At 40.3% G+C, this 129,357-nt stretch overlaps 3 protein-coding genes and 3 long non-coding RNA genes across 18 annotated transcripts; 2 read left to right on the top strand and 4 right to left on the bottom strand.

Annotated features, from left to right (window-relative positions):
* Nucleotides 1–9,385: 9,385 nt before the first annotated feature.
* LOC111245761 (tubulin beta chain) lies at nt 9,386–31,986 on the bottom strand. 7 transcript variants are annotated; one of them, XM_022794492.2, is made up of 8 exons: nt 31,847–31,986; nt 30,299–30,361; nt 26,987–27,095; nt 16,029–16,139; nt 15,581–15,825; nt 14,233–14,663; nt 12,301–12,506; nt 9,386–9,970 (listed from the first exon to the last, which is right to left on the bottom strand). In XM_022794492.2, exons 2-8 carry the CDS (start codon nt 30,353–30,355, stop codon nt 9,762–9,764), a joined length of 1,368 nt encoding a protein of 455 aa, XP_022650227.1. In that variant the 5' UTR covers nt 30,356–30,361; nt 31,847–31,986; the 3' UTR covers nt 9,386–9,761. The 7 variants fall into 7 exon arrangements, with proteins under 7 accessions (XP_022650227.1, XP_086838064.1, XP_022650228.1 ...); XM_086981938.1 differs by lacking the exon at nt 31,847–31,986 and adding an exon at nt 31,710–31,728; XM_022794493.2 differs by lacking the exon at nt 31,847–31,986 and adding an exon at nt 31,606–31,669.
* On the top strand, nt 17,213–19,931 carry LOC111245762 (uncharacterized). Its single transcript, XR_002671459.2, has 3 exons — nt 17,213–17,355; nt 18,189–18,323; nt 18,966–19,931. It is a non-coding gene; the product is annotated as an uncharacterized LOC111245762 (long non-coding RNA).
* Nucleotides 31,987–32,191: 205 nt separating the features above from the next.
* On the top strand, nt 32,192–37,119 carry LOC111245763 (uncharacterized). The gene is made up of 3 exons (XR_002671460.2): nt 32,192–32,365; nt 35,603–35,653; nt 36,039–37,119. It is a non-coding gene; the product is annotated as an uncharacterized LOC111245763 (long non-coding RNA).
* A 12,416-nt stretch (nt 37,120–49,535) lies between these two features.
* On the bottom strand, nt 49,536–54,219 carry LOC111245082 (uncharacterized). Of its 2 annotated transcripts, XR_002671212.2 has the most exons (5): nt 54,122–54,184; nt 53,279–53,319; nt 51,900–52,590; nt 50,327–50,557; nt 49,536–49,824 (listed from the first exon to the last, which is right to left on the bottom strand). It is a non-coding gene; the product is annotated as an uncharacterized LOC111245082 (long non-coding RNA). The 2 variants fall into 2 exon arrangements; XR_015321488.1 differs by lacking the exon at nt 51,900–52,590 and having other exon boundaries at nt 54,122–54,219.
* Nucleotides 54,220–66,492: 12,273 nt separating this feature from the next.
* On the bottom strand, nt 66,493–72,266 carry LOC111245454 (neurensin-1-like). The gene is made up of 4 exons (XM_022793833.2): nt 71,688–72,266; nt 71,038–71,314; nt 70,601–70,795; nt 66,493–69,511 (listed from the first exon to the last, which is right to left on the bottom strand). The coding sequence occupies exons 2-4, from the start codon at nt 71,312–71,314 to the stop codon at nt 69,303–69,305; spliced, it is 681 nt and encodes a 226-aa protein (XP_022649568.1). The 5' UTR covers nt 71,688–72,266; the 3' UTR covers nt 66,493–69,302.
* A 6,454-nt stretch (nt 72,267–78,720) lies between these two features.
* On the bottom strand, nt 78,721–123,529 carry LOC111245106 (uncharacterized). Of its 6 annotated transcripts, XM_086979608.1 has the most exons (7): nt 95,913–96,331; nt 90,024–90,144; nt 88,273–88,382; nt 84,231–85,073; nt 82,924–83,831; nt 81,344–82,766; nt 78,721–80,970 (listed from the first exon to the last, which is right to left on the bottom strand). In XM_086979608.1, exons 2-7 carry the CDS (start codon nt 90,067–90,069, stop codon nt 79,591–79,593), a joined length of 4,710 nt encoding a protein of 1,569 aa, XP_086835734.1. In that variant the 5' UTR covers nt 90,070–90,144; nt 95,913–96,331; the 3' UTR covers nt 78,721–79,590. The 6 variants fall into 6 exon arrangements, with proteins under 6 accessions (XP_086835734.1, XP_022648705.1, XP_086835730.1 ...); XM_022792970.2 differs by lacking the exon at nt 95,913–96,331 and adding an exon at nt 122,838–123,529 and having other exon boundaries at nt 82,924–85,073; XM_086979604.1 differs by lacking the exon at nt 95,913–96,331 and adding an exon at nt 119,779–119,905 and having other exon boundaries at nt 82,924–85,073.
* Nucleotides 123,530–129,357: the final 5,828 nt, after the last annotated feature.

Genomic DNA, 129,357 nt, shown 5'->3' with positions numbered 1-129,357 from the left:
AAAACAGCTTCGTATATATATACAAACAAGCTGGCCGAAAATGCCCTACTGCCGTACAATTCCTATCTGTTCGCACGCTTCCTTTTCTATTGCTCCAATGTGGTGTCAACATTCAGTACGCAGCTGGCCGCCAAACGCTTACGAACTGCCAGCCACCAGTGACCCTGAAGAAGGTTCGCACAAACGAGCATTAAGGGCGTGCCGTAATTCTACAAAATGGCTTTGACAAAGCGTTAGTGTAGGACCTCAAATGGCCTCGAGGCATTGTAGCATCGTTATGTGACTGCCCTGCCCACCATCTACCTAAAATGAACGATCGATTTATTACGGAAGATGATAGCTCACTAGGCTTCGGTGACTTCGGTGTTCACGAAAGTGAAACGCGTGTGAAAGGGCGTGCTTTACGTAGGCCATTGCTTCCTGAATACTAAGGAAAATCATATTCAGATATAAAGTAGCGATTAAATGGATCTCGTATGTATTCCCTATAAACATTTGCAACGCACATAGCATAGAACTTTTTCCATCGACGTTATTTGTGGTTATTAATTGTAACGGAACAAACGCTACGGTATACTTATCGCCAGGTGAATGGTCCAATCATAACTTCACTATAATCCTTTCACTAGCTATGGCCTAGCTAGCTAGCTATAAATGTTATTTTTCGTTGAACCGCCAAATGAGGATACCCGACATGAATTCCGCACTGGCTTTGCTCACGGTGGCTTACTTTAAAAAGACACAGATACTTATAGGATGAGCCTAGGTTATTATCGCCAAGGTATTTTCAACTAGTTATTGCTAAACCTAGCCAGAAATAAAGTTGAGTAGTTTGTAGAATTTTGTCCCTTTATCAATACTTTAGGTTAGGATGTGACCTGTAATGGACCTCCATTATCATACCGCACTTGAGGCTCTGAGCTACATACTTCAGCATGCTGTTAGCGGGGTTAAAAGCGAGACAAGGTTACATCGAAGATAAGCCCTTGGAATTTCCAGGTTATACTAAGCGTATTGGCGTCGCCAGTTCTATTTAGATGACAGCTCTATACATCGACTTAGTGCCGGCAAGACAATAAAAACTTCAACAGTTTTCTACCAGAGTCCTCTCCGCGTTGAATGTCTTTGCCCAGTAAAGTGTTCATTCAATTTGGGTACATCTTTAGTAATAGCAAAAGGAGTAATAGGTATAATAGTAATAAAAACTCGCCAGGCTGGGACCCCATATTGGAGGTATATCATTAAACTAAATCGCTGGTTACCAGGATCTAGGCTAAATTACAATGGCCAATACAATACACTGGGTCCTGAAAATATGAACTTTTGTTCGCAAGACGTATCTGAATTCAGTCAGTATCTGGGTAGCTTAGAAATTAATAACATACCGAAATTTTCAGTGAGTAGTCCTTAAGCAACTACTAGAATTAGGTTAAATTATATCGCTTTTCTTCTTCGAAAATATCTTCTGAAGCATGGGCAGCGTAAATTGGACCAGGCAATGGGGTCACATGGCAAAGAACAGATAGCTTGCAGAATTCAACTATCGCTGCCAAATACGAACCCCTAGCTTGGTAATAAAACAGAAGAACAGAAAAATAATTTTAAAGAAATTGTTACGGAAGTCGAAATATATGTATTGCTCATTAGTATTACATGTTAGCTAAACACGCAGTCGGTTGACAGTTTGTATAGCCAGTCTGAAACATTTCTTCGTACGTCTAACGGCCCAACATCCACCACCCAACAATACCGCGGTTTTCGATCTCGTGCTGTTTGAGCGTCATGGCTGTACTTGACTTTGAAGAATTTTCTCCAAAATATCGCCGGAGCCCGGGTATGTGTAATGCAACCAAAGTCCACAAATAGTCAGGGGTACGTCGTCGAGCAGTTTTTCGGAGCGCGATTGTACTTGGACGTGAGCTCCTAAGTGATTGATTAGCGTTACAATAGCGTGCCTGCTAACGACGTAATCAAAACAATTGTTTAAGTTACATCTCTGCCAAACCCAACCACCCTAGGAAACCGTCCTTAGCAAGGATTTTTATGTCATTGCCAGACACTCTGCGAAAGCTTTCTTTAAGCACCCGAAGCGTTTCATAGAAATTTTCACAATACTCATATTCGAAATGTATCAATAAATTGCAATCTCCGTCTCTGAATAAAACCGAACAGGGGGATCTGAGTCAGAAACTACGATTTCTTTCAACACACAGAATTAGTTAGAGACACAATGTAAGATGGCGTCCAGTCTGCAGACGTAAACACTACTATACATACACATAGGATATTGAGAGAATGAAGCATCTATATGGTAAATGATGCAGACTTTCTAAGGGTAACATTTCCGGAATATGCTTTTTAATTGTCCTGCTTGTATTCGTATTATAATCGCTATCTATCTATCTAGGCCCTTAGTTTGCTTAGTCCGTCTGATGGTATTGTAGTCAACGGAACAATATGAAGAAACATGTTCAGCTCAGCTTATTCGTACCTTTTTTTTTTTTTTTTTTTTTTAATCTCTGTTCTTGCACTTTTGACCCATTGACGTTTTCCATAGCCGGTTTCTTAACTGCTGACACCGATTTCATTTTAGCTCCACTAAATTCTATTTAGACAAACATTTCTATATGTAAATATACGTATTCTAGATGAATATTGCAGGGCCCTGCCGAAAAATAATTATAGAAAATAGTAACATGACAATGCGTTGCTCTCGGACTAAAAGGAAGCTGTGAAGCGTGATTTCTTTATTCCGCCGTCCGTAAACAGACGATGTTCGGAGAGAAACGTATCTCGAAATCATCGGTGTCGCTGGTCGCCGCTGTGGATGAAAGCGCAAGGCATCCCGAAGTGGCAAACCAGTACTGGCGGCCTTCATCTAGGCCGCATATATCTATACATATATATATCTATACACATATATAAGATGTATAACATGGCCCTCTGAGAGCCTTATGAGAACCGATTTGTACTTCTCACAACCGCTAGAGTTAAGTCAAATTGACCTTGGCTAATAGCAACTGTCCGCATAAGGTCGTGGTGAGACTATTTTATCTAAAAGCGAAAAAAGTATATCCCATGTGCTCGAATAAACAATATGTGACATCCTCATAGCCTGGCTATATGTGGAGGGTATAAAGTGATGATAGCGTCTTAAGCATCTTGCTTCTCTTCAAATATATGTGCATTGATACATCGCAATATGTATTTAGAACAAAAAGAAAAAGTAAAGAAACTCGTTTGAGAGTGTGTTGGTTAAGGCCATTAAAAATATCGTTCATAAACATTTTATAGGATTTGTGAGATCCTGCAAAGGGATCCTATTGATTCAGGTGATGACTGTATTTATAATATTGTATAGATTTTGGCGGTTGACGTGCATAAAGATCGAAAAATCAGAGTAAGACCTGCAAATTGATGCTAGACCAGTTTAAATAGACAAGTTTAATCCTACTTTTTTGCTAGGTCTAATATTATACATCCACAAATATTGTAAGTATTGTCTAAGTTTCTGTGTATTTATCTCCCGTTCGTTATTTGGTTTAATTATGGCTTTATAGTCTCATCGGGTCTATAGCTCTGGGTGTGGGTCGAGCAAACTTCCAGAGGGTGTTGTTGGAAGTCGAGTAGAAATAGCATCCCAAAAGAATTGTATATTTGACAAAAGGCTATCACTATAGGTGATGGATGGCCAACTGTTGGCAAGCATGTTGAATAAACCGTTTTGGATTAGGTTAATTCTTAGTTGCAGCAACGTTGATCGCGACACTAACCCACGTTTTATACTAATGGGAGCTGCCTGACCTATTAGGTTTTGCCAGCTGTGTTACCTCGTCCTTACTGGAGAAAAAGCGTACGATTTAGAGCTAACATCTATTCGTTCTTCTTACTCGATACTCATACGATCAAGAATGATGTCATTGTAAGGAGTTTATGTTTTGCCTATTATTTCAAATTAATCAATCTGCAAATCGTTCGACCTCTTTCGGCATGTACCTCCCTAACGTAGTCCTATCCAGCTCCTAAACCTGTCTTCTTATAAGAAAAGCTGAGTACTGTTTGTGCGCGCAGATTTCCGCTGCATTTTAATCGATACCTGTCTTATCTTGTTTCGAAGATTGTATCTTTGATCTTATCTAGTCGGTTCCAGAAATGATTCTGTTCCTCCCTTTGATGCTTTTTTTCTGTCGTGCTACAGAAAAGATTATGTTTCACATCTATCTTTCACGCTGCGAGGAACTGTTTTATTGTAAGTAAAAAAAACACACACACACATTTTAGCTTTTTTTCAGAAAGCTAACTTTAGCTTTTTCGAGAATGGAACTTTCTGGTATTTACAGTGTCTTTTCAATATTTATTAGAAGACCACTGTTTACTCACTATTATAATTATCGGTGATTCACACTTAGCGCTGATTTAATTATTCGCCAGAGGTCATCTACAAATGTGTCAGTCAAATTTGATCTTCAACCGAATCCACTGTTTTCAAAAAATATTGATCTTCCTGCTGATCGACGAGAGGTTTGAATATAAAAAATTTGGTTTTATTTGACGATTGGTTTTTTCTTAACTGTTTACTAATTTGGCTATATATATATATATATATATATAAAGTATATCGCAACATTCGTATGCCTAAGAATTTTTAGTTATTAGTGAAATAAAGCATATTATTTTATCAATCATATTCGATGCGTGCGTATATTGCTTTAGGATATATCGGTAGTCGGTGCCCCTGAACTAATTAAGGGAAGCATTGAGCCTTTAACTCGGTAGTAATAGAGTATTGGATCGCATAAATCAACAAATAAAATAATAAATATAGCATCATATCGAAATTGTGCTTTATCGCACGAACCTAAATAACAGCATTTGTACCTTATATACATTAGCTAGATTTAAACATCATCAAGGAAATCTCAGAGATTCGATGATGTCGAGTATCGTAGACACTTGATTTGTCTCTCTCCATGTTAAGTCTCTCCTTTTTTGAAGTTATGCCGTTAGTCACTGCAGGAGCGACGTTCATTAAACAGCAGTACATATAATTTACTCTCTAAGTGTCACTTAACTTATATACCTTTTAAATCGTTCACGTTTTTTTTTTTATTTGAAATACTTCATCATAAAGTTAATATGAATATACAGGTGCTCTCTCAGTACTTAGTTGCTTGTAATTATATTTTTATTGCTTTATGTATATAAATACGCTTGTTTTACAAATTTAAAGTAGCTGTTGGCCTGATGATCTTAAACTACTGATTGCACGGGTGAGCTCTCAATTGATCAGACAAATGACAAATTTTTGATACTGAGTACCTGTGAAACAAGTAGTAAAATGAAGATCACACAAGACCAAATATCGGACACTCTTAAATACCTAATTTTTACTTGTTTGCTTTGCTCGAATAGGCAAATTATTCCTTTAATAAGTATCTCTTTTTGGGCAGGAATAGGGTCGAACGCTTGACGTTTTATAACTTGGCACTACTCACCATACCATCAAAGGAAAAGATAAGTTTTTTTTTGCCGACTTAAATATCTTCATGCTTAATTTGATTCGAGGAATAGCAAGCGATCAAAAACTTAGCCTGAGTATTAAAAAAAATTACGAAAAATAAATGTCATTTATGCTGTAATAGCAACAGTAATGGCCGTTCGAGCTTAGTAACTTTATCTGGTTCTGTGAAGCAGGCACTGTCAGAAAACAAAAATCTACGACAGCGATAAATATGATTGAGATGAGCGGTAAGTTAAACATGACTGGTATTGAATCAAGCATGGCAATCAGTCAGGTTTATTTCGTACAACCCATGCATAGAAGTTACGTATATATATATGAAACTAACACTTGCCTACATTGGAACCTCTGATTTACTTTAAAACCCAACGTATCTGAACTAGCGGGCTCAGTGATGGTGATTCAATGATCCGATTTAGTTACATTGCCCGGGAAGATATCTGCAGTACTAAATTTTACAAATCCAGCTTTCATCTAGTCCATGGTATAACTGGGTAAAGGCAAAATTCGTGTGTTTACAGATAAGATCCGTAGATTGCAAGTGATGTAAAAAAGAAAGGTCTACAGTCGTTTTGTTTGTTGTCTGTCTATCTAACTATGAAGATGTAATACGTTACTGCTTTGCACAGGGCGAAAATTCTGCGCATATCTTTAACGAACGATGACGAATCAGCTAGTAGATATACCAGACTGACGTGTAAAGATCGAATGCCTATTTTGGGACTCTGATTTCGCCTGCCATTGTTAAAGCTCGATTACTGAACTTCTTTCAGATAAGTTGGATATCGTAAGCCGCAGTTCTTGCAGTTAGATTTAGGCTCATCAGTCTCACCGTGGCGTCTACGGATAGATTTCGCGGACTTGCCACTAGTGATTGCTCGCACCATTGCCTTCCTGACGCTTTTCTCGTCGTGTTCTGTAAAAAAAAACTTTTAGATTTTATTAAAATTAAGTGTAGGTACGTAAAGTAGTTGTTTTTTCGAGATTTTTCCGTCTGGGTGACATTCATGTGTGATAGCACATCTGCTTCACTTTTTGAGCTTCAAGGACGGGCCGGAGCTGAAATGAACTTGGATTGTCTCCTTGGAAAAATAATTCTATCGTTCGTTTGACGCTGATTTTTTCCTAATATCCATTCATCAGTGATAATTAAATTTCTTTGAATTATGTCTTTTAGCAACCCGTGTATATTAAATTGCACTACTTGTTGTGCCAGCTTTGTCTCCCATCCCTTTGGAGATAGCGACCGTTAATCATTTCTTCGCAAATCAAAGCAAACGCTAAAGAAGCACGTACAACGATGTGCAGACGCCATCGTCTTTTTATGTGTTCATTATGAATTCCGTCGGCTCTCCAGCTCGACTAGCCAGAGCAAAATCTGGGGGTTCAAAAGGCTTCGTCTTGAAGTCTGACTTCTCGTTTCTGTTAAAACTTACACATTTCACACTCGAGGCGATTTCTATAAAACTTTTGACCCTTTGCGACGCACGGTCAAGCTTAACAGTAATACGTAACAAGCATATCGGAAAATGGGGTTCTTCGAAAAATTTAGCACTAATAATTTATGTTTTCCGCGAACGATTTGGTTTACAGGCAGGGCGTTAAAGCACATTTTGTCTAATGTACATTAACAACTGATACGGTAAGATTTACGCTAAAAGTCGAGACCTTGCTATAATTTATTTTCTCAGGGTAAAAGGATCTAGTACTATCGAACACTTACAAGGTTTCTAAAATTTCGAAAAAAAAAATTACACAGAATTTGTTTCGGAGAGTTTCCTAGAGACTTCGTGAAGCTCATTGGAATATAGACATCTGGTATGTAATCACTGAAAAGTATTCTTTTGAAATAGTAAAACAAAAAAAGCTTTTTGATATTTATTGCTTTTGCTTCATATAGATAGAGGTGATAGGAACCACCAGACACAGCCGCATTTTAAAGTCGTAAGTTCGAAGGAAAGCCTACCTGGAGATAATTACGGTCGAAAATTCCCCAAAAGTACCTGTAAACTCAAACTAGTTGAAAAATGTCAATTTAAAAAAATATAGTTAGAGCTTTATTGTTCCAAATTTTGGAGATTTAATGCCCGAGATGGCGTTCAAAGGAAACATAAAGGCGTTTATAAAAGATCTATAAAGCAGTAGCACTCCGAGGAAACGTACAGTTGCATTGTTTTGGGTTTCGTTTGGGTACGTTTTTGGGTTTCCGATAAACTACGTTACCAAATTTTGGCTGGTAAATCTCACCGTTCGCAAGATGGGTGCTCACAGTTGTGTAGGTAACAACTACATAGGTTGTACACATCACAAATGTTGTATAAATAAAGAAAAAAAAACCTGCGATTATTAAAATTAAATACTTCAGTACGTTTTGAAGATTTTTTATGTCAATATATATTATGTTTTGAAAATAAATTTTACTACGCGCAGTATGTGTTTCCGTATAGGTAATACGCTTATGTAGGCGTTATTGAGACCTGACATGTGTTTTTATCTATTAATAAAAATTACCGTGGGCTATGCTATTAGGATAAAGCGCCTTCATAATATGCTGGATAAGCTATCCCTATTTTCCACATTCTACTTAGTCATAATTGATTGTCGTCTGTAGATGCATAGAGAATGTTCCGGTTGATTGATAGGTAATCCAGTGATCAGCTAATTGCCATTGGTGGCTTCGATGAGGCTAATTTTCCAGTTCTGTCTTTCATAGAATATCTTAATTAGTGATTGAAGTGTACGTATCTTTGTCAAAAAAAAAATCAAACTTGCATAGGCTTTGGACGAATATAACGTACGAAATACAGTTACAGTTAACTAACGACATTCGTAGACGGCGATACGTTAAATACGGACGTTTAAAAGTTAAGGTAACTCGTAGAACTAATGCATTTATTTATATGTTCACGTCAACCTAACGTCACATTAAACTGAATGAAAAATCTGTCTTGAATAGAGTTTCCGAACAATTTCAATTTTGAAATAAACATACTAAATAACGCTGTATAATACGTCTAACATAAATGCTACTGGCATTGTCCTATTAAAGTGGAGAAAAATGACCTGGCACAGTAAGCATCTTTGTCCTACCTTATAAGTTGATAATGTAACTTCAAATTAATGGGAAAAAATGCTCTGACCTAACATTTTCTTACGGTGTGTTATATATGTCCCAAAATATTTGCCTACGTATGGTGCTGTGACATATGGCTCGATAGTCTGTTTCGTCTAATTGAGATCAGCAAAGTTCGGCCTTGAACACTTGCTAACAATAGTTTAAACATCTGAACCTGACATCTGGCGTTTCCTGGCAAACAATCAATGTTTTTTTTTAGACCGAAAAACGTCGCCACTGATTATACTATGAGTAACGTCGTCGAAATTAGATCTTTGTCATCGGACATACACTCGATGTTACAAAGTGTACGAGCGTTAATTGCGTGTCGAGAAAACACGTTCATATTTAGCGAGATTTAATGAGAATGGTCAGCGTAATGAAGGTCACGTCGAAAGCAGCCCATTTTCGACGCTAGCTCCGATCGCGCAAGGCCCAATTATATATTATAACGCATGTGCAACAGATATATTTTTACCTATTGTAGTGTCCTAACCACAGGCACCGCAACACCATTTAGCAAGTACGAGAGGTCCGATTGGCGACGGAAGGAACTCAAAAATCAAAGGCTCGGGAAAAGCATCGTTGCCGTTACTTGAATACGAGTTAAATAGGTCATTTTGCGTAATTGAGCCGATGAAGTACCGTATACATAATGAAGCCCTGACCATCTGCTCCGTACTGCCTAGACAAACCAGCAACACATAATAAAACTCATCGAAGTGTTTGACGAACAACAGCAAGGAACATCCTGCAGCCGCCTTTACGAAAGGCTATTTGGTTTATTTGTGAAACAAACACAGAAAATAGAAATTGCCTTAAAGATTTCGGGTTCGTAATGCTATATCTCCCACCCTCTAAGCCTAATTATTGGATCTTAATAATATTTTGCCAAATTTCAACAACTCCGTAGCACCTGACTGAACTGGAAGCTTTGCTTCCTTCCCTCTAAATTAGTCGACGCATAGGCAAGTAATTACAAGAACTACGTGGTTTTTTTTTAATAAATAGCCGTTTAATATATAAAAATAGATAATTTGTCCGTTTCGTACTTGAACTTCAGTGCGTGGCTGAATAAAGTTCGGTTTTTCGAACTTTTAGATCCTTCACAACCCAATTACTCGATTATTCAGCTACTTCCTCCTGTGGCACTTCACGCTCATATTCCCCTTCTTCAAATTCTGCCTCGACGTCCCCGTCGTCTGCCGTTGCCTCTTGATACTGTTGGTACTCAGACACGAGGTCATTCATGTTCGACTCGGCTTCAGTAAATTCCATCTCGTCCATACCTTCACCTGTATACCAGTGAAGGAAAGCCTTTCGGCGGAACATCGCTAGAAGACCGAGAACGCAGACATGAAATTGCAAAAGGTTATTACGGTTAATATTCTATGGCGCTATAAAATTATTTACGATATGTTTTCTGATTTAGGCAAAACAGCTTAAGAAATAAACAATTTATGAGCAGATAACTGAAAAGCCTAGGAGGACGCTGTTGATACGATTTGAAAGCATAGCTGAAACTTATCTGCGATTTTTTGTGAACCTGTACGTAACGGAATCACCGTTTGCCACGATTAAACAACGTCTAGACTACAGGAAAGCTATGGCATCGTGAGACCGAAAAATTCTCTCAAACAAAGGAGCGATTCCGATCATTTCGTTATTACACTCCCCTAAAAAGTATAACAGTTCGTTTTGCATATTTATTGATATTTACTGGCTATGTACTTGCCGCTGTGCAGCATAAACACACGTACAATAGATAAAATAGATTGTTGTGCAATGCTCATTATAGTCCACTCCAGCAAAACCACAAATGGATACTACATAACGACTGGTTTTTGCCAAGCCTTTATCATCAAAGGAAGGTAGTCGCTAACTACAGTAGCAGAATAGGTAGGTGTAGGTAACAGTGGCTGTGCCTACAGTGACACTTATAATCCGCTTTGAGCGAATATATATATCGATTCTCGTGATGTGACGAAAATCAGGCCACACCCAACGGTCACCTGGCTAACGAGGTAGACCACTGGATACAGTGTGACATAAACAGTTTAGCAATGTACTAAATCCACGTACTACTTTTTATTTGATGAAGGAGTAGTTTTATTCGAGCGCCCGAGGACAGCGCCAATTCCCAAACTCCGCGGATAGCGGAGATGTCTGAGCAAATTATTAACGACACTTGAAACATGGCATCGAAGAACGCTCGAACTATCAGGCAGTACCAAAAACTTGCCAGACAATTATGCCCGACAACCTGATTCGATTGATTTCTTATAGCAAAACCATACAACTCAGCCATGAAGCCAATGGAAAGTCATCTGATCGTGGACAGGCAAACGCGACTTTAGTTTTCGATGCGAAACGCAAAGTCATTTTCGCGGCAGTCTATAATTTTGTTAGAAGGAATCCCACACAGCTGTTAGGCCTTTTCCAAAGTTTAGCAGAACTAATAGTTTCCTATATATATATATATATATATATATATATATTGCAAAAAAAAGGCTATATTTTTCCCGGAAGGCTGTAGTTAACTGATATTCACTAAAAATGCTTTACAAAGCAAAAGCTACATCAAAAACCGAAAGACCAAACGCTCGACTTTTGTTGGTTAAAGGCCAACCTATGGCCGGCCTAGCTGCACTCGCCTGCTTGTTTGCCTTTCACAAGCCAAATTTTGGAGAATTCGGATATATACTTTGTTTTTTTCCAGAACTACGCAGTAAGTGACTTTAAATTGCACAGTTTTCCTGGAAAAAGATCGGAGCACAAAAATGCGTGCATATGCCAGCTTTGTAGAACGCTTCTGAAAACTAGACCGTAAGTCAGCGCCGGGGGGACCGAATAGTACCTATACCTCTAAGGCGTACAAAAAAGCCTTGAAAATGGTCCTCGTTTTAAAAGACCCATCACAACGACTACGGACGCAAGTTTGGAAAGGATAGATCAAATTGTAACAGAAAATGGCTGCATCATTTCCTGGGACTTCGTAGGAAAGTTATGTAGGTAGCGCAGACAAATAATGTAGAACCGTTTTGCAAAAAAAATTTCGAAAGCGAAAAACTCACAGTAAAAATTGTGCCAAAAAATCTAGATTCTCAAACTCTCAGAACAAAACTCTCAGAAGAGCCTTAACCTACATAAAAAGGAACCTCAACTTCATCAGGCCCGAGTCTCCTGCAACTTTTATCTTTCAAATCCTTGACATTAAAAAAAAACAACTGCGATAAAAAATCCTACAGAAAATGAGAACAGAACTGAAGTCTGTTCCTACTGAAGTTCCTGAAGTTCGAAAAATCTTTTCAAAATGCCAAAATTCTGACAGATGTGTATTCAATCCGATGGTAATTGCTTCAAAGAAGCGGCCTGATATGCAATAATTGAGACATGTCTAATTGGTACAGATACGAAGGCCAATCTCTTTTTTGACATGGAAATTTGTACTGATCAATGGTAATGTCTTATTCAAACTACTACAAAAGCTGCAGCGTTTTATTAACGTTACCCTAATTAAAAGACTCAAACGATAAGCCATTTGGAGTTCGACAAGTTCATTGCAAGTAATATACCTACCAGCCCGCCTTACCTGCAATTCAACCAAAGGTACCTTCATTTTCTGGCAGTACCCGGTACTGCATCAATTCTATTTAATACATACCCGTAAATTGCTCTGAGATACGTTTGAAGATTTCTTGAATAGCTGTTGAGTTTCCAATGAAGGTTCCGGACATTTTAAGGCCTCGTGGAGGAATATCGCAGACCGCAATCTTGACATTGTTGGGAATCCATTCAACGAAGTACGACGAGTTCTTATTCTGAACACCAAGCATCTGTTCGTCAACTTCGCGCATACTCATCCGGCCCCTGCATAGAATTAAACAACTAAAATTAGAAATAAAAGAAAAGTGTGCGAGATAAAGAGATCTAAATAAAAGGCAATAAGTAGTGGTATAACATAACAGCGCGATATTCGAACGCGCTTTAGCAGTGTGAAGCTTCTGTGAAGTCTTAAAAGCGCATCATTTTTATTTCTAACAGGATTTTATTGCCAATTACTTGGCAGAATATTGAAGGCTTTACAAGCGAATCGACACGCCTAAGAGAAAAATCATATGGTTTCCATTTACTGTGCAATTTTGCAGGTTCATAAATAGTTCAGGTTTCCTTATGGAGGACACAAAAGTTTAGCATACAAAAAAAGACCAATAATGATTAGCAAAAATTAAAGGAAGCTATAGACTAATCGCTATCAGGGGTGCAGATGACAAAATTTCAAATCGCTGATTCGGTTTGGAGAATTTTCCATAACTTCTAAAAGAATCGACCATATTTGCTATACAATTTTAATTATATCCTAACACAGTTAAGACCGCTGTTTTTTTCATTGTTCGAGATACCTAACTAGATAAATGTGTATCTAAGAATTATACTGCCAATAAAAAATCTTTTTCATTCGCTGTCTTTTGTGCATTGAATTTTTTCCTCATAAACTAGTAGTTAGATCTGATAAAAATGCATGCAGTTCCCTAGTGTTTTAATATGTTGCTTTTTAAGTATAACGCAATATATAATCCATGGCACGGAAGCTGTCGTCCTAATTTGCTACAATGCGGAGCCCTTGTGAGGTTGCGTGGCAAGAAAAAAAAGTCATAACTTGATCTTGATAATTACTAAATGAAGCTAACGGATTTTCCCGGCGAGTGACGGTGCCGTTCCTACTATGAAGACTTTTTGTACACGCGTTCAGCATATATCAGTCGATTTTAGTGAAGGCCCAGAAAGCCGTTGGTGCTACAGGCTATACCCTAACGTCACCGGATATTCACATCTTGGTAAACGTTTTGATCTGATTTTACTAATAGCAGTTTTATTTTGTATGACTCCTGATAGCAATTCAAATAAATACATTTATTACTATTGTTGCAGACTGGCAGACATGACACGATAAATTTTCGACTGCGGGCTTTTTGTGTATCATACATTTACTGAAACAATTCGAAAGTTCAGGATTAGCGAGCACTGTTTTGCAATGCTTCTATCAATTAAGCTTCTTACTTTACTTACTAAGAACTTACTTTACCTCGAACTAGCTTGTTTTTTTATGTTATTGATTCATTTTCATTGAACGCACGCTAGATAAATAATCTAACCCACTAAACGGAAAGCATTAACATACCTAAATTAGAGAAAAAAAAAAAATTGTTAGATACATAACCAATTTGCGCCAGATATGAAAATCACAAAATGGCAGCACATCTAGTTAATCGATAAGTTATGGGACAAAATCAGTCCGAATGATTTGATGACAGATAAGAAATTGCTCATGTAGATATACTACACGAATATATATGAATGTTAACCGATCAACAGATGTGCAATAAAATATATGACAATAGTAACGATAATTTGGACGTTAACTCTACGACTTTTAATTTTCCTATCATCTCTTCGGGTAATTTAAGTCACTGTACTTGATCTCTGTCGATTGAACATAGAACAAGCGGTGAATGAAGTTAGTTGATTTCTAAGGCTGAAAAATTACGTAGTAGAGAGAGAGGCTTCATCACAAAATAAATATTTTTTACTTCACCTGAAAATAGCAGCCACGGTCAGATACCGGCCGTGTCGGGGGTCGCAGGCCGTCATCATGTTTTTAGAGTCGAACATTTGTTGGGTCAACTCCGGCACCGAGAGCATACGGTATTGCTGTGAGCCACGGGCGGTAAGCGGGGCAAAGCCCGGCATGAAGAAATGCAATCGTGGAAACGGTACCATGTTAACTGCGAGCTTTCGAAGATCGGCATTGAGTTGGCCAGGAAAGCGAAGGCACGTGGTAACGCCAGACATTGTGGCCGATACCAAATGGTTCAGGTCACCGTAGGTTGGCGAGGTCAGCTTCAACGTACGGAAACAGATATCGTAGAGAGCCTCATTGTCGATGCAAAAGGTCTCGTCGGTGTTTTCGACAAGCTGGTGAACCGAAAGTGTGGCATTATAGGGCTCGACGACTGTGTCAGAGACCTGCAGGGTTAAAACGGTGTAGAACGATCACGACATTTATAATGTTCAAGAAAAAACCTTTCCTGCGAAAAGGAGGTTGTGGAAGCAAACGCACAATGTACAGGAGGAAGGTGCCTGATCAGGGAATGGAGGTAGGGCACCTACCAGCACAATGTGCCGCTTGTCTTACAATACGAGACCCTAGTCGATGTTGACGCCCGAATGCGCAAATCAAGGGTCACAGGGGGAATTGGGCTATAAAAGCAGAATCGCCTTGGGAGGAGTTCAACCGACCTAGCATCCCGCTTCCTATTTGATCAATCTGACTTTTGTGTTTCGATACAGCAGTCGCTTTGAGTGGAGGAGAGGCGGAATTGTTGGGGGTACCACAGTCCTACCAAAGATCAGACGAAGCGGGACGAAGGGAGGAAGGGAAAAAGAGAGATGAGCCAGGCACGATATAGCGTAGCAAGTCATCGTGAATCCATATACATATGTATATATATATATATATATATATATATATATATATCTATATAAACGAGTAGGCTGTACTGAAAAGGCTAAAGACAAAGTGAATAACCTGACATTTTATTTCGCTGCGTTGTGACGTGTAAAAGTTATTTGTATGCTCTTTTAAAAGACTTGGCCCTCAGAAGACAAACAGATTAAATTTGCTAAATAAATTTGAACGTGCTAACCCAAACAATGATTATAGAGCTGTCTCTCGTATTGGCACCTAATGGTACTTGACGACGTGAGAGTTAACAATGCGTCCGAAATAACGGTAAAGTTACCAGCTGTCAATATTATTTGATTTGCAATTGAAATCTGCGCCTTCACACGGAGTAGCTGAGCAGACTTTTTTTTTTTTAATTGAGGAATTAGTATCGTATAATCGAAGAATCATAATATGCCTGGGCGTCAATGCGACGAACCTTTGGCGATGGGACAACGGAAAAAGAACTCATGATCCGGTCTGGGTATTCTTCACGTATTTTTGAGATGAGTAACGTCCCCATACCAGATCCAGTGCCTCCACCGAGTGAGTGTGTTAGCTGGAAGCCCTGTAGACAGTCACAGTTCTCTGACTCCTTTCTAATCACATCCATTACAGCATCAACTAATTCGGCGCCTTCTGTGTAGTGACCCTTTGCCCAGTTGTTTCCGGCACCACTCTGACCTAGAATAAATTAATTGCGGAACATTAAGTATTAATGATTTTTAGCTCTTTACATTTGTTCAAGAAGCAATGCCGGTTTCGGTAAGCTACGATATTAATTAAACTTAAATTTAGGTCATATTCAATTATGAGTATACAAGTGAAAAATCTTTACTTCAAGCCGAGCCTATCGCTCGTATAACAGAAACTATTACAATAATCACCAAAGATGAAGTTGTCGGGACGGAAGAGTTCTCCAAAAGGACCTGCCCGAACCGAGTCCATTGTACCGGGCTCCAAGTCGACAAGAATCGCTCGAGGTACATACTTCTTACCTAGTTAAATGAACATTATTACACGTATTAGCCAAAGGCCTACTTTTAGAACGATTATTATAGCATACATGAATGTTGTACGTGTGCACGCAGTACAATATGGGCTTTTTCATGCGATACCACACACACGTACCCATGAGCCAGGAGGCTGGAACATTAGGCCTAATAATCTTTCAGAGCAGGAGAACGCTACGCTATTTTCATGAACTTGGAAAGTTCTAACCAAACATTTCCCTACGTACATACTGGTTAATGCATGGTGATTTGGTTAAACGCAGACCAAAAATCATATCTCCTCTTCTTAATACTATGACGTAAAAATCAATCCGTTCCATGATATTAGCCAAATCGAACATTTGGATAAACGCATTTAGAGGAAGTACTGATAACGTATAGCTATAGTGAAGATATTTTTCGTTATTTTTTTTTTGTCAAAAAATGTCACATGGTGGCACCATTACTCATTCGATACAGGATCAGGCGTGGGGACTGTAACTAGCAGTGCATAGCTGCTAATTCGAAATAATTATCCGTTTCGATCAGCAGCTTTTCTAAGTTGTGCCGTCTTAAATGAGAGAGCTTACGTATAGTTCGAATGGCTTATATCTAGGTAATAAAATCGCTTAAAATAGGCTCGACAAATGCCGATATAGTTATTCACTGTGTAGCATAAATTATATATGAGTTGCCTTATTTAATTTGCAAAAAGGTTAGCGGTGTCTCGTTATCGCACTATTGAAAAATTCACTTGAAATCTGTTTTTAAATTTGTTTTAAATGTCGTTTGCTTTCATTCAAGGTTCATATATGATTTAGGAAATTCATTATGGCCACCACATCGTAACTAGTCAAACATACGTGTGCAGATTCTACCCTACTAAGCCCGTATTTGTATTTCGACACATGGGCGCTGTCGGCGAACAGCTGCCTCTTTAATAATGACGTCTGTTTCTGATAGTAGTATTGGTATAGTTTGAATCAGGCAACGCCGGACTCTACCTACATTCGCGCAATGTACGTCAGCCGATGGTCGAACGGTCAGACCTTCGCACGATAAACCACTTAAAGGTCGATTCAATCCACGTGCTTGTAAATGATTTTCAGATCGACTATACTTTGACGTCAGATTCGAAAAGTACTCAAAATCAGACAGGCCGACAAGGGTTGATGCCTTGTTAGCTAAGTGCCAACCCATGCTATTGCCGTCACACACACAGGTAATTTATGTCAAAATGTTAGCCATGTTGGTTGGGTGTAGTGTATAATATAGTTAGATTCTAGCATGCAGAGAAAAATAACTGATTGTGCGTTGTAAACTTAAAATGTACATTAGATCGCACAAAAACCTGCGTTATCGACATACTGACGAATTGATCTGTCACATGTTAAAATAGGCATTTTGAACATGAGCTGAAGCTTTAAGAATCTAAGAAGCAAGACCTGTGACAACTTCAGCTGCTGTGGATAAATTGCATCCACACAATTAGTCCCAACTAGGTTGTATGTAATACCTAGATAGGTACAAAATACGGTACAAACATTTACGGGCAGGTTTTCAATTGATTTGCTAACTAGGGTCTATTGCTGTCATTTCGAAGCGTCTGCCACTCACTGTTTCGGGGAACATATAATTTGTCCCAAAACAACAAAAGCCATAGAAACGGTTGTGAGCTACGACGTTGACCTCGCTTTAGGAACGGTTATGGATACGAATACTGCCTCAACGGCCATGCTTATTACGAGCACTTGTACTATATATCATTAAAAGTAACTAAAATATATCTCAATGCATATTTTACACTTAGAACATGGAAAAAGCATGTGTCTTTTTTAGTTTAGCCTGATCGAGTTCCCATTTCTGCTGAAAATGATAAAACTACAAGAATATCTTCGGTACATTTCGAGTAACATTCAGCTGTGACCGCTAACTGCGTCACCGGGCGTTCGATTTACCTGATACCGCGATTCGGCAAAACATACAGTGTGTGGTCGCAGGCAAACGCACTAAAAGATGTTTATTTTGGACTGTTTTTTGTTGTTTTTCTGACAGCGAAAGAATAAGCGGTAACGATCTGTTCTTCCACTTCATCGTACCTGTACCATGGGGATTCTACTCTGTGACAGTTAGGTATGCCATTGCCGATCTAGGTGCCGAGAAACCCTTTGACGGCGTTGACTAAAAATGGTACGATTAATCTCAACAAGTAAATTACTTCTACTAAACATTAATCGGCATTCGCGATCGTGCCTTTGATATGCAATGTCAAATTGTAGATATTAGGCATTTTTCAAAAAGACTACCTCGAGTAGGTGTATTCGAAGAGGCATTTAGCAACCGATACCGCGCGTTTGGGTAACGGCTTTTTTGGACAAGTAGCTGCTTGTTTAATAACGCAATAATTTTTCTTGTTTCGGACTTCACTTGCCTGGACGCAGGTCAGGCTTCCATCCCGACCTAAGTCCAGGCAAAACACATAGCACTTACGCTCAAACTCCTAAAGAATTAAGCACTCTAGAACCTCAATCATGTAAGCCAAAGGAAAACAAAATAAGAATCAAAAAAACAAATCCAATAACCATGGTGTACGATTTACCTTAGAATCTTATATACACTATACAGTACCGAATTGTAAATCTGTGAATCCCACAGGAGTACTAAAGTATAGGACTAAATAAACACGCGATCCTAGGAGCTTACCAACAGTTCATGAAGTGTTTGCGAACATAGACCTCTGCATGTGGATAGTTACCGTTAAACTTTCTAGTTTCAGAAATAATTTTCTATGTCCTTTGTAGTAGATATCTACCATACATCGAACCTTTGTAGGAAGCAATGAAGGACAAGCGGAGGATCAGAAAAACTAGTGTGTCATTCAACGAAAACAACTGAAGGACAACCTCTTTTCGACGCTATGGAAAATTCGAAAGGACTCTACATTTTGGAGCAGGATCCATTACCGCCGTTTACAGTGGAGAGCTATGTGTAAAATTATGACACCCAATGGCCAATACAGGGAGGCATCGAGTACTTCATCGAAAGCGGATTTTGGAGCAGGATCCATTACCGCCGTTTACAGTGGAGAGCTATGTGTAAAATTATGACACCCAATGGCCAATACAGGGAGGCATCGAGTACTTCATCGAAAGCGGGTATACTCAGTAAGCATTTCACGCGGGCTTACCTACATTTAAGTCCGTTTGATTTGCAGAGTATAAATATTATTCAATGCTTTTTTATTGCATCGGCGTGGTAATACTTGGAAGTATTTCCATTTGCTTAAGTGAAAACTCGAGTTCGAAGCAGCAAGATATAAACCATTTAGCCAATTCCACTAAACGAGAAAGCGGAAGAACAAAGAAGAATAGAGTATTCTTTAGGCATACTTTAGGAGTATTTTAGGGTGATTAACAAACGTTCTATCTAACAAGCAACACGTAATATTGCGTACAGTGTCGCCCTGTTTATCCATTCTTAAGCAATAACGCTTCCTTTAAAGCAAAAAAACAAAGGAAATACTTATCTTAGAGAACGCCAAAGCTTGTTTACTATCTTTAGACGGCATTAAAAAAATACACGAAAGATCTCATCTTATCCTACTATACCTCACAGTCCCGACAAGAACTCTAGAGAAAGAAGCAAATATAACCAGTAGATCCCAAAAAGCCAACACACGCAGTAGCCAATGGATGTTGAATGGAGAAAACTACATAAAAGGGAAGTGACCTTTCAACGTTGAAAACCATGATAGCGTCCTGGAACAGCGCTTTTTTTACCAGTTCAAAGAGGCGAGGCAGGAAACATCTATAAGAAGCCACGTCACAACAAAATGAACAACAAACTTGAATGAACAGCTCAGAGCAGCCCACTAATTCATGTGACCGAAATTCAGCTAGATAAATAGTGCAAAAAAAAACACGTAAAAATCTTTTCCTAAGACAACAAGGTGCACACTACTAAAAAAAATTTTCCTACTTCTAGGGGGAAATTGCAGGGCTAAATAAGCTAAATCATACCAAGCGAACAGCTGTGACCCTCACATTGAACAACGAAAAAACAACGGCAACCACGTGGAACGTATAAAATCACACATGGTTGATGTTGCAAATAAGTTATCAAGTCCCAGCGGAAAAAGGACAATTAATTAATATGACTTGTGTTGAAGGATATTGGAATACCAACTACCGTATAAAAAGTACGGAACATCCTTAGGACAATGTCAAATAGGTCCGCCGCAACACCGAATCCAGTATTGACAATCGTTTCAATCCAGGCAAGCACATATCGCAAACCAATTCAATAACATTCTAGCTGGAACTAATGAACCCTTGTGCGAGTGAGGTCAGAGGAGGTTATCCTTAATGCAGAAAAGTTGGTCTAGAATAAAGACCTTTACGATCCACCACAAGCTTCGTAGATCAATGATGTGGATAATCTACAGCAGGATAATGGAACGAAAAATCGTATCTGAAATACAAAGCATACTCAAGAGGAATAAGTGAGATGATGAAAATACTTTTCTACTGATGTAATGATTGAGATAGCTAAAGAAACCAGAATAAATGGCTAATTTGCACCTCCTTCTACCTTCTTCTCCCAAAATATATAACAAAACCAACAAGAGTAAGCCATGATAGAAAAACAAATGGTAAGCGACGAAGAGTGTGAATCTCACAAGCAAACGAAAATGAAAGATTGAATAGTTACCAATAAGGTGCACAATTGACATGACAATAGGAGTTACTTGGAGAACGGAATATCACCTGCGGCGCGGTTCTTCAACGTGCCGCTGGAAGTAAAGCTTTTGATTTACTCTGATTATTTGACAGTCACAGTCTTTTCTTCGCAAAGGACGCAAAAGTCAATCAGTTATGGAGCTAGCAGCGACTAAGTCGGGGGCAGTACCCTTAGCTAGCAAGAAAACATGCGCACAGCTGACCCTTACAATAGAAGGGGATAAAATCAAAACATCGATGACAGCGCTGTACTTGGTAACCATCCTCAACAAGGCCATGACGAGATCGGTACACGTTCGTTGTGCAAACGCTACGAAAGACAGGCCTAACAATTATAATGCCGAAATAAAATGCAAAAGGACAGCCCATAAGCCAAAATTTGCAAAGTGCGAGGAATACTAATACTCAGCATGGTCAGCGCATGGGCAGCACTTAGCATGTTCAACACCTCGAAACCTAAGGTAAGGAAGAGGAAACAACATGGGCAGGCTTGTTAGTTGGTCAAAAAGAAACGATACTAGACGAAAGATAAAATAAATGATCTACTTGTAACGCTAAATATTAAGCCAGGAATTAAAAGTTTGGGATAGCACTAGTTTTCTACTTTCCGCAGTTTATTACGGGGCACAGGCTTTTTTGATGTATGTACACATGGTAGAGAGGATTCTTCTGCGTACTATGCCGAAAGACCTCTATATATTGGCTCACTGCTCTGCTTCGGGATATACCAGAAACAGTTACCTGAACTCTGGCCTTGTGGCTGCTCTCACAAACGAGACTCGGGGTTTCATAAGCCACATTCATTTGTCCAAAGAGACCTAGAATAGAGGAAGCAGACTCACCATGAATCTGACAGTGGAGAGGATAAGGCTTTTCTAAACTGGGTCTTTTAATCTAACAGAGACAGATACACTTAAAGTTTTGCTTTGCAAGATGAGCCGGAAGATAATTTTTCCGGAAAACCCAACCGAGTTGATCCCGATCTAGTGACCCGGTGGCCCCAGCCACCCGCTAAAAACAGTCCGTAGTGCCATTACTTGAAAAAGCAGATTATCGAAGTGGTGTATAAGAGAGAAATTAAAAAGTATTGAGTAGGAGTCTAGGAGGAATAAAGCCCACCCCCGTCGGGGTGGCGCCCCGCATAAATTGGAGCTCCACGCTATATTTCTTCGCTGGAGTCCGACCGCGCGTTGCTCAAATCCTCTAAGAAAGCACGAAACGACGAAGGGAGTTGGATAGGATTGGCCAATGTGGCCACATACTAGACCGGCGATACCCGCCGTATGAAGTTGAAATAGAAATCTGGTTGATGAAGTCACAAAAATGATTTGACGTTCAGTACTTAAAGCTCCCTAAAGAGAAAGTTTATACATGATTAGTACTTACAGACAACATAGTTCCTGGTCGAGGACACCTGCCGGATCATCAAAGCTCTCTTAAGTATTGCAACACAAACAATCATCAGCTGACAGCTAAGCCGTCCAGAAGGCTTTCTAAGCGAGGGGCTAGGGCCCTCTACCAAGCGAAAATGCTAAAAGAGAGATCACCTTACATATATATATATATATATATATATATATATATATATATATAGGCATCACTCTAGAGCAAAGCAACCTTTCGGAACCGGAAAGCATGAAACGAGAGTAAGCCAGGGCACTCGGGCAATTACATGCCCACGCTGTGGGCGTGTAACTAGTTTGAGATATCCGAAGTGTAATAGAAGACTGCAAGCCGTACTCAGCCTTACATGAGATTTTATGCAGTGATCACATGCTAAGAACTACTAAAAAAGTGTTCAAAAGAGACCAAACAAGCGGGATGAGACGGTCTCGGGGAAGATCAGGGTGTCCCGTCGAATCTTATTTTTTAGGCAATGAATTGCAATAGAGTACTTTCAAGTAGCAGAAAACACAAAGGGAAGCCGCAAAGTAGGCACAGTATTAGATGCACGATAGCCCGGAACGATCCAAACAATAGGAATATCACGACGTAATACAGGAGGCTTACAGGACCGAGAAAACTACATAAATGTGAATAAATACGGGTTTACCCGTCAATGAAATAAAAGGAACGTCTAGACCTGTACACCAGAGCCATCAAACGATTACCATCGAAAATTGCTGCGAACTAGACGATATATGAGGAGCCGTTTACTATACAATGTAAGAGGAAGAAAATAAGTCGTACGTAAACTTAATGACGCGAACGTTGTGCGCCTACAACCATGACGGAGGAATTACACCACTCATACTGTTGGTGCTAACACGCGAGAGGGCGCTACATACCTGAACAGAACATTTTGTATATACCTCTATATATATAAATTTAAATGCACGAAACCAGGGCGAATGATATTAAAATACAGCGCGAGCCGTCTAAGTCAATGAACACTCTTGCAGTGGATTGGACTATCAGCGACTGACGGCATAAGAATGATGCCACGGATCTGTTACCAGAAACATACGTTGAGCTAATCGCTGTAGTGACTCACGTGGCGTACGTGTACTACTTATATTGAAAATAGATACTTCTGTGTTTCAATCAACATCTAACGACAATACCGAACCTAAAACTCGAAATATCTAAATAAATATCGCCGTTCGGTTTCCCTGTATCGAACAATGCGTTGTTGACCTTCGAGCGCCATGGACTAGATAGATACAATCCACAGTCATCCACTGGGATTTGACCCTTAGCGATCGAGTTAGCGTATCTAAACAATCTGTGTGTTTCGAAACGTTTGAAAATAGAAGAAAAAGGATGTCTGTAGACATAGAATAATTTCACCACCGGGCATGTTCGATGCACAAAATGGCCGCAGCGCAACATCCAGATATTTTCTTTGGCATGCGTAATATATTAGGGTTAGCTGGGTTCGCTAACGCAAATGAAGCATTGTTGCAAAGTGTTTGGTGCGGCCGCTTTCATTTCAAAAATGTTACCACGTTATTTTGAGTAGCTATTGAAAGGTCACTGAATATTGCTCACAATTTGTAAAATTAAGGCCATTGGCTTGATGCACGTCTGTCTTTCTCGTCACTTATCAGAAGCATTTGTTGTGGTACCTCGTAATAATATTACTATTCTGACAGGTAATCATTTGAGTTGCACGATAGGCACATAGTTCTCCTATACGTACATGAATTGTCTCCGATCCAGGGGACGGTAATAGCCGTTGATCGTATTCATCTGCACAGCAACAGGTCAGTGGTAAAGTTTCGACGTATCAACAAAGAGCCTTATCATGATATGACTATGCTGGCAAAAACTCCCAGTTTGACCCGTCTATGACGTTCTACTCTAGTCTAGATGTAGAAAGCAATCGCAGTCAGGAACTAAGGGCAAAGGAACGAAATATTTCTACTAATCTCCTGAACGATACCGGATCTGATTCTTTGAATAGACACTCGACGAAATTACAGTAAAACGAGCTTCTGTTGTGCATACAATCCGCGGATTCGCTAAGAATTTTACTGCTCGAAAGCGACTGTTTATGTATGTATGCCTTTTTTAATTTAGCAATAATAATCATTCTGTAGCACACTGCATTTTGAGACCTCACTGTTCATACCCAGTTTACGCTTGTGAGCAAGAGTAGTTTCAAGAAGATGAGTATTCACAGGGGGAAGTTTCGTACTGTGGACCGTTGGTGCATTTATTAAATTATAAACGTATGCAACGATATACTTTAATTATATTTCATAATATATATTTTAATTATATTTTAGAATTTCAGTAAATGCAGAGTCATCTTTTATTAATTAGATGAACTTTTTTTAGATTGACAGTTTTCAGTTAGTTTGATAAGTTCTTTCTCAGTGGCTTCAATTCTTACGTTTAGATCGGGGTAAGTTTTCGAAATGTGACGTACGTCTTTGAGTACATTGCGTATTTCAATACGGCGAAGACCTCTTTGACCGTGTCTACCATTACCAGTGTCAGCAACCTTGGTCCGTGGGCTGCATGCTTTAGTCGTCTCGATTTCGCCAAAAGTATAGACCTCTTTGGAGACGTCCTTTGTAATAGCTCTTCTCAATCATCTATCTGCTGTATCAACTGGCCTTTTCTTATAATAATACAGCCGTACTTTTTCATGAACCTCTTACCAGGTTTTAAAGAGCACATACATATATGCATAATGCTCTTTTGTCCTGCTATTTTCTTGGCAGGCTATTTTGTCTTCTTTAGTGCCAAATATACTAACGCATAATGGGACAATTGCAGCAGCGCTGGTCCTTGAGTATGGACCAGACAAGCGACGATTGCTTTAACCAACCCGAGACTTCGGTCCCGATTTACGTTTCAATCGCAAGTAGAGCAGCGATGGAATCGCAAATAATTTTATTTATCGCTCTGATGAATTTCGCAGAGAAATGTTTCATATACTTCTAGCTACATGTCCTGCTAAAATGCAGGTCTCACGATGTCCAACTTCTATAACTAGTTATGCTATAGGAAAGCCCGTCGTTGAAATGACTCGTCCATATTAAAGTATTGCATCACAGTCATGGGTTCTAAACTGCATGTAGGGGGAGGCCCTTTCGCTTGAACACGCTGAGGTTGGCTTCATCCACGTGACAATCTGGATATTGCGTACCAGCTTATAGTGTGAAGACATTTTCTTATATGGTAGCAGCCAAACAACGCCTATTTAAGCCAATGACCACATATGACACGTCTACTAAAGCATGAAGTCATATTCTCAAGGCACTGTTCAAGTAGAAGACATGCTAGGGAGTGCAGAATAAATTTTGTCATGATCGTCAGGACGCGCTAGTGTGCTAACCATTACCTTTGGTGATACGCCCCATGGTGCCTCAAAGATATCTCTTTATAAATTCGCTTGTTTGTTTAGCAGACATGCTCATTAGACCCGTTCAGCTCGGCCAATTGCCCTTTTAAACTCTCTTGTCCATTTACAATTGTCTTGTATACCTCCAGAAACCGGACTTCTCTGGCCCCTCCCCATTTCATAATGCCACCTTCTCCGGCCTCTGTCACTTTTTGCAGTAAACGATTACGATTAATTTAATTCTTTGTAGTTTCACGAGGCAGTCAGAATATTCTCATTTTGAAGATTTGCTGACGAATTGACCGGCTTATCTAATCTACAAAGCTTCATCGTCAAAATATTATAATGTACTAAGCATCTCGGTAATAATTTTGTTATAGAGATTGTTGTCGTCATATGTTAGATGAGTGAGAATGATGCCGTCGTGATTTCGAAAAGGCTGTGCTGGCATACGGATTCGTTAGTAAAACACTGAAATATTTAAGCTTATATTTGACTTCTTGGCCAAACTAAAGAAAATGCGACCTAGATTATGATCATTAAACTAAACACCAATTTGAACCTATGATAATTAAGTTCGATAACTTACAAATATTCCTTTTTCAGGTAGCGCATCTCCCCATCATAGCAGACTCGCTAAGAGTGTATTTAGGATATTATATAGACGCAAAGTAAGTTTCTCAGAATATCAAAGTCCTATGATGTTCGGTCCTGCTAGGATGAGGCAAGACTAATGTCTCGATGTAGGATTTAGGATAGCTATGCTTAGAGAAAGCTTCAGTTATTTAATTATTTCAAATCAAATTGAAACTATGCGTACGAGAGAGAATCCTACTTGGAATTTAAAATGTCTATAGAAGTAACTATACAATATGTCACACTCTTTCCTTTGTAATTAAGAAATTAATTAATTGGAATTAAGGATTAATTAAATGTAATTAAGGAACTGGAATTAAGCAAGTTATATTTCTACCTTTGAAATAGTATTACTTAAAAAGATTCAATTTTGGACGAATTTGCACAATTACGTATGACTAAACACAATAATAACGTCGAGTAACCGTTTCGATCCGGGTGTTTGGAAAAATCACCTTAATAGAAGTTAAAAAAACGCAAAAATAACAACTGGTTTATGGAAAAATATTTATACCATTAGCATTATTTCAAGATCTCTCTCGAGCCACATTAAACTGTAAGCTAACATTTTGTTATTCGAAATAGAAAATAATAAAAATTGCAATATGTAACGAATGAATTTTCGCCGTTTGCCTTCACTTAAACCGCCAGCATTCAAACAGGAACAAACGACTGAAAGTTACCCATTGCTTCGTTGTAGTAGACATTGATCCTTTCAAGTTGTAGGTCGGAATCTCCATGATATGCTCCTGAGGGATCAATTCCGTGCTCATCCGATATCACCTCCCAAAACTAGAATCGAATCAGATTTTCTGCGTCAGGTACGAAGCTTAAAATTCGAACGGACACCCTATCTCGAACTTAGCTATGACGTTTTTCGCATACATTTTCCGTCTGATCAATTGACAAAGCACAAATGAGACGTCATATTATCGCTGTTACGACACGTCCTTCGATTTTGAAAATTGGCTCCGTTACTTTGCGTGTTCTGGCCGCCGCTAAACGTGCTTAATTAATACAAGTCAACACTAACAAAGGGCACTATGTATAGAGTACTAGTGGACAATAGCCGAGCATCAGCAAATCTCCGCCCCCTATTCTGCTTCATTTCCTACTTACTATCCGCAAGTATATAATACACGAACCTCTGTTTAAAGTCAAAACATACTTCTCAACGATACATATACAATTGTTTTTAAGATTATTACAGTGTTAACGGAGATCAAATTGCGGTGCATCAAAATGTTTTAAATGTATGGATAGCAGCTATGCCTCGACGAGGGAGATGATAGTTATAGCTGAAAAAGCAATTATGAGCTGGAAGCAGTCTCAGATAAAAAAAAAAAAAAAAAAAAGAAAAAAATAGAGGAAAGCAAAGTGTAGGACAAATCTGAAGGACAGTCAAAATGGAAGTGGCACCAACAATTCGACAATACGTGTATGGGCATCTAAAACGGTCATCTTGTGGTAAAACTCTTTTTAAGCTTACCCTCGATGGTGTTGTAATTTTTCTTACGCGCAACAGGTGTCTAATCGACCTAAAGAATCTATTTGGGTCGTTTCTGGAGCAGCTTGCAAAAAATAGCACCCTTTGACACCCCATTGACACCTTTCCCAGTGGAGCCCAAAAAAAAGTGCTACTTTACCTATTGTTCCGTGTCCCCATATTGAACAGATCTGAAACAGCCTGCTGATATCTCGTATCTATCTACATAAAGCGTACTAACACGCGCTATCTATAGGCTTTATATCGAACCAACCGATCTACGCATGCTCGTGCCGTAGTTATAATAACAATACATGCACTACTACTATATTTAAATCTGTCAGCATTTCTCGAAGTAGCAAACTTCTATCGTTTAGAAATCTGTCTGCTTCAATGTACTCGTTTCAATGGAGCGCGGCGGTATAGTTGACCACGGCAAAATACGTATGGACTTTCGGCCGAATGGGTCCGATTAGAAATATTTTTGCTAAAGAATGGCGACAATGTGCGCCATATCAATCAATGACATGCTCCTCTCTCAGTAAACAACTGGCTAAGTTGATCTAGTCGAAAACCCAATTACTCTTGTACAGCATAGGGCAATAGTTGTGTCATCATGCCCAGCATGGGGCAAACGAAATGTCTAAATCACCTAGGTGGCCTGAAATTTGTCGATAACACTAACAAGTACTCGAATATACTCGTTGTTACTTATGCCTTAATGGTGCACAAATCGAACCACCCGCGTAGCTCGATTACACACAAGCTATTCTGTAATACGTGTAAATTTCACTGGAATAATGGACCACTTATTCGTTTCTGTACTTTAAAATGAGCCGTCTCTTTACATATGTTTCTGTTGACATACGTCTTGCGTATCGGATAGACTGCCAGAGTCTTCTGGGTTGGCCAATGCTTTCAAAACTTATGCAAATGTCGTACATTTTGAAATGCAGAAAATATCACAGATAGTCGACGCACGCCTTAAGACAGCCAGTGACGCGACTGTATGAACCTTCCTCATGATAAGATCGCATAATGTGTTTATTTTTTCGTCCTGAACGTAACTTTGACGCTTCATTGGCCCTTTGAACGTTTTCATTTCCCTGTGTAAATGGTTCAAGCCAGGAGCATACTAGGCTTCACTTAGACAACAGCCAGGGTGGACCTACATGACAAGCGATGGGAGAGGCAGCCCTGCTTAAGGTTAGAATGCAATATAACATTTACATCATTACTATTATTATATTTTGTTGATCCTAATTTTAAGAATGTATATAGATGTTTGTTCCGCTAAGCGTGTTGATACAGTCATTCTATATCTGTCTTTATTCACGGCGAACGTTACGATCGACTGCCGATTCGAAGGAAGCCTTTCGTCTTTATGAAGATGGGACACAGCCGTGGGCGTCCAGCAGCGAAAAATAAAGGTATCATCAACAATGCGGTTTTTGTAAATGGGTTCTGGGTATATGCTATGCCAATATATGGGCATATATGAAACAAATAGCATGTTTAATAATATCGAACGTCGGTCGCGTCCCCAGCCCGCTTGATTAACGCCGCAGTTTTCTGAATTCGTATATGCCTACGTACAAGTATCTCTGAGCGCGCCCCTGAATGAAACCTTACTTGCGAACTTCCAGTAAAGACAATTTGAGAAAAGATGGAAGTGGCAGACTTGTTTAGTGTTTTTTCTATTATGAATGATTAACACGCAGCACCCAAGCGGACTAAATATTGACTGGACTTTTCATCATCAGCTGAGCAATCGAACGCCAGCAAACGTTTGTCTACTATACGTATACTGCAGTCGTCGTGGGCGCATCGTTCTACATTAGTGAAGCTGCGACATAATCGAACTTTTCGATAAATTTCTAATACATCTAAAGAGTTTGTTTTCACGTCAGCAGACCGATGCAGACGGTAAACAGCAATAGAATTTCAGCTGATGGCAGAGAGGGTTAGTTATTATAATTACGACAATGCGCACGGTAATTGTCATGTAACTGTAGAAAACAGTCGCGGATTCCGATCAGTCATTAGTAAAGATCTAGCGTACAAAAGGCTCATTTCTCAGACTATGCTTATACTGCTGCTTCCGGCCCAGCTTGGAAGAGCCGACTATCTCAGCTTTGACGTGACTTTTTAAGGTTCCTGCTAGGCCGTCAGCGGTAATTCAAAGCTTTCTGCTACACCCACTCCCCCTTACCCACATAAACAAACACTCAAGCAGACCTCAAGTACTTAATTGCTATACAGGAGTTGTATGATATGTACATAGATCCGGCGTAAAGAAGTTCTCAATATCTAAGATTGCTCATGATGACGTCCGTAGAATTTGAATACGCAACACACTTAGCTTATATTTAACATTTAATCTCTGTACATATATATATATATATATATATATATATATATATATATATATATATATGTAATAGTTTAACATTGAATATAATTTAATTAATAAGATATATATGTTTATAAGTGAGTTTCGATGGAGTACCTTTGCACCGATTTGATTGCCGCACTGGCCGGCCTGGATATGCACAATTTCTCGCATTTTAATCTGAAATAGGGTGAACAATCGACTTGATTACTTCCCATAATGAAAACAGTATAAGTAATTATTTAAACGTAAAATTGTTAATATTATTATTCAATAAATTCTATTGCTAAAAGCTCAGTCGACCTAATTCAATCAACGATCGCTGCTAACCAATCCTACCAGCAGAAATGAGGTAATTTCACGCCACAGTTCAAGATGTTTTAGGATTGTCGTCGACCGATCTCGACAGAGATGCAAAGCGGCCACAGTCAGAAAAGGGCTCGTTATTACTTTTATTCCATTTGTGAGTATGCAGCCAATGACCCTCCTCCACTATTCTAGTAATTGTCGGCAAGGGCCGTAGCAGCTTCTTAGAATGGCAGTAGCAAATGCTACAATATAGACGCTCGAGTTTCTATCGCGGAACGGTATTCTAGCCTGCTATGGACGACAAGCCCTGCTAAAAGTTGCCATTTGTTTGCTCTTTTGGAAGGTTTTTGAAATCACTGCGCCCAAGTGGTCTCGTGTAAGCTGTCCTTGCTTAGCGACACGTAACGCTTGAGACACGATCGTATTATTATACAAGCCATTGCCTTGACGTGCATCAGTGGCACTGAAGTCGGTTTACGTACGATTATATCACACATAATTACGGGTTTGACGCAGCACATGGTACGGTTAGGGTACCAGCTATACATATATATATATATATATATATATATATATACGTCCTGCTACGTAAAGAAATTTACTACAAACTAATATGGATACAAGGCAAGATCGATACCTTGATGGTAAAGGTACTCAAGTATGAACAACTTTAGCGTAAGAGGCAGTGTCGAGCGTAAGCCGCTATCAGCGCTAACCGGTAAGATATTCATCACCACGTACAACGATTTTCCTTGGTCTTTGATTGTTTCAAACGTCGTTCTAAATTGCGTAACTAGGTATTCCATCAGATGGATGGCTCCCAGCACAAAACGAAGTGTGTCAATGGCCGGATTCGCACCCGGCCTCGACCGCAGCGTAGCAGGCAAATATGTTGCACACTAAGGGGACTCCACTATGTAATCTATCTACAGGATGAACTGCTAGCAGTCGACAGGTCGTTATGTACTATACCTTGCAATATATATACTTAATTTTAGGTATACAAATATTTGAACTAGGTTCAAATCTCGCAACTCGACACAATGATCCGATGCAAAGCAGACGCCAGCCTGCACAGATATTCGATCATTCAACTTTCCAATAAAATGTGCTACCTGCTTCTTCTTTACAAGCAGTTAGCGCGTGTTTTATAACAGGCCTTGAGGTGGGACTCTTCGTTTTCAAAGCACTTGATTATAATGAGGTTTACTGCACGCACAATGAAGAACTACAGTCAGCTGGGACGCCCTCCTATCCGTCACGTCGGGAGACAACTGTGACGAACGATAAACTTCAAGTAAAAGAATACCTAGCAAATAACACGTAGGACATTGTCTCCGTTGTAAAAACACTCACATTGAAATAACTACAATGATTATCACGGCTACGATTATTACTCTGGTATGTAATATACCGAGAAAACCGCCGATGTTGCGTGTCCTATCCAGACTAAAGGACTTAGTCGGGTTTCTCGATGTCGGGGTTGTCGAATCAGGTAAGAGTGTACGGGCGGCCTTTAGTGGAAAGGAGCATTCTAGGACCGTCACTGCGGCCGCTCTGAACAGCATTCGGCTGGCGTAGCAGCTATTTGATATAGGGGCCGGGACAGACGATCTACAGACCGGCCACGCTCATAGTATCGCTAGGTGAAGGGTCATAAAAGCCTGCTAGTGGCGGCGATGGAGGTGACGCGGCGCATGGCACAATGTAGACAATGGCGTACTGATTTGCAGAGAAGGCAGCCTAGCTTGAATACGCATAGAACCGCTAGAAGAAAATCGTGAGCATCCTCAAATTAGAACTCTGTGCATTTTTGCCTTGGGTATTAGCTATCGCTAGTAACTGCATGTGTGACAATGAATACTCTCTATGAAAGTAAGTTACATTATGGAGTTGATCTGATTTTGTTTTTAAATTATAAAAATGTAGTTTCTGCGACAGGAGGAAAGAACGCCTACTTTTATATCTAACGGAACCGAAGTTAAAGTTTAGGAAAAGTTGAAATAATTGTATTCAGTTTGCAGACGCATTTCAGAGAGCAGCGATTTAGCCAGCCAAACCTGTACAAAACGGTGGCAAACGACAGTTCAGAGGGCAACATCAATCGCGAATCACTGCCACGACCGAAATTCTATCAGTTTCGTAATTTTACATGTCTACAGTGTTCAAAGAAAGTTACCTAACACATATTTTTTAACTCGCTCCTACCTGAACCTGAACTCTATTAGGTTCAACTATACTATTAGGTCATAGCGTTACTACGGATTGTTACTTAGCGATGATTTTCCGATTCTTATATGTTGATGATCTTTGTTCCATTATGCTATGACACTAATACTGACTGCTACAGCCCGTTCTGGTTATGGTACGTTGCCTGTATCTTCATTAGTTGTCATATGGTGTATCTCGTCAGGGCTTGAACCAGCGAGTCTTGGTTCCTAATTCAATTATTCCGTAATTCTTTTTTTCAATTAGCCCTAATTAATAGACTATTAAAGCTAATCATTCGGTAAATTTAAGTACTTCCTGTAGAATTAAACTTTCAAGTTTAAATGCTTCATAGAGTCTTAACCCTTGTAACAGAACTTTTTGCGTCAGCTTGGTTACAGCAAGATCTTTTTTTTACCTTTTAGATCTATTTTTAGCTCATAAATATATATATATTTTTTTGAAATATTTCATCAGTATAATTTTTCGTCAACCCAAGTTAAATTATAAGAAAAATCCCAAAAAAACTCTATTTAAGCTGGTCGGTATACATATATATATACACATGTTCGTGTATGATTACATATCATATATGTAATTGTTTAAAATGGTCTCGGATAATTATATATATATATATTTATTGCGACATACTATGCAATTTAAGGTAAGTGGCTTGACTATTGGCGGCATACCGTCCATGTTTCTGCCTTTGCAGAAACAAGATGGATCAACTTAACAAACGCTTATCTAGAAGTGCAAATCGTAGATCGGTCGAAAACAAAGAAGTACAATATGGTAGATATAGTTTCCTTTCAATTGACCAGTCTATTTATTTTTTGATACTCCCATCCTACACCCGCAAACGCATATTCCCATCATACAATGCTTATATTATTTGTCATATTTGAGCCTCTGCCTCTAATGTTCTTACACGCCGCTAAAATGTTTGTTAGCACGTGTTGTCAGCAGGTTTTCTACCATGAAACATGTGTTTCGCAGCGTGTACGTACATGTAGAGGCGTTATGCACGCTTGCATGCTGGCTCTGCTAGTATACTTTAGCAAATTGTTCTACAAAGCACCGATCTCGGAACAGGTTAGGGGAAAATAACAAATCGTTTCATTGAGGAAGAGAAACGAATTGAAGATCACAGCCTCATTCTCACCTCATTTTACCGCCATTTTAGTAAATACACAACTGAGCAGCAAGCATTCTCTGAGGAGAACGTGAAATGATCATTGGAAACAAAAGAATGAACTCAACACCGCCAATAATAATAACGATGATAATACCGTCCATTCATTATAAATTTCATGAGATCGTGACATCACGCATGTGTTCACGGTACGTTACCTAAATCGGAAAACGTTTTGGCAAGGCGTACGCCGTAATGGCTTGGTTCACTACTGCCGAACGAAAGCCAATTTATAAAATAACAAACTTGTGCCCTAGCGAACAACAGGTTATCGTTTTTGGAAGTTAAGTAAAGATCGATTACTATCGAGTACGCGGTGAAAGAGCCTCCTCCGTAATTCTTAAATCATTCCAAGTTGACGTAGTGCGTCACGAATCTGTATACGCTTGGAGGCAGGCTCCAGGACAGCACAACGCAGAAAAATGGCTACGGGCGGTGTTGGCTCCGAACTGAATCGTTGTCGTCCAAGGGCGGATCTATAATGGTCCTTCTACCTTGATTAGGGCTTCAGCAGGAAAAAAAAGTATATCATTGACCATACAATGCCACGAATTTCTCTTAAAATTTCTTAACGTATCTTATTTACTATATAATTAGATTCACAAATAATTGATCATGATATTACGTTACATAATAGATGTGAAATAAATCAATTCTCCTAAATCAAGACCTAGATCATTTATGTAGGCCCGCCGTTTGATTCACTCACTCATAATACTAACCAAATCACCTACATACAATAAATTGCGACACACATCTGTTGAAATAAAAAACAGTATATAAAGTGTATATAATAGTGTTAGCCGATTTCAGTTGATGAATAGTCCGACCGTCTGGTCGATCGCAAACAGTTCTAGTATAGCATGGTACTATAATGCGTTAGATTTCTATACGTTGACGTAACAACTTCTGCTCTGGTACTTAACGAAGTAACGAGAACATCTGATCTTCTACGGAAAATCAGTGGTAAAAAATTAATTGTAAAAAACAAAAAGAAATAACTAGTTAGGACGGCGATAGCCAATTCGAGCAGATGGGAAATAATAAAGATAATCACAGTTTTGTGTTGCAACGCAAAATGATGGCTTGTCTATGTGTCGGTTTGCCTGCCTAGGACAATAGTTATTATTTGGAAATTCTTTTTACTTAGCACCTGATGGGGCCTTCGTTGACAAGATTTGATGCACTGTAAACTTAGCGTCCTTGACAATTCCATGATCCGATGGTTATCCTATGTTTCATACGACTATTGCAAACCGAGAGATGCCTGTAGTAAACCTTGTGGGGCTACATGGAACCGATGACAGGTTTCAACATATAGGCATGTTAGCTTAGTTTCATATTGCTATGTAGTTCAGACGGAATCTTGACGGAATATTGTGTGTTTCGAAAGAATTAAAAAACTGGTTCGGCCCACCCTTTCAACGTCCACTTTTGCTAAAGATACCAATACCTATTTTTGAAGAGTGTACAGCTCTAGATCATGAGAGGTGTGGGCAAAAATAGAAACATTAGGATCATAAAAGTTCTCTATTATTTGTATTAGCCCTGTAGGACCTATTGTGCACGCGGTTCCGATAAAAGTCAGCATCATTATAGTACTGCAACAATATTTTGAATCGAAGAAATGAAAAGAGGTAATAAATCTATGTAAATGTTGCCTGTTATTATCTCTAACAAATGAACTCCTGCACTGTTCTCGGTACCAGTTCCAGTTTCGAGCAGTGATCGAGTGCTTGCATCCACATGTGAGATAAGAAGTAAGTTAACTTTGTGCACGAAAATAAATTATAATTTCGCTTGTATATATTTAACTGCTTTTTGGGAATCGGGCTTAGCGTAAGCGTTTGTTAATTATTACATATCGAAATACTTCCTAGAATTAGCTTTCAATCTGTTTCTACTACTTACATTTTGCCCCTGTCCGAGCAGCGGGGCACATGCATGATGCATGAGTCACAGGATATGACTCAAAAAATGAACATTGTACAAACTCTGATTTTTCAGTTTTAGTATATTTCTAACACCTTAATGTGCAGCATTATAGCTACACTTACTACCCGTAGTGTTCCACATGCATATACCTGTCCACCGGCAATATTCTTCTTTGGATCTTCATTTTGAACTGTTGCAATCTAACTACAGGCGGGCCTGCAACAGGCTTATATGCAAAACGTCCGAGTGCAGTACAGGCTAAACAAGCGGGATTGCGGTCTCACTAGATCGGAGTCGACACTCAGCCGAATAGCTAATCCTGTTTCCAACGCGTGGGTAGAGCAAATCGGTCATCGGCCTTTGTCTTTAGATTTACGTGTTTTTTCTGTCCCTGATACGTAAGAAGATCAGATCGACGTTTAATGACGCCTCACCCACGTTCATAGCTAGAGTCAGCCAGGCCAACTAGTCAACGACGTGGGTAGATTAAGTTAACTTTCCGTCGACAATAAGTATATGTATCGAAAGCAGATTCCATTGTTGGACAGACTTCACCACCGGAAACTAATATATTACGCCACATAGAAAATAGATAGGTATAGCAGAAGCTGGTTAAATGAAAAGGCCATAGGAAGTTCGCAAAGGATACTTGCCAACATAGCTAAGTAATCTAGAATAGATTAGAAGAACCTGAACTGCTAGGCTGCAAAAAACCTCCCCTGAAGAATGAGCGTATCGATTTCTGCAATGTATTGCAAAGATTTCCGTTTCTGTTCAAACTCTTCTGTTATACTATAGTTCATATTGAAGGCTACAAAACAACACCTCTAATTTGATCGTTTTCAAATGAGACGAATATAAATAAATGGGATGTGAAAATATTAACTTATAAACAAAGAAAAAAAAACATTACTGTTTTTGATACTGCTATTATTGAAAAGTCTGTGGAAATGCTTGTTGAACTGTAAATGAAGTGTTTACTTAACTATTTTATACCATTTTTCATTTTAATACATATATTCATAAGATAATTGCAATGTTTTTTATAATAACCATTTAGATGGGCGAAAAGTTTTTGAAAGACGTTGTCGAGAAATATAATAATTATTATTATTATCGGATTTCATTAAACTTCATTCGATCGCACAATACATCAGGCACGACTCTATAGTAGCGAAGGTCTTTGTAAATTTACAAACAAATAAAGATGAGATATCATCTGCACGGTTTGCGTGCTGAACACATAAAAGTTGCGCATACATAAAATGGATATACAAAAGATTTCTTTTGCTTTCAGATATGACAGTATATACGAAAACGTCTTCCGCAGTTTAAGATTAACATGATGAGGTCCTTGCAAGATGAGCGCAAAAAAAGCAATTGGACTGGTCACCATTAAACAACGCTAAAATATGAGCAAACGGTGTATAACGTATTGACGAGTCCACTAATACTGACTACTGAAACGCAACGTACGTACCGACGTCTTGCCGATGGTCCGCATATTGTTATACTAAGCAACGTAACTCCCTTGTCGACTGCTTTAATATTTTTAAAGCGCATCTTCGTTGCTTCATTGTGTGCGTCGAACACGTTTCTGCGCATAAGTTTTTTTCTGAAATATCAGCCTGCACCTGGGAGGCGGCCTTACTGTTGGCCTTCTGCCTTACATGCGGAGTTCCCTAGGTTCATCTCAGTTAGACTTAGAGGACCATTTAAGGATCAACAATGAAGCGCTAAAAAGCACCTAATAAAACGCCCGTTTCAACGATGCTACTCATTGCGGTAGTCGGAAATAATAAGAGCCCTGCAGGCGGACTTCGCCAGAAGGAGCAATACGTATTCGGAAGACGCTGGAAAAATAGTTTGTTTAGGATTTCAGTAGGCGCATGTTGTATCCTGTTCTTATGTCAGCCAACGAGCGCGGCACGAATCAGCCGGTAAGGCCACCGCATTTGAGCCTAATTACAGATGGATTTATCGAAATTTCCAAAATACAACCTGACTTAAGTAAGTGAAGTAAATGCAAGGTCCACGCTTGTTTTTAGCTCGGTATGAGAACAATTTAGGTTTTTTTTTTTTTATTAACAAACAATTTATTACTGGCGATTTTTGCCAAGTCTCTCAACTTGCAGCACAATTTATTGACGGTTTTATTCGACGACTCACTTTCATATGGTGGGTTACTTTGATGAAGTAAGATTGGCCGTACTAAATAACTTCATTAATAAACTGCACTTCAGCTTGGTTTCGTCAATTGGCTACAAAAAGTCTTCCTTATACAAAGACTTAAGCTATAGATAAAACGAATACTTTAATGAACGCCATTCAGAAGAAAGTATCCTTCGCCGAGCAGTTTTCGGTATAGCTCTAGGGGAAGAATCTCGTGCCGAAGAAGAGCCGTCGATTAGCAGAGGTTGAATGTGATCTTTAAATGACCATATACGTAAATCATAAAGCTCATATAATTATTCCATTATTCTGATGTGTGTTTAGACTTTTTTTGACTAAAAATTATCGACTAATCGCCGAAATCCGGGAAGTACTTCACTGAAGAAGGTATACTTGTTATAGGAATAAAGCGTATATAACTAACTGTGAAATATACGTTTTAGTGCTAAAACTTGAAAGTAAATTGGATAAACGTCAGAATAGATAATTTTACTGTTCAATTGCTCCTCCTAGGCTTTAGTTGTCAGTAGTGAATGGCAAGTAGTATCGTGAAAAGGATCGGATCTTCATTGCACCGGCCACTTGCTCTCATCAAAAAGTACCTTTTTTGAATAGAAGAACACGGAAACGCCAATGAAACTGACGAATAATGAAACAGTTTTAAACTAAGGAATCTTCAAATGCTTCGCATTTGTGGAAGATCGTTGGAAAAAGCTCTTGATACGGCCATAGGAAGATAGGTTGGGTCATTTGTTTCCACTACCTATATTTATTCTGACTAACCTATGGCATATATATATATATATATATACATAGTTAAATCGACACTTCAAAATCCTAGGGCCAAGCCTCATTTACATTTAAATCGAAGTTGCTGAAAGTGCTAGAGCATATTATAAATCTCATGATATACATAAAATACACAAAGGATTAGAAAACGTAAAACAGTTACTCATATCGAGCCATATGGGACAGCCGAGTACATAGACAACGGCAACTGCGCACCTACCTATAAAAACTGAGTTTTTTTTTGTCAATTTTTGCTTGTTGGTATGTCTCGCTATATTGGAAAGCTGTCGTCAACCCGTATCGTAAAATATCGCTCTAGCCCCGAGCCTTTTCTGAACGCCAATTTCAAGACCTTAATGGCTTGACTCTCCAACAACCTAATACCATATTAATTAGCAATTTCTAGTCTGCAGGTCGATACAAAGCAAAGTAAATTAACTTCGTAATAGCAGCAACAGCAAACAACAACTAGCCACTTACTAACGATTTTCATCTTGGGTTAAGTACACGGGCTGGACATATTTTTTATTTTCTTTTTCCATAAATTTACTGTAGATGACTGGGCCCTTATCGAAAATGTGTATGTGACTGGTTAAAATTGCGATTCGCACGCGCTAAGGGGACAAAGGTTTGTAGATTTGTTCGTAGGTATGACGTCAAAAACTTATTAATCTCAGGATATATGTTATCTCGTGTGCAGAAAAATCGAATTTAGCGGAATACGGTAAGATCATGCGTGACGGTGATCTTGCTAGTCTCACAAACAAAGTTTTTCATCTTGGAGGTAAGTAAATTCTGGACCTACATCATCAATGTGTCATGCCTTTCTTTCAAGTAGAACACTGGCTTCAGGGGCTTGTTAAAGACATGGTCCAGTATTACTCTCTTTTCATAAGACTGCCAGTCAAGTCAATAATTTCAAGGTAGTTTTTAAAATGCACTATTTCACGTATTCAGCGTGCACTCCACGTATCGTATGAAGGTGACAGGTAACCGGGCACTTCAGTTGAAAAAGCTCAATCTGCCTGCCCACCATATCGGCGACTCTCTGCTCAACTAACCTCGATACTCAGGGGTGCCAGGATGGAGGCTTACGTTGGGGATAACCCACATTCATAATCGTCCACATCGATATATCTGTCGCACAACCGGCCCCATAAAAGTGCGGACGAATATAACTAACCGCGTACACACACACACAAACGATATCGCTCATGGACGCTAGCTAGTTAATTAGGAGACGGAAAAACTCCATGGATAAAATGCCATAGTCAAGCCGAAGCCATGACGATTCGAGCAACCTAAAGCAATTTAGACGAGCAATGGTAAGGATGAACGGATCGTTGGACGCGCAAGCAAGCTTTGTATCAACCTGGCCAGGTTCGACCCACACCGGTCAACCAACAACGAACTCATTTAATCCGGTAAATTGCCTATCCGACATGTAGGCGCCATTCTAACCCAATCCAGCTGAGTGTCCAGCAAAAAGGCTGCGAAAGACACCGCAAGTCAGAATAGTCTTGGCTGATCGGTAACACTGACAAGTAGGCGATCTGACGGGCAGTCAGTTAGCCTTTCCACTCCCCCCCCCCCCCCTTCACCCTCTACCCACTGAGTACATGTTCGTACCTAAGACGAGATTTTCCAATGGCGGAGGGAAGCAGATGAATTAGCAATAGAAAATAATGCTACGTTTGGTATGTCAACGCTCACCCACAGGTTAGATTTTTCGAAGGTATTCTGTCATTATTCAATTAGATAAAAATAGAACTGTTGGGACACATAATAGATTATTTAAGCTTCAGTGTTTACAATGGTCCTAATGTACGGTACATATTGGTTTACGCCACTTACAGTATCGTAACTACAAGATTTTTCAAAATCAAATTTACATACAGTTCTTAATGGAAACTCTTGCAGTTGCAAATTTGTATGTATAAAAAGCACACAAAAATAATTTTCGTTATTTTAAATTTTTTGCTATGTTTAATCTAATCCTTGGATTCAACTGGCCCACAGTGCAAACATATACGACTCAACAACAGGCTGACGTTGTAAACGTTAGTAAGTCTTAAAGTTTAAATTGGTAAGTTTGCTGTCAATCGGCAAAGAGAAGTATTTTTGCTACTAATTTAAACATGTGAAATATATGTGTTTATTGCAAGTGGTTTTAGGCAAGAGAATCCGTGATGTGGGCTATAGGAAGCAAGCTAACCCTATTTTAGCCGAAATGCCAACGCTACTCGATTCTGATCGAAGTTAAATTAAGAACTCCACCGAAATCCTTTTTTAAATATGGTAGTTTGAGTTATATTATGAGCGCCGTCAAATGATTACACTAGGAAATTTCGACACTATCCGGCTCGAGCGGGTGTAAAAACGCCTTTACGAGCCTTCACTGCAAGCTGCATGATCTCGCACGACTCCCTTCGGGATGTTTCGGCATTGCGTTAATTTTTCGTATACAGCACATCGCTAGAAGCTGATAAAGTTCGGGCACATTACTCATCAGAACAAAGTAGGTTCTCTGGTCACAGGTCATGCCTCATATAGTTGTGTGCGGAGCTTTAGCGGCCTCAGGTGTTTAAGGCCTATACCCTGAAACGAAGCGCCGATTTGCATAGCCGATATAGTGAACTTATCAATATGACCGATCAGCGTCCCTCAGCAGGTAATTATAAACCACTCTCAAGCTACAACGCTTAAATCCCATGATTTTGAAAAGGAAAGCAAGTATCCTTAACTACTAAAACAGGTGTAGCTTATTATCATATATGGCCTATGGAAGAACTCATTATACAGGTAATCAGAATCTAAAAAGGTAATGTGTATATATATTCTGACAGTGTCCTCTCATTAATTGCTAACCATGGAAAAAGCAGGGCTTCATATCGTTGATATAATCAATAATTACGTTTTGCTGTTTGTTAGTAACTACGCAAGAGCATTGAAGTAAGTTCGGCCCAACTGACGCCAGGTCACCACAGCGGTTTCATTTATGTCACAGAGATTTTCGTTATTATGGAATTACAGCTTCGAAGTAAGCTGGCCTTCGCAGGTTCTATACGACGTAATCACAACAATCCGCGGACTAAGGTTGATGTTTCGTGACACTATGACACGGTTTATGTAACGCAGCTGGCGTATTAGAGAATACATTGTCTAGCATCTCAATTGACGCGATTGAAATTCGGTTGTAGAAGCGACAAGACGTTGATACTGCTTTTACGTATGAGACCTATTCGTCTATAGCCATTACTAATGATATCTGCCAATGAACCCCCGAAGGTCTTGGCGTGCCTAAAGAGCTCTATTTTCCGTCAATTTGCCAACAATGGGTTAAATACTACATTTCGTTTTGATAGATCAAAATGCCCTAAGACGTTTTTTGAAAAATTGCAAAAAAGACATAAGTTTAATCATGTCCAACCCTTTCAATAGCCAATTTCGTGACGTCGACGCTTATGCTTTTGATGCAAGATACGAACTTTATTGCTCTACGACTACATATTGACGGCACGATTTTCTCGCGTCTTCACGGCCGGTTCAGTATAACAGCTTAGTGCTGCCTTGTGAAAAGGAAAATACCTATCATATTCTGCATATAGTGCTTAGGACCTATTCCCTTGTTCAGGTACGTTTTATGTGCACATGAGCTTTTGGTTATTATTTTTTTTTACAATGTGCTCAGTATATAATTTAGTGTTCACGCTGATATGGTAGGGCAGACCAGAATACGGACTTGTACAGCTTCTATAGAATTTACTCAATTCGATGTTATAAAAAATGCGGGGCAATGATATTTTTGTAAGGGGAGATCTACGGACGTGCGTATAAGCAGCTAAGTAACAATCATTTATACAACTAACAGCATTTTACAGATTCTGCTAAATCAAAGACGCTAATTCCAGCATTCAGTAGATAAAAGAGATCAGTAATAGGTCATCGGCAATCGCACCCGGTTTTCAACTCAGACGTGTGGACGCGGGTCACAGCTTTTAGATATGTTTTGTTACCTTGTCGCCCGTATGGTCTAACCCATATACGAATAGCGTTCCCTTCTATGTTTTATTCTATTTGGGCTAGCGTGTCATGCTGAATACGTGTCGGCGTCATGTCGTTTGTTTACGATCAAGTCTAGTGCGGTTAAAACTTGAGGAGTTCATTGAAGTGAGCTCCTAACTGCTCGCGTTGGCAAATTAAAAGGATCTGGCAGTCTGGCATTATGCACGTAAAAGCGGACGCGTGAGCTAAGCAAAGCACCTTTTTGGATACGCTACATATTGTTTCCTGCCCTAGGACAATATAGTCTCAAAATGTTGGCTCTACTTCATAGCTTCACTAACCGTGCTTATGCCGTGAGGGTATTTGCATAAAAACAAACCCCACGGATGCCCCATTAATGTGGGAAGATTAAGTAGAAATAGGCGAACATCGATATGCAGTGCAAGTATCACTTTTAAGAAATAATGTTTTTTTCCAGTAGCCACATCTGGCATAAAAGCGTTGAAACAAATTCCGATATTTGATTTAGCTCATAACATATATTACGATAGTGTCCTGTTGGGTTTTTTTTATGCAGATTCGTATTTATGTGTTTGTGTGAAAAAAAAAAAGTTTTGTAATATCCAGTTATATATCTACATTAGCCGGGACGGATGCATCCTTCGAAAAGCGCCAGTTATCTCTAAAATCAAGCTGATAGATCCATGTTTGCCACTTGTTTTTACTATTTTTATTACAATTTTAATATACATAAGCCACTTATTCCATCATATGCCCTTCGTCTTGTCTTTCATAGCAACGCAACTATGAACTTTCATTTAGTTGATATCAGTGTGGTGAAATGGTAAGCTTATATTATCAGACAATAGCGCTATTATTAGAAGCAGGACTCAACTCTGTTCGTTAAACAGTCATTACACATAGGCAGTACAACGACAATTGGGACAGTTCGATGGATCAGCAGGTTTTTTGCAGCTCGATTTTGAATACCATTTACCTTCTTCCCTGTTCTTCATCTTGACAGGTCATGGTAGTACGTGGAAGGGAACCAGCTTTACTCTTTGCCTGTTCCCCGTGCTAGTTCTGCTAGCTTTCATAAAAGTGCCCTAAAGTTTCTAAACAGAAGCCTCACTGAGTGATCGTCGCATGTTCTATTTTCACCCGACAATATCAAGGGTTAGATAGAATATATAGAAATCTATGGATGCTGTCAGCATAAAGGATCGACTGTGCGATAATTTCTAAGGTATTAAAGCTTAATAACGTGCAGAGCGTGCAAGGTAGGGTTTATCAGCCGTTCCAGCAAACAGCCAGTTAGTTAGCTATTACTATAATCACTCTTTTCTAGGAGTGTGTAATATGGATAGATGCTTCGAGCTCTACGCCCGGAACTGCATCAAAAAACGTACCACTCAGCAGATAGATATCGCTTGACAGGTGAACAAGACGTCCATAATTTGTTTTACATAAGGTTTACATTGATCATTAACAAACCAGAGTTCAGCTGATTTCAGGAATTCTCTTTTAATCAATATCGGGCGAATCCGAACAGGATGATTCCGTTTTTGTCAGTGCAGGACCGTTTGCGTTCACCTTTAGAAGCGCGAATAGCTTCTTATTCAGCATAAGTAGAGTGCGCAGAATTTAAAATAGAACGGTAGAGATTCGCGGACCACAAGCAATCCTTACATAGCGCACGTCTATGCGGACCCGGCTTAACTGGTGCCCAGTTAGGCGCTGTGGCGCCCCGTTTTCTGCTAGTTTTAAGTCTAACGTGTACGTGTCGGTCATTGTAATGTACTGTTTTCACCATTGTGATACGCCATATATATATATATATATATATATATATATGTACATAGTTTGTATAATTTGAAAAAAATGAAGTAATAAAAAGACGTCCTAGAATTGATGGCTTTCATTATGTTCACCAAGTAACATTTTGACCTCTGTTATGTTATGGCTGGTAGTAATAATAATGCACCTTATCAGAGCCAGTTTGCGACCGTAATGGCGTCGCTTTTTTTTTCGTTACTATAACTCAAATATTGAACAATGCGGGTTCTCGATCACCTGCTACGTGTAAATCAGCAATGCTCTGGGTGAGATCAAAATTGGTACAATCAATTCTTTGTTGAACTTGCAGAATGATAGATAGTCAATAAAGAACTTATTCTTCCTTACAAAGAATCAAAACGTAGATCAATTTGAAGAAGCCATCTGAGACGACGGCCTAGCCGCTAACGTTCAGTCATTTCTGTTTGTTGCGAGGGTTTTGCCAAGTTACAATTCATAGCAAAATCAACCGATCTCAAAATCACATCGATGTTAGGTGATAAACAAAAAAAGAAAAAAAAAAATAAGATTTATTACCCTACGAAGCTTCACGCTCTATTTATGGGTAAATTAGATGCATGTCCTGCACGTGCATTGCACCTCATACCCTGCTTCCTAGTACTACAATAATCCTGCGTAACAGATTTACGAACCTGAAATTTTTGTAATTCTCAAAGTGGAAGGTGACAGTAAATTTGAAACTTGGTCGCCCACAATTCAGACGGAATTAATCAACACTGAGACCAGAAGGAAGAGCTTTAGTTCCCCGGAGAGTACAATATTTCTGTCGTTCATTTTCAGCTGACCTAGCCTAAGGCCATCTGGAAATGAGAGAAGACTCTGTTTTATAAAATAGATAAATAAAAAGGAAGCAGATTACTTACTCTGTTAGGTAGTCTGTGCGGATGTTATGTATTGAAATACGTGGCCAGACGATGGGTGTTTTCGAAAAATTAATAGAAAACAGCATTTTCCATCAAAACCACTTTTCATTTGACAACCCGTACGGTGAGGCACAACCCGTGTAAATAGCTTCACATTACCATATTGCATCGTATATAAAATGCAAATAAATATCTTCAAGAGCTGATTAAATTATTTTCGAAATTAAAATTTTATTAAAATTCGCAAATACTTGTAATTTGCAAGCCAATGTACTTATTCTGATGAGCATACGTGAGTGCTGCTAATAAGAGTTAAAAAAAACAAGCGTATAAAGGTCACCTGAGACACGAGGCAGTAGCTTTCCAATATCGTTAGCGCAGATGACCTATAATTAACAAAAGGTCAATTTGCACCTGTTTCATTTATGTTATACTCCTTTTATACAAGTCCACGATATGTATCTATATCTAGTCGATCGGTCATAAGTCTCACAGGATTTCATCTGTTTAACAATTCTGTTTTGAAATAGGTATGGTAGTACAGTCCTTTGGAACAGGAAACGGATACAAGAATATACAAAATTAACAGATGTGGCCGGAGCTGGTCTCTGCTGAGTGGTCTTTGTAATTTGAGGAAATAGGCCGAAACGTTTACTACTTAACGTTAGAAAACTAGTCTCATAAGAGCGTTCCTATTTTTGTCCTAGCTTTCATACCAGATAATCAAATGTTCGCTCCCTGTAATTGAACATTCCTTCCATTTTATGGTACCAGTTAACCCAATATGGATATAATCTATATGCCATTGTCGGTGGAAACACAGGAGATATATTTGCTTGAGCGGTACGTCTAGAGACCCGATACATGACTAGCTTTCTAGAGGACCAGATTTTTCGCTTCGCCTACTACATATCCGTATCCGGTCGAATTGGCCTTTAATTCTAGTAAGAGTAATTTCAAAATGTTCACACAGCACAGCGGTCCATATCTATCATTGATCTATTGGACTATGTCCTGTCAGCTTGCTTAGTGCTTGCTCAAACGCTACGTTTCGTACGTATCATAAGTGACCTAGAAATGGTTTCCAATAAATAGATCTGTCGGATAGTTTTTTTTTTTTTTTTTGTTCCTTATTTGCTTTTCGTACGATCGTTTCGAGGGGGTCGCCAGATCGATGTCACGAAATACCGACTTCTACTGTTTACGGTAGATGTCGGTGGTTATATATGTGACACTGACCCGGACTACTACAACGAAGGAGCATCAAGTTCACAGTAGATAATGGAGGGCTATCGATAGAGTTAATCACTTCATCAATATTCACGACCTTACCGGTTTATACAGTTGGCGTGCATCTAGCAATACAGATACAGTAAGATATATGAAATGTCCAACAATAAGCAGCAAAGGCGACTTCTGAGAGGCAAATAGATATAGAACAATGTCGAATAGAGTATTGAGCGAAATAGACCGATTGTTATTATTAGTACGATCTATAAGTACGCAAGGGATATCGATAAAAAAGATCACTTTACTAGGCAGAAGCGATCAAGGTGGGTAGAACTACCATGAGGGGAATAAGGGCAAAGTTTTGATTGTCAATGAAGGCAAATCAATCATGCTTAACTATGTTTTCAGCGGGGATATAATTATTGATGTCCTACCTTATAAAGAAAAGGCGCGAGACAAAGATATCAGCCTGTGTGAATATAAAGAACTGACCGAAATAGGCATTGGTCTAATAATAACTTCAATAAAATATAGTACATCAAACAATAGATAGACATATTGCTTTATTCTAGTTATCAGTATCATGTACATGAACTAGAACAAACCTGGTTTACCCGTATATTATCGAGTATACAGATATTTTTTACAAGCAGTGTCGTTGTTTACGTTGTTGACGACTCCTAATTAGAAACCGGAAATGCTGAGAGCTAATCACTACTCATGGGGTTTGGTTTAAGTCTTAGGCTGTACAGAGATTCTGGAACTCCGCTGAAAAAACGCCCCCTATGGGACTAAGTTTACTGAAAGTCAACGGGAACTATTTATTATATTTTAACTATAACGCTTTCCATAGCAGATACTATAAGGCATTTTTTCTTTTTCATATAAATTTCTATTGCCTTATAGTATCAGTGAGAAAATGTTCGCGTGCATATCACTGTATTAAGACATGGCCGTAACGAAAGCGTAGTTACCAACCAAAATAGTTAAATGTGCATGTTGTGCAGAGCTAATCCTAACTCGCCAAACGTCAGCTATTAGTTCCCCTCTTAGTCGCTCCTTACCACAAGAGGCCGACATAAAGTTTCTCTCCTTTTTCACTTGAGCGATACGTACAGTTCAGGGCTTTTTAGGCCACCTAAATTTCCCTTTTTCCATTATGTATGCTACGCTAAACGACAGGTGGCTTGATTGTGGTTCCCCTAGTGCAAGCGATCGAATCTAACACCTGGTAGTCAGTCGACTTTCATTGTTTTTTTCGCCGTTCGACCCGTGCCGAATGTATGTCTTTCGACCCCTCGAACCTAGGAACAGCAACGGCTTATGCTTCAATACTACCATCTAGCACCAGTAAGCATCCTACAATAGTCAAAGGCACATAAAACGCATATCTCAGCTCTGATACGCTTTAACAAAACAAAAGATCGACGTCAAGTGTCTTTTGAGCGCTGCGTGAGAGCGCGTCACATAGATGAAATATTTACCGGTTTAATCACGCTTCCCGTGTCGTATAATATATCGTTAGCGAGGCCTAAACCTTCGGCCCTTGGCCTGAACCCTCCAAGTGAAGGTTTAACTGCCTAAAACACACTGTGCATGCAAGCTGGCCGCTGAAGCACTACCATTTCATTTAGTTGCCGAAGCCGCTACAGATCGATACAGCTATCGGCTGTAACCATCAATCTAGTTACTACGTTAATACATTAGCCGTTCTGATGATGGTGTTTGCTCGTTTTCCGATCCCGACTGTGCTTCCATAAGTGTGTATCTTGCCGGACGAGTTTCCTTACTCAAACAAAGAAATAGGTACGCCGATCATTGAATCGACAGCTTTCTATCCATTACCTACTATTCCTTATCGACACTCCCGTGATCTTGTCGCCGCTGCGACTGCTGTTGTCTATCGGTATGGTTTTCGGTCCGCTTCGCGCATCAGTCTACAGACAGGCCAGTCTCTTCCACTAATCGATGTTTTATTTTGCTTCGTTTTACACTCGAAACATTTGCGCTACGCACACATAGAAGAAGATTCAGCAGTGCATGGCCAAACTGCCGATCGTAGGACTGACGCACACAAAGCACAGCGAGGAGATCAGCAACGAGGAACAGATGTTTTTTGTGTGGGGGCCTGAAATGTGACGGTAGCGCGAAAAATAAAAAACAACAACCAGCGAGAACACCCACCTCTCTCTTTATGATAAAACAACGACAACGACGAGGACGAGGACGAGGACGCGATCTAAGACATTACTTTGGATCTTGTTTCCTTTTGCTCATTTGGTTGTATACTTCGTCGGTGAACTGCAACCAGTCAGTGCAGGCTAGTAAACACTGAAGTTGTACGACGAAACAAGTGAAGGAAGGGTGCTTCAAGTTCGACTCCGTAGGTGAAACGTGCACTTTTCTTATGCTTAACTCGGACGGTGCTTCTTGCCTTTGTTTTGCCTTATCTCTAAGGATATCCTCTACAATGATACCGCGAAATATCTACATTTCATATCTAGGATTGCATTTTTAATATATTACTTCATGTCGAAACGTTGTTTTGCCCCAACTCACGTGCTTAGACCCTTTTTCGTCGACCGACCGATGCTAAGTGATTACGAATGGACGCATTCATTTTCTGCCGACGAACGTTCTGCTTCAAAACATATAAAGCATTATATCGGGCTTGAAGCGTCCATCCGTTGGCCACTGTCACTATACACTACAATAAGTTATATCCTGCCAAATGAAGAAGATACTTTTCGCTCTTTGTAGAGAAATATATAGAGCTGCATTGAATTGAACCAGGCATGTATATATTAACAGGCGACACCTTTCGAAAATGAATCTACGAAGGGATTGATTTTGCTGGTAGAGTCTCTTGCAGAGAACATCAGGGTTCTCTTTTTTTCAGTGGCAATTACTTTTGTTGTTAGAGGCTATTACAGCAGATCTCTGTCTTGACAGTTCATGGTAATGGCAACAATTAATGCACCTGTTGAATCCAGAAGAGTAGAGGAACTTTCACTTTGAAGGGTTCCACCTTCGTGGTGTTCTACGCCCAGTGCTTGAGTCATTCCGAGACATCTCGCATCCTAATTTGACAAGCAAACCCGTTACTACGCTATCTTTGAGGGTCTATAGAACACACTAATAGAACCTAGTCTATGTAAAACGAAATGTACATTATCAGTCCGTATAGAAAGTTTGTCCAAAGAGATTTTAGTAAAAGGTTCAAGTTAACTCTACAAATCTCTCAAAAGTTAACTCAACGGCGAAAAATATCCCATGCTAAATCGAGACACTGACACCAAGTGTTGCAGCTTCTAAATATCGAAGTATTTACGTACTGTTTCCGAGTCTTTGGTTATCAGTTGCAACATAGTCTATTCCGTCAAATATTCGATAAACTGGCGCTACCCCTAAATCAATTTACCGAATGATAAAGAGCAAAGAGATGATTGCCATACTAACTTAAAGTTGTAGGCATTGCTGTCGGCCATATATTTATCTACCTACTTACGGCAACGTCAAATTAGGACTTTGAGTATACGGCCTTCCTGAGTACGAATCATTTATATGGTAATAAATACTTACAGCGCACTAATGAAGGATAAATGAGCGTTGGAAGCGGCGAACACGAACGCGGGATCCGGCCCTCCTTCTCTAAGGATGGAGGCTGATGAGTGGAGTTTTTTTTAACTGACTTTCTTTACCCAGGGGCCATTCGGTATTATGCTAGCAGTTACTGTTGTTTTGTCATCGGTAAAGAGAGTCCAGTGTGACAGAATGGCGTACCAATAGGGTCAGCAGCTGGCCGTCGCGCCTCTATGAGCAATAAATTGTAAACCGCTATGTATCGTGAACGATATGTAGTTACTAAGGATTTTGGATGGAAAAAAGGATTCTGATTGTTTACCAGATCTTTCGCAACGTAACGTACAGCAGTAGCAGATTCGCTGATAATTTATGATAAACACACTGAATGGATTATTGCAATTAGACAAAATAGTCAAACATGTAGGATCGTTTAATAACGGTAGCAATCAGAAGAAATTCGGTAATTACATACAAAAAATTAAACATGCACGACGACACTACATGTGTACATGATGAGCTAAACCTAAAAGGTCCGTAAACGTCGGTCTTTCAGCAGTGAAACAGTATCGTACCGCGTAAGTAAAACGCGATCTGGTTAGTTTGCGTAATTTGTAAAAAAGAAATTGTCTAGCCGATAATACAAGTAGATAGATCGTATGAATGATCAAATATGCATAAAGTCACAAACAGTCTTTGAAGGACCCGTTTCGGACATTAAGTTTTTTGCTCGCGACAGTCTTTAAGTAGGCCGTCTGTGGCAGCGCATGTCTCAATATTGTCGAAAAATACATCATAACAACGCACACACCATCCCGAAAATGCCACAGTTTATTTCGATGTTAAAACTGTGATACGCCGTGCTCGAAGCACGTCGAACTTCATAAGTTCCATGAGGCAACTAGCAAGCTTAAAGAGAAAATTATGCACCGAGGGCTGGCCCACCCGTATCCTAAATGGCTAATTGTTTTTGGAACATTTTTGAGGCATAGGCACTCCCTAGGCAGTGGCCTGAAACTCACTAATTTCCGTTTTTAAAATGAACGTCCCTCTAACGTACTGTTGCTTCGCTGAAAATATTATTTTGGCCTACGATAGATATAACCAGCACGCATCATCGAAAAATAAACTTAATAACTAAACTAAATACTATGTTTACCTCTAAATCCATTATTTTATGATTCTTAATCAGTTCTAATCCATAGATAACCAAACGCTTGGTGCTAACGCTTAGCAAATCCTGTGCACTAATAATGCATAAATCGAAAGTCATTGGAACGTTTCCAGCTAATAAAGCCGCTCCAATGCCGCAATAGAAGCTGAGCTACATACTACTTACATAAAGAGATATTAATGTTGTGTAACGAACTTAATCGTTAGAAATGCGTAAGGTTATTTATAGATGAATTCCTCAAACTCGATGTAATTTCTTTGCCCTTTTGTGCACATTGGCAATATACATCTAAGCGCCACTGCCTCATATGTCGACCTTCGGCTAACAATAGAAGTGTTCAGCTGACGCTTTTCTACCTTTATTGAGAACGATTCCGAGTTTGTTCTACAAAAGCCTTACCTTTGGCAGCTCCCCGTTTGTTCGTAGTGAATTTCGTTCTTTTCCTTCGGTTCACGTCCTTGCATTAGAGCTTAGTTTAGTTCTCAATATCCTACTGTATATTCTATTTAAGGACTGTGTCTTGTTGAAGATCCAGACGGAAAGGAATTTAAGGTATAACAAACATCTAAAGCAGTTTCCTTCCTTTCTACAATCCACACAGACGATACATGCTGTATCGCCACGCACAACCATTAAAAGATTCAATATTTGCTCGTAGAACTGATAGGGACGAACTGTGTTCAACTCTTGTAAAATGACGCTTGAAACAAGACTACGATGCTCGCGTACGGTAGCTTCCTTTTAAAAGCGTGCACCCCTAAATAGTTACCCACGCGAAGAAGATTTTCTTAAACGTTGTCCTGTTTTAATTTTTGAATTCAGATATGGATAATCCTCGCTGTTTTCCCGCTGTGCATACATCAAGTTGAAGTCGATCGGCTAGGCTGACAGGTGGCGACATCATTACAGCGCCACCAACGGGGACGTTGAATCCTAGTTCTATATATTATGATTTCGAGCATGCTGCTCAAATCGTACTGGATCACCTCTATATTCTATCAGTCCGACTAATACAATTATGGCTTTAATAGATGGCGTAGGGTTGAGCTTTACGCGTGGTACGCTTTCAACGGCTTGACACCTATGTGCGCTGTAAGTGTTTAAAAAAACTTCAAGCTTCGAACTGAATCGCGTTTGTTTAATGTACGATATGAACCTAAAAATACTTCGTCCTAGCTCTGCGAAAATCTACTTTTATTTTATATCACCGACGCGAGTCAGCGATGCAGCCAGGGGAAAACGATGTCACGCTTGGCGAACGGAGCACAGTGAGATGTGTTATCCGTTGTATTAAATAATGCGTGTCCTAGACTACATCCTGTGATCCAATTTCCTCTACCAGAGGTGCGTTTGCTTAGACACCCAATTTAATGTACAGTTTCATAATATGAATGAGACCTCCTTCGAACTTACTAGTGTAGCTCAGAAGCTGAAAAATCTTTTACAAGTCAATAATATTTATCCAGAGGACACTGTTCACCTTTATAGCTGACACACTTTCAGATTTAATGTGTTCTTTTCTTACGTCGTGTATATTAAAAGCCAGCCGCATATAGCCAGCAGTATAGAAGTTATAACTAATGCACTCAAATACCACTTAACGCGTTAAATAGTACTCGTGGTTAATGAACTTGACAGCTGTAACAACATACGTCATAAATTGACACTTTATAAATAGGAATTTTATGATATCTGCTGCTGTTGTTTTTGCCTCATGTACACATGCACAGTAGATCAGTAAACGACAGCTGACATAACTGGTTTAGCTTGTTACTTACATTATCGAGTTACCTTTTTCTTCGTCGAAGGTCGTGGGGAGCTGCGGAAAAAGGGGTACGAGAATAAGTGGGATTCTAATGGGAGTCCCAAGAGACAGAAAGACAGGATTACAGTCGGCGTTGAACGGTGGCACACAACTGAGACCGAAGGCAACTCTCAACGGTGGTCTGGGACGATTGATCGAACGTTTAATATACATTTGTAGGGGCAAGCCATCTGCTGTTGTTGCTACGAATCACCTGGACGTTGTTTCCACTATTGTTGCTATTGCGCCTGTTAGGCCTTTGTATGAATGTTTGATTGTTAAGAGCTGTTTGCCACTCGGGCTAATAAAAGAAAACTCTGACACACGGTGATGCTTTACACCGAGAGAAGACGGGGTAACCTGAGCATCTGTTCGATGGCTTCGTTCATAAGAAACTTGAAAAACGCGAACGTACCGCATATATATTGGAGTTTATGAAAATATTGACCCAAAGCAAGCAAGCAAGCAACAACTTAAAAGTTTCCCTGCGGACTAGGAAGGGCATCGTAGGCCTACATGTACGAGAAAAGCGTAAATGTATTAACAGAACTATGCAGCGCCCCATTTTTCTGAGTGAACCAACTCTCGTTAACGTTCGTTTTGGTCGGTGCAGCTTTAATGCTACTGATTATCTTGTCATTCCGTGTGTTTGGGCCACTATTTCGGAGAACAGGGTAGTGATCTGTGGCATAACGTGTTAGTAGCTTTCGAAAACTCGGCTGAATCATATAGTGAATTGTACCTAAAAAACGTTCAGCGGCACGGTCGAAGCGTTCGTCGATATTTAGAGAACGATTTGCAGAAATGCTCAACTTACAGATTTTGTTAACTGCGAGAATAAGGAGGAAAGTATATGATGTCGTACTAACGAAATGTTAAAGCGGCATCTAGAAGCGCTGATATTACCACCGCGCCAAACATTGGAACTGTATTAGGCATTGTATAAACTCGTTTTCTATGAAACTAACGACAAGTTCTACTGTGTCACGGATAAAAAAAATTTATCAAAAAAATTAGTATTCGAGCAACATTCGTCTTTAATAGTTATGATGGGCGTCATTGTTAATTGTAACAAAAACAGTTTAGATAATTGTTCACCTGTGCCAGGCGATTATGTAACATTTCCCTCGTTTGTTCTATTCAGTAACATGTTTAATAGCTCCTACAATATTATATGGAAGTTTAACTTCTCTGATACATAGATAGGGCTAATTCAATCTAAAAGCTGTCGTTATTCAGATAGAACTGTGTCAACTTGCATTCCTTCGCTATATGAGCTAAGCAAAGCATGTTTTAAAATAAGGACGAGATATTTGCCCCGCCCCATGCATCAATATCATTTATTATATTAACACTATAGCTATACATAGAACGGGTGAAATAGTACGCCTTCTTCCTTTACCTGCACAAATATAACCGTTCCAGTAGCAGCTGACGAAGCCGGCCTGAATCATGGCAAGTGTTGAAAAGCGGTTCTGCAAAGTTCAACGTTCACCGGATCACGTCCCTCCCTCCCTTCCTCCCTCACTCCTGCAGCACTGACCGGCAGTGCTTTCGCAAAATAGAAAACCTCACGGCAACACTTACTCAGATGGGAGCAAGCTATGCCGCAATCGTTCTTGTTTCAACAAGCTAAATATATTGATAGACGTCTGCCTGCGTGAGTACGCATTTCTGTCGCGGAGTACGCGCATCTTTCTCGCATAAAAATGGAAGATGGCAAGTAAAGTCATGCAAGCACCTCAAAATACGTCGTTCTAGCTGCAGCACTTTTTGAATACTAGTTAGGGGAGGTAATTGATATATATAATGACAATGACAAGTAGTAAATGCAGACAATGACAGATAACCCGTCACTGACCGACTCCAGTCTTATGTTGATCCATCTAAAATAACATTCGCTGTTATTGAGTGCCAAGCTGAGGACGGCTGGAACTCTTCAGTTGTCCTAATTGTATATTGTGAAGGTAACGTTTATGATAGCTTCGTACCGTTGGTAGAGAATTTGTTTTTGTAGATGCATGAGATAAAAGGGTTCATAGTCATTCATGTATCGAGGTAACAATTCATTAGTCAATCATGTCTACTTTGCTGCTACAAGTAGACCGTCGCAACGTTGATTGTTTACAGTTGGCAGGATCGTTGATACCCTGTCGACATGGCCTACACAGTTTCGACTTCTATAGGTAACAATTGTTCTTAACAAAAGTTCTCGGCTGTTATAGTGTTTACAGCATCTATGGTGTCTTTCATTGTTGTTCCCGAAGGACTGGTTTCTTAGGTATAGAATATGTGGTTCACCAATAACCTCAGCAGAGTACTACGGTTTGATAAAAAGCGTCTATACATATATGACACATACCGAGGCACTGTACGAACAGGTCGATCATGGATAATAGTTTTCTGCTATTTTGCGACCATAAATCATCAGCACCATGGAGCACTCATTGTAGAATAATGGCTCTGAACAGATAGCGGTTAGCTATATACGACTAGCTGCTCATTTATGTATTTCTCTTACGCAAATTTTACTCCGAAAGGTATATAAGGTATATTCTGATATTAGGTTATACCAATGTCCACTAGAGGGTTAAGCCGCCGCAAATTACCTGCTGGTCAGCGGTCTTACTAAGAACTTTTCTTCCATAAACGGATTTTGTAAGCTTAGCCTTCCTGAAATATTCTGTTATTTTTTTATATGCAACAAACCTGATACGTGAGCGCCGTAAGACCAAGTGTAATATAGTGCTTGAGGCAATCGGTATATTATCTAGTTTATTTTCCACCCATCCTTTAGCGAAAGTCGAAGAAGAAGACTAGCGGAGAGTGTTTTCTCCCGTCTGACCGCTCCCCGATAATTCAATCAAATGAAATCGTATATTCATGGCTTTTGTACTGAATCTATTCAGGCCAAAATCGCTCTCATGCTGAGACTACGAGCAACATACACAACCCTTTCAAGTGGCCTTGGATATACACATATATATATATATATATATATATATATATATATATATATTAGGAGTTAATCAAGCAATTTTCGCTAACGACATAAAAGAAATACACATATGGATAAAAATTACCTTTTTATGTGTAATATATATATGTTTTACGATATCTGTTGTGGCTTGTCACGGTACGAATCAGCGTCTTGCTTCCGGGTCTGAAGCACTTACGTCCTACTGCATGACGGGAGTTGTCTGTTCGCCCAGAGACATAAGTCGCATTGTTTTCGCACATCCTTCGCAGAATAGTCAAGCGGCATAATGCAGCGGCTCAACTAATTTACAAAGGGTCGTCGTACCATATCACTGAAAATCCTTAATTCCAAACAGGCCGTCGTGACGATAAATTCGCAGAATTCTATCGACGTTCTGCTCGTTATCGACACGAAGCGCTGCTACTCTGTACGTAATATGTTTTGCATGTAAATTGTACTTCGTTTCGAAATTATGGGATAACATGTTTATTTACAGTGAGACATGAGACCAATTAGCTTGAACACTAAATAATCGCGTAATTCCGTTTATTCAGCTACGTATTGTCGACAAAGTCTCAAGCAATGACCAATGGAAGTAACTGTATAACTCTTGAGAGAAAAATTCTAGGCTGGTCAATATACGTTTTTAGTCACCACTTTTAGCGTTTGCTGACAGCATGTGGAGCTGTGTAAAAGTCCACTTGCAATTAAGTGTCTTTATAATTATTGCGATAGCGTGTCCTCTGAAGTGATTCAGTCTTACTTTGAAGTAGCTAAATCTGGGTTGTAATATTGAATAATGAATCCTGGTTTCATACATTCCAGAAGACAGTCTTCCGTTGGTAGATGTAGAGATGCCCTTTTGACATAATTGTATTTTCAGAATTCCTCGCCAGCAAACTTTCACAGATTCAGATCGAAAGAAGCAATACGATTAAGGTCTAACTTGCTGACTTCGATTTTGCATTCAGTACCAAACTAAGTAGATAATAGTTGCTGCATTGATCCAATTACCGTCACAAGTCTTCATTCTCACTTCAAGGATCTTTCTTATTTCTCTCATGTAAAAGTAATCCGTCGTCATCAACCTGAGCGCCTGGTCCCATTTGCCCCTGATGGAAATTACCTCTCACTGCTTCCTGGCAGAAGTTATTTCTCACTGGCTCCAGGTAAAAGTTATTTCTCACTGGCTCCAGGTAAAAGTTATTTCTCACTGGCTCCAGGTAAAAGTTATTTTTCATTGCTTCCAGTTGGAAGTTATTTCTCACTGGCTCCAGATAAAAGTTATTTCTCACTGGCTCCAGATAAAAGTTATTTCTCACTGGCTCCAGATAAAAGTTATTTCTCACTGGCTCCAGGTAAAAGTTATTTTTCATCGCTTCCAGTTGGAAGTTATTTCTCACCGGCTCCAGATAAAAGTTATTTCTTACAGGCTCCAGATAAAAGTTACCCTTCGCTGTTTCCTAGTGGACGTTATCCCTCACTGTCTCCTAGTGGACGTTATCCCTCACTGTCTCCTAGTGGACGTTATCCCTCACTGTCTCCTAGTGGACGTTGTCCCTCACTGCCTCCAAGTGGACGTTGTCCCTCACTGCCTCCAAGTGGACGTTGTCCCTCACTGCCTCCAAGTGGACGTTGTCCCTCACTGCCTCCAAGTGGACGTTGTCCCTCACTGCCTTCAAGTGGACGTGTCCCTCACTGCCTCCAAGTGGACGTTGTCCCTCACTGCCTCCAAGTGGACGTTGTCCCTCACTGCCTCCAAGTGGACGTTGTCCCTTACTGCCTTCTAGTGGATGTTGTCCCTCACTGGCTCGTGGCAGAAGTTGTGCCTCACTGGCTTCTAGCGGGGCTCGTGTCTCACTGGCTTCTAGCGGAGCTCGTGCCTCATTGGTTCCTAGCGGAGCTCGTGCCTTACTGCCTCTTGGCGAAGATCGTACCTCACTGCCTCCTGGCATAGGCTGTGTCACAGTATGTGTTGGTGAAGGTTCTCTTTCTGGCAGAAGCTGTTCCAAATCGCTTTGTCTTGGGCCTTCTGACGAAGCTCTTTGTAGGTCACCTTGTATAAATATGGAGGGAACGGGAAGATATACTTTCGAGTAATTAGGAGGGTACACAAAACGCTCGTTCTGTCTCAAATTGAGCCTAACATCGTTTAGGTTAGGTCGTTGTCGGACAGAATCTCTGCAAGGTGTCGGTCTCTTTATATCTACTTCTCTGACTTCATCTACTACCATGAATTGTCCGCCACCAAGCCACACTATGCTGCTCTTGGTCTCCAGCCTACGATGGCGTTCCACAGGGGATACGCTGAAAAAGCCTCGAGTTCGTAACGGATCTGTAAGCGTTTCCCATCGGGGTGGAGGGGGCGGATTCATCCAGTAAGATTTTTGTGTCTGAGAAAACTGACGGATGCCGATAATGGCAATAAACTGCGGAATCAAATACGTTAGACCCCAGCACGGAAAGAAGTAGTCGAGCCTTGGACAGAGTAACGGTAAAAGAGCGATTGGCCACAAGAATTTTGTAAGCATAAATATTATTGTTGTTGCAAAAAGCGACGGTTGACCTAGAACCGGATACGATAAATGCCGTCTCCGGATGCGCTGGGCTAATGCACTAAAGAGCTCGCTGCTAAACGTCGACATGAACGCACCCAGCTTGCCGCCGTGGAGAAGAAATGAGAGTACAGCAAGCTTCAGGACATACGTGAGTATTTCTACAGGGGTTCCTTGAGCAGGTAACAGGTTTGTTTCACTGAAGCCAGCAACAGAGGCCACACCATTACCAGGAATCGGCTGCATCCTGTTTTCCTCGGGGGTAAATGACAGCTTAGGCAGACCATAGCCAATGACGAGTAGCCTCTGGAGTTGTCTATACGTCACATCCCACGCCTCCAGGGATGTGTCAAACCACGTCGCCGTCAGGCATTTGACTACGTCGACATTTGCGGCCAGTGCATAAGAATATCGTTCCTCACCACTGTTGCTCTGGGGTAGAGTCTCGAAACAATAACCATAGCCTGCCGATATACACAGCGCTTCGCATAGTTTCCAATGAGCGCACCGGAACAGCATGTACGCTTTAGCTGCAACAAATACGATCATGATCTGCCGTGCGACACCCAAATCGGTCGACTTCAAGCTGCGGCAGTCCGTGAAGTCATGGCTTGTTACTGTGAAGAGTAACTCAAGCAGTTGGTAGGCGACGCCGCATATGATAAACCAAGCAAAAGGCCCGAAAACGTATTGCCAGTTGATAGGTTCCTCTGGGATTTTGATGACAGCATTGAAACGATCCTGTCCGCTGTATTTATCATTTCTGCAGACTTGTGGTGAATGAGCGGCCTGGTCGAAATTCTCTTCGAGGAACGGTCGTCTTTCCAGGTGGCGCTCTTCAATGATATCTTGAACATGGCGATAAGGAACTAGTGAGCCACCAAGGATCATCTGTGGGTCGAGGCAGTACGAAAGAACATTAAGAATTGTTGGCTCTTCGCAGAAGGGTTGCTTTCCGTGTTGATCTAGTACCGACGAACCCAATCGGCCATCTCCAAAATTTAACCCCATTTCTGCAAGCCTCAACCAGGCGAACATCGATGCATAGCCAAAGGTCAGATGGGTAAGAATGGAAGTTGGATGGCATGTAAGATGCACAGCAATTTGTAACAGCGACCCTAAAACAATCGATGCATTAGGCAGGCATGCGATGTTAGCAAAATAGACGAGATATGAGCCCACTAAGGCAGGAAGCCACAATAAGGCTCCCTTGAGCCCAAAACATATCAAGCTCAGCGCCACGCCTGTGATTATGTTGAATACGCGGCGTCGCTTGGTTGTTCCATAAATCATTGCTGGTTTTGCCTTACGGATATACAAGTTTATAATGATCAGCAATAATTGGCAGATAGCTATCCACCGTAGGAAGTACGGCTCACAGCCTGCGTGTGCCATAGCTTCGATGATTCTGTTCACATCTGTTTTTATTAACATGTTTAAAAGGAAAAATACAAAGGGACGGCACTTTCAGTTATATTCGCTTAATAGGTGTAGGTCGTAGTAAACAAATACATCCCTTAGCACTAGACGTTCACGTTCATGCAATAAAACCGTTGCTTGATTCCTCTGAGCCAAAAATAACGGGTCAACTGTTTGTTAGTTTATGGGCGATTCGCTGAGAGAGGGACCGCATTGAAAATCTACTCTGACAGATGCTCTACGTAATTTTGGTTCGGGCACTTTGTATAGAATATAATTCGTCTAGCTTCGTTGCTTTACGTCGTTGTGCGTTTGAAATTTGCAGGAAATATTGCCGCTATAAGAAACAATTCTGATACTGTGAGTCCGGATGGCAAAAATGAACTATTCTGGGAACCTTGCCGGGATTTACAAGCATTTGCTCACTCGCAGCTTCCATATTGGGCTTCAAGTTTGCTTATCGTAAACAAGGTCTTCAGCGGATTGACGCATTCGGTTAGAGAGCCAACAATGAATCCGGGTTGTCACGTCGACAGTCTTATTTACCTTTTTTTTTTGGCACGTAATTCATCTCCCGTACTGAGGTGCACAGCTGACGAAAACGGCTACGACTTGTAGATCATTCTGCCTTCATTTTAAATTAATTCCGAAAAAAAAAAAAGCACCTGTCCTAATTTGTTCTAAACACTAATCAGTACAATTGTCCGATTTCACGGAATAGGACTAATAATTTATTATGGATCAAATCAGTACAATTTTAGGGTAACCATAACATTCTGTCGATTGGGCATACCTGTATGTACTGTATGAGTTATGCAGTTGTCGTCAAATAGATGTTTGATAGCTGCAAATAGGCGAAATCTTTTCGTAACCTTTCAACTATCAACATTTACAGAGACAAACCCTGCTTTTTTTTTCAGGATTTACCATACAGTACATTTAACTGTGGTTTTTGCTAGGACACAGCGGTGCAGGCCTATGACGTTAACCATTTTTCGCTCTCTATCGAAACGCATTGCCATAATTCTTAACGTTTAGCTAATAGGCCGCCGCTGTCTACTTAACTTACAGCGTAGAAGCCTCGCTTTACCCGTACGTTACACTTACCGTTAGATGATTATGCGCTGATTCAGCTGATACTCGAAGTCTCACACAGGTACTTTGCCCCAGTATTGTGCGACGTGCAAGAGTAATGGTGGTAGCAGTGGTACGGCAATAGGCACGCAGTGTGATTTATTAACGTCAAGGTACTGGTGTACTGAAATAAATCTAAATGGAAAACGTGTTTCTATATAGTTGACGATAAATCGTATGACATTGCTTGTTCTGATTCATTGTTTTTACCTACCGTGTGGTAAGAATTCCCTATATTATTCCACTTGAAGGAAAAAATACCTAATGCATATAAGCCTAACTTTCACACACAAAAATGATTTTAATTAGGAGATGAAGAATCAACATCATGAACTTTGTACGACGATATCTTCATTTTTTGTAATTTGAATTTAAAATAATAATAAAGATCACAAATATGCGTTCATTAAAGTTAAGCGAACTTCGACGGAAGAGAAACTTTTAAAGATAAGGAGATTCGGCTACATGCAAGACTCAGCTTTTCTTCGACAATTATTTACACGTTATTAGACAACAAAATTATTGAGAAAGATATTCTTTTCTGTAAACTGGCAGCGATTTTAGCAGAAAGGAAGCGAATATAAATCTTCAGTTTAGATCTTCAAAGGGACGTATTTGTTTCTCGATGGGATTAGACGTATAATGAATTGAAGATCCGAAATTAGGAAATAATTTGACCAAGGAATAATATATTACACGTGTTTTTAGTTGTGTATTGGCATGTATACGGTCAAACTAATCTACTAAAGAGGCAATCATTATTACTTTTTCCTATACCCCTGTTGGAACGATCATAATTTATGTTACTCGAGGACGTAAATAACGTTCAAGCAAATCTTAAACCCCCGTCCCTTTCACCTGCTGAAAACTACCAGGCAGTCCTTATTGCTGCGAACACATTTTCAGGACGTCTTGTAACAATCAAACCGAATTTTATTAATATAATAATTAGTATTTCTAAAATTTCGATCATGACTTTTTACTGTAATTTCTTAGGAAACATCGCGCAACGTTGGAAATCATTGCCCGACTACAATGTTGACGCAACGATCATATTTTGTACCTTCTGCTCTGCACGCAAACGGTGACAGTTTCCTTTTTTTTTTTTACGAGTCTAAGTTCTAGATCTGTGGCGTGTGACAATGTACGAACTACTCGATTAACTTTATAAGTCAAAATGGTTAAAAATCGAATTCAAATGCTCAACGGCTTGGTGACGTATTTGTAATTGAATAATAAAAAAGAAAAACAACTCAGATAATTACAGACAGCGCAATTTTCCATCGCCTTCTCTTTGTTTGTATCTTATATTGTTTCTTCATTGGAAATAGTGGGTAGGATTCAAGCAACCATAACTTCGATAGTTGGTAATTTTTTTACATCTCGTGAACGGAGTAGTTGACTATTTGAGCTTTCTATTCTTACCCCAACTCCGTCTATTTCTATTGGGTCTTCTTAATTATCGGAAGCAGAACGCTACTATTATTACCATAGATGTTTGCAGTACCATCATTTTTGTGATGATGATGTCGACAGCCATTTAAAAATAGCCGGAACTTCTCGACATAAACGGTTTATTTATAGTATTCGAGATCTGTGAACATATCGGGAAACCTTTTAGTGAAAAGAAACAACCTCATTTTTCGATTTACGATTTCAGTTAGTATCCACGTTATGTAAGAATACGTTAATAACTGGTATCAAAGGGTACTTTTTTTTCGTGTTTGAAATACAATCGTATTAGCGGTGTACCTTTGAAGCTTATGTCGAATGGCAGCTGAAGAATATCTAGACTCTTAACAAGCGTTGTATTTAACCAATTGCTTTATCGGAAACATGGAACCGAATATAAAATGAGAGCTTAGACTTTCTATTCCTCCCTATAAGAACGATAGGACTTTACTATATTTGTTATGATCATCAAAGGGATTATTGCACGTAACGTTTTCTTCACCCGTTTTAGTCAGCGTTATTCCTAAAATCACCAATTATATGATAGCAAAACAACGATGCTTAAGTAATACTTCTAAAAAATTGCTGTTATTTAGATTTTTTAGTTTATTTTGCTTAATTTATCTCGTTTTCTAACCAATGTTTATTCAAACGATGCACGATTTAGTATTCTTTCAACATCAGGCTGCCAGTGAAGATCTGTCTGATCGAAGCAAATATAGGTAGAGACGTACCCTTTTCGTACGGATCTCTAGAGATTTCTCATGTACAGTACATCTATGTACGAACCTCCTATTGCATTCCACTGGCGTCGGCCATTTCGCCCATCTTCAGTTGCGGCTCCACCACCATCTTCACATTTGCGTCGCTGCGTCGTTGAACCGTAACTCGTGCCGGGCTGACTCAACTCGATATCGGTGCCTTCCTCTACGTGCGTCTACTAAGTATGCTCGCTATTTCTGCATATTTACGGTAGAGGGATTGCCGCAAAAAAGAAGGTTATGATGGCTATATTAAGCCGAGCGCCGGCTATAATGGGTTCTCCGCATCCTAATTGGTGTACCTGTCCAATAATCAAGGGAACTACTACTATTTCGACAAGACATTGCTGTAAACATGAAACACGGTTAAAAAGTTCTTGAGGTTCTCTGTTGTTAACCAAAGCGACAATGGGGTAATAGCTCGATATAGAGAGACCCAGATATATATATATATATGTTTAGCTTTCACCCTAATAGAACGTAAATATTTTCCACGAGAAATCTATTATAGTTAAGACTCATATAGTCTATTGCGTTCCTTATAGATCCCTTAATGTATAAGTAGGAACAATTATTTTCTATTTATTGTTCTTTCGTGGTTAAGACATTTTACCCATCTACTCCTACAAATGCAGCTGGCTATCTTCTTTTAGTTCATCGTTCTCACGTAGAAATTAGAACGTTGATCCATGTCTAATAGGCCAATTTATTCTGTAGAATAACTTTCTCAATTCCAACATCGTATCCACCAGGGAATACCTATAATATTTTTTTGTTAATGTCAGCGTCAGTCTTCTGGGTCAAAGGCTTCGTGGCCTAAAATGATTAGCCTGCAAAATTTCCACCTGAAAAGAGATCAACGGTATTGACAGATTTGAAGGACATAAACATATTTGCCCCCGACTCGCCTTTTCAGATATTACTTTAAAGAACAAAATAAAAACCTTTCGTCAGTATTTGTCGTATGACAATTGCAATAAATTGACAATATCCGGTATCGCTGTTAGGCATGTTATCGGACCGCCGGCTGCCAGCACGGAACAAACTGTATGTCTATGTGCGGGTTCGCACGCGGACCACAATGTGTCTCTAAGACTAGCAGGCGAATACGTTACGCGTTGAGCCATCACGGGGACGACTATATCACGAATGTACCTTTTTAAGTACAGAACATTTAAATTTTGACGTGCTTTTTCAAACACTGCCATAAAACGCTGACCAATAAAAAAACGTGATGAATTTCAGTGCTTCCTATTGTGTCCGACTGTTAATCACCTAAATATCTCGGATGAAAGATAGGAGACTTCTAGACAGAGTGAAAGAGCAAATGAACTGCACAGGCAATCAGCATCCGCTGATACCCAAAGGTAATGGCATCGTCGAACAATGGGTTAGATAAGCAAGATGACTGCAATGTCGTTGGTGTTTATTATGGCTTACTTATGAAATTAACAGGTTTATTGAGTTAAATCAATTAACGCAAGACAAACATGGCGGGGTTCGTTTCGTTTATGTACCACTAAAGATCTGCACCTATCGTGTTGTGTGTTGGATTTCATTTTGGGAAGATCCGCGCACAGAATGACACCAGTTTACCAAAGGCTTCCCCCTAGAGGGAAAGTTTACTTTTTCTTCATAGAACGTAATGTTAACTTAATTAATCGCAGGAGTTATGTTCTATAATTAAAAATAGTATCGCACCGGTATTTGTAGACATCGTCCATATGTACAAATGTTTATTTTTGCAAGAATTGTGTTGGCTGAACGTTAAAGAGGCTATCAGGATATTGCTATTAGGAAATAACTGGCCTCTAACCGACGGTACGTCTATTGTAATTATGAATAGCCCTCAGCCTTTACAGAGGTAAAATAAGATAGGGTTAATATTATCAATGGCGCCCTAGGTTGTTTACTACGAGTGCGTCATATATATTGTATCGCAAAACATTACTAGTTTTTATAAAAACCTGTGTTTTAAGTAAAATATTATTTCAAATCAATATCGCTTCACTTAGCTAAGGAACTATATAGCGAATAGTATATGATGCAGTATTCGACGTTTTTTTTTAACCAATCATGAACTCCTGACGCAGTCACCTTGTGTTCATAAATAAAGCACAAATTGTATGTACATATTTAACGTGACCTGTTTGGGCTGTAGCAGGCCGCCAGCTTCAGGACAGGGTCGTTAAGTTAGCCGTCTTAGGCCAGTCGGTGTCAACTTCGCACATAATATTAGAGTTCAAAACCTAACATAACATTCTATTAATATCTAAAGGTTTCCTAGTGTGTGCGTATTGTAAACACACGTTTACGACGGCGCGCGAAACCGGCCAACCAGATCTGAACCGTTCTTCTAACTCTTTGTTAGACGCGCAAAAATTGCATTTAGCGGCATTTCACTGTTAAATACGTCTCACTTTAACGGAATTTAGCCAGTGGCGTAACATAGTGTCATAAAATCCAGTAACACCTGTATTAATACGGGACAACTTCATCTTGTTAAGTTAAAATGGACATCGTAGCAGAACTTCTCTGTCGCGCAGAAAAGCATGCTTCGTATTAAACCCGATCTGGCAGATAAGGTACTTCTTATATATAAATTACTGATATCTTCAATATTTTTGAATTGAATTTAGACAAAAACAATCATGGACGGGTAGAGGATGAAATAACAAAACATAGAGTTTTTTTTTCAAAACAGAAAACTGATAAAGCGTATCGATCTCTGACTTCAATAGAAATGATTAACAGCATAGCTACCTAAATACTAATATAAATAAGCTCGTCGTTACTACACTATAAATTGTACACTTGACATTTTCAGGTCATTAAAAGGGACGGTTTAGTTTATGACAAATTTAGTACAAAAAAAAAAAAGATTAAATACGCCATTATCTCTATAGTCCTTTTATTCTTCGTATTCATACAATTTCGCTTTCCGTATATATTTGTTTGCACTTGCTCTTCACTAAATACGTTGCGTCCGCAGTTGACAGGTATCCGTTAATCAGAACATCATCAGCGCCGCTCGGGTGAGCTTGTCTCTTTTCAAATATTTTATTGATCGTATAAATTTGTATTCTTTTTTTTTGTTTGTTTTTACTTTTTGTAAGGAGAGATAGCTGGGTTATTTTTGTCCAGTCCTTTACCACAAAGTGATTTTGCGCAATCCTAGTATTAAGTTTACGTATGACTAATTAGTCTAATAGTTTGCGATTTTCCTCCACATCGTTGTTGTTTTTACGCAAATAATGGCGCGGATACATCCACGCATATTTTGATCGTTCATAGCCCCCATTAATGTTGCTATACCTTTCAACAAATGTCACACACAACAAACATCGGGTTTAAGCTGTTGTTCTGCTTCATCTAACCCTAACCGTATTCTCCTCTCGAATACAGCATAGATTTATGCCGTCAACGTCAAATACGCGACGTAACTTTCCTAGATGATGATAGCTTTATATAGACAGAAAGTCTGATTTGTCTATCGGCTGCGTCTAAGTTTCGTGTTTAAACGGCTCGGAGTGTATTTCAGTAGTGGTTTTAATAGATTTCTTATATTTAAAAAGGGTGTTGATTTAATGAGGTATTGCCTTGATGTACCTGACCCGCTAGCTCAATCCAATCACATAAAAAAATAAACCTCAATCTCTGCGTATTATAGCGTTTGCATTAGGTAACAATCTGACATTAATCCACTTGGGTTCTCATGTCTTTTACTTGATCAGTAAGATTTGTGTTTGTCCTTGTCTAGCACAGTCCTTCAAAACGACGAATGCTCCCTAACTACTACCGCGACGTTACAAGTACGAAAAATTAAAATATCTTTAAACTTTTCTTCCCACTGCCTTTTTGGCATGTTGCCCAGCGGCTAATAACATGTGGGCATTTTGATAACATTGTACATCCTAGAATTACCTAAGCTTCACTCTTATCCCTGGCATATATATACACACCAGTTCGTGTGTGACTTTGTTATTTGTCAATACCCACTGATTAGAGACCTAGATCTCCTTTTAGAAGTTGTCACAACTATACTTCTAGATCTCATTATCTACCACAGCTAATATATATATATACTAATAAGAAGCCACTGTTCACAGTTAGCGCTTCTGAGTTCTCGTTTTCGATGTGTGTAACTGTTTTAGAACGCTTTGTTATTAGCGTTAGCTTGTAGCGTTCCCAAACGCCTTCTTCATAGGCTTCTTCAAAGGTGAACGAAGTATATCGCGAAGTCGGTAACAACCTTTTGATTGATCTGTCTGTCTTTCGATAATGTGCTTCTACTACTGCTGAAGGTCGGAGTTCGGTAATACGATAATCTCGAAAATTTTTTTCAGTGTGTACTGTAGTTACATTTTATATTTGCACAAGCATTAGCAGAAAAGCAGACTTGTCTAACACTGCTTATTTGTTGGGCTGGCTGGTAGGAAGTCCACCAGAAAAAATATTAACGTATAGTTAATGTAAAAAAACATACATTGAATCAAACAAACTTACAATAACTACTATTATTAGAAAATAACTATTTGAGCTTACTATATAAATATACTATACAAATGAAATCGACGCAGCTACCACAGTATACTGTATGTAAAAGGTCTGAGTCTCTTAATGTTTGCGATCGGAATCAGGTAAATAGGGAGAAACTGATCGTCCTATGAATGACAAAAGCATGGGAGAAGCACGATCAGTAAGTTGATCACAACATTTGCTTCGTATCAAGAAATATATGTATGCTTGGAGTCAATGAAACTGCTTTCTCTATTTGCTAATTTATCTTGTCTCATAATTGCCACTAACCTAATAGTGACATTATTCTGGCGTTTTGACCCTTTTCCTGGTTTACGAAAAACTCGTTTCCGTACTCACAATTTAATTACGAGCACGTGAGAACTATAGAAATTGTACCCGATATAATGACTATGTTGACGTGGGACAACGACGACACGTGCCCATATGCCATCCATATTAACAATGCACATCGCTTCTGCACAACGATGGCACCAAGAGGCTAACGATCGCTAGATCTTACCAATATGAGTCAACAGTCAATCAGAATCACACCAGAGCGGCGGACCACGAAAGCCCAAAGACAACGACGTTGTGATGTCATCGGACAAGGATGCAATCTCACTCGTCGCTTCGCCGCGCATCGGCACGCTCTATTTGTCGACAAGAACGTAGCGGGTTCATTCAAATTGTAATCGGCCAAATAAGTAAGCTGGACAACATGCTTGGCAATGATCGTCCAGACCCTCGATGGCAATTTTCGGTAACGTATGTGTTTGTGTTTGGCCGGACTTAGGCTCGACGTTTCTCCTGCCAGAGTTGGCGGCGTCTACAGCCGTAACATTTGCCATTTGTCGATTCGGAGATTCGACCGCATATGGCAGATATTTCGTCGTTTGTTACATCCTAAAGATTGATTGTGTCAAGACGCAGCTCCTCTATTTCCTTTCAAGTATATATATATATATATATATATATATATATATATATATAACAGTCCATAACATTATCTCTAACCTGATTTACATTTGTAAATGTTGATCACTATGAAAATAAATGGTGGGGGACCTAATAGGTGCTGATGAGTTGTGAGAATGTTCCATCTAAACCACTGTGATTAGTAAAGGGTGGTATTTTTCGTTAAATAGAAAAACAAATAGCACCATACTATTATTAATTCTACTGACTATACTTCTGGAAGGAATGCCCTCGTAATGAGGCTGGGGCAGCTGATGGCTGCACCGAGGCGACGTTCTCCGTTGCGGGGACCTTACGTTCTTGAGGAATCCGCGGCGGGTCCGGTTGTACCGACACGACAAATGACTCGACCAGCGAATGTCGAGAACCGTCCAGCTTCTCCGATGCGCAGAAAGTGCCGATCAGCAAACCTGGGGCGGAACATGGAACCAAATAACAGGGCCATGATTGTGACGTACTGTTAGACCTTATAGATAGTTTTTATAGAATGAGCATGCGTTCAGCCACAAGTCCTACGGACATGGGGCAGTCTGACCAGGTTACAATGCTCTAGGTAGTAAAGTCCAGGCTGAAACCACTATAGTGTGTTCCCTTAACGAGGGCAGCTAATGAAAAGCGCTTGTTACTACATGAAAGCGTTGACAACGATCACAGTATATAAATGGAACAACAACATCAATAACTGGCAGGTGGCGCTCAAGAACAAGACTCCCAGGGGATCATGTCATAGCCATGACTGAACTACACTAGTTCGCAGAAAATTTCAACGTACGAAAACATCTCAGAAGATCAAATTCACATATGCAACATGATGGCAGAATCAGAAGATAGTACGTAAAAGTTCTTTTCGTGAAGAATTGCTTTGGGAACAAACAAGTACGTACGTAAGTATACGTTTGCCTAATATTTTAGATGTTCGACAAAGCACGATCACATTTTAGAGCTCAATGGCTTAGTTCAATAGTTCTATTCGATTTAATAGAAGGTCGAGCATAATTATCAAATGACGGATCGCTGCTACTGCTGCTACTGCTGCTGCCCGTTTACGAGATCTAATTGAAAAAAAATAATTATCTACCGCCAGACAAAACGCCACTTCTAAGCGTGAGATCCGTAGTTCAAGTTGAATTCGTTTGTTCAATGTCGGATGCATGACTTTTAACCTAAACAGTTATTTTTAATATAACCCACCACTTTTTATCGTCGTGAAGTTACACGCGGAAATATTTTTATCTGAATCTAGCGAACGAAACGTTCTCTGTTATTTTTATTTAAGCTTGAATACAAGAAAAGGTTTGCGTTGAAACAAACCAATCTTTGATATATCGGGCCTATAATAATATGAACTCACTATATAATTTGCAGCTGTAAGCAATGGTGACAAAGTGGAAACTATGTAGTGAATAGGAAAAGAGCCGATATATTACATTGGCATCGGAACTGCTGTTTACAGAAAGGCATTCTGTCTAAGGGATTTACTATTATTGTTCACTTAGTACCTCCAGCGACGAGGAATCCCCCGGAGCAAAACAGTGCAAGACCTACAACCTGGCACGTTCTTAGGAAGCGATTGAACTTCAGCGCGGATGTGCGGATCAGTTCGATGCCATCCTTATCGCCTAAAACGGGATCCTGCTTTGGAATTCCATGACCTAAGGCCAACAATACGACAGCTACAAACATGAGAGCAGCTCCTGCAATTGGTAAAGATACGCTAGTTTCATTAAACAACCGACTTTTGCAGTGTATTGCCTATAGTTCTAGAGGAAAACTTAGAAACAAGCTCGTGCCCTCTTCAGAAGATCTGGTGAAAATGTCTGTGTATTTCTATTTTTTTAGGTATGCCCACAGTATATAGAGCCTTGGTAGTCTCTTTACATTCCTAAAGAACTAAAGAAGACCTGACTAGATGCTGATAGACAAGATCAATACTGACCCGCGTAAGCAATCCCTTTCCACACGGGAAGTCGGAGCAGTCTTCTGTGTACGGTCTGGTTTTCGAGGATAACTCCATCCGCACTCCATTCGTCTACTTCTTCATTATAAAAATGTTCCAGGTTATCTCGGACCCCAAATCCTTTCTTCTTGCGTTTACTGCGTTTGTTTGATTTGCGTCGTTTCTGGCTTTGAAAGTTATCCTGATAGTCATGACGCTCTTCTAGAAATGCCCTTGAAAGCAGTCGCTCCTGTTCGGCACTCATTGCTATATCCATCTATTGAATCGGGAGGATATAGCACAATAATTGTATAAAACGTTATACGAAACTGAATTTCTACACCGTGCAATTAACGCCGTTGAATATTTCGCAGTCTTCATCCCCCCGTCCCTAATCTAGCCTTTTTTAGATCTAATTTTACACAAGTTCTACTTGGTAAATGTGTTAATCAGGCCTTTATCGTTTACTAAATGACAACTCGAAAGACGTTGGCTGATGCAAAGATCAGTAATAGGGCAAGGAAATAAAAAAACTTTAAGCTGGGGTCCACCGATCAGCTTGCACAGATCTTGTTCGAATTCATCTATCAAATGGTTAACCTGCGTCCAAATCATTCTCAGCAAGGAGAGGGGTCACCAAAGTAACTTACCTCGAAGTTTCATGTACTGGCGGGTAATGTTGGTAGCTGCCAACTTGCGACGACAGCTGTACGCTCTTAAAGTGGACGACAAAAGCCCACCTGTAGAGCGAACAAACTTCTTGGGCGCATTCTGACCTTATTAAGGACAAATTTCGGTGAAGAAAATTGTCAGCTCTGATCGCTTTAGCTAATTTGGCCGGTGAATGGACACTGCGCGGTGACCTTTCTTTATTTCAGGCAACGCTCCGATCTGCAGCGATTTTATTAGGTCGTAGGTCTATATTGAGTATACCAGCGTCCAAGAGGTCACCTTGAATGGGCCCACACACTGCAATGAAGTTCACACAGCACAAGACCAGCACAACAATCAGGTGTCGACGCGATAAAGAAACACAGTGTGCATACTAAATACAGCCGACTGGCCAGTGCTAGCTGACGCTTACTCTGCGTTAGTATTCTTTATCTACAAGATTGGTACTACTACTCCATTCTACCGGGCGGTGCAGGGTGAAAACTCCAACTCTTTTGCGATGCCGGGAGCCCGTCCCGACCCTCCGCGTTTAGTTTACCGTTTACCGCTCCGTATCTGCGAAGAAGGAGCGCATGCGCGATGCTGACGTCATTTAGGGAGAGAGGCGATAACGGCGAACGGGCTAGGGGGGTAGAGGGTGAACTTGTAGCGGGTCTATAAACCGAGAGGCAAACAGGGTCCGGCACGAGAGAAACTCAACGTAGGTTAGAATAGCCATTGTTGTTGGTTGGCGCTAATGGTTTGTAGAGGACATACCCGCATGAGTCCAGTCACTAACATTACGACCGCAAAATAGAATGTACAATACACATACACACACGGACATGCGCAGAAACCGATAATGGATCAGCAGCGACTGCCACTCCAGTCTAAATAATAGCAGCATCAGGTCGACACAGACAAGTCATATACAAGCCCCAGCAACTAAACTGCTCGCATTCGTATTCCAGCTCATGAGCAGCAACAGTCGTAATACCGAGGGCTGCTATAGTAGTCGTATTGACGGTAACAGCATCCGAAGTAGCTGTGAAGAAACTCAATAATGGGGAATGGCAGCGAGCAAGTATGCAGTGAAATGTTCATATACGACGCTATTTACAACGATAGCATGTACACCTAAGGCGCTATACAATGGCGAGTCACTTGTGGGTCAGGTCCTGGCCGACCCTAACACGAACACCATTCACCACTTATTATGGCTAACGTAGAGCGCTTACAAAAAGAGAAAACCGTAGACCTGTTTCAGATAGCCAGCTAATCTGCAGTTACCCAAATCAAAAATACCATATTATATATATTTGTACGATATCAACACTCACACATATAGATGTAAAGGTTTTTTTAGCTTGTAAGTTATCAAGATTATCGTGTTCTTCAAATCTTCCGGCTATAATGGTGTATGGTATTTTTGGCTCATAAGAGACCTAAGTTACTGGACCTAGTTACCGGCTGTCTGCAGACAACAGGACTGCTCCAAGGCCGGTAACAATATTGTCTACCCAGAAGCGGCGCACACAATACCAGAAGCGAACGTGTCCGGAATCCAGTGTATGTCGCCGCTTAACAATCTCAGAGCTCAATATAAAACGGAAAAAGACGCCTTATCGGACGGATGGAGCAACTGTTGCCAACTGCAGTGGTCCCACAAATAAATACCGATACAGATTCTGTCACCTCGGCGTGCACAGAAGTTCTTCCATACACTATGATATACCGCACCCGTATGTCCTACGAGGATCAAAAGGCATATATTCGTGTTAGAGCACTTCGAGAAAAGACTGGTTGGCATATGCTAGCCTCTACTATAGATAATAAAAATTTGAATAACCACTATATCTAGCGAAGCAGATAGTGCTCCTAAGCTGCACTAGTGCTAAATGCTTTTACAAACCTTACCTTACCTTACCTTAAGGACAAAGGTTAGCTTTATTCGTTACGGGCACACAACAGAGAAAGAGACGAAATATGAAATTATATACTGAAAATAAGTATTTAAGGTTGGTCGGTAGAGCAGTACACGTTCGTTTTCAAACTCCTTTCCGGTTCACTTTAATCAGTATTTACTGAGCCATCTATTGTAATTGGCAAGACGACAGCTTTTTAAGGGATATGTCTCTCTTGACAACAATTGACAAGCTGGTTGTGATATTATATTAAGGTAGCGAAGGCGAGTCAAACAAAGCACCAAACCCACCGTGGACAGGCCTTAATCTATTTTAAATCCCAGTATAGAAACGGTGGGCCTGAAATTAGTAATGCAGCTAAAAAATCGTTTTACGTCAATAAAAAGCAAATTTTTTTAAAATTTCAAATAAAGTAGATGGCTGACCCTATGCTATTTGTTCATATCGCTTGGCATTTTGAAGAAGCAACTACTCGTGTACGAAGTGGAACAAATTAATCGGATTAGGTACCTAAACCCAGTTGATAGCGGAACACGCTTATGCAATCTCTATATTCCACCGAATAGTTATGAAACGGCCAGTCGAACACTCACACTTAAAGCGTTCCGTGTCACGTCCTTATCAAACGCAGGACAGGAATAATTCAATTATAATATAGTTAATAGTAAAATTAATTGCATTGTGGAGGTAAGTCAGCGGTTTTCGTTTCCTCATCATCCTGATCCGAACAGTGATCAGCAGACTCGACCAAGCTATTCTACAGTAAGCTTATCTGCTCATCTTGTTCAGGGAGTAACAATAACAGAAATTCTGACCGAAATTTGCGAAAACTTTGAATATGCACAGTATTACTACGTCCACCGCACGTGAACACCTATCGGTTTGCCTACGGCTTCGAGCATAAAAATGCGTTTTTAGAAAAAAATCAATGCGGCAGACACCGGGTTCGGCTGTACTTACTCGAAACCCCAAAACACACAGAGATCACGAAGGACTCGTTGCATGTGGTGCGTCTTTTGAGAGGCTTCTATTCAGAAACATTTTTTTTTTGGCTGTTGGTAAAAAAATCCAAATACCCAATTTATTGCTGAGTCAAATAAACACTATTTTCTATTAGCAATATAAATATATTATTCAGTCAATGTTGTCTTTTAAATATTTGTCTTTAAGAGTTCACTTTCTCACAAGTAGCATCTAAAGAAGGTACCATGCTTAGACCACCCTACTGTACATTATATGCCCAGAATTGGAAGTTAGAGATATGGTTAAACCAAGACGTTCAACGGACATTATGTCCCCAGTTTACATTGCCCAGCAGATGAGTGGGTCTTTACCATATTTTGAATCAAACTCTCAACGACGGTTCCAGCATCTTGTGTTCGCCCGTACGGAAGTAACCAAAACACACATTCTGAAAACGTCCCTATTTAATCTCCAGAGTGAGCTGTTTTTTTTTTTTTTTTTTCACACCAATATGCGCAGTAGGTATACTTTCGCATTATGTTCGACTTTTCCAATATGATTGTTATATCTGAAGTAACCACTTGAAATAGATTGCCATTGTTGTGACTAAGAGAACTATCATAATGGAGGTAGTTTCTAGCCTATCAAACTGCTTTCTTCGCCCCATACCGGCGAGGCTAATCGATACAAAGGGTAATGGCTCAAGCAATTTGTACTGATGGCTCACGACCTACGGGTTACGGCCGTATCATGATATTCAGCTTTGGGAAGGTCTATTCAATTTTAATAGCGCATCGTACGTGCTTTCTTGCATGCTTATATTTTATCTAACATATAGTTGATATACTATGCAAACACACACAACAGAGCTTAGTAAAATAATCTACAGTTTAAATTTTGATTTGCGAATTAGAAATCTAACAATTTCGGAGGTACCGTCAAGTAGCGTTCGCTCTCAGTGTAACCTTTTGCAAGAGATCGTGATGAACTAGATGGATTTTTGCCGGTATTCTATTTCCTAGGCAGTAGTTACTAAATACGATGAAGGCTCGGATAAAAACTGCTTTCCAGCACTAGATCACCTTCAAAAAGCTTCTAACCGAGGACAAGTTTTCACGAGAAGCCTAGTCAAGTGGAACTAAATCGAAATACAGACAGTCGTATTATTATTAAGATGAAAAGAACGACAACGATAACAGGAAGCGTGCGATAACGAATTTGCGTAGTTGCGGTACCTATTGCTTCCTTGGTCATGCTTCTAGATCCAATGATTAGCACTCATGAAGATGCCTTTATCGACAGCCAAAGCAGGCACTGAAGTCTATTTCATATAATATGAAGCGCATTCATTGGTAATTGATTGCTAAATCATTATTGTTTACCTCCGGGGTCGGATCGTTGCTCAAGCCAATTCATGCGCTCACTACGAAAAACTTTAGGAGGACACTTCAGCTTACTGTTAGAAACCGCTAGTATCCGAGGAAGTTAGTGTATGAAGCTGAGTAGAGTACAACGATATATTGCAATAACTTTATATATAAATCGTCCTTGTGCCCTGTTACTCAGCGTTGTTCGGTATGATTCGAGCTGTACATATTTGTACGAGGTACACAAATAGTATAGAATTGTATGGAAGTTGGGCATCCTCAAAACGTTTTCAATGTTTTCATCAAAATATCGAAAAATACCATAGCCAAATTCTGAATTTACTGAAGTCTGAGATTAAGGTCATCATAACGGATCAATCGGAAACCATGATTCCTGTGCTCGGAGCCAGTCGTCTGAAACAATGCTTCACGGCAGTATTGGACGTAGAATTAGAAACAACTGTTTAAGGTCATGAATAATAAAAGTCTACGTTTTGGATGCTGGAACTAGCTGTGTTATTGAAGCAGTCACTGTTAGAGTATTTGTGTGTACAAGCGGTACAAGTAAGAATCGATGAAAACGCTCGTCATAACTGCGAGAAGGCATGATAGAGGGACTTAGTTCAAGCGGAGGTAAGCTTTTCTCAATCGTTGAGAAACACCATTAAACCTATTTCCGAGCGAGAATGATCTATCTGACTTTACTAACCGCAGGTCAGCCCGTCATACTAACTGATAACTGCTCAGATAGCGTATTGTTTGATTCTACGCCACAGTTAGTATAGGGAGAAATGAAAAGTCTAGCAATTTTTCTAGGATTCCAGTAGTAGCAAATGCAAGCTACCCGCTGACTTGAAGCGCACCAATTTGCTCATTACCGTGTAGAGTTAACTCCCTGAGTTCTAAGTATACCATCCTATTAGAATTCTGAGTCCCGGTGTTGCTTTTCCAAATCTTGTCAAGCGAGGCGAGATCTATTCAACAATATGGTCTTGACGGTGCCTGAAGGGGTATAAAAATTAAACACAAATACCATACATATAATCTAAAAGCTGAAAAGATAATGCCTAACAAAAGTATTACCTCAGGTCTAACGATTTCTGCTTCACTATAAGTTTAAATAGCGTCTTGGGCAAGATTTAAAATAGTTAATATGTGGAACTCGATCCTCTTTTGATCAGAAGTAGATGGATCATTCGTTCGAAGAAGAAACTCATCATTTCTGTGTCAGAAGTTGAAGCGAAATCGGGTAAAGAAGAGCTATTTTTAGTCATCCCAGTATGTCCTTTAGTTAATCATGTCGCCTCCTGTGTTCATGGCTGACACTGCTTTCCGCTTCAGGAACGCATAAGCACATAGGCCTAGAGGCTTTTTCCATCCGAAGAAATGAGACACATTCGTCACGCCCACATGTGCCACGCTGTTAAGTATTGAAGTTATTATTAAGAGACAATTTACAGCTATAAATGGAGTTATGCAACCTGGACCCTGTACTACATCATAGAATTTAATAGAGAGCAGAGCGCCTGATACGTACATGGGAAAAGTAATAGAGTAAAAGCGTTTAGATTGATCTGAAGAGGTCGATCATTTTACCGATTGTCAGTCTTGGGCATCAAACTGTTTGATTTATAATTCCCGTTCGAAATTTACAAAAAAATTTACCCAGAAAAGTTCGAAACAATTCAAAACGAGCTCAACCCAACCCAACCCAACCTAGTTGATACAGATTACATCCGTGATGCTCAATATTAGCTAAAGAGATGGTGTCCCATCTATACGGTCAATGATCGAACGATTGCTTTATGCGATTCAACTCGGTGACTGCTGCTTCTTCATGTTTTGAACTTTACATCCACTATTGTCGTTAGGACGCTATCAAACCTAGTCTAGCCTGGACTAGCCTAAACGAACCCATAAACAAATGCCCACGATCTGATGGCTTCCTCCATACTCCACCACAGAGACGAGGTGATATGATAGCCAACGCAAGAAGCAGCAGCAGTCACCAATTTAGTACATTATAGTTATAGACCGCGTTTCGAAGGCCGAATGTAAGTATACGAGGTGGCTATAACATTCAAGGCTATCTTGTAAAAATCAGAAAATGGTTATAAGAATGAATGACTTTTAATATAGTTCTGATTCGTGCATTGGGAATCTCTTATTCTTGATTTTCCTAAACTGATACAGAGGCGTTATGGGCCGCAAAAACAGCCTTTGAAGGTCAAACTCGAAAAAAAAGGAGCAGAACTTATATTAGAAACTTATTATATTTGTATCGGCAGTCGATGCATTGTGTCCACGAAATTTTCACTCTGAAACAGATACGTATACCACGCCATATGCCTTTTACATCATTTGAAGCCGTATATATATATATATATATATAGAGGCCTGAATTAGTGCACATATATATATATATCCCACAAACAGAGATCGGTTTCAAACGCATAACAACTTTCTATGAGTTTCAACTAAGATTCTCGTATCTCACTTAGCTCTGGCCATACCGAGTAACTAAAAACGATTTTTTACTTAATTTATTATGTTACCATAACAGTGAAATAGCCTGTCGAACCATGAAACGATATGTTGCCTAGTAGCGGGTCCTGGGCGATCGCTCGATTCTAACAAAATAACATTAACGAAGGGCGACATCTACATTCGGCACCCGCTGCCATGTGCGTAAGAAGGCAGCGTCTCTAGTGCTTCATACTCGTTAAGAGGTGGTTCCTAGTTTTCTACGCGAATCGCTAAAATGATTCCGCTAGAGAGCTTGTAACAAACAAGGTTTATTTGTCAAAATATCTTTACTGCAATAAATAATATTTGTCACAATAAACTTTTATTGTTTTATATTTAAAAAATTTTAATAGTAGTAAGTGAGCCACCATTTGTAACAAAGGTAATGAACTGCTATAACAGGAAATATTTACAGATGGGCGAGATGTGGTAAGATATGTTAGCTTATCGGAGCAACGCTGACTTAGAGGTATACAGATTTTACTACTACTACGATTACTGCTGCTAATCGACGGGCCTCGGTATACCGTTCAAATCGACCATGTCAAATAACTATCTATCTGCCGAAAATCTTGACGACACAGTTGCGTGTTAGGTCAGTACATACTCTTCCATCGCTACTCCCGATAGCACGAAGACCGGTTTGGGGCCCATATTCTGCTATGCTCGATCTTAACTAGTTCATCTATTCAACTCTCGTGTCGTCGTAAGGGGGGAGAAATCGTACAATATCTGAGGGGAGTTCAGTGGACGTCTCGGAGAATCCCCGAAATAATCTCTTGTATGTAGCAAGAGGTTATTTTGGGGATTGTGCATTGGCTTTGTATCTTTTTTTTTTTTCGTCGCTGTTTAAGTATCTAACATTATGATATAAAAGCTTGCATGTGCATTCGTCATCGTTAGAAGGGGCTGGCGAGCTTGCTGTTGTACGCAGGCAAAGTTAAAGTTGCTTGACGACATTTTGTTAGGAAACGTATCGAAACCTATTTAAGTAATTAAGTTTGCTCGAGCTAAACATGATGTTCTTAAAGTTGTCTGTATATTTTCTAATAACTGATTCAGAGCAAACAATGATATGGTGAATAGATTGGAGAAAATAGACCATCTTTATCGATGCATCTTCACTTCGATTTCTTTCTTCGAATTCCATTTTGATCATGTTCAGTGCTGGATTGTGGCTTGTATACTGGCTGAGGGAAGTCCGTAACGCCAACCTTAGGGCGGCCAGTGGTCTTTGATAGAAGGCTCAAGTCAGTAAAAAACTCGAAAGGAAAGCCTTTCTCGTAACCGTCATGAATTGGCACTGCGTTAAGCATTTTCAACGGTGGTCGCGGTGTAGTGCTGGTAATCATTGCTTTAAATTTGTACCACGATGTCCCCCCTGCACGATTGGAGAACACCTTAAGAACGGGCTTAAAAGTAGAGATGCTTGCCGTAGACGCTGAAGCCGTCAGATTTTCGTGGTCCTTTTCCATGTCAATAACGATGATCTCATCTTGTCGATCGTGATTTAGCGAAATATCGCTCTGCGGTAAGAAAACCGGGGCCGGACTGGCCTTCGGTACAGAGAATTCGCTCTGAAGGCCCGTCGTAGGGAATGTAAAGAAATCGAACATCTCATCAGGAGTTGTGGACGGCTCGGTAGGTCTGCTGGTGATTGTCGTTGTTCCCTTTGATGTTACTTTTGCGGTCGTAGTGGTAACAGGTGCTTCTGTTGTGGTTATCCGTGTTGCTGTTGTCACTGTTGTTGCTGATGGTGTTGTTGTAACGTGGTAAACGACGACGGGCTTTTCCGTTGTCGTACTATTCGTCGAAATGGGAACGAATGTCGTTACGGGAAAGGTAGAAGATAATAAATTAGCAGACGAACCACTGGTACTCGTCGAGGAGGTTACTGAGTTTGAATGTGTATTTGTTGTTGTCGCTGCAAGCGGTGGCTCGATTGTAGTCGTGCTCAAATCAACCGTTCGCATAATCGGGGGAGATGGTGGAATTGGCGTCGTTGTGTACTTAGCATAGGCGGTCATATCGTGCGGAACGTTGGTGGCCATTACACGGGGTGGAAACATGTTCTTCTTATAGAGGGGAGCATTCGTTACATCTAGACGCTGAGGAAGGCGGTGCTCAAATGACCCAGTAACGACCAGATTATGATACACGCGTTTCCCAGTCGAACCAGTGGTAGGCGCGAACAACGTGGTTGGAGCCCGTGTAGTCGTTGGCGACACATGTCCGATGGGGGCTCGTGTGATGTAGTTGAATTTGATAGGGAACTGCGTCTCGTAACGCGGCGGTTGGGGTGTTGTTCCGTACCAAATTCGTTTATCCGAAGACGTAGTGGAAATTGTCGGAAGCGTTGTAGGTTCTCCAGTGTTAGGTTTAAGGTGCACATTTAGTCCCGAATCACTGTGAGTCACTACCTCGATCATTGAAGGCGGTAACGGGGTTGAGGTTGAAGGCTTAGGACGCCTTTTTCTTGTCTTTATACGTCTCTTCTGTGACTGAAATATATTGCAGTTATTGCAAACGTTAGCTGTAGTATTTCGGCTGGTCGTAAAAGGGTATCAAAAGTAGTAATATTAGGGCAAATATTAGCATTTCGAGGTACTTGAAGGTTAACAACAGTTTAATATTAATTTACCTTCGAGTTAAAATCAAAAGAAAATGTTAATAAATTATAGTCTCGCTAAAAAGGAATCTATAAATTAAGCTAAAAACAAAGAGATCAAGATCTACCTATCCAAAATGCACTAGTTTATAGTGCATAAAACATCAGCAGTGGAAATCGACTGTATATGTATCTGTACATCTATTTTCTTTGTCATAGGTTTATAATTTGGCTGTATCGTGATTTAATTAAGATAAGATACTTGCCTTATCTTCGTTCTTGTTGTTCCTGTTTGGATCTAAATGCGCCGGCATCGGGGGTAATTGGCGAACTGCTGGAATCGGACGCTGCGTTGGATTTAGAGAGTCAGACAAACTTCCATAGTTTGAAATAGAATCCACTGGTTTCATCGTATTTTTACTATTTTGGTAGTAGTTTCCCCGAGTTGACGAATCACGTAACGGGTAATCCAATTGAGGGCTAAACTGTGTCTGCGGAACTAAGAATTGTGGTATGCTGAATGAGTTAATGTGTGTCTTGGGAAGCAGGGTGCTAAACTTCGGGAATTTCTCTTGGCTCCTTACCATATGCGCTGGGTAAGGGATTATATTTTTGTCGTTGACAGCATTACTGACCGACGGCTCTTTCTTTAGGCCGGGGGGCGTTACCTGTGTAATATAGTCATTAGGTAATGTCAAGTCCCCTACAGCTGAATCGATGTTAGGACGCAATGATTTTTTCATTTGCGTTAGTACCTCTTTTGGATCGGTGGGCCGCAAGTGTTTTGGTGGGAAGGATAAGGGTGTTGGGGACTTGGCAGTGCCTCCCTCCTCAATAGAGTCAAGGGTGACAGTAATCTTTCCACCTGACATTGGGATATACGAAATGGCGGTTTTATCGTCCTCCTCGACCACCTCGGCACTTTGTTGTAACGCCTGTGGCGGAATACCAGTAGGCAATTTCGGGGCTGTCAATGCTGTTGTACTAGGTTTAAGGTCCGTTTGTGACATTGTACCAGGTGCTGGCAATATCTCCTCTCCACTGCCGGTTCCTAAGATACCCTGAGGTGGTTTACTCAAACTAATCTTGGTCGGACTTTGTTTATGGAGAGTGGCTTGATTGAAGAAGGCATTGTTGTTCATTGCAAGCTCGGAGGTACTCGGCACCTGGCTGAGTGATACCGCCGTGAAGGTCGAAGGTCCACCAATGTTAATAGTAGGTGGCCCCCTGCCATGAGAGAAAAGGCCAGTAGATCCCATCGACATTGGAGGAACTCTTAGATGATTTCCACCGGACCCACCAAAGGGTGGCTGCGACGGACCGGCGAAGAAACGCGTAAAAGTGTTGCTAAAATTTGGGAACTGGCTTTCGGATGTAAGCTGCTGCGTGAAACGACCGCCATAAAAACCGGGTACTTCGGAAAATGTAGGATTCATGGCGGAAGCAGACGCGAAGGGGTGACTTGGGCGCTGCGATTTTCTCGAAAAAATGTTTGGTATCATTGAAAACATCGACTGCCTTCGTTGCCGTGAATGGGGGATGCCGCTTTCATATTTAGTGATATCTTCCATTTCAGTGTCGTCTTCCAAAGATCTCCTTCTTCTCGAGTGAATATGGTGTATGTGTTGCTCCGAAAATAGAGGCGTAGAAGAGAATGTTCCACTTGCTGGCGTCGGGCTCGTGAAGAATCTAAAGTTGGGCCAAAAAAGTGTATCCATGCATTATCATAAAATAACTAGAAGCACCTAAGAATTTGTTTTGTGTCATAAAGCTTGCGTACATATATTACATTATGTTGAAACAATATCTTCTAAAAAAGTGACATTTTCAAAGAAGGACAACCTACCCGTCGGAAATGGAACCGGAAGCTGTACCAAACAGACCTCCGTAACCAGAGATGTAGGGCGCTACAGGTGTATAACTCTGGTGCTCCTGGAACATGGGTGGAGTTCCTTGCGCAAATTGCGGTTGAGTTTGTTCGAATGGTGTTTTATATGTTTGGGGTTGGCCAAACTGTGGCTGGGTAAATGAGGATTTATATGGTGCTGTGGAGTATCCACCGGCTTGTTGCATCTCTGGGTATACGTATTCAAATTGCGATTGGGGAGCAGCTGTGGGCCGTGGACTACGTAGCGCCGTGTCTTGCGCATAGTTAGGGAACTGAGAAGCTCCTTTGGACTGTGCTGCGGTAGACGTAAATCCGAAATCCGTTGAATAGTGAGGTAATTCTTCCGGGTTTCTGTAAAACTGGCCTTCGACAGATTCGGGAGCTGTATTCTGACGTCCGGGATCGAAGCTGGAATATGCAGTAGGTTTCTGAACCGAAAACTGGGTCTGCTCAGCTGGAAAGCGTGCGCCACTTTTAGGAGATGCTGCTGAAGCCGGTGGAGCCTGCTGAAAATGAGGAGTCGGTGGCGCCTCATATTGTTGAGGAGGGGAATTCATCACGTGTTGCGCCTGATACTGGGTGATGTGTGGTTGCTGCCGCAATGGTGTATGTTGGTGGCGTAAAGCCGCTTGTTGGTTTGGCAATGTCTGATGTTGAAGGAGCAGCTGCGCACCTTGGTCAGATTGCGGGACAGGTGCCTGTGGTAGGTTCGCGAATCCCTGAACAGTCTGAGAAGGAATGGCGCCTGATGGTTGCTCTGCTGAGAGCATTCGATCATACTCAGATACTTCGCCCTTCACTGGTTTAGGAGGATGTTTGTTTTTCTTACGATTTTTCTTCGGAACTTTTTGTCTATGAAACTCCGTCTGAACGGCAGGACCGATGTGGTTATGCGATGGCCGTAAAGCAACAAATGAAGGTTGAGGAACACGAACGTTTTCTGGCTTTATGTCTAGTTGGGTATTTGGTGGGAAGTTAGAAGTTGATTGCGCGGAGAAGGTGTTAGGAACAGAAGGAATTGAGGGAGGCCCCGCGGCATCCGTAATTGGAGGTAAAGATGGAGGTGTTGTGGGACGAAATTCTGACTGGGATCTTGAAGGATCTTCAAACACGGAAATAGCTGATGGAACATTTGGGAGTAGTACATGCGAATATAGAGGGGAAGTTGGGTTTGAATTCTGAGGTACATCATTATTAGTAAAAACGTTTTTGGTTTTCGTTGGGGCAGAAGTAGCAAACGAAGTCACCTCTTCGAGATCACTTACTGCGGGTTTCGTGGCTGCCGCATGGCTTATATGTTCGGGAGGAGCTGGTTGAACTTGGAGGACTGTTTGCAGTTCAGGCGTCATCAGTGGTCGTTGGGGTCGAACTTTATTTCTGGGGCTTGGTTTAGGCTCGTCTGGAATCGGTTCGAATCTTGCGGGCCTTGGACTAGTCGAAGGTCTCGGTTTTCTCTTTCTATGTGGCTTCTTTAGAGGGTTTTGCTTGTCGTCTGAAGACGAAGCCAAAGATGGCGCCGCAGTTGATGGCCGGGTGAGTTTTGTTCGAATCTTTGCGCGTTTTGATGTCGGGGTTAGCAATTTTTTAGGCTGCTCCGTTACCGGAGACAGAGTAGGTTTTTCAGTTGTCTCCATAGTTGCGTCGCTGCGGCGTTCAGCACTAAGCGGAGTAGTTGTCTCTAGGATCATGACCTTTTCCACGGTCTGAGACTCGGATGTGACAAGCTCAGGGAATTTATAGTTTTTTTTGATTCCGTATAACTGTTGATTGAGGTGGAAGTAACGGGGGGCTTCAAGACAAGTTTCTTTAGCCGTCTTGTCATAGTCGCAAATCATCAGCCTTTGATTAAACGTTGAATTGGGCGGACAGATGAACGAAAATCGCTTGCCTTCCTTTTTGCAGTAATGGAAAACCTCGCAACCAAATTGCAAGTCAGCATAATAGCCTTCGAGACGGCCAAAGCAGTCAAATGTTATATATGGAAGCAGTTTTTGCAAGGGATCCTCTTTAGGCCGCGCCATGAGAGGATCCGCGTCGGATCGATCTTCAAAACTTGATGTATCATTCTGCTTGTACTGACCCGCTTGTTGACTCTTGCTTTCGGTGTTCTGTAACCATTAAGCAAACAAATGTTACTGACAAATTAATGCTTGTCTAAGCCTAATGGTGCAACAGAATACTTGTATATCTATGAAACATACATTTGTAATACAATACACTGTACAAAAATCTGGCAAATGCTTCGGAGTTAACGTTAGGTACTGCCGTTAAGTGTTGCCTCAGCCTCCTGCCTTCCACCACGCAACGAAGTGCGTCAACGCCCAGTTTCGAACCCAAACAACCTGATGTGTTTCCTGAATTTGGAAATCTGGTGCAAATAGTTGATTTGTCGACTAGGCAAGACTAGACAAATACTTTGATTGTTCGATTAAGTTTGTTAAACTAAGAAAATGAATAGATATAAGACTGAGAAACGCATCGATTGTTTTTTTAGCTAGTAAATTAACATATCCTGCTGAAATACTTTAAACACCATGCGATTTTATTAGTTGATCTTCTCTGGAAATTCGAAATTGGCATTACTACAAAATGGCGGATAACCAAAAGGAACATCAATCACAACAAAAGAATACGATAGCGGGCGACTGCAAAAGGGCGTTGACATAACGACTGTCAGACTCCGTGTGACTAAATGACAATATATATAACCTTGACTTAGCGGTTTTAAACAGGATCTGGCGATGTATACCAGGTAATTTGCGAACATACTGAAGGTCCACATATCAATTAACCGGAGTAATCAGTTCTTCGTTCTAACTATTGTCATCAGTTATGATCTGCATCGAACGAAGGTCCTATTCGGTCATCCTTTTTATGTCGTTCCTTCAAAGAACTGTGTGGTTACGGATAACATCGTTACATCATTATTGGATAAGGTAGAAAAAGGCCTATGGCCGACTACATCTATCTGACATGTTAAGACACCATAACCTGGATATTGATAAAGTGATATCTACTGAAGGGTAGCATTTTTTTGGTTATAACTGTAGTATCCAATTCAAAGCATTTAGCGTTGTCAAAGCTGTTCCGGGATAAGACAGCGGAATTCCAAGGAACACGTACACACACTGTGATATTGTATGACAGCTAGCCATATATTGTCGAGTGATGTTATGGTATGACAACAACTTGCCTTTTAGGATTTGGTGTCGTCCATGGATGATACCAAATGGAAAATTCTTGTATACGTTAGCTGCGTGGTGCATACGGTCTTTGTGTAACCAACAGATAAAATTTACGAGGGACGGGTTGAAAGGGAATAGCAAGGATGCATTGTAAATAGATGTGACTAAAGACAGCCGAAAGATGGTGGGCTAAATTTTGCTACCGCCGTCGAATTCCCGAAATAAATTTGTTGTATCATGCATGTAGGTTTGTGACGCGCTACAACGTAAACTTGAAAGAGAGTGAGGGGCAGAAAAGGGGTGTTTACGTGATCTTTTCTAAGCGTAGCTGTTTTTTTAGTGAACTCAGCTCTCGCCCACTTCAGGCTCAAGCATCCCACATATGACTATACTAGAAAGTAACTTTAGAAAGTAAGTTACGTTGAAGTTCTTTAGAAATTTAGTCTAAAGGCGATAAAACAGAGTGATCCTGGGTGATCTCCATTGTTAGTTTTATGAAAAAAAAAAAGGTTTAATCTCAATTATTTGAGCTTACGGTAAGAACACTACGATCAGAACGAGCCATAATAACAATTACACCTTTTCACCTCTGCTTCTGTGCTGCAATATTGCGCCTCCTCTAACTACACTATACAATAAGGACGATTATCCGCATTCTATCCGCGAATACGTAACAAGGAAGAGGGAACAAGATCAGTTGGGTTTTGAATGATACTTGGCCGAAAACTTTGAATTCAATAGAGCTTTATTGCCTGTACAGTTACTTAAATATTTATTTATGATGCATTGATACTAAGCCTGCTAAGGCAATGTCTTTGTACCGAAAGTTTTACCGAATTGAAACCATAGTATATAATATTTGTAGAAGTATGCTCAGCTACCGCCGTTCTTCAGCAGCTTGTCTTTTTTGATACTTCGTCCCTTAGTTATCTGCTGATAATTAAGCATCAGATCAGCGCTGTTAAAGCGCTATTACAATTTTGTTCGGATCATAACATTGGATTATCAATTCAGACTACAAAGATGTACGTACGTATAGCCGGCACTCTATCATTCACTAAAGCCAATGAGCTGCCGAAACAATTCGAGATGAGTATGACCCTATAGCTAAAAGTGCTTCTCAAAAGTGATCTTTCAAACCTAAATAGCCCCTTCGGTCTAAAGAATGCACTCTACTTAGCCTAAACTGTAGCTTTAAAAGAAGTCAAGTTACCAGATAAGGCCGTGACCTTGTCTAACGGTCAGCGTCTATTTAAATCACTTTCTATCTGTGGAGTCCTTATTATTCTCAAATAATTATCTTGTAATTATAAAACCCTCGTCACAATCAAACAAATTAGGAAAACGAACAGGATCACTTTTTGACGTTGGGGAAAATTTGGAGTAAAGCAATCGGTAAAAACTGTTCCTTATCGCCATACATCCCCACCTGGGCAACTCAAAGTTAGGATAAAATATTTTCTATCTAATCAGGTCGATAATAATATACTTGAAGGACAAAGAACAAGGAGGGCAATGAACTATAGCAAGTGGCTATAAGCAACTGTAAAATTAGATAAGGGAAGTAGCAAATGATTCTTTTGCGCGTAATAAACAGTGAATTTTTTTAATTTATCGAGTTGCTCAAGTCTATTTAAAATGCTCATCAGATCATGTGGGGACAGAGACATCTTATAAACAAGACAGAAGCAGACAATACGAAAAGCAGCAGCTATTATTTCTATGTAACACTGTGAGGTGACGGAATCAGAACTAATGGAGCAAGATTTCGAAGCCAGTAACATTGAAATCTCATATTTAACCCTTTAATTAACTTTATAAGACACGAAGACGTTCTTGTATAGAGTTATTGGCAATCTCTTTGCTGTCATCCTGAATTTAGAACATATGGAGAAGCATTAGTTTACGCTACTAGGAATGAAATCAATTTATTGGCACATTAGATCCTCCAATGGAAGCAAATCTGTTGTGAACGTCAAATTATGTGGAAAACATTTTCGGCTGTTTATAGAGCTCGGCCTACCGTTTAGTCGAGCCTATCTCGAAGGTATTATCACTGAAAGATACATTTATACTAATTATATATAACATTATAGTATGCAGTGAGTTTGAGTGTTAAAACCTGTGAGGCTAAGGGGCGATTGTCGTCCTGCTCCGATTCGTCGTCGTACTCTGCCGACGCAATCAGTTCCCTGTCACCGGTTGCCCGTTCTATCTGCAGTACCCAGACACCTGAAAGCATCACCAGTAATTTTGATATGATTTAAATGCGTGAATTACGAAAATGTATTATTGCCCTTTACAATTAAATAAATGGCAAGTCTCCAATAATCTGCTCAGAATATACATCTTCAAACGTTCCGCGCAGTAGATGAGCACGCCTTCTAGTTCCGCAAGGTAACACGTAGCTTCAAGTATATCACGACGATGACCTCTTGCGATTTTTCACTGTGATAAGTATTACAGGTAATGTCTACAATCGTGACGTGTGTATAAGGAGTCATGTATGGCAGCCTCGTGTAAACCGCCGATGTGTTATATAGTATGCACACTAAATGTTACTTTTTTTACTCTATTTTTTTCAAATAACAAACCTAAATGCGATCTCAATGCATTCAATTAACTTATGACATACGTTGTAATCCTTTGACAGAGAAGCATATATATACGTATATATTACCTTTATGTCATCTATAGTATTATATTTTTTATACAATAAATGTATGATATTTATAAAAACACTATTTCCCTTTTAATAAATACGTGAAAGGAACCTTCCTGCGGACCCCTAAGCCTGGAAACTACCAGCGAACACCGTAGTGTTTCAAAAAGAACTTCAAATAACGAAGAGCACAAAATACACTTAGTAGCCGCACAGTATAGAACACAACAAGTTAGCGGAAGAATCTACTTCACTCCAACCCATCGAACCTCATTTTTTTTTTATCACGGCTGATCTAACAGTCTAGCCATATTGAAGACGTGGCCTAGTCTATTGTATACAGGTAAAATAGCTATCGATTTGTATTCTGTTACCAGCTAATTGAAACATGTAAGCCTAATTTTTTTTTCATTAAAGCCCAGTTTTATATTGAACTCTCCGTAGACTACCAAGTACGTCGTGTTTGATTGCGATAAAAACAATTTGATATACTAGAACAAATCAGCTACTTTTATCTGCTAGTAAACTATATATTTATATTATATCGAGCCTATTCAACCTGATACTATGTCGAACCTCAGCTCAGCATTTGAATCCTGCAGTTAGATCAAATAGCCTATGAGTCAAGCGGTTATTAATCTCCAATAGTTCTAAAAAGCAGAGCTTCCTCGTACTGTTCTGAGCGTCCAGTGTAAAAAATAAGGCAAGCCTGCTTTTAACAGAATCAAAGGCATGCAGCCAAATTATAACTATGTAATAGCCAGTCTCACTCTCGAAGAGGTTTCCTTAACGTCTTACGCCATTTGCGCTCTGTGAATATGCGCTCAATATCACTTTTTTTAGATATAGCCCACTTTGGGGGTTTAGCCGAGGTAACCCTATAGTACTGGGGGTTTTTCTAAAAAACGACGTAATAATCATACAAGTAACCCTCTCTAATAACTTACTCTAGTGGCGATTTTTTTCAGTCGGCATTGTTGTTACAAGACCTGATTCATTCATCGAGAAATCAATATAACTACTTACACACACATTTATGGTGATGATTCGTTTGAAATTATTAATAATTTAACTATTATAGTCTGATATAAAAGGATATCAAAAACAGCATTCTCATTTAAAGCAAAAGAGTAACTAATAATCTATGTTTTTTTTTATTTCTTAGGTGCTTTCTACCCTGAAGTTATGATCCAGTGACAAATAGTACTTACATATAACGGCCAATACGAATGCCGAAGGAACTGCGCAGACCTTCATTTTGGTCCGCGCCCGGACCTCTCTTGTGCGAGTGTTAACTATCGACTATAGATTTTACTCCTCCATTACGACCACCTGTTTAACACACCACAATACATACTTGTTAATAACGCCTCAAAAACAGTTCTTCATGGCCATGTGATTTTTCTATGAAGTCATTAACACAATCTGCAACCATCATGCCTAAGATATCTGCCTATTTTTTCGATGTTCCGAACTAGGTCCTATATATATTACACAGGTGAATACGGCAAGCTATAACTGAGTAACTTTAAAACCATGCTCCGCTAACAACTAAAATTTGACTGCTAAAACACGGTCACCTAGAATCCTGTTAGAGAAGATTGCCTGCGTTTCCTTTAGTAGCAATAAGCTCAGAAGAAAAACACTTTTTAACTTAAGGATCAACGTTCAGTTATTAAGTGTTTGTTTCGTTAAAATCGCGTTAAAAGTGCGGAAATTTATCGGAGATTGATAAAGACGTTAGGCAGGGGGACCTTACGCAAACGTATAATACATAAATGGTGCAAACGCTTAAAAGACGAAAATTGGAGCATTGAAAATTAGTGATAAGATAATTAAACATCGGAATCCGAAGGACAAGAGCGCATTGCCGTAGTCGAGCAAGCTATTCACGAAACGAAACTGGAGTCTAAGGGTTTCGTCGGTAACAACTGTCATTTCACATGTTATAGAATCATAACCCAAATACTGAAAATGCAAAAACTAGGTGAAAAGTAGGTTTCCCGTGATTTAGCATCGAGTCAGTTGGGGATGCGTCTGGTATATTCCAAAACCGCGTGAAGCGTACGTCCCCCACAGACGAGCCATAACTCAACCTACGCCGCTAACTAGGAAGGAGCCAGACAAGAAAACGGTGTTGCCCTCAAGAGAACCCGAATTCGGTGGCAGTATTGGGTGGGTTCGCGCACACAGTGACGGTAATACTGGCAATCGACATCAGGGGCATCTGCATAAGATAACTGCCGAGAACGATACTCGCTCACCATCTCAAGTATTTTACAAGATCCATTGACCATTGGAACCACAATCGAAGGCACGCAGTCTGGTTACTTGATGACAACGTCACATCTATTTGCCATGCCGGAATTATTTTCTGGATTGAAAAAAAACATATACAACATTGGCTATAACTCGCCCTAGCTTAAATCTATGCGATTATGGGGCCTTCCGAGCCCTACAAAGAAGAACTAGCGGACAAATGTATTTCACGATAGATATACTGTAGATGGAGAAACTATATGTGGGAACGCGAGTGGTAGCTGTATGGTTGCCTAGAGGAACGCTGGGATAAATGTGTAAAAGATGATGGACACCGTCTATAAGGCATATTAAAGAATCATCATAACTAATTCAACAAAAAGTTATTCCATTTCAAAGCTTACTGTGTTCTTTTGTCACATCCTAATATATATATAAAGGCTTTCGTGTGAAGGAACTGAGATCTACTTTTGCTAGGGCAAATCATTTCATAAAGGGAAATTCATTTACCTGTTACTTAAAAATTGCAATTTTGAGGTGAAAGCAGTTAAAAATTTTTGCCGTAATCGGCTCCCACGCCGATCCTAAAAATGATCTCCTAAGGCGAAGATTCTCGTATATTTTGTGCCAGTTTTGCTGTATGAAGTCCCTACTATCCAATCATAACTTGCTTCTTTGAAGCTCTTACAAAACTTTCAGGATAAGTTTCAGTTCTAGGATCTGGCTACTCAAAAATCGTCAAAAACACGATAGGGGATATATTATATTGTATCTCGAGGAGTATCTATTTTACGAATTTAAATGTTTTCACTTTGTAAGTGACAGCATCTAGGTAAACACATAAGGACTTGACTTGTTTTCCATATTAACCATATGTTAAAGCTACCAGTTGTTACCAGTAGACCGAGTTGTGGAAATCTTGTCTCATCATTTCTGTGGTCGTCATATGTATTGAAATAAACTTCTTCACGGAACGTCCTCAACTTGCTTATTTTGAGCTATTGTTCCAGTCAGTTTTTCGACCGAAATGGTCTTTTTTTAGCACCTCAATAGAGATAATCAAAAGGATTTAGGATAAAATACATGTGACTCAAGTCAACACGAAATTGAGTCGGGCTCTTTGTTCAAAAACTACTTACAAGAAGAAAACAAGATGAAATACAGACATTTCACGTTCCCAAGTGCCTACGAACATATAGAATTCAAGGTGAAGAACTAGCTGGGTGAACGTGAAGCTAGAAGACTTTTCCCTTATAAATAATTAGTGAAGCCACGCCATTGAATTTTGATTGTTTCGATCATTGATTGTTTCGAAGTATATGCGTTGGTCTGCTTGAGAATCTTCATATGCATACGCCTTAAATTCACCTAAAAAGTGCACGCATATGGGCAAGGAAAACGGTGGAAGACTGTCAAAGAGATATAGTTCACGTTTTGTTCTTTTATTACTCCATAAAAATTATTTACTTCCTCATTTTCGGTTTGGCAAAAATAATATAGCAGGGTTCACAAATTAAATAGGGTCGTTATAATATCTAAAGAGAACATACCGGCACCAAAAATGGCTTTCTTGCACAGCTTTTTTTTTTTTTTTTATTTTTGTAATTTTAACGTTATCCGAATTATAATAGAGAACGAAAACAATCTATCGTACCGTAACGATCCCACAAAATCGATTGCTTATAATAATTAAGATAAACAGTGCATAAATCTACTGATACATCATAAATTCCATCTGAAAACAAGAGGTGACCTTGCTTCAAAGGTAAATCATGAAAACATACACCAAAAACGTGTCTTACAGCTATCGCTGTCGTATTCATTGGATTAGAGAAGCTTTTTTTAGATCTCTAATAATGCGTCTCGCCAAATCAATATAGACGGCTGTCACAAAACAGATAACCGCTCACGGATCGTCAGCTGATAACAAATGCGACTCTTGGTTTATTTGTGATTTTGTCGCTTAACATCCAACAGAGCCATATTGAGAGACAAAGGTGAACGTGTACGACTGCTTCAACTGGATCCGGTAAGCTTCGAAGTCAGCTTGAGGGTAGTATCCGGCAGAAAACAAAAATTTTAAAAATAATTGAGTATAGAATACTTTGAACGGTCTTTTTTGTGTACGCTATTGGAATGACAGCTATTGTTCAAACAGATGTATGAAGAAAGTTCCAAGTTATTTGTGTGTGAGGGGAAAGCAAAAACAACTATAGGAACAATATGTTCCTGCGTCTGTGTAAACTTAGAAAAACAGTCGATGCTTATTTACTACTATAATTAGTATCTTGTTCATTTATTATTAACTTTGAAAACGATTTGCGAATCTCATGAGTAACGCTATCTGTATCTCGCAATGAAAGTGTATTCTAGTTAATAGTCCTCGTAATAAAATAGATAACTTAGAACGTGGTAGGCTTATAGCTATGAACAGATAAAATTTCTAGTTACAAGGAGAAAAGTTTTTGCCAGTGTGAGCAATCCCTACTTTAATTATAAACCGATATATTTTAAACTAAACTCTACTGAGGCATACTTACAGTCAAACAAAGATGACTATATAAGCACAAATAAACGAACATAGAAAAATACAAAAAAGTACAACGTAAGTACAAAATCGTTTCCGTGTACGTTCACAAAACGGAATATTAACGTCGATTGGTCGCGCCTTCACTTACTTGGCAAAGCTATATGAATTCCCGTGTATGCGACCTTTCTCTGAGACTTTATATATCTAGCACCACCATAACTCTAGTTATCTGACTGTACAGTATAATTAATTATTATCATTATTATTATTTAAAAAGCGCCAGTGCCGATCAAGATATTAAGTGTCTCTTATAGTAATTGGGGCAATATTTTGCGAACGTTAATTTGATAAAGCCCGAGCTGCTATCGGGCGGCATACGTTTCCACCTTCCTAACAGCGTCGACGCACCTGAGAGCCGACTGGCTGGGATGCCTGTTTGGCACGGCCTGATGTTTGTGTGCCCCATTTGGATAGGGCCGCAACTGTGGCGACGTCGAAAAATAAATACAAAAAAAAAGCAGACGCCAAATGGCTAACCACACCCCGGTAATAGTAGAGAAATCTGCCTGTACTTTTGCATTTAGTAAAGATGCTTCCGCAGAGACAGAGAGATAATAATCGCAAGCCAGCCAATAAGTAACACCTGCTTAGAGCAAATAGACAGACGGATGAATCAACAGGACAAGGACTTTCTGAGGCTTATAAACATGCGATGATAACTTGGAAATCATTCTACAAAAACGATAAATCCCTGCTTTTATGGGCAATAAATCACATAGCTAGACGTATATAGATATATTTTTAGCGTTAAGATAAGTTATGATAGCGTATCACCACCTGCATACCTCGTAATAAACCAATAAGGCTGGACTTAGCAGTTGTTAGCGATGGCAAGCTGCTGGCAGCAAAGCCCGTTAACAAGTAAGTAAAATGTAAAATTACTTGACACTTAATAAGTGTTTGTTTATCATTAGTCAGCTTGCCAGTTAAACGGACGATTTTTTTCGAGAAAGATTGTAAAGTTATAATCATTTATCCTTTGTTTATGAGTCATTGTATTGAACTAACAGGAACATGGTTAAATTCACGGGTCAAACCAAGCGAAACAGTTAACTACGGTCGAAATCGAGTCATAAGGATCGCTACTGCAGAATATATATTAAAACAACTGTAGAGGCATCGTCGTAATTATGGCACACAGATATATATATATATATAGAGTTGAGTTGCTCAGTCTAACGTAACGGCTTGCAGACACGGAAATATAAAATTAACAGCTCGAGCTTCGGTCAATGGTCAACTACTATCTTCGTTCAAACATTCTTCACTCTGTAGCCTGGTAGCTACTGAAGATAGACTACAATGATGCGGTGAGAACATTAGAAAGTTAGTTGTCTTATCCGTACTCGCAGTAGCAGTACGTATTCTTCAGCTGCGCGCATTCAGCTCATCAAGATTAATTCTTCAAGAGTACATATGAGACTCTATTGGAGGCATTTTACGCTACAGGTATAAAGGCTGTTGATCACGAGGTCCTCCATTGGCATAAAGATAGTGTTTCGATAGCCAGTTTAGAGCTCCACTCTAACACGTAACAGGTGCCAATAAAAAATTTCAAAAAAAACATTTCAAACAATAAATTAATTTCATTGTTTTTCGACTGGAAGCTAATTGATGGCACCCCTGGCGACCTCAATGCGCATGTTTAATAAAAACGTCGCCCATAAATCGAACTTGTTTCCTACGGACCCGGGCTTAATCGAAGTTATCTAATTCGTTACTTTTCTATGTTAGCCATACTATCATCATTTTTTGTATGGTTTTCGTAGAAAATGAAATTCTGTTAAAAAATAGATTTATCATAATATATTGGCAAACACCGAGTAAAAGACAGCATAACGTTTCACCCTGTTATTTAATATCCACATCACGCAGACGCGGTAGTTTCGATTTTGCTGTGTTTTAATTTAACTACAACGAACCATAGGGAGTTTTACCGCACACTATACGTATATATATCGAACTCGGTGGTATGATTACTTTTATCTACATTATGACTATAGCTTGCAAATGATTTATACGTTGGGTCTCTTCTCTGGAACGATGGAGACGGAGGCGATTGTGGCGTCTCCGCCTCCGCCTCCGCCGTTGGGAAATGAACTGACAGAGACGTAATGAGCCCTCAGTTTCTGAGTTTTGGCAATTGCTACCCAGTACTGAAGCATCCGTGCGGTTTTGGGTCTTGATTAGTTTCTTATGCCTTGGTTAAGTGAGTCTTTTCCAGATCTGTCACCCTAAACCGTAGCCTTACCTCAGAGCCTGTTCTCTTCGCGGTTTTCATTTCCCTGAATAGCTTCTTTATATGCTTTGCTTTTGTCGTATTGTTTTCACTATCTTATGAGAAGAAATTGAGTAAAGGAATCGCGCACGCCTACACTTGTCGACTCAAACCGATGCCGCTGGTGGATAGAACGACATGAAATCCTATGGACCTTCACTCAAGAGCGCGAACGCGCAAAAACGCGAGCTTACACGATCTTAGCAGCGGTGGCGTTACTAATATCTGCACACAGACCGGATTCGGTTCGACCATGGGACTAATACTGTTACCGAAACCAAAACACAGAGACATAACATTTCCCAGACACCCAACACACGCCGCATACATTACCCGGCACTTGCGCAAGAGTCACGATATCATCGTAGCATAATTTACGTGATTTAGCTAGTTCATGGGCAGTTCTCCCATTTCTTCCCATTTCCCACTGCTTCTGCGGCTGCTGCCGCCGCCACTGTACCAGTAACCATCCCTCATACGTGGTCGTCATCGTTCTGCTTCCGTCTTGCAGAGCGTCTGCGCCCTGACAGCGGGGTGCTGATAGTGGCGAACGTCGGAAGAGAGAAGACTTCGAAGAAAAAGGGCTAGAAGAAGAACCACCAGTTAGAACGGCAGCAATAACAACAATGGTAACAGTGTCGGCGGTAACAACGAGCATCAACGATAAAAACGTCGAAAACCAACAGATACACACAAGCGAACGCCCTCATTAGAAACTCATACACCGACACTTTGCGTCTTCTGCCAAGAACGAAATTAATGTCTGTTAGCTTTCCTTGACCGTTTGCGTTCGCGTCAACGTGGCCCAGGCTCAAATGAAAGGGAACTGCACGAGGGCTAACAAAACCAAGACCATGAACAATCAGCAAAAACAAAAATGATGCAGAATGAAGAAAAAATAGACTAAAGTAAAAACCCAGCGTGGGGAATTACAGAGCAATCATTTCAATCCATCGTGCGTTCGCTCCCTACGCGATGATGACTAGAGTGATCCACGTGAAATCAGATAGGGAACGAATTAATAGCTCTACTAGGTTTAGTTCACTGCTGTTTTAACTAACCAAGTGTTTATATATAGTTATTTCCCAAGAACAGGTAGTAATCGTAGCGGCAGTAGCGGTGTTCGCGTCTATATCTTTGACAACGGATGGGCGAATGAGCTGTTTCAAAGGAAATGAATCTCTAAAAGAGCGATTGGTTCGTCAGTAGCATGGCATTCATTATCTTCCGCCCCACTCCCTCGTCTAGTTTTTTTATCTCTTGTAATCTTATTGCATCATTCTCGTTGGAATGCCGGCTACCCAGCGAAGTAAATAGCTGTATCCATGATCATAAGGATTATAGCAAGAAGAGAGTAACGATCAATATAATAAGGCAAAGTAACTTCTATCAAAAATTTTTTGGGCGGTGCTGTACATTAAAACAGTTATATGAACGCTTTGTGTAACATGTACTGAGTACAAATGTTTGTTTCGAACAGAAGTTTGACTTGAAAAAGTTGATTGCCAATATATCGTTACAAAAAACGTTTATACTTTCTCTTCCGCGCAGTTACTCCAACGTTATGGTGGATGTGGAAGTCAAAACACCGGGCTTATAAAGGAACAGGGTAGGTCATCTCTTCGAACAAATCGTCATCGGCAGAAAGGACAAACTGAAACAATTTCTCGAGAACTATGTCATGCAGGCCAGGCGTCATTCAACCTGTTGGCCTGCGGCTGTCGGCATCTTTGGTAACTTCGAAGCACCCCAACTTTTAAATCCAAAAAAGGCCTTTTCAGCTACGGCGCCATGATATCGTTCGAAACAAAGCAAAATAGTATCCTGGGGTCACATGCGCTCGCAGCCCCTGCGAATGACTTTTCCAGAAATATAACGATGTACGAGGAACAAGTGTTAAGTGAAAGTAAGCCTAATTCAGAATTGCCCCGCCGTGGGGCCCGAGAGAAAGTAGAGCTGTTTGCGTGCTTTCTTTCTCCACGTAATTGACAGAATCCTTGATAGACTTTTTTGTAACTTTTTTTTGTAAACAGGAATGACATTCGCGACAGTTTCAGCCGTTGGGATCAGCTGTGAACAGAAATAGCTGCGGACATCTTTGTGCAAAGAACTACACTCACCAACGGACCATCACCGCCACAGTCGTGAGCAGTTGTCATGATTTAAAGGACTAGTTGTTACGTGTTTACCCAAATCCTCTTTTTGTGTCGCTTTTAGCGTCCCAGCGTCTAAGTAGAATCCGTCTTTCGTAGTGTCGTCTATCGGTATCAAAGCGTGTACGTCTCGCAAGAAGCGGCTGTCTACGCAAGGCCGTCATTCTAAAGGTGCCCTGATAATTTCACCGCGTCATTCACTATTTACCGGACTGTTCTTACGAATGAACTTCATAGAAGATACGCCGCTGAACGCTGTCGGTACTGGGGAAGCAGAACCTGCAAAAACGAAAATCTCTAACAGGCATCACTGGCAACTTCGACGACAGCATCAACTATCAGCGATGGCGGCGGTAATCATTTTAGAGCAGCGGAGACTTGATAGAAGGCATATGCGAATGTACGAGTCCGTTTGCGTGATATAACTTTGTGGCCTGTCGTGGCAGCCGGTGCCAGCACGTCAAAACGATATGTCAAGCTGAATAGCGGTACTGATCTTGCCGGCTCAGTTGCTCGACGCTCGTTTCGTTACAGGTATAGAAAGAAACAAATGTCATTGCAATACCGCTTATCCTGTAGTTCGTTTCTATTTTGTTCTGATGACTGCAATGACATCGTCACAATTTAGGTAAGCTTTTCATGTATGTTTCATTGTTTTACGTTTCTTCTAGTACCTTCTGACGGCCTTTTTCTCTCCCGTTTTAACAACGAAGTCACTGGTCTACATCAATCGCCCTCGTACGCTCGTAGCCGGCATGTCCATGTGCGTGTGTGTGACTATATAAGTCCGTGTATCCGTCTTCTACGCAAATCGATGCACCGTTTTCAGTTACGAGCCCTTTGTGCCTGTTTCTTGCTGCTTTATTCAATCAGACGACGATTTTTCTTGTTCACAACCTACGTGCACCATGCCATGCGTGGCCCCAAGATAGCAATACCGGCAGAATAGATCTGTTCGCTACGACAGCCGATCTTCGTCAGAGGACCCAACTTATATGATCAGTCTGCTGGTGGCGATCGCTGCCAATCACCTCTAACTATTAAGGTAGCAATCTCGCTAGGGATTGACTTCTCGCACGTTGAACGGGGCTATTTAATAAAGTTATCATCGTCATGAGGCTTTGCCGAAACGGCGCTAAAGAGAAGAACAAACCCGACCGAATTCCTGTATGTTCTGCACCACTATCCTGGACGCGTTTGCGACAGCAGGTACATTCGTAAACAAATAGACGAAAACACAAATAAGCAAACGTATGGGTATTATTTGTGTTCTGCTGCTGAAAAGCCACTGGGCAATTACATATCAATTCAAATAACTGCAGCAGCAGCAGCAGCAGTAGTAGCAATAACAACAACAACGTATCATACAATCAACACCTGCTTTGAATAAGGAATTGTAATAATATTGTATGTGTACGTATGTATACACATATACAAATTGATACATATTTATACCGTCTATGTGTGTGTCTTCTCGAAAAAGGCTGCAACGTCGAGGTGCCATAATGTCAGCCTCACATTGCGGTTCTCCACTCAGAGACACGGCCATTCGATCATATGATTTGTAGTTCCAAACATCAACAATTGCCCCCTTTTTTTGTTGCTTGTTTCATTATTTTTTCTCACAAGATACCTTGATTCTCGTCGCAATCAACGATAGCCCATAAACAATATTATATTAGGACAACATTTCAACAAATGAGATAACTACCAAACGCATACACACACGTATCTCAGATAGTTGGCGGGATTGATAAACGCCTGAGACGTTGCGGTATTCATTCAAGAAGAAGCAATATCGTACACACGTAATGAGAGCTGAGTATGACCATTTGTTTAGGCACTCAATCATCAACGATTGCAGATACCGTTGGCCAGTTGATTTCGGTTGCTAGCGCAGTCTTCCCTGTTTCTCCGTTTGGTTGCTCCGTTTCCGTCATTCCTATGTAGTAGTGCTGTGCTATACAAGCGGACTTTTCCGGATTATATTACGTCTCAGTGTTTGACGTCTGCTGGAAAAATAGAAGAAAAACAATTTCGCTCGTTTTCGCGTCAGTTGGTCAAAGCTAGGTAGGTCCGCTATACGTTCCACTAGCGAGACGTCGGAAAACCGAGGCTGGCCTTAAGTGACTCGGTCTCTCTGGGAAGGGTTGGGAAAATGTAAGATGGCGCAAGGATGAAGTGGGCTTGCTTTCACGACGAACAGATGTTTGTTTATCATTTCATTCAATTTACTTCCGGCCAAGCGATATGATCGCGGCTTCCTTGATCATCTCTGCCCAGATGTGATGCTTCATACGAGTTCTGCTGTCTGACCTACTCACTGACAAGTCGCTTTGTCTACTGCTTGTAATGCGATCATCGTTACGTTTGTTCTTTCTTTATGTTGTAACGTGTTGTGCCAAATGCGCACAGAAACAGCCCCTGCCACAGACTGTCTTCTCCCCCGCTAGCTTATGATGGTTCACGAGCGATGCGCTTAAAAAGTGAGCAAACAGATCTCGATGAGGTCTTTTTACATTCACACAGCGCAAGCGATTGGCCAAGTGGCCTCCACCGAATATCGGTGACTGAGTAACAACTTACTTTGCTCCCTTCTCTTGCTTATCACGAGGAGTAGACTAAGTGCTTTTTCGGCAAAATCTTGTGCCCGTCATAGCCTAGGCGATCACAATCTTGTTTACTAATATTAGGCGTCTTATACAACATCGGCTGAAATTCACACGAATTGCGCTTTATCGCCACATTAAAAATGTGTTAAGCTAAAATCATGGTATATTTCAATGGCCACACGATCTGATGTAGCCAAAGTCCATGAGTTTTATTAGTTTGTCTCAGATCTGAAACCTCGATAACTTCTGAAATATCTCTCTGAAATTAATGATGATAATAATAATAATCGCTTCTATAGTATACTGCGTGAACTAGCTTGGTTAACTATGGCAATGATAGAAACGCAATTTTGAATTCGTAGTTTATTTATTTCATTCAATATTCCATTGTGCCTGCTGGTAACGTATAATAAACTGTAATATATAAATAAGACAAAAGATAATACCAAATAGCTTCACTTGAATAGTAGTTGATCGCTACATTTAGGCTTGCGTCGCATTTCCCTGCTCTCGTACGTTCCGTCCGCCATTCATCGACGATATAAAGCGGCATGATTTGGCTTTTTCTTTCAATTCTTTTACGCTTTGTGCTTCTCACCTGCTGATTCCGTTTTATTTTCTCATTGTTCGTGGGTCGTTTATGTACCAAACACAAGCCCCATAGGCGGCAGGAACAAGAGAACGCACTTATTTGCGAGCGAACGGTAAATAACGGCGGCATAAACCTTCGTTTATACCGCAGTCATTTGAACCATCTTCGCAGCATCCGCGTCAGCGACCGGTGTCGCCTTGCCCGTTTCTGTGACTTCCGTCCTCTAGGAGTCCCGACAGTCATTGTTCGCAAATGCGCGAGTCTGGGTCTCATTGAGACGTAAAAACGAGCCAATCTGCAAAGTTTGTAGCGGTTGCGGTGGTAATGATCGATCGTTACTAGCCAATTTGAAACAAATCTATTCAAAGGTCTCTCGTAAGCGGTAGCAACAGCGGCAGAGCACTAAGTCGACCAGTTTTTGCTGAAATTTTCAATGAGGAACCGTCGCATGTTCCCATCAGCGCTAAAGATGACACCAAGGTAATGGGGCCAGCAGCGATGATGGCTCTTTCCTGAAAACTAGCTGATCAAACAGCTCACGTGACAGCGTTCGATTTCGTTTCTTTCGCATGACAAACTCCATGCATAAATTTCGTTGCACGACGCTAAGCAACAGTAACCCACGCATGCACTCATCGTACATAATGTATCCATGTGAGCAGTAATAGGGGGTGGGTTTTGGGCGTGGAGAAAGTTGGCTGCAGCAATGCCAAGGAAAAGTGGCCGACTAACGCGGAGACGTAAGGAAAGAGATAGATTTTCCACGTAGCAGAGAGCGGCGCCGGTACATAATCTCTTTCGGCTTAAATTCAATTTCCATCGAGTTGAATAATTACTTTATTCCGGGCGACATTTTATTGGCGACGGGGGCGACGCTACCCTCAATGTCATGCTCGTCAATCTGAATAACGATCACTGTTTAAAAATCACTCACCGTGGCCAATAGGAGTCCCCTAAATGTAGCATGCAAAATGACGATGGAGTGTTCAACGCGCACGGGATTTTGGGGACAAAATAGAAGGTTTATGGAGCAGCGTTCATGGAACTGTTATAGAATATATATACACGAGTATAGCTGAAACAATTAGAGTAAAAATTAGGGTGATTTAATTTTAATCAAAATAATTTGCATATGTTATTAGGGCTAGAAAGTAAATATATGCGTACACAATTACATAGCATACCTACTATTGTACGGCCGAAATCAGCAGGTATCAACGTATACCAAACCGATGAATGTTTTTAGTTGACTTATCCACATGTTTCCGTGTGCTATGCACTTTGGTATATCTAATGCCTTTCAAAATTAAAAAAGATCCTTTAAATCGGGTTTCTAAGTGAGACACAAGGTTTTATGTCATCAGATTACCCACTTACTTCTCTATTGCCTTGTCGAAGTAATTTAAAACATTGATAGTGTTTCATAGATGATTCAATCAGCGCTACAGACTGACCATTATAATCATCTTTACAAGCCATTTAGAATTCGTACTACCGCGACGTCCCTCGACAATAAAGAAGGAAAGAAGTGACTTCATTGGCCTCGTTGAAACTATCGGCCTAGCTCAAATGAGTGTCTATATAGATTTGTTTCTTCCAGATTTAACATAGATTTATCTTGAATGTTCGAGTTGGGTCGGTCCGTTGCGAAGATGATTATCTTACGTTTTCTAAATTGATATGGTCAACATTATAGTAGTTATTGGCAAGTAAAAGTCTGTAACCCTACAGACTGGAATGCACTCTGTCGTATGAAGTGTAAATCCAAGTTTGACTCACGGTAGAGTAAGATGAACTGGAGAAGAAATAGAAGTTCCTTTGAAGGTAGCATAGGCTAAAAAGGAAGTTGATACTGAGAAATCTCCACAGAAAAGTCCGTTTGGACCGGGTAAAGATATGAGTAAAATACATAATTGCAATTTGTTTGTATAGTTTTGCTCACACAGATATTTATATCTAATAAACATCTTTTTTTTATGTAAAAAAAAGAGTCTTATCCCTAACAAACAAAAATAACGTTCTTGAAACCGTTGCAAACTACTACTTTTGCTGTTTTGTTAGATATGACAATTTACTGCATACAGCTTGTTTTATGGACTGCGGATTGCCCAGCGGAAACAAGTTAATCAGCTAAACCATGTAATATTACATAATTAAATAATTAACTTTCTGACTGTAACTGAGTGGAATACAGATTACTTAAATGTCTACCGCACGTTATCGAATTTTCCCGCGTTCAAACTGGGCAGTATAGGCATTTATTAGCTTAACTCAACTGAAATATATATAAACATACGCATGTTTGTTATTAAATACATTTAATTTTACTTAGGGCAAACTTAATAACCTCTTCCACAATACAATTCGCGATACAATACAAACTAAGCACACTTTGTCACGCAATACAATTTCCATAAAAAATATATATTTAATGATTATATAAGCGCGAATGATGTTGGTGGTCGTCGAGATGTTTGTGAACGAGTACGGCGTTGTCTTCCAAGACGGAAAATGAAAAAGGGGCGTCTACCGTCGATTTTTACATTACGCCCTATGGGGAAAAAGCAAAATTTTTACTAAAAACGAAAAACAACATGGTTAATCGGCTCTATGTTCCGTGAAAATGTTTTCGGGATGGAGCTCTAGCGACCCACAAAAGATCAGCTCAATTCGCCCCAATGAGAGATCATTTTGGGACGGCCAGACCTGCGAACCTAGAAAACTTCTAGAAAGTAGGAACTAGTTCGAAATTAGGAGGTAGTACAAATGGATACAGGTCTATATAGAAATCAAACAATGACGTATTTACTGCAGAGTCGCTAAATATGATAACAAACATATTTAGTCTAAACATATCACTCGTTACCGACGCAGACCACCTTGTCATAGCTGTGGCAATAACTTAACATGGTATCAGAAAAGCTTATTATATTCAAATTATCCAATCTTATTTTAACAATATTTATATTTCAGCGCAGCTCAAACCTCTCTGGGAGTGGTTTTATAGATGGGGTAAAAGACAGACCCCGACAGTCTGTATAGTTTTATACTTAGGTCAGTCACAATCAACTGAGCAAGCTAATGACCTTAACAATAGGTTGACAGAACAACGTGTATATTTTTAGGTAGAAATGATAGCAAATAACGGACAAACATAGATATATTTCTTTGTAGAAAAAAGACCGCAGTTCCCATAGGCGTGGTGAATAATAATGATAATAATACGGTTGTTGTTATCGCTGGACAATGGCGGTTACGGCTAAATTATCGTTGCAATGTTCACTCTACCGCTACAGATAGACTATGTTTTCTGCTGCTGAAGGAAGCGATCATCACTCTACGCCCTGGCGCTGAAGGATCAGGGCTCGGCCTTGCAACGGATGTCCAACTTCTAGCTAATACCTTGCTCGTTTTGTGAGGTTCAAAGCGTATCCGCTTGAGTCTGACGCTGTAGCCGCTATCCAGCTAATCAATTGACGACGCCGACGTCAAACAACTGGCCTGATACCCCCACAATCCGAAAGAGTTCATTGTGCCAGCAGCAGCGGTAGCCGACGCAGCAGCAGCGAATAATGTACACCAGTCTCCGTAGAAACAACTTAATTCCAACATGAACTAGATGAGATGCTGTTGACCCAGTCACGCGTGGCGCTGCTGCTGCAGTTTTTGGGCTCAGATGGGTATATTAGTGCTATTGCTGTTACCATCACCAACGCCGCCCCCTATACCTTGTCGCTGCCTTCTTCTGACAACAACAATAGAGGCTCAATGAAGAAATGCGCCCATCTGAGAATCAATACAACACCGTGTGCCATCCCGAAAGCCAATAAATAGCCTAAACTATCACAGCGATTATTTTCATATTCACTGACTCTCATGGGAATAAAGGAAACTCCACTTTTATTCACTTGAAATAGCAATCACAGCAGAATTATGAGTAGCACCGCTGATACCGACACGTCAGCGGCAGGAGCCGCATCGACGGAACTTCGCCAGTTTCCTGGGTCCACTTCTTGGGTTCTCAACCCTCTTCTGGTCTTATCCTAAAGCGTACGTTGTCAATGACAATAATTGCAAGATACACCATCATACCACTTGTATATTTGAAATTCCCTCTTACGCTTAGGTCAACAAGACGCGAACCTTCGGCGATTTTTGTTTGTTACATTAGTCAGAGAGTTGCAACGGGTCTTCCCATGCCTTCGCAGAGTTCCCTCACGAAGTAACAACACATCGACATATCCTGCCTCAGACACGTTAACGTGGCAATTAAAACAGACAAATTGATGTACAGCTAGTAGAGGACACCAGTAAGGGGACGGTGCGTTATCTACTTAGAGTTACAGGATATATGGGTTAGAAAAATCTATTGCTTATTGTAGTCTCGACTGACTATCTTAGGACGTTAGTAAATATACTTTTCTGCTTTGTTCTGACGAGCGTTTCCTGATAGCTCTAGTTCACAAAGTAGCGCCTGGATAATAATTAGGCTAAGACTGAATTTACTATAGGCGAGTAAGTTATCATCAGCTATCAGTCATCCGCTTGATTTCCCAAGGGGGGGGGCATTCCTAGAAGATTAATGACGAACGTTAAGGGTTGTTGAAAATAGAAAAAAAAATATTAACTACAACGTGCCTTTGGGTAACAAAAGCAATTCAGTCTGGGTAGGTTCTATTTCCCGTTCAAGCATTTGTCTAAGGTATACAAAAAGAATATTTCATCTAAGCCTCGCATTCACGCATAATGATGCTTCATTCATCGAAATATTGTAGATGCTCGTACTCGATATCAGGACGATAGGCAAATTGCCACGAGAACTTTTCCACATCTTCATAATCATGCCATTTCCGTAACTTGGCTATAATAATATTATTATTTTCATCCCGTATTTTGTACTGTATTCTAACGAATCAAAGGTAAGTGCATCTAGACTAATCGATTTGGTCTTACGGACATGAAAGCAGCCGTCGAAACCTGGATTTCGGTCAAAGTGAGGACGGAGCATTGTTACCCAAGGATATCAGGGTCAGGTTAGCTAATTTATCGCTATGAAAAATTACTACTGCTGTTGCCGTCTGTTTTTGCCTGTTCTGTTAGTACATAACACTTTGCATATTTGATTGTTTATGTTATACTATACAACCAGGTTGTAATTCTACGGAATCTACCAGTTCCATAAAACCGTTACCGATACTAATGTTGATTTTAAAATAGCTGCGTTTGCCTCGACTGACGCCCAGCTCTAGTAATACAAGTCAGCCTTCTGTAGCATCATTATAAAACAAGTAATATGACGTGCGTGCTTACTCGCTGAGGTATCGGGGGGTACTCTACACAACGTTGCAATGCTATGACTGCTTTGTTTTTTTGTTATATGCGGTCTGTTTGTTCACTATATATAATTGCCACACTCAGCTGCGGCTGTTGACAGCTCATAGAAACAATGAAGATGACCACCTCGATCGAGCGCTCTTAGGCATCAATAAGTATATTATTACAAAAATCGAAAACCTCTTCGAACGAAGTAACCCGTACGACGGAACGATGGCATTCATAGAAATCGATCGAAATTAGCCTTTTTCCGTTGAAATAGCTCGAAATTTAGCTCCTCAAAAAGTCACAGCTGAAGTTGCGTCTGATTTGCCCCATTCTCGCTTTTTATGGCAACGTGTAAAATTGTATTCTTAAGTATTGTAGCAACACTCCTCACATCATTTTTACTTAAAGGTATAACAACATCCATCCATTGGAAACATTTTCGCACAATCACAAACAACGCCCACACATTTCTTCTACGTCGAACTCGTGCTAAATAACAATATTAGTTGGGAACTTTTTCTCAGTTAACTGCCGACCAATTTTTTGTGTAAATGATGTAAAAAAGCAGCATAACATCCACCTAAACTTCTGTGCCCGTAACTTCTAATGATACTCATGTTATAAGTATTATTGTACAGTGATGTAGTGATGAGCTTGGTTGGAAAAGTGGGCATTATTTTACTCCTCTCAATATATGATCTCATGTAAACGAACGGGCCAAAAAACACGGTTTCTAGAACGATTTCTTAATATATAATTAACTAACTTTTTCTTTTTGTAATACTAATAGGAACAATATATTTGAGACTAAGAAAGTGAAACAGGTTCAAGAGAAACTGTTTGGCCGCCATGATTTTTTACTAAAATGACATAAACTGAACACTAGTCACAGAAATGCTTTTATATATTCATATAATAGATACGAAAGTAGAAATATTTTTGCATGTATAGCCAACAATGTATTATATAGCAGCACAAACAAAGTTTGCCTTCTTGAGAAAATTGCCTTTGCAGCAACGATAATTCGTTCGTTGCTGGTGAAATTCGGCCGAGGTTTCGTTTTATACGCGGCAACGATTTTAAATGGAGTCGCCAAGTTTTTGTTCCTTTAGCAGGAAGCTATTTGATCTGTGAGTCTTCGCTGAAACTTCCGCAATGAACTTCTACTTACCGAGAAAAGAATAAGAAGCGTCCAAGTGAGCCTATATAACGAAAGCCTGAGTTGCACCAAGCATATATTATGACATATCTAAGCGTATATATATATATATAATCGGGCATGCCCTTATTGTGCCCTGGGCACTATATGTCGTTATCGCCTAATTTTATTACAGCTATAACATCAGGTGTACAATATTTCATAAAAACGGCCACATTAAGTGGTAGCCAGATAGATACTCCAGCTCATCCGACTTTTATTCAATCTCCCCAAATCAAAATCTATCCAACGAATGATTGACTTCAGCACCTACTCATTTGGCACATAATAGTTTAATCCAGTAGATCTGAACTTATCGAGTGCTAATGTCTGTCTGTTAAAGACGATAAGAAAACGCCGAAGCTAAGTAATTATGAGATTTCCTATTTGAGTTAATGCGTTTGTACACAACTAACCTATCAGTGATTAAGTTCGCTCGATACTGTCTCAGAAATATGTCAGCCGTTTATTGTAACGTTGTTGTAGTGTATGAGAACTTTCTCATCTCTCTCCTGATGCCCATAGCGGCGAAGATTAGGGATTAAAGGATGCGAGTCTTGCGATCGCTCATGTCTCTCAATTACCACAGAAAATACTGCATCGTAGTGGATTCTGCGATATATATTTGCGTCCTAAATATTAGGATCGAGTGGTCCGCGCCTCGTGTATGTCAATGGAGCGCACCTCACATGAACACCCGCTAAATATAAACATCGTACGCAGCTTTCAGAAATTGCCAATCTTTCTTTCACGAAAACACTTGAAAATAACCATGTGATAAGAATTGTGCAAAACAATGTTTTTCCCCTAGCTTTACATGAGCGTCTAAGGCAGGCGAGACTAGTTTTTAATTTAAAAGGTATTTCTCGCCTGAACTGATGGCAAAAATCATACATGTACATGTGCAAACATTTTTATTTTAAGATGATACAACGCATTAAACCAAGCAACATATTAAACTGAGCAAAAAAAAAGTCGACGCACACTTCAACGTCACCATTTCGTGCAAAAAATAACCACGCGAATTTACCGGCGGCCTATCTTTTACTACCTGTTATTTGCAATGTGTTTGTTACAAGCTTTTAGCTGTTGGCAGCTTGCCGGAAAATCTTCGACGGTAAGTGGATATACGGGCCAGTGGAGATTCAAACAAGTGAACGACCCACCGACCAACCGATTTCACGCTATTTATCAGAAAACTTTTGACTCGTATCGTTTCCATTCGTCCAGAAAGCATCCGGTCACGAACACACCGCTTCCGACACTACAAAAAGCACGACTGACCGTCTAGCTAGACGCCGTACGTCTGGATGCGCCGTGCACAAAATGCCGCTGTCTCCAGACCCCCTTCCCACGCTAAACGGTAGGGGTCTGGGGTTACCATCTCAGATCACTACTGTCAAGCCGTCACCGAAGGTGGAAGCGTGCGAAAAATACGACAAGGTCAGCTCTGCAGCGGTTATATCACCGACATACAAAGCTTCCGTTATGTCAGCGGAAGACAGGTGCGACCTATTAGTTAAATCATCTGATAATCATCTTCAACTAGACTACTTTTCTCATGGCGGTCGGCGTTACTCAGTCATATTATAAGCTGAGATATACCGATGTAGACTGGAAAGCTTAAACGTTTACATTCAATTACTTCCAACAGCTCGTTTGATCTTTATATTAAACATTCAATTAAATACACTTTTGTCTAGCTCACCTGTGAGTATGCTGTAGTAGATCATCGTTTGGAGACGCGCTTGAAGTAGTTTTCCAACGAAAAATATATATTAACTATTCATTCTGCAAAATGGATACGTCTCGCAGGTAAGTTGAAAGTCAGCGATGGCAAGAGATCACGCAAACGAATGAATCGGAGATTTGGAAATCTTATGGCTTAGTATATTGTGTACGAGTGCCATATGTTGTTAGATGTATAGCTAATAATCTTTGTTATAATAATAAATTGTTTGTATCGTTTCGTCACTGTTAGTTACGGCTAATCCTTCGCACACACATACAGTAAGGAAATCGATCATATGTTGATAATCAGTCGTCCGTTTTCATCCTGTCCTGAAGTGGCCAATGACCAAAAAAAGGTTATGATCTGTCTTCATTGTCGCCGCGTAGTGTAATCGTGCTCGAAAAATAGGCCAGCGCTTGTCAATCAAAGCTCAGCGGAAGATCAAATCACAGAGGAAGAATATCGACGCTGTACAAAACAAGTTATAACCGTATATCCGAAATGGCGTCCGGTGCTAAGCGTAACAGCGATGTAGTACAATTCACTTGTAACAAGCATTAGTCCAGGATATTTAGTTTCGATCTATACCATCTCGAAATAGAACTAATTTGTACAATTAGCGAAATTACTTGTAACGAGGTCTAAAACCGGAAATGGTACTTAGCTAGTTAGGTAACATGTCTGATCAAAAGAAAGCTTACTTAAGGATAATTGTATAGGTGTAAGCAGTAACGATCTATTGCGTACATACTCAGCAGCATACGCATGGCGGCGATGGGATATATTTGGAGAAACGGTGCCCAGAGGGAGCCACCTGTTTCCACCTTTACTTGCCGCGATCCGTGACATGAACGTGTGGCCTGCCCGTATTGTATATCTTTCTGCCTGTCTCTGTTTACGTTATATTAACGCGTTTCCTGACTCACCGCGCGACTGAGTGATTGAGAACTGTCAAAAGGCGAGATCGAAAGCTAGTGCAGACGGTTGCCAGCTATTTCAGTCAGAGTCAGCTACGAAAGCGCAGTGACGAGCACGCTGACAGGAGTACTTGAGCAGTCCTGATCCCAAATGGAGGAAAGGCGTGCAGATTACAAATGCAATTATTTCAGTAGCAAGGATCTCAGGACGGTAAGAGTGAAAGACGCACGAACGGGCGAAAAATATTCCATGATTCAAAAGTAACATTGGAAGGAGCACTGGACCGAAATAATACAAAACAAACCCAACGTATCTTAAACAGCTCGCGACGAACTAACAAGGTGTTTCCAACCAGCTCAATGTCGAATAACGGTAAAACAATTTAAGAAGGAAAGCCAAAAAATTGAGCGTCTGACAACAGGGCAAATAAAAAACGAATTCCTGCAGCTGCCTTCCTTCCTCAGCCAATTGATGAGCCAGTTGGAAAAGCCATAACAGCGACAAAAACAACAAACACAAAAAAATAGGAATGGCGTGAAAACCAAAAATGAGAACGTGATTACATCTGACGTTTGCATTTATAGCACCACACGCAAGCTACCCGCAACGATCAAGCCTTTGTTGGCAACGTCGGAGAGGAGTAAATCAGTTAGAATGGGACCAATCAGCATTGCCCCATCTTCAAATTGTGGAATGAAAAATTGCGCAAAAACGAAGACTGTCGCTTTTTTTTAATTTCGTTCTAGCGAGCGACGAGGATGACAGCAGTTACCTATTCCGAAATCATTCGTATGGTACACGGCCGACTTGGCGGATTCGGAAATTTAACAGATAGCTACGTATCATGTATACATATTATTAACTAGAAACAACACGGGACAATTGCGTTAGATATAACATATCCTGTCAATAGGATGCGCGCAGCGGCGGCCATCATCCGTTCATTATCGTTAATACGATGTTAAATATACGACGACCATGTGTTGACTTGTTATCTGTAATCCATTCTACTAAAACATTTGTCAGTTACAACGATAGGCAGGAGGGAAGGATCTGTTTATCCTGCTTGCGGGATGGCTCAGTACGAAAAGCGATTCGGTAATTTTGTTCGACTTCGGTCTGTTTGTCAAAATGTCCTGTGTTTATCATCGTAGTGCGGACAAAAGAAAGGGGTAAAATCTTTGTCGCCATTTGTGTACGACGCACCCATGATTTTCACCTTTTTTTTTCCTGCAGCCGGCAGTAGATATAGGCGTCCGGTTTCATTTGGTGCTTGCAGAATTGGTTCAGACATCGATGGCCGCTTAATTCTTCCAGGGGTGTATACACGTACAATACGTGCAACATCGAATAACGGAAAAGGCCAATATCCATATATGGAAATAGATCGCTACCTTCGATCGCTATTGATCGGTAGTGATCATAGCATTCAGGTTTGGTAGATATGAAAACGTGCCGCTTCTACAAGATCAGTACTATTAATGACGGAACCGTTACATAAAAATTTAGCTTATATTAGCAAAAAAAAAAATACAAAATCACTTGTATCAGTCTATAAATTTAGGTCAATCCGAAGGAAATTACGGAAACATCACTGAATCAGCGGTGGATTCCAGCAACTTCATCGACATCTGGCGCATCATCCGACTGTCGGCGACGAAGCCATTGCTGACAGCTGCACAGGCAGCGATTCTCTTCCACTACAGTTAATTTTGAGATTCTAGGCCTAGTGCTAGCATCAATACTTAGCATTCGTATAATTTTGTCGTCATTCTTTTCGTGAATTTCGTGCGAAATTGGACATAGGAAACCCCTTGCCAGCTAGACAAACGCAGCAAACTTATCGTCCCGATCTCAACAGGAAATTTGTGGTAAAAACAAACGCAATCCCAAGTGAGACGATGCAATGACTAGCCCCATCAGCATTGGCCGTATCGAAGGGGTTTACTGGCGAACTTCAGATTCGCGCATCATAAGAAACGACTGAGCTAGCGGGACTTTGGGGTCGAAAATAGGCCCGCAGCCGTAACACGGTAGACAATTGCGAGCAACAACGGAAGAAGATATCATCTGTTTAGGTAAAATAAAAAGAAACGAAGTACCACTGTGTGACAAAGCAGCATATATTTTATGTACCATAAAGTAAGCATTGATTGAAGAATAATAATAGCAATCACTACACTGACTGCCGAGAGCTTTTTGGAACATGCCCGTCATGATGAACAGCGACAATGCAGAGCGAGTAATTAAGTTGACGTTTCATATTTGTTACTATACCCGAACGATTTCGATAAATTACTAATCAAAGAGTTATATCTGCTATGTGTGCGGATGCTCTGTCAGTTGTCGAGAAATGGTGCCAACCTGTACAGCTAAATAAATATGAATGAAAAAAAGGCGAACGTCAACAGTTCACTATAGTTTATAGTTCTTATAGTTACGTAGCCAGCCAAATAAAGCAATAACCTACATCCTATGTCCGATGCAAATCATTCCGACAAAAATCATTCTTCCTATTGTATTGTAATTGAAGGTTAGTTATAGCCATTATGTATTGCGTATTGAACACAAAGTAAAATACGAAAATCCTTAGTTAATACTTTCGATACGCAGCGATGTATCTTTATATTGATCCAATATGCCAAGTTGATGAAGCGCTCAAGGAACGAGATACCGCTGAAACGTTGATGCGGGATTTGTTGTTATTCTACAAGATGCGGATATCATTCAAGCTCTCAAAGTCACCTGGGGCTGCCGTTACCGCCAACAACGACGACAACAACAGTCTATGTTTCCGCAAATGATCACGTGTGATTTTTGCATCCCATGTAACGTATGAGATTGTTTGTATGAGTAGTCTCTTATAAAGGAATAGAGAGGGGCTGAGTGAGAGCGATCTACCTTGATACGGACCAAGCTAGTTAGGAAGCGCATGAAGCACGGGGTATTGAGCCAAAATAGAATAATGTGTCGTCTTCGTGGCGCTTCAAGGCGCCAGGTTCACGACTTCAGCAGTTTGATGTCCGCCGCCCCCCCCCCCCCCCATTTTCAAGCACCCCCCTTACACCTCATTGTCATTTACACGCAACAAGGTTGTTTGTTCGGTTGTCGTCCACCTAAATCCAGCAGATCACTCACAGACATGCACAGAGCGAACGTAGCCGCTGGCATATAAACATATATGCCCTCACCGGCGGGCGCAGTCACTCGCATCAAGACGCTAATTTGCCAAATGTATATTGGCTAAGCATTGTAATAACCGTAATAGTAATAATAATATTATCAAATTCGATTTCAATCGATTTTTTTTTCGAAAATGTGTGCCTTGTTTACAGTTATGCTACGGTTTCTTTTACTTGAGACAACGACAGAACGAAAATAGATCGATGCTTCTTTGCTACAATCCCCTTTACTCTGATCACAGCGATATAGAAGTCACTTATATATATGTAACATCCATAGCCATATCTGTAAACTACCTGAGTCCGTCCACCCATGATATTGCGAGTATTGCCCATTGAGATGTGTGAGTGAACAAGCAACCTATATATCTAGTTATCTGTTATACATAATTCGAAAAAATCAAATTATAGGTGACCACAACAGCAGGACGACGATTGCGTCGCTTTGCCCTTATCAGGGCTAACGCAAAAAAAAGATCTTTGCCTGTGGTCACCGGCTAGAACAAGATGGCCGGCAGTATATGCGGACGCTCGCTTCAATAGCGGTAGCACAGCGACCACGATGAAAGCAAATTACGAAGCCAGATTATTTAGTAATGACGTTCGGTGTTTTTTTCTCTGTATCCGCGTGTTATCGTGAATTCACACCGAAGGCAGACTGACACGCACAGCCGCAGGACCCTGAAATGAGTGAACGACGGGTCGACTGATTGATCGTCCGTTTATTGATCTGTAAAATCATCTAATCGCTAGAGATTTCACGTGCCATTATATGGTGAAAAGAAAAACGCATGCAAGCATGTATACTGTGAACGGGGATAATATCAGCACTCCAAAGAAGTCGCCTATAGATGCTCTAAATTTATCCTTCATTGGTTACATCTTATTTCTCTAATTATTAGAATTTTAGAAAACAATCCAACTATAAAATTGCTTATTATTGCGCAAATAAACATTTTGAGATAGCGTTTGAAATACGTTCATATAAAAGTGTTATTAAGTTGTGATGGTTGCATATTTATCCACTTCGTTCAGCTGTGACGAATGGAAAACGGCAAAGTGCGATATATCTTGCAATTATTCTTTAAAACCCTACTCTGATCCCTAATATATACGTCAAAAATATTAGATCAGTTAATTAAATTTGAGCTTTTACAGATTCAAACATTTATGCAATTCAGATTATGGTACTTAGTGAAGTCAAGAGGAAATGTCTGCGAATTCTTCGCTCGCTCGCTCGCTCGCTCGCCCGCCCACCCGCTTACTGCACACAAATTGTGTTCCTGACGTGCATTTCGCGTGCCCTTCTAGAGTACACGAGAACAAACACTCCTACGCCCCTCTGACGCCCTCCTGTGCGTCGCTCTAAGGAGCGGCACTCCTTGCGCATCATTCATGTCAAAAGGGCACACTGTTTAACAAGAGGCCCTTTAAAATAGCCTCACGCGTATACTCACACGCACGAATAACAAATTGATAAAATAAGATGCCACGTTGTCTTCTGATTAATCAGTTTAATAGCCACGATTGGAAGACCAGGGCAATTGTGTTTATCAATGCAAACAAGCAGCCGTCAAGGAAATAGCACCTGAAACTGGCTGATCATTCTATGGCATCAAACCTTCATCACCGTATATAATAGATTTACGTGGAGAATCCTCATGGCATGGCCGTACTCGCGACCTATTTGGTAAACGGATGCCGTCATTTTTATGGATACTTTTAACAGTAAACAAAATAAATTGCTTTGGACGTCCCAGGTTGTGACCATTCTTTCAGTAGCAGATACGTAGGGATGCATCTAAATAACGCATACGACATACTAACATATGGTATGCGTTTAAAAGTAGTTCATATAGGTTACGATACGCTTTAAATATATGTAAGAATGTTCAGACTAGAAGGGGCAAGATACAAGCTCAGCTGAATTGTTTTCGGGCAAACCATGTAGGTAGAAGCAGTATCGCTGAAACATTCCATGTGGTGTTACCTTTCGAGTCATAGCTGCGGGGTGTGCTTTTTCTTCTTTGTCAACGAGTTAAAACAGTGCACAATCGACAACATTCACTGGGTTCGACATTGGGTTTAGTTAGTCGTAAGTTGTCTCTTTCCAAATAAGTTAAAGGCAATTTTAAATCTTTTTTTTCTTAGCACACAAAAAGATAATTTAAGTGGCAGCTATTTGCGTTATTATATAATTATACTGGCTTGTTACTAAATATTCATGGAACTGAAATATGCAAATATTGAGGTTTGTTAGAACGAAGGCAGGAGGAACGTGCCCTTATCAGTATTCAATTATATTTACTTCATATTAATGACATAATGATTGATTCAATTACATAATGATAGGAATCTGCACGACGTTTCGGCGGGCGGTCCAATCAAGCCGCAAGCCCCAGCTCCGACAAACACTAACCCTTGTTGCCGATCGGATTAGTGCAAATATTGTTTTCACGCTACGTCATGTTATGATAAATAGTTCCCAACGTTTGTGGTGACGGTCAGCGATGGTGATAAACGGAACAATAGAGATAATTCTGCAGATCGTTACAAGGAACCAAAAAATCGGTCAAATCTTTTCTACGTTCCTTTGCCTTTGCAGGCCTGGGCGTTACTTCTGTTTGTCTGCTGACTAGCGGTCGTCTGTGCGTCACTGTGTTACCTCAGAGCGATCCGCTGTTAACAACAACATCCACAACACAGTTAATAGTAGTAGAAAGATAATTAGACGATTAATTATGAGCTGTTTAGGTTGTCGGACTGAGCGGAACAGGAAGACAAAGGAAAAGAGCAAGGAAAATAGCCACTTGACTAACAGCAAATCATAGGACCAAATTTATAATCAAATCCAGTCCCACGGTTGCTCAGTCGATAAGGCCCTTGTGACAAAGCTTGTGACGCGCTTAACTTATTATTGGCAATGTAAGTTTATTTTTTCATTAGCGTTAGAATGCCATAATAAGTGTGGCTTTGGCATCAATATATATACCCACTGCCATTACAAAAGTGGAAGATGCAATAGACAGCACACGTGTTAATTAGATTGACCGTCTTTCTCTGCTAAATAGGCACTTGACTATCAGTCCACGAAAGCATCCCTTAGATGAAAATATGTCTCAACGTAAACTTATTGAAAACTTTCAAACAGAATAGTTCCATATAACTACGAGTTCAACTTCGACCTGTTTACATAAAAAAGTTGCCACGTTAATGGTGATTCTTAGTTAATGTGTTCAAGTAAATGTTCTAGTACTAAAGGCTCCTCTCAAGTCGAGATATATCATACTACTTACAATTTTCGAGGTACGGCAATGTGACTATCATCGATCTATTTGCACGATGCACGTTATAATATTAGCCTGTTACAAGCGAATCCGGTGAATTTTGAAACTGAATAACTTTTTAACTAGGCGCCAGTAACAAACAAAGTTTGGCTAATAAATGCATACTCTTCTAGGCACTTGTCAATTTACTCCAGAAGAAATGAGTTCAGAAAAAAATACTTTATGATCTCAAAAATCAGCGCTAAATTGGTCATTGTTTGATTCCTTTAAGGCCACAATAGCATGGGAACTCATCGAAGATTAATGAGAATATGAGCAAGAAAGTTCGGAGCAAAAGCTGACAGCGCGTGAATGGTATAAACATTTTAAGAATGAAGACTAGAGAGTTGAAGACCATCGAGAAGGTAACCAGGTGTAAAAACGCGAAGGACAAGACAGTATTGCCGCAACCAAAGAGGTTTTTCGCAAAAGCAGAGTTCTAGCCCAGAGGTTCTATCTGCCAGGGCTAGCATTTCACATTGTAACCCAAATACCGAAAATGCGGAAACTGGGTAAAAAATGAGTGCCGTTAGTTGACTCCAGACTAGTTCGAGATGAATTCTACGTACAAATTTTGTAACGTTAATCAACAAAATAACGCTTGTAACAGTCTAGCAGAATATATATATATATAATAGCGTCGTATGCAATCCATTGCAAAGTTTGTCATCTCGAACTTCTATTCACCTGCTTTGGCATGTGCAAGTGTTTCCTCCTCATATAGATCGACCCACATGATCGTATCATCTGATCGCGATGATTTGTTGTGATACAACTGAGAAAGACAGTGTTATCTCTATCTGCGATTCTCCGGCCAATTTTTCTAATCATCGCCGCTAAAACGGCGGGCTGTAGCCCACGTGATTAAAGCTAGCACTTGAATAAGTTCTTAACTTTGTTTCAATTGCTCAGGTTAGTTCGCTTGGGATGCAAAGAAACGCTATGGTTTAATCCCACTGTTCCATGCTCCTTATGCAAATTTATTAAGCATTTTGGGCGGAAGTTAGTTCGTCGTTAGCTGTCGTCTAATCCTCGAAAAACAAAATGTGGCCGTTCTTCCACCTTCCAAAAACATTGAGCTTCATTATTCATTAAAATATTATTTGCGGGAGCACTGCGTTACGTGTTCCTGATACGTCACTAATAAACTATAGCCATATAGAATTCAGCAGATCTCTGGCGGCATCAGATCGTTGCATAATTATTAGGTAACAGATGCTCAATGCGAAGGCTCGTCAAGTTCAGGGGTAATGTGAACATGACGCTAATGATGATTTGACTAACATCCTGTTATATTGTATTGGCAGAGCTTGTCTTTCGTAAAATGAACGAAATCTATTGATAGCTATACATATGACTATCAGATCTATAAACATCTGATAGCATTCAGCCATCCACTAGCAACTTCGAATTTTACCGTCCTTCTTTAGAACCAGGCGACGTAGGCCAGGATGAAATATGCATGAACATTTTTATAAAATGGTGTAATTGACTCTCATTTTAGTGGCGCGGTTATAAGTTAAAAGAGAAACTGAATGGATGATAAAACGGTGTAGGTGTCTGTCACGAACGTGACTGGGGGCAAAACTCCACGCTCACCCAGGGATATAATACTACTGTTGATACTAAAAGATAAAAGGGCTGAAACAAGAATTACATATGATAATGTTAATGCTTGGAGCCATATTGAACGTTTGCCTGTTAATACTGTATCACTGCGAAGTAATTATGTTTTAGTTGGTATACCGATCGCCAATGTTTTTTTGTGGTTGCTTTTTCGAAACTAGCGTTTCTAAATATATGCCATTTCATATTTGACTTCAATTAAACTAGCCAGCCAGCCAGCCAGCCAGCCGGCCGCTGAAGAATGAAGACTAATCGTATGAATAGGTAAACATTTCGAAGGATTTGTTTGCCCGTCAGCGTCCAACTAAACGCACCGACACCAACAAGTCGTCAGGCATGAATGGCACCGCAGTTGTCATTACACAAATCGGCGCGTCACTTTCTGATACGGTACCACGTATCGTTTAATGCGTTTGTGTGTGATTCTATATCGATGGTTCGATTCGTTGTGTGCAAAGTTGTTTGCCATTACAGGAGCCATCGTCGATCTTACATGGCTTAATTATATTGTTGAAGCATCGCCGATACGGTCAGACCCTCTTAATGGTCTATACGGCACACCCACTTCAAAACGATATTTCGTCTAACGAAGTTTATGTACGTATTAAAGAATAGGCTTCCACAGTCGGCGGGGTGTGCATTGTACCGTTAAGAGAAAAGACATGACCTCTTTCGGCGTCACGCATCATCAACAGTTGTTTTTCATCCCCGACATGTACGATCAGTTGGCAGGAAAGTTCGTTGTTATCTTTAGTAAGTTCACATGATGCGGCCACGTTTAGAGCTTATATGCTGAGAGAATACCTGTGAATTAAATACTATGTGCTATGCATCCGCTATAAATGGGGGGCATCACGCCACGAACACGACGCAAGGTTTTGAAAATAGTTATCGTCCAATTCTTCACCATGATAGTTATATACGCCATGTGGTGACTGACGACGCTATATGCTGATAGGTTGACAAACAAGCAGCCTGATGGTAAACGCGCAGGCGAGGCGTCAACATCACCGAAACACAATTCGACAATGCGCGTCACAGACAAGTACGCACGTTACCATCGCTGTTGTTATGCCCGATACGTCACTATAATTATGATAATAACAACAACAATAGCACCAATGGTAGGACCTGGCTAAATAGGCTCACGTGCATTGGTTAGAGCGTTCTTAACGTACCACTGCTGCTGCTTGTTTCTGCCTTAGCATTAGACGCGTTGTCTGATGTCATTCGGAAGCTTAACGATTCACTGCGGCAGTGGCCTACTTACTCGCAGGGAATGACAACGGCAATTGCTTCGGCGATGGTAGCAAAGTAAGACGCTGACGGAAGGTCGGACAGCTGAGCGGCGGCGGCGGCGGCAGACGACTCTGCGAACCACATGAGCTGACTTGGTACGTATGTAACTCTCCCTTACCCGAGTCGCCTAATTCCGACATCTAAGGCCAATATATGTAATGCCGCTGCCGGTGGTGTTTGAAAAACGTAACGAAAAAGGTCGAATATCGCAAAACTACACCAGTGGCAGCGACGGCCAGACTGGCAGTGGCAGCATTAGCTACAGTAAAAGCAGAAGTGGGCATCAGCCGCACGAAAGCGGTGCGATCGACGTCGCGTAACAAGATAAAATATCACCGGAACGGGTCCTGCAACACGAGAAATGGACGGACAGACAGACAGACAAGCTAAGTTGGGGCGTTTGGCATCTGACGAGACAAGGCTTGCCTGAACAGTTGTTACTAATTGCGAAAAAGTAGTAGTTAGCGCGCAAAGTTCCAATTGCACCATCACATTATGCTAATCTTATAACACCCATACAAACACACAGACCCGGTAAGCAGACAAAAGCAGAGGTATACCTCACTGCTGTCACAAAGCAAGCTAGAATATGCAACTGGAATCATCGTTACCTAAGGAAATACATTTTTACTGACAGATGACAGACAGAGATGAAATCTAGGTAAATCTGATTAGTCGCATATTATCGTGATGACGATAGACTCAGCTGTTAGAGAGTGATGTATATCCTTTAATACGTAGGTTGAAGTTCGCATACAAATGGACAGAACCTGCGAAACATACTAGGTGTTTTCATAGACTAATGGTAGAAATATTCAAGTTGGCCTGACTGTCAAGTTGTCCAATGCTTATTATGATAGGTTCGAATCGATCGACAGCAACAACAGCAACAAACTCGACGCTGTGTGGCGCATAAGTCTCTTCATACCTAACAACTAATGTTTTGTCATTCCTACGAGATAATCGGGTTTATATCTTCTGGCGATACGAGCTACTGTTGTTGGCCATCTAACCCACCGTGATTAGAGAAGATACCACGGACGCTTGAGCCATAAAAAAGCTTCAGGTATATATGGCGTAGCGGTTTATTTATGATTACCCAGTTTAATGGCGACGCACTGGGTCGGATACTGCTCGCTATGGCCAGTCATAAACTGTGCGTTTTTGTATCGGACAATTGCAGTACTTCAATCCATCGGTACGCCTAATTTACACAACAGAAATGCCATGTCCTTAAGGACAACAATGTATTGTACCAGCGTTGACCGTAAACTTTCATCGTAGTGAAAGAAGTAATGACTAAGAACTACAACACAACAACTTTTGGCAATTGTCTTTAGAACTATAGAAGTTAGTACAATAAACTTTTAAGAAATTACAAATGACATACATTAGCAGTTCTCGCGATGTTAAATAAAACATAATAAAAATACGTAGTGAATACTAAACAACGACAATAAAGATTGTGTATAAACATTTAACACTCTCGACAAAAGAATGAACTGCCTATGTCGTCCACGTTTGTGTCAACATCGAGGTCTATATAGAGCGATGCGCGTTCAACAGATCCCACCTGTCTTCCATGGCCATAGTCTGAGACTCCTCACACTCCGAAGAAGCACAGATAATACCATCCATTCTTTATCTTTCGAACTTGACTTAATAATCAATAAAATCTAGGCCCGCTAATATCGCTCGCGTAACTTTGACGGCATTAAACAAACGTTTTGCTTGTCGGGTCAACGATCGGGTCAGGCTGCTGTGCATAATGTATGCGTAATGTCTCCATACCAAGAAGGACGCGTAACGGGTGCTTTCGAGACGAACTTATCTAGCGTAGAGCATGAATGCAAGGGATTCAGTACAATAAAAAGGAAAATAGTCCAGGATTATTTGCGTGTTATTTTGTTTGAATACGCTGGCGGATCTCAACACCCGTAAGTGCACTCACTCGCTATCTTGGTCTAACGATTGCTGACGTTTGATAATTCTTTAGTGAATACAACTTCCTGGTTAAAGTTGATATGGCCGAACTTTTATTAAGGCACATGAAACATGTAAATAGTGGCAAATATTAAAAAAAAAAAACCGAGAATTCATTTGTTTTCTTAAGTTTGAGTTAACTAAGCATTTTTTGTAATTCAATAAGTAAGCGCACAACAGTTAACGGTTAAGGGTCATCCTAAATCAATTTTATGTTCCTTCAGCTTAATTTCTATGTTGAAAAAAAATTGATTGGAAAGGAGGTTACTGTTATGTAAATAAATATCATGAGTTGGACAAGGTAGTTTATTTAGTAATTAGTTATATTTGAACAGCAACCTATCCATTCTCTCTAAAGGGGAAGGATTGTAAAGTATATATATATAAAATGCAGCGAAGGACATATCTTACAAAACGATTGCTTAACCAGAAATCTGATTACCTCCAAATATCGCGTAATTCGAAATTTAAAATGAAGGTTTCTACAGGACCAATTATCGCAAGGCATTTTTTTACTCAATCGTACGTATACCCGCCAACTGTTTTGTCAATGGTCGGCCGCAGAGGTACGACTTAATAGTTTTAACACGGGCAACCAAGAGGGACACCTTAATTGAAGCATCTTCAACTTTATGTTGGCTTAAAATGTTTGACCTTACTCACCGCGGTAAAATTGAGTCCAATTTAAATAAAACTCGTAGAGGTCTGCCTCATGCTGCTTATATCGGTCAAGCATATTTACAGGACTTTTACTGTCCTTAAGGACTCAGTAAGTTTATGCGGAAAGTTACACGGATACCAAGCCCGCGCTGATATTGCCAAGTTCTTTACTTTCCATAACTGCCAATTTAGTAAGGAAGATATATATGTATATATTATATATGTATATATGAATATATGCATAGTGAATGCGTTCTCTACTTTGTCTTAGCGTTATGTCTTAATGCTAACTTACCAAAATTAACGGGTCAATCTGTGAATCCTCAATCTAATTAAGGTCGAACGGCACACGGCTATCAAAGTGTTGAAAAGGTCTTCGTAGGTTAAGGAAACTGAAATCAACGAATAACTAAGTAAAATGTTTTTTTTTTCCTTATGTCCAGCGGCACTTCAGGTACTAATCGCAATACACAGCGCACGAAAACTCGTGATACACACAGCCGTTACTAGAAAGACACAAATTACCCAAAGAGCGTTATCGTGTGCTTGGTACGTCCCTGCACAATCCTGTACCTCGTACTATCGCGTACACCTTCAAGGAGCTTATTGCTAGGAAGTCCGCAAGCTTTCGCACTATTTTTCCAACAGTTTCCTCTGTGATAGGAGCACAACGATATCGAGATACGCTGATATCACCACTACGCGCAAAGTACTTATCACTCGTGCATATATGCCTTTAAGTGTTTAGTTTATGTCTTTGCCTGCAGCGGTTGTGATTCCAAGATGTTCTTGTCGTCTCTTCTCGTCAGAATCACTGCCCGGTTAGCTGCGCGTGTAAAAAGGCGTTGTGGCCGCGCGCTGCGTTGCCTAACGGCGTGTGCTGTAGCCCCGATGTGGTGCAACGTGCTTCTGTGCCTTTTTCGCTCGCGCCACCGCTGCGGCCGCCGCTACCATCGAGGTGCCCGAATACCGGAGCGTCGCTTTCACTGCGTCTAGTTCCGACACACCACGGGGAAGATAGGCTTCTTTACATGTTCGTTCGCACATACTGTCACTCCCCGCGGCTTCGATCCTTCTCTCCGCACCTCAGAGCAGCTGTCGTCCAACGACCCGATCCAAAAGAGGGTTGGCATTCTGCCCAAAAGAAGCTGCGGAGTGAAAGGAGAAGGGGCCAATCGATCCTCCCTCGGTTGTGCTTGCAGCTGGAACCCTGCGGCCTCGCGGCCGCAGTAGCGAACACGGTCTAACGCTGCTTGAACAACGCTGAACAAGCACCAAACGTCGCAGCGATTGTCGACGAAGACGACGGAGTTTCGCTGGACTGGGGCGACCCCTCGTAGCTCTTCTGCTCTGCACCGATCGCGCATCGCGTTTAAGCAGTGAGCTGCTTGCTCCCTTGGGCCTGCCCGTCTATCTGTCTGTCAAGATGCTCGTCATTGGCCGTACCACAGACGGACAGCGGCTGCTCCTGCTGCAGGGAGTGAATGTGTAAATCGATGTGTGTGTGACCATCTGAATACGTACGCACGAAAGAGAAAGTTACGCTGAAGCTTCACCGCAAACATGCTGGCAGTGAACGGACAATGGCGGCAGATAAGCAGCGGCCGACTGCTACCAGCAAAGACACAGCAGCTAGACGCTTAGCGAGCCTCGTCGGCAGATCAGGGATGTGAGAGTAGGAGTTCCAATGGGCACAGAATATGCTTTAGTAGATTAGGCCAGATGTCCTCGGAAAAGGTTGGATGGCCACCGCCATTATATTTCTTCATCTTCATCTTTTTATATATGCTCTAACGCTATTATTTGTGCTGCCGGAGCATATATCACTGACAGCATTATTAAATCACTTTTACTACGGCCGTTGCAAAGGACATAACGCACGGTCAATGTGTTGTTTTTCTCATTAATCAGCTAATGAAATGCGAGTGCAAGCTGTCGATGAGCACAGAAGCTAAAGGGGTGTATGAAAGATTTTGAGTAAACGGCAGGGACAGTATACGCGTTCTTGATTCCTTTTGTGAAGATCAGGCACAATGATGTTTGCGTGTCGATAATTTAGCACGGTTATTATTATGACTGCAGTAGACGTTACCGAGCTCCGCGTACTCGGACAGTTAAATTGAATAATTGTCGTCGTTTTTGTCGACTGAAGTTACCAACACAGTCCTGCAAAATATGTACATGTGTAGTTTGCCATATCTACGTGCAGCTTCTTCATATAGGGTTCCCTCTTTAGTATCAGGAACTGCTAGACAATCATGATATTGACTTTATGTTGTGGTCTGGAAGATTGCTAGTAATATGGAAACGTTAAAGACGTTAAATAGAGTTAGTACTCCAGCATGATTCAGTATGAGCTCTTTTGAGAATGTTCACTCTTAGATATTCTAGTATATAATTTTCTTTTAAAACAAATCCCTTATGAATACGGGATTCGAACAATAGCAGCAAATTTACGGCCTGATTAAGTAGCCTTTAAAGCCTAGTTTCAAGCAATGACACAAAAAGGATCCACAAAACGATGATCATCGCTGCACAGTTATAACGGCTATATAAAAGAAAAGTATATATGTAAGCTTGCAAGGATGTCTTGGGAAAACCTATACATTTTATTATAGCAAGCGCCAAATATGTTATTTGGCTTCTAATTGCATTTTTAAGCAGTGCTTATGTCGTATGTAAAAAATCGTATTACGGTGTTAAAAAATATGGCGTATGCTCATTAAATGCCCAAGTGTAGCTCGTTATTATATTGTAAAAACAAATCAAAGCTATTATAATTACATGGTAGATAGGTTACACACTTTACTACCTGCTGAGGTTAGTATAGTATTTAGCTATACACTCTGACAGCACCAGGACTCTCTTGACAGTGTCTGAAACGTGTTTGAGAGTTTTTATTATATTTTCTTATTCTCCTTTTGTGCTCTAACAAATGAAATCTTTTATAATGTTCTATTATAATGAAGTGAATGAGGAAGCTCTTATTTACGCCATAAATTTTGCATTTCGACGTATGATTGAAACCGATATTCCTTGCCTGACTTCTATATGACAAATTTATTCGGCCCTAGGTACAGCTCTCCTAGATGATCCTCAACGTCTGAACGAGCAACCATTCGACCTCAATCATTGAGTCATATACTTAGGCCTAATAGGTTTCTGTAATGTCATCATTACGACGGGAAGGGGGTGAATATCTTACGACTAATCGAAGCGAACAGGTGACAAATTATCTTCTGGGTTTTTTTCATCATTTGTCTTTTAAGGGAGGCCTATTCTATCGAATCACTTGGATTCTTGAAGATCAGTGCAGATGCTAATATAGGGCGTTTATTAAGGACTGATGATCCAACTGCAGTCAACGAGCGGGCGCTTTATAAGCTGTGTCACGTTACCCGCCGCGGGAACAATTGACGAATCAATTAAATGCTCACCGGTCAACACGTTACCCAGATCTTTCTTTTGCTTTAAATAATTCGTTGGGAGAAATGCTCCTATATAATTCACAGAATCCGCCAGGTCAGAGGTCATTTTTGTTATAAAGTGATGTAATATTTTGCAACCTAACAGACACACGGGAGATAGCGCATCTTTATGCAATGCGCTTTAGAAGCGGTCCGGTAAGCTATTTATATATGTTATCCAGTTGGTCACTGTCGTTCTTTCTCGTCAGACTTTCTACAATAAACAGCAGCGATGGTATAATATAGTCCTTTTTCTTAGTGGCAGTGCGTGCGTGCGCGCTAGAATCATCATCACGTTCCAACATACTTGTAATAGATATTGAAAGTTTTACATCCAGTATTGTCGTTAGAGGCTGCTCCAGAGATCATCGACTTTCAGCATTACGACGAAGCAGTGCCTTCCTGTTGAATCTAACCTTCTCTAACACGCGGTGGCATACGACTATTCTCGCAACTAAAATCACTTCTCGTTTACGTAAATACGTACCGCTTCAAAGCTGCAATTGCTATATAAGATCATCAATCGAAGCTAGTGTAGATTTCGTTTACGAAACTCAAAACCTTGTAATGGCATTTCGTGCTCGTGGTCGATCGCCCGCCCGCCTACTAACAATATGTTCTCGAAAAAAAAAGGCCTTCACTTAAACCTGTATTCTTCTATCCATTCACTATTTGGACAGCCACGAAAAATGTTTCCACCAATACCTGTTACGTTTCACATTAACTATTATGATTTTGCCAGTTGCGTAATGTCATACGTATTGGATACTGGGAGATCTATCGATTCATCGAAAGTTATTTGTGCTCTTATCACACTCATAGATATACGTTCTCAATATGGGCACCATTGTTTACTATTGCTACTAGCGCTACAGCCACGATGCTCGTAATAGGTGGTAGGTATTTACCGCTATATAATAACTACGTCGGTTTTTACCAGCGGGCTTTATTTTACGTTTGGTAACATTTTGTCTATTTACCACTATGAACGACTCTTATACAAGTGACAATTACTCGACAAGCCGGAAATTAGATAGAAACCCTGACGTGTAGCGATTAATTTTGACGATGGGCCTAACTTCTGCGCGCTGTACGGCTGGCGAGACGCGTCGCTTAACGACGAAAAGTACATTACGGCGGGGATGAGTAAATGAGTGGGAATATCCAAGTGAAATTGACGACATTACCAAAAAGCGACAAACTGGTCAGTCTGTAACCGGTTGTCGAACTCCCACTCATAACGCGGCTAGCAAAGCCCAAGCAGTGAACGTAAACACGACGATCCTCTTGTTCTTCGAACAATCCTTCACAGACAAATAGTCATAGTGTACGTATCAGCAGAAGGTTCCGCGAGCAGATTTCGTCGTTGCGTATGGGCTCTGATTGTGAAACTCGTTTCAAACCGACTGTGACTATCAGTAACGTTTGGCTTTAGCTGAAACTAGTCTATTGTACTATTACCCGGATGTCATTTCAACCCTGAGAAGATATTTAAATATGGCATAGGTGCGATAGCGTAACAAAATACGATACGGTCCGTAACCATAATACGAGAAACCCAACAATAATATACGTTGAGATCAATCATCGATATTTATCAATCAACGACGAGAGCATAGCGACTGACTAAGTTAGACGATATATTTTATCATACGTGCGTGTCACGTGGCTCCCATCGATGGAAAGGATAAAAGGAGACTGGTCGGCCGTAGTTTGTGTTTTTTTTTTTGTCATTACTGGCTCCTGGTAATCGCTTATCTCAAATCAGAATAGGCCCAGAACTAGAGCCATCTTGCGCCACCTTAATAATTGTTACTAATACCAAGTAATTGTTACTATGCGCTATAATACAATTTCCGTAAAGTCAATCGTAGTAGCAAAACGATGAAACTATTCAGAACATCAAACGCTATAAAAGCCGCCGCCAGCTTAGAGTCTGGACGAATTTAAGTTTATTACCACGCTCATGATATATACTATTTATTTAAAACGTTATAGTAACTTGCTGGAACTCGTTCGTATGAGTGAACATTCTTCAGACAGTAACAGCAGCGAGGGCGAAAATCCCTTAATTGCTGGAATCCCAGCAACTGGGCTGCCCGCTTCTGGATAGCTGGCCATAACAACTAGCGTGTTTAGGCTGATGGAGGCAAGACACGAGGAATTTACTTAGCTACCCATCCATGTTGGGTTAAATATTACCTCAGCCGAGTCAGTCGCTATGAGGGATAGGGATATTCTTCTAAATCACTTCAAGAGAGCAGACTGTTAACGATAGTATCATCTGGTTGTTGAACGGCTGCCGATTCCAAACCTATCGTATAGCTAGCTAAACGCTTACCGTTTTATGATATGTGTACTGAACGTCTAACGACCGTACGTAGGCGAATCATATCCTGAACTGTAGTTATTATGATATGACATCCTTTTCAAAATCCGTTTGCTTATCAAAAAAAGGAGTCTGAAATGTACGCTAATAGGAAATAGTGTGCAGTGTTACAATCGTTAAAGATGACATGTACACATCGTTTATTTGTATATTACTACTCAAAACTACACACAAAAGCCCAGTTTGGACCGAAATGTATTTATCAATGATCAACTTTTTAATCATAGGTAGTTGAGGGATCTAGTGAGAAGCGAAAAGTTTATGAAGAAGAGCCAATAACTCCGGCATTGCTGATATTACTTTTGGCAAGGAGAGAAAGGCAATTTCGAGTACATTATAGGTAAAATATAAAAAAACTATAGTCGTGTTGTTATTCTGTATCGAAATTGGGGAGTTCCTAATTAGACGCAACCGTTACTCGAGTGACTATATATTTATGTTTATTTACCTTTTTTCCACCTGATGTTTTTCAGTTATACAGGTAAATTTAATAGATAAAAAAATTATTCAAATTACAGTCTCATTGCACAGATATCAGATAATTTGATTCCTAGCGTACGCAGGCACATACTCATAAATGGGGTCGTTTTCCACATGTACTCGAAAATAGCATGCGAGTTTATACTTTCTGAATCGACTCCCAAACAAATGATATCTAGTGCTAAAATTAAAGTGAACTTTTTTTTCTCTCCATCCAAGAGTGTGTACTTTCCCCTCATGATTTTTTTTGATCAAACGTCTTAGAATCGTCTGGGCGTTGTTACAGCCTAAGCGAAAAATACAGGGCCCTAAATTCATAAGCACTTGTGTTCAGTGATGCAAAACCTTAAACGCCGCCTTCTGAAAATGCGTTATTCCAGCTCGCAAAAAATCTTTAACGATTTTTGAAATTTAGCACTGGAATCGTCGCGTTCTTCTGTGTTGAAGCAAGCGATTCTCAGGTATAGCATGGTCTGTGA

Source organism: Varroa destructor, unplaced genomic scaffold (genome assembly GCF_002443255.2).
Source record: "Varroa destructor unplaced genomic scaffold, Vdes_3.0 BEIS01000002.1, whole genome shotgun sequence".
Classification (NCBI taxonomy): domain Eukaryota; kingdom Metazoa; phylum Arthropoda; class Arachnida; order Mesostigmata; family Varroidae; genus Varroa; species Varroa destructor.
This window is presented reverse-complemented; position numbering and strand designations above follow the sequence as displayed.

What these genes read in the sequence shown, in the direction of transcription:
- LOC111245761 (XM_022794492.2), bottom strand. Translation starts at nt 30,355, where the DNA reads ATGCGAGAAATTGTGCATATCCAGGCCGGCCAGTGCGGCAATCAAATC. An exon ending in GCAATCAAATCGGTGCAAAG is followed by an intron (nt 27,096 to 30,298) that starts GTACTCCATCGA and finishes ATTCGATTCTAG; the next exon opens with TTTTGGGAGGTGATATCGGA. An exon ending in CCGTTGTCCCATCGCCAAAG is followed by an intron (nt 14,664 to 15,580) that starts GTTCGTCGCATT and finishes TTAACCCTGCAG; the next exon opens with GTCTCTGACACAGTCGTCGA.
- LOC111245454 (XM_022793833.2), bottom strand. Translation starts at nt 71,314, where the DNA reads ATGGATATAGCAATGAGTGCCGAACAGGAGCGACTGCTTTCAAGGGCA. An exon ending in GAAAGGGATTGCTTACGCGG is followed by an intron (nt 70,796 to 71,037) that starts GTCAGTATTGAT and finishes TACCAATTGCAG; the next exon opens with GAGCTGCTCTCATGTTTGTA. An exon ending in GGGATTCCTCGTCGCTGGAG is followed by an intron (nt 69,512 to 70,600) that starts GTACTAAGTGAA and finishes GTTCCGCCCCAG; the next exon opens with GTTTGCTGATCGGCACTTTC.
- LOC111245106 (XM_022792970.2), bottom strand. Translation starts at nt 90,069, where the DNA reads ATGAAGGTCTGCGCAGTTCCTTCGGCATTCGTATTGGCCGTTATAT. An exon ending in ATTCGTATTGGCCGTTATAT is followed by an intron (nt 88,383 to 90,023) that starts GTAAGTACTATT and finishes TGATGCTTTCAG; the next exon opens with GTGTCTGGGTACTGCAGATA. An exon ending in ATCGCCCCTTAGCCTCACAG is followed by an intron (nt 85,074 to 88,272) that starts GTTTTAACACTC and finishes TAATGGTTACAG; the next exon opens with AACACCGAAAGCAAGAGTCA.